The sequence below is a fragment of the Carcharhinus amblyrhynchos genome, chromosome 13 (assembly GCF_965287045.1).
Source record: "Carcharhinus amblyrhynchos chromosome 13, sCarAmb.v2.hapA, whole genome shotgun sequence".
Lineage (NCBI taxonomy): Eukaryota > Metazoa > Chordata > Chondrichthyes > Carcharhiniformes > Carcharhinidae > Carcharhinus > Carcharhinus amblyrhynchos.
Window position 1 is genome coordinate 81,090,020 of NC_137336.1, and position 144,179 is coordinate 81,234,198.

At 43.7% G+C, this 144,179-nt stretch overlaps 1 protein-coding gene across 1 annotated transcript; it reads left to right on the forward strand.

The window, feature by feature from the left end:
* Positions 1 to 36,134: 36,134 nt before the first annotated feature.
* On the forward strand, positions 36,135 to 75,410 carry LOC145351409 (uncharacterized). Its single transcript, XM_080201015.1, has 7 exons — positions 36,135 to 36,204; positions 41,501 to 42,409; positions 58,712 to 58,850; positions 58,973 to 59,075; positions 59,837 to 59,956; positions 63,658 to 63,756; positions 74,958 to 75,410. The coding sequence occupies exons 1-7, from the start codon at positions 36,135 to 36,137 to the stop codon at positions 75,408 to 75,410; spliced, it is 1,893 nt and encodes a 630-aa protein (XP_080057141.1).
* Positions 75,411 to 144,179: the final 68,769 nt, after the last annotated feature.

Genomic DNA, 144,179 nt, shown 5'->3' on the forward strand with positions numbered 1-144,179 from the left:
GGTTTGGGTTAGTGTTAGGGTTAGTGTTCGGTTAGCGGTTAGTGTTAGGATTAGGGTTACTCTGCATTATGGTTAGGGATAGGGTTTGCGATAGTGATAGGGTTAGTGGTAGGGTTAGGGTTACTCTGCATTACGGTTGGAGTTAGGGTTCAGGTTAGGGTTAGGGTTAGGGTTTGGGTTTTGGTCAGGGGTTTGGGTTATAGTTACGGTTACTCTGCATTAGGGTTCGGGTTAGGGTTTGGGTTAGCGATACTCTGCATTAGTTTTAGGGTTAGGGATAGGGCTATGGTTAGGGTTAGGGTTAGGGTTATGGTTAGGGTTTGTGCGTTAGGGTTAGGGTTAGTGTTAGTGCATTAGGGTTAGGCTTAGGGTTAGGGTTTGGGTTAGGGTTAGAGTTAGTGCATTAGGGTTAGGGTTAGGTTTAGGATTAGGGTTAGGGTTAGTGCATTAGGGTTAGGGTCACGGTTAGGGATGGGGTTAGGGGTTAGGGATCGGATTAGGGGTTAGGGTTAGAGTTAGGGTTTGGGTTAGCTTTAGGGTAGGGTTAGGGTTAGCATTAGGTTTAGGGGTACTCTGCATTATGCTTAGGGTTAGGGTTAGGTTTAGGGGTGGGGTTAGGGTTAGGTTTACTCTGCATTAGGTTCAGGGTTAGGGTTCGGGTTTGTGCATTAGGGTTAGGGTTAGCGTTAGGGTTGTTGCATTAGGGTTAGGGTTAGGGTTAGGGTTACTGCATTAGGTTAGTGTTAGTGTTAGGGTTAGTGCATTAGGGTTAGGGTTAGGGTTAGGGTTAGTGTATTAGGGATGAGTTAGGGTTACGGTTAGCGTTAGGGTTAGGGTTAGGTTTCGGGTTATGGTTAGGGTTAGGGTTACGGTTAGGATTAGGGATTGGGTTAGGGTTTGGGTTAGGGATGGGGTTAGGGTTCGCGTTAGTATTCGGGTTAGGGCTTAGAGTTAGGGTTAAAGTTACGGTTATGGTCAGGGTTAGGGGTTAGGGGTTATGGTTAGAGTTAGGGTTAGGGTTGGCAATGGCATTAGGGTTAGCGTTAGGGTTAGGGTTAGGGTCAGGGTTAGGGTTAGGGTTACGGTTAGGTTTAAGTTTAGGGTAAGGGTTAGGGTTAGAGTTAGGGTTAGGGTTAGTGTTATGGTTTGGGTTTGGGTTAGGGTAGGTTTAGGGTTAGTGTTAGGGTTAGGGTTCGGGTTAGGTGTTCGGGGTTAGGGTTAGGATTAGGGTTAGTGTTAGGCTTTAGGTTTTAGGGTTAGGGTTAATGTTAGGGTTAGGGTTAGGGTTATGGTTAGGGCATTAGGGTTATGGTTAGGGTTAGGGTTAGGGTTATGGTTAGAGTTTGTGCGTTAGGGTTAGGGTTAGTTTTAGTGCATTAGGGTTAGGCTTAGGGTTAGTGTTAGGGTTAGGGTCAGGGTTAGCGTTAGGGTTAGGGTTCGGTTTAGGTTTTGGGTAAGGGTTAGGGTTAGAGTTAGGGTTAGGGTTAGTGTTATGGTTTGGATTTGGGTTAGGGTAGGTTTAGGGTTAGTGTTATGGTTCGGGTTAGGTGTTCGGGGTTAGGGTTAGGGTTAGGATTAGGGTTAGTGTTAGGCTTTAGGTTTTAGGGTTAGGGTTAATGTTAGGGTTAGGTTTAGGGCTATGGTTAGGGCATTAGGGTTATGGTTACGGTTTGGGTTTAGGGTTAGGGTTAGGGTTAGTGTTAGGGCTAGGTTTAGGTGTTAGGGTTAGGGTTAGGGTTAGGGATGCTCTGCATTAGTGTTCGTGTTATGGATAAGGCTATGGTTAGGGTTAGGTTTAGGGTTATGGTTAGGGTTTGTGCGTTAGGGTTAGGGTTAGTTTTAGTGCATTAGGATTAGGCTTAGGGTTAGGGTTTGGGTTCGGGTTAGAGTTAGTGCATTAGGGTAAGGGTTAGGTTTAGGGTTAGGGTTAGGGTTAGTGCATTAGGGTTAGGGTTAGGGTCACGGTTAGGGATGGGGTTAGGGGTTAGGGATCGGATTAGGGGTTAGGGTTAGAGTTGGGTTTGGGTTAGGGTTAGGGTTAGGGTTTGGGTTAGCGTTAGGGTTAGGGTTTGGGTTAGCATTAGGGTTAGGGTTACTCTGCATTATGGTTAGGGTTAGGGTTAGGGTTAGGGGTGGGGTTAGGGTTAGGTTTACTCTGCATTAGGGTTAGGGTTCAGGTTAGCGTTAGTGTTAGGGTTAGGGCTTAGAGTTAGGGTTAAAGTTAGGGTTAGGGTTAGGGTCAGGGGTTCCGGGTTATGGTTAGAGTTAGGGTTAGGGTTAGCGATGGCGTTCGGGGTAGCGTTAGGGTTAGGGTTTGGGTTAGGTTTAGGGTAAGGGTTAGGGTTTGAGTTAGGGTTAGGGTTAGGGTTTGGGTTTGGGTTAGGGTAGGTTTAGGGCTAGTGTTAGGGTTAGGGTTAGGGTTCGGGTTGGTGTTCGGGGTTAGGGTTAAGGTTAGGGTTAGGATTAGGGTTAGGTTAGGCTATAGGGTTAGGGTTAATGTTAGGGTTAGGGTTAGGGTTATGGTTAGGGCATTAGGGTTATGGTTACGGTTTTGGTTTAGGGTTAGGGTTAGGGTTAGGGTTAGGGTTAGGTGTTAGGTTTAGGGTTAGGGTTAGGGTTAGGGTTATTCTGCATTAGGGTTGGAGTTAGGGTTCAGGTTAGGGTTAGGGTTAGGGTTTGTGTTTGGGTTAGGGGTTAGGGTTACGGTTACTCTGCATTAGGGTTAGGATTAGGGTTAGGGTTAGCAATACTCTGCATTAGGGTTAGGGTTAAGGATAGGGCGATGGTTAGGGTTATGGTTAGGGTTTGTGCGTTAGGGTTAGGGTTAGTGTTAGTGCATTAGGGTTAGGCTTAGGGTTAGGGTTTGGGTTCGGGTTTGAGTTAGTGCATTAGGGTTCGGGTTAGGTTTAGGATTAGGGTTAGGGTTAGTGCGTTAGGGTTAGGGTTAGGGTCACGGTTAGGGATGGGGTTAGGGGTTAGGGATCGGATTAGGGGTTAGGGTTAGAGTTGGGTTTGGGTTAGCGTTAGGGTTAGGGTTTGGGTTAGCATTAGTGTTAGGGTTACTCTGCATTATGGTTAGGGTTAGGGTTAGGGCTAGGGGTGGGGTTAGGGTTAGGTTTACTCTGCATTAGGGTTAGGGTTCGGGTTAGTGCATTTGGATTAGGGTTAGCGTTTGGGTTGTTGCATTAGGGTTAGGGTTAGGGTTAGGGTTACTGCATTAGGTTAGTGTTAGGGTTAGGGTTAGTGCATTAGGGTTAGGGTTAGGGTTAGGGTTAGTGTATTAGGGATGGGTTAGGGTTACGGTTAGGGTTACGGTTAGGGTTAGGGTTAGGGTTAGGGGTTAGTGTTAGGGTTAGGTTCACTGCATTAGAGTTAGGGTTAGGGTTAGGATTAGAGTTGGATTTAGAGTTAGGGTAGGGTTAGGTTTAGGGTTAGTGTTAGGGTTAGGGTTAGGGTTAGGGTTGGGGTTAGGGTTACGGTTAAGGTTAGGGTTAGCTGTTAGGGTTAGGGTTAGGTGTGGGTTAGGGTTCAGGTTAAGGTTAGGGGTTAGGGGTTAGTGTTTGGGTTAGTGTTAGGGGTTAGGGGTTAGGAATAGGGTTAGGGTTAGGGTTGGTGTTAGCGTTACGGCTAGGGTTACTCTGTGTTATGGTTTGGGTTAGGGTTAGTGTTAGTTTTAGGGTTAGCGTTTCTCTGCATTAGGGTTAGGGTTAGGGTTAGGGTTAGTGTTAGGGGTTAGGGATTAGAGTTAGGGTTAGGGTTAGGGTTAGAGTTAGTGTTAGCGTTAGGGTTAGGGTGAGCGGTAGGGTTAGGGTTAGGTTTAGTGTTCGGGTTAGGGTTAGGGTTAGGGTTAGAGTTAGGGTTAGGGTTTGGGTTAGGGTTAGGGTAGGGTTAGGGTTAGTGTTAGGGTAGGGTTACGGTTAGTGTTAGGGTTAGGGTTAGGGTTAGGTTTAGGGTTAGGGGTTCGGGGTAAGGGGTTAGAGTTAGGGTGAGGGTTAGGGTTAGGTTTAGGGTTAGGGTTAGGGTTAGAGTTAGGGTTAGGGTTAGGGTTAGGGTTAGGGTTGGGGGTAGGGTTAGGGTTATGGTTAGGGTTACGGTTAGGATTAGGGTTTGGGTTATCGTTAGTGTTAGAGTTAGTGCTTAGAGTTTGGGTTAAGGTTAGGGTTAGGGTTAGGGGTTAGGTGTTATGGTTAGAGTTAGGGTTAGGGTTAGCGATGGCGTTAGGGTTAGCGTTAGTTTTAGGGTTAGGTTTAGTGTCAGGGTTAGGGTTAGGGTTAGGGTCACAGTTATGATTAGGGGTTAGGGGCTAGGGGTTAGGGTTAGTGTTAGGGGTTAGGTTTGGTTTAGGGTTAGGGTTAGGGTTAGGGTTAGGGGTTAGGGTTAGGGTTGCGTTTTGGGTTAGGGGCAGGGTTAGGGTTAGGGGTTAGGGTTAGGGTTAGGGTTGCGTTTAGGGTTAGGGGTACGGTTAGGGTTAGTGTTAGGGTTAGGTTTACTCTGCATTATGGTTAGGGTTAGGCTGAGGGTTAGGGGTGGGTTTTGGGTTAGGGTTACTCTGCATTAGGGTGAGGGTTAGGGTTAGGGTTAGGGTTAGTGCATTAGGGTTAGGGTTAGGATTAGGGTTGGTGCATTTGGGTTAGGGTTAGGGTTAGGGTTAGTGCATTAGGCTTAGGGTTAGGGATAGGGTTAGTGTTAGGGTTAGTGAATTAGGGTTAGGTTAGGGTTAGGGTGAGGGTTAGGGGTTAGGTTTAGGGTTATGGTTATGGTTAGGGTTAGGGTTAGGGGTTAGCGTTAGGTTTAGGGTTATGGTTTGGGTTAGGGCTAGCGTTAGGGTTAGGGTTAGGGGTTAGGGTTAGGGTTAGGGTTACGGTTAGGGTTAGGGTTAGGGTTAGGGTTATGTTTACTGCATTAGAGTTAGGGTTTTGGTTAGGATTAGAGTTGGATTTAGAGTTAGGGTAGGGTTAGGTTTAGGGTTAGGGTTAGGTTTCGGGTTAGTGCTTCACTTATGGGTGGGGGTTAGGGGTTAGGGTTAGGGTTAGTGTTGGGGTTAGGGTTACGGTGTGGGTTAGGGTTAGGAGTGGGTTAGGGTTAGGGTTAAGGTTAGGGCTTAGGAGTTAGTGTTAGGGTTAGGGGTTAGGGGTTAGGATTAGGTTTAGGGTTAGGGTTGGTGTTCGGGTTACGGTTCGGGTTAGGGTTAGGGTTAGGGTTAGGATTAGGGGTTAGGGTTAGTGTTAGGGTTAGTGTTCGGGTTAGGGGTTAGTGTTAGGGTTTGGGTTACTCTGCATTATGGTTAGGGATAGGGTTTGGGATAGTGATAGGGTTTGTGATAGGGTTAGGGTTACTCTGCATTTTGTTTATGGTTAGGGTTAGGGTTAATGCATTAGGGTTAGGGTTAGGGTTAGCGTTAGGGTTAGGTTTTGTGTTAGGGTTAGGGTTAGGGTTAGAGTTAGGGTTAGGGTTAGGGTTTGGGTTAGTGTAGGATTAGGGTTAGGGTTAGGGTTAGGCGTTCGGGGTTAGGGGTTAGACTTAGGGTTAGGGTTAGGTTTAGGGTTAGGGTTAGGTTTAGGGTTAGGGTTAGGGTTAGTGTTAGGGTAGGGTTTGGTTAGTGTTAGGGTTAGGGTTAGGGTTAGAGGATCGGGGTTAGGGGTTAGAGTTAGGGTTAGGGTTAGGGTTAGGGTTACATAAGAACATAAGAACATAAGAACATAAGAAATAGGAGCAGGAGTAGGCCATCTGGCCCTTCGAGCCTGCCCCGCCATTCAATAAGATCATGGCTGATCTGTCGTGGCTCAGTTCCACTTTCCCGCCCTCTCCCCATAACCCTTAATCCCCTCTCTTATCAAAAACCCATCAACCCGCTTCTTAAAAATATTTAGCGAGGCAGCCTCCACCACTTCAACGGGCAGAGAATTCCAGAGATTCACCACCCTTTGAGTGAAGAAGTTCCTCCTCAACTCCGTTCTGAACCGCCCCCCCTTTATCTTGAGGCTGTGCCCCCTAGTCCTACTGTCTTTTTTGAGCGGGAAGAGTCTTTCCACCTCTATCCTATCCATCCCATTCATCATCTTATACGTCTCAATGAGATCTCCCCTCATTCTTCTAAACTCTAACGAGTACAAGCCTAGTTTATTCAGCCTCTCCTCATAGCTCATCCCCCTCAACTCCGGTATCAGCCTAGTAAACCTCCTCTGCACTCCCTCCAAGGCCAAAATATCCTTGCGTAAGTACGGCGCCCAAAACTGCACACAGTACTCCAGCTGCGGCCTCACCAATGCCCTATACAGTTGCAGCAAGACCTCCCTACTTTTATATTCAATCCCCCTCGCTATGAAGGCCAGCATCCCATTCGCCTTCCTGACCACCTGCTGCACTTGCAGGCTGGGTTTTTGCGACTCATGCACAAGGACCCCGAGGTTTGGGTTAGGGTTAGGGTTGGGTTAGGGTTAAGGTTAGGGGTTAGGGGTTAGTGTTAGGGGTTTGGTGTTAGGATTAGGTTTAGGGTTAGGGTTGGTGTTAGGGTTACGGTTAGGGTTAGGGTTAAGGGTTAGGGTTAGTGTTAGGGTTAGTGTTCGTGTTAGGGGTTAGTGTTAGGGTTAGGGCTACTCTGCATTATGGTTAGGGATAGGGTTTGGGATAGTGATAGGGTTAGTGATAGGGTTAGGGTTACTCTGCATTTTGTTTATGGTTAGGGTTAGGGTTAGGGTTAGTGTATTAGGGTTGGGGTTAGGGTTAGGGTTAGCGTTAGGGTTAGGTTTAGTGTTAGTTTTAGGGTTAGGGTTAGAGTTAGGGTTAGGGTTAGGGGTAGGGTTAGGGTTGGGGTTAGTGTACGGTTAGGAAGAGTGTTAGGGTTAGGGTTCGGGTTAGGGTTAGGGGTTCGGGGTTAGGGGTTAGAGTTAGGGTTAGGGTTAGGGTTAGTGTTAGGTTTAGGGTTAGGGTTAGGGTTAGGGTTAGGGTTAGAGTTAGGGTTCGTGTTAGGGTTAGGTTTAGGGTTAGGGTTAGGGTTAGAGTTAGTGTTAGGGTTAGGGTTAGGGTTAGGGTTGGGGTTAGGTTTACGGTTAGGATTAGGGTTTGGGTTAGCGTTAGTGTTAGTGCTTAGAGTTAGGGTTAAGGTGAGGGTTAGGGTTAGGGTTTGGGTTAGGGGTTAGGGGTTATTGTTAGAGTTAGGGTTAGGGTTAGCGATGGCATTTGAGTTAGCGTTAGGTTTAGGGTTAGGTTTAGTGTCAGGGTTAGGGTTAGGGTTAGGGTCACTGTTATGGTTAGGGGTTAGGTGTTAGGGGTTAGGGTTAGGGGTTAGGGGTTAGGTTTGGTTTAGGGTTAGCGTTAAGTTTAGGGTTAGGGGTTAGGGTTCGGGTTGCGTTTAGTGTTAGGGTTAGGGTTAGGGTCAGGGTTAGTATTAGGGTTAGGTTTACTCTGCATTATGGTTAGGGTTAGGCTTAGGGTTAGAGGTGGGTTTTGGGTTAGGGTTACTCTGCATTAGGGTGAGGGTTAGGGTTAGGGTTAGGGTTAGTGCATTAGGGTTAGGGTTAGGATTAGGGTTGGTGCATTTGGGTTAGGGTTAGGGTTAGGGTTAGTGCATTAGGCTTAGGGTTTGGGATAGGGTTAGGGTTAGGGTTAGTGAATTATAGTTAGGGTTAGGGTTAGGGCGAGTGTTAGGGGTTAGGTTTAGGGTTATGGTTATGGTTAGGGTTAGGGTTAGGGTTTAGCGTTAGGTTTAGGGTTAGCGTTAGGGATAGGGTTAGCGTTAGGGTTAGGGGTTAGGGTTAGCGTTACGGTTAGGGTTAGGGTTACGGTTAGGTTTACTGCATTAGAGTTAGGGTTTGGGTTAGGATTAGAGTTGGATTTAGAGATAGGGTAGGGTTAGGTTTAGGGTTAGGGTTAGGTTTCGGGTTAGGGTTTCACGTATGGGTGGGGGTTAGGGGTTAGGGGTTAGGGTTAGGGTTAGGGTTGGGGATAGGGTTATGGTTTGGGTTATCGTTAGCTGTTAGGGTTCGGGTTAGGGGTGGTTTAGGGTTAGGGTTAGGGTTAAGGTTACGTGTTAGGGGTTAGTGTTAGGGTTAGGGGTTAGGGGCTAGGGTTAGGTTTAGGGTTATGGTTGGTGTTAGGGTTACGGTTAGGGTTAGATTTAGGGTTAGGGTTAGGGGTTAGGGTTAGTGTTAGGGTTAGTGTTCGGGTTGGGGGTTAGTGTTAGGATTAGGGTTACTCTGCATTATGGTTAGGGATAGGGTTTGGGATAGTGATAGGGTTAGTGATAGGGTTAGGGTTACTCTCCATTTTGTTTATGGTTAGGGTTAGGGGTAGGGTTAGTGCATTAGGGTTAGGGTTAGCGTTAGGGTTAGGTTTAGTGTTAGGGTTAGGGTTAGGGTTAGAGTTAGGGTTAGGGTTAGGGTTTGGGTTAGTGTAGGGTTAGGGTTAGTGTTAGGGTTAGGGTTCGGGTTAGGGTTAGAGGTTCGGGGTTAATGGTTAGAGTTAGGGTTAGGGTTAGGGTTAGGGTAAGGTTTAGGGTTAGTGTTAGAATTAGGGTTAGAGTTAGGGTTAGGGTTAGGGTTAGGGTTAGGGTTAGGGTAGGGTTAGGGTTAGTGTTAGGGTTAGGATTAGCGTTAGGGTTAGAGGTTCGGGGTTAGGGGTTAGAGTTAGGGTTAGGGTTAGGGTTAGGGTTAGGGTTAGGGGTTAGGGTTGCGATTAGGGCTAGGGGTAGGGTTAGCGTTAGGGTTAGGGGTTAGGGTTAGGGTTGCGTTTAGGGTAGGGGTAGGGTTAGGGTTAGTGTTAGGGTTCGGTTTACTCTGCATTATGGTTAGGGTTAGGCTTAGGGTTAGGGGTGGGTTTTGGGTTAGGGTTACTCTGCATTAGGGTGAGGGTTATGGTTAGGGTTAGGGTTAGTGCATTAGGGTTAGGGTTAGGGTTAGGGTTGGTGCATTTGGGTTAGGGTTAGGGTTGTGCTTAGTGCATTAGGCTTAGGGTTAGGGATAGGGTTAGGGTTAGGGTTAGTGAATTAGGGTTAGGGCGAGTGTTAGGGGTTAGGTTTAGGGTTATGGTTATGATTAGGGTTAGGGTTAGGGGTTAGCGTTATGTTTAGGTTTAGGGTTAGGGTTAGGGTTAGCGTTAGGGTTAGGGTTAGGAGTTAGTGTTAGGGTTACTGTTAGGGTTAGGGTTAGGGTTAGGTTTACTGCATTATAGTTAGGGTTTGGGTTAGGATTAGAGTTGGATTTAGAGTTAGGGTAGGGTTAGGTTTAGGGTTTGAGTTAGGTTTCGGGTTTGGGTTTCACTTATGGGTGGGGGTTAGGGGTTAGGGGTTAGGGTTAGGGTTAGGGTTGGGGTTAGGGTTACGGTTTGGATTAGGGTTAGCTGTTAGGGTTAGGGTTAGGTTTAAGGTTAGGGGTTAGGGGTTAGTGTTAGGGTTAGGGGTTAGGATTCGTTTTAGGGTTAGGGTTGGTGTTAGTGTTTCAGTTAGGGTTAGGGTTAGGGTTAGTGTTCGGTTTAGGGGTTAATGTTAAGATTAAGGTTACACTGCATTATGGTTAGGGATAGGGTTTGGGATAGTGATAGGGTTAGTGATAGGGTTAGGGTTACTCTGCACTTTGTTTATGGTTAGGGTTAGGGTTAGTGCATTAGGGTTAGGGTTAGGGTTAGCGTTCGGTTAGGTTTAGTGTTAGGGTTAGGGTTAGAGTTATGGTTAGGGTTAGGGTTAGGGTTTGGGTTAGTGTAGGGTTAGGGTTAGTGTTAGGGTTAGGGTTCGGGTTAGGGTTAGGGGTTCGGGGTTATGGGTTATGGGTTAGAGTTACGGTTAGGGTTAGGGTTAGGGTCAGGTTTAGGGCTAGGGTTAGGGTTAGGGTTAGAGTTAGGCTTAGGGTTAGGGTTAGGGTTAGGGTTTGGGTAGGGTTAGGGTTAGTGTTACGGTAGGGTTAGGGTTAGGTTTAGGGTTAGGGGTTCGGGGTTAGGGGTTAGGGTTAGGGTTAGTGTTAGGATTAGAGTTAGGTTTAGGGTTAGGGTTAAGGTTAGAGTTAAGGTTAGGGTTAGGGTTAGGGATAGGGTTAGGGTTAGGGATACGGTTAGGATTAGGGTTTGGGTTAGTGTTAGTGTTAGGGTTAGTGCTTAGAGTTAGGGTTAAGGTTAGGTTTAGGGTTAGGGTTAGGGGTTAGGTGTTATGGTTAGAGTTAGGGTTAGGGTTAGCGATGGCGTTAGGGTTAGCGTTAGGTTTAGGGTTAGGTTTAGTGTCAGGGTTAGGGTTAGGGTTAGGGTCACAGTTATGGTTAGGGGTTAGGGGTTAGGGTTAGGGTTAGGAGTTAGGGGTTAGGTTTGGTTTAAGGTTAGGGTTAGGGTTACGGGTTAGGGTTAGGTTTGCATTTAGGGTTCGGGTTAGGGTTAGGGTTAGTGTTATGGTTAGGTTTACTCTGCATTATGGTTAGGGTTAGGCTTAGGGTTAGGGGTGAGTTTTGGGTTAGGGTTACTCTGCATTAGAGTGAAGGTTAGGGTTAGGGTTAGGGTTAGTGCATTAGGGTTAGGGTTAGGATTAGGGTTGGTGCATTTAGGTTAGGGTTAGTGCATTAGGCTTAGGGTTAGGGATAGGGTTAGGGTTAGCGATAGTGAATTAGGGTTAGGGTTAGGGTTGGGTTTATGGTTAGGGGTAAGGTTACAGTTAAGGTTAGGGTTAGGGTTAGGGTTAGGGTTAGAGTTAGGGTTAGGGTTAGGGTTAGAGTTAGGGTTAGGGTTAGGGTTAGGGTTAGGGTTAGGTTTACGGTTAGGATTAGGGTTTGGGTTAGCGTTAGTGTTAGGGTTAGTGCTTAGAGTTAGGGTTAAGGTTAGGGTTAGGGTTAGGTTTAGGGGTTAGGTGTTATGGTTAGAGTTAGGGTTAGGGTTAGTGATGGCGTTAGGGTTAGCGTTAGGTGTAGGGTTAGGTTTAGTGTCAGGGTTAGGGTTAGGGTTAGGGTTAGGGTTAGGGTGAAGGTTAGGGGTTAGGGTTAGTGTTAGGGTTCGGGTTAGAGTTAGGGTTAGTGTTAGGGTTAGGGTTATGTTTATGGTTAGGATTAGGGTTAGGGTTAGTGTTAGGGTTAGGGTTCGAGGTAGGGTTAGGCGTTCGGGGTTAGGGGTTAGAGTTAGGGTAAGGGTTAGGGTTAGGGTTAGGGTTATGTTTAGTGTTAGTGTTAGGGTTAGTGTTAGGGTTAGGGTTAGTGTGAGGGTAGGGTTAGGGTTAGTGTTAGGGTTAGAGGTTCGGGGTTAGGGGTTAGAGTTAGGGTTAGGGTTAGGGTTAGGGTTAGGGTTAGGGTTACGGTTTGGGTTAGGGTTAGGGATGGATTAGGGTTAGGGTTAAGGTTAGGGGTTAGGAGTTAGTGTTAGGTGTTAGGTGTTAGGATTAGGTTTAGGGTTAGGGTTAGGGTTAGGGTTAGGGTTAGGATTAGGGGTTAGGGTTGGTGTTCGGGTTAGGGGTTAGTGTTAGGGATAGGGTTACTCTGCATTAAGGTTAGGGATAGGGTTTGGTATCGTGATAGGGTTAGTGATAGGGTTAGGGTTACTCTGCATTTTGTTTTTGGTTAGGGTTAGGGTTAGTGTATTAGGGTTAGGGTTAGCGTTAGAGTTAGGTTTAGTGTTAGGGTTAGGGTGACGGTTAGAGTTAGGGTTAGGGTTAGGGTTATGGTTTGGGTTAGTGTAGGGTTAAGGTTAGTGTTAGGGTTAGGGTTCGGGTTAGGTTTAGGGGTTCGGGGTTAGGGGTTAGAGTTAGGGTTAGGGTTAGGGTTAGGGTTAGGTTTAGGGTTAGGGTTATGGTTAGGGCTAGAGTTAGGGTTAGGGTTAGGGTTAGGGTAGGGTTAGGGTTAGTGTTAGAGTTAGCGTTAGGGTTAGAGGTTAGGGTTAGGGTTAGGGTTAGGGTTAGGGTTACGGTTAGGATTAGGGTTTGGGTTAGCGTTAGTGTTAGGGTTAGTGCTTAGAGTTAGGGTTAAGGTTAGGGTTAGGGTTAGGTTTAGGGGTTAGGCGTTATGGTTAGAGTTAGGGTTAGGGTTAGCGATGGCGTTAGGGTTAGCGTTAGGTTTAGGGTTAGGTTTAGTGTCAGGGTTAGGGTTAGGGTTAGAGTTAGGGTTAGGGTTAGGGTTGCATTTAGGGTTAGGGTTCGTGTTAGGGTTAGGTTTACTCTGCATTACGGTTAGGGTTAGGGTTAGGGTTAGGGTTAGGGTTAGGTTTAGGGTTAGGATTGCGTTTAGGGTTAGGGGTAGGGTTAGGGTTAATGTTAGGGTTAGGGTTAGGGTTGCGTTTAAGGTTAGGGTTAGGGTCAGTGTTAGGGTTAGGTTTACTCTGCATTATGGTTAGGGTTAGGCTTAGGGTTAGGGGTGGCTTTTGGGTTAGGGTTACTCTGCATTAGGGTGAGGGTTAGGGTTAGGGTTAGGGTTAGTGCATTAGGGTTAGGGTTAGGATTAGGGTTGGTGCATTTGGGTTAGGGTTAGGCTTAGGTTTAGTGCATTAGGCTTAGGGTTAGGGGTGGCTTTTGGGTTAGTGTAGGGTTAGGGTTAGGGTTAGGGTTAGGGTTCGGGTTAGGGTTAGACGTTCGGGGTTAGGGGTTAGAGTTATGGTTAGGGTTAGGGTTAGGTAATAGGGTTAGGTTTAGGGTTAGTGTTAGGGTTAGGGTTACGGTTAGTGTTAGGGTAGTGTTAGGGTTAGGGTTCGGGTTAGGGTTAGGGTTAGGGTTAGGGTTAGGGTTAGAGGTTCTGGGTTAGGGTTTAGAGTTAGGGTTAGGGTTAGGGTTAGGGTTAGGGTTATGGTTAGGGTTACGGTTTGGGTTAGGGTTAGGGGTGGATTAGGGTTAGGGTTACGGTTAGGGGTTAGTGTTAGGGGTTAGGTGTTAGGATTAGGTTTAGGGTTAGGGTTAGGGTTAGGGTTAGGGTTAGGGTTAGGGTTAGGGTTAGGGTTAGGGTTACTCTGCATTATGGTTAGGGATAGGGTTTGGGATAGTGATAGGGTTAGTGATAGGGTTAGGGTTACTCTGCATTTTGTTTATGGTTAGGGTTAGGGTTAGGGTTATGGTTTGGGTAAGTGCGTTACGGTTATGGTTAGTGTTAGTGCATTAGGGTTAGGGTTAGGGTTAGGGTTAGGGTTAGGGTTATGGTTAGGGTAAGTGCGTTACGGTTATGGTTAGTGTTAGTGCATTAGGATTCGGGTTTGGGTTATTGTTAGGGTGAGGTTTTGAGTTAGGGTTAGGGTTAGGGTTAGGGTTAGTGCATTAGGGTTAGGGTTTGGGTTAGTGTTAGGGTTAGTTTTCCTCTGCGTTATGGTTAGGGTTACTGTTAGGGGTGGGGTTATGGTTAGGGTTACTCTGCTTTTTGGTGAGGGTTAGGCTTAGGGTTGCGGTTAGTGCATTAGAGTTAGGGTTAGGATTAGGGATGGTGCATTAGGTTTAGGGTTAGTGTTAGGGTTAGGGTTAGGGTTAGGGTTACTCTGCATTAGGGTTAGGGCTAGGGTTAGGGTTAGGGTTAGGGTTATGGTTATGGTTAGGGTAAGTGCGTTACGGTTATGGTTAGTGTTAGTGCATTAGGATTAGGGTTTGGGTTATTGTTAGGGTTAGGGTTAGAGTTAGGGTTAGGGTTAGGATTAGTGCATTAAGGTTCGGGATAAGTTTAGGGTTAGGGTTAGGGTTAGTGCATTAGGGTTAGGGTTTGGGTTAGGGTTAGTGCATTGCGGTTAGGGGTACGGCTGGTGCATTAGGGTTAGGGTTAGGGTTAGGGTTACTGCATTAGGGTTTGGGTTATGGTTAGTGCATTAGGGTTAGGGTTCGGGCTAGGGTTAGGGTTAGTGGATTACGGTAGGGTTAGGGTTAGTGTTCGGGTTAGGGTTAGGGTTAGGGTTAGCGTTAGTGTTAGGGATTAGGGTTTAGAGTTCGGGTTAGGGTTAGGGTTCGGGTTTGGGTTAGGGTTAGGTTTAGGGTTCGGGGATAGTGGTTATGGTTAGAGTTCGGGTTAGGGTTAGGGATGGCGTTAGGGTTAGTGTTAGGATTAGGGTTAGGTTTAGGGTTAGGGTGAGGGTTAGGGTTAGGGTTAGGGTTACAGTTATGGTTAGGGGTTAGGCGTTAGGGTTAGGGTTAGGGTTAGGGGTTAGGTTTGGTTTAAGGTTTGGGTTAGTGTTACGGTTAGGGTTAGGGTTAGTGGTTAGGGTTAGTGTTAGTGTTAGGGTTAGGTTTTCTCTGCATTATGATTAGGGTTAGGGTTAGGGTTAGGGGTGGGGTTAGGGTTAGGGTTACTCTGTAGTATGGTGAAGGTTATGGTTAGGGTTAGGGTAAGTGCATTAGAGTTGGGGTTAGGAATAGGGTTGGTGCATTAGGGTTAGGGTTAGGAGTTACGGTTAGGGTTAGGGTGAGGGTTACTCTGCATTAGGGTTAGGGTTAGGGTTACTCTGCATTAGGGTTAGGGTTAGTGTTAGGGCTGGGGCTAGGGTTAGGGTTAGGGTTAGTGCATTAGGGCTAGGGTTAGGGGTAGTGCTTTAGGGTTAGGATTAGGGTTAGGGTTAGAGTTAGTGCATTAGGGTTAGGGTTGGGGTTAGGGTTAGGGTTAGGGTTAGTGCATTAGGGTTAGGGTTAGGGTTAGGGTTAGGCTTAGGGTTAGGCTTAGAGGTTAGGTGTTAGGTTTAGTGTTAGGGTTAGGGTTGGCGTTAGGGTTAGAGTTAGGGGTTAGTGTTAGGGTGAGGGTTAGGTTTAGGGATACGGTTAGGTTTACTGCATTAGGGTTAGGGTTCGGATTAGAGTTAGACTTAGAGTTAGGGCAGAGTTAGGTTTAGGGATAGGATTAAGGTTAGGGCATTACGGTTAGTGTTAGCGTTAGTGTTTGGGTTAGGGTTAGAGTTATGGTTAGGGTTATGGTGAGGCTTCGGGTTAGGGTTTAGTGTTTAGGGTTAGAGCTCGGGTTAGGGTTAGGGTGAGGGTTATGGTGAGGGATTTAGGGTTAGGGTTAGGGTACGGTTAGGTTTAGGGTTAGGGTTACGGTTAGGTTTAGGGTTAGGATTAGGGTTAGGGTTAGGGTTACTCTGCATTTGGGTTAGGGTTTTGGATTAGGGTTAGGGTTCCTCCGCATTAGGGTTAAGGTTTGTGTTAGGGCTAGGGTTACGGTTAGGGTTAGGGTTATGGTTAAGGTTAGTGCGTTATGGTTAGGGTTAGTGCGTTAGGGTTAGGGTTAGGGTTAGGGTTAGAGTTAGTGCATTAGGGTTAGGGTTAGGGTTAGGGTTAGAGTTAGTGCATTAGGGTTAGGGTTAGGGTTAGGGTTAGGTTTCCGGTTAGGGTCAGGGTTAGTGCATTAGGGTTAGGGTTAGGTTTAGGGTTAAGGTTATGGTTAGAGTTAGTGCATTAGTGTTAGGGTAAGGGTTAGGGTTAGTGCATTAGGGTTAGGGTTAGGGTTAGGTGTAGTGTTAGGGTTAGTGCACTTGGGTAAGGGTTAGGGTAGGGTTGTGTTTAGGGCTAGGGTTAGGGTTAGAGTTAGGGCAAGTGTTAGGGTTAGGGTTAGGGTTAGCGTTAGGGTTAGGGTTAGGGTTAGGGTTAGGGTTACACTGCATTAGGGTTGGGGTTAGAGTTCGGGTTAGGGTTAGGATTAGGGTTTGGGTTTGGGTTAGGGTTTGGGTTAGGGTTACTCTGCATTCGAGTTAGGGTTAGGGTCAGGGATAGGGTTAGGGTTAGGGTTAGGGTTAGTGTTAGTGGTTAGGGTTAGTGTCAGTGTTAGGGTTAGGTTTACTCTGCATTATGGTAAGGGTTAGGGTTAGGGGTGGGGTTAGAGTGAGGGTTACTCTGCATTAGGGTGTGGGTTAGCTTTAGGGTTAGGGTTAGTTCATTAGAGTTAGGGTTACGATTAGGGTTGGTGCATTAGGGTTAGGGTTAGGGGTTCGGGTTAGGGTTAGGGTTAGGGTGAGGGTTACTCTGTATTAGGGTTCGGGTTAGGGTTACTCTGCATTAGGGTTAGGATTAGTGTTACGGCTAGGGTTAGGGTTAGGGTTAGGGTTAGCTTTAGTGCGTTAGGGCTAGGGTTAGGGTTAGTGCATTAGGGTTAGGGTTAGGGTTAGAGTTAGTGCATTAGTGTTAGGGTTAGGGTTACGGTTAGGGTTAGGGTTAGTGCATTAGGGTTAGGGTTAGGGTTAGGGTTAGTGTATTAGGCTTAGGTTTAGGGTTAGGGTTAGGGTTACTCTGCATTATGGTTAGGGTTAGTGTTCGGGTTAGGGTTAGGGTTAGTGAATTCTGGTTAGGGTTAGGTTTAGGGTTATGGTTATGGTTATGGTTAGGGTTAGGGTTAGGGTTAGGGGTTAGCGTTAGGTTTAGTGTTAGGGTTAGGGTTAGTGTTAGCGTTAGGGTTAGGGTTAGGGCTTAGGGCTAGGGTTGCGTTGAAGGTTAGGGTTAGGATTAGGATTACTGCATTAGGGTTAGGGTTAGGAGTACAGTTAGATTCAGAGTTAGGATAGGGTTAGGTTTAGCGTTAGGGTTAGGGTTACAGTTATGGTTAGGGTTTAGGGGTTAGGCTTTAGGGTTCGGGTTAGGGCTCGGGGTTAGGGGTTAGGTTTGGTTTAGGGTTAGGGTTAGGGTTAGGGTTAGGGGTTAGGGGTTACTGTTTGGGTTAGGGTTAGGGGTTAGGGGTTAGATTTAGGGTTAGGGTTGGGGTTAGGGTTACTGTTAGGGTTAGGGTTAGCGGTTAGGATTAGGGTTAGGGTTAGCTTTAGTGCGTTAGGGCTAGGGTTAGGGTTAGTGCATTAGGGTTAGGGTTAGGGTTAGGGTTAGAGTTAGTGCATTAGTGTTAGGGTTAGGGTTACGGTTAGGGTTAGGGTTAGTGCATTAGGGTTAGGGTTAGGGTTAGGGTTAGTGTATTAGGCTTAGGTTTAGGTTTAGGGTTATGGTTATGGTTAGGGTTAGGGTTAGGGTTAGGGGTTAGCGTTAGGTTTAGTGTTAGGGTTAGGGTTAGTGTTAGCGTTAGGGTTAGGGTTAGGGCTTAGGGCTAGGGTTGCGTTTAAGGTTAGGGTTAGGATTAGGATTACTGCATTAGGGTTAGGGTTAGGAGTACAGTTAGATTCAGAGTTAGGATAGGGTTAGGTTTAGCGTTAGGGTTAGGGTTACAGTTATGGTTAGGGTTTAGGGGTTAGGCTTTAGGGTTCGGGTTAGGGCTCGGGGTTAGGGGTTAGGTTTGGTTTAGGGTTAGGGTTAGGGTTAGGGTTAGGGGTTAGGGGTTACTGTTTGGGTTAGGGTTAGGGGTTAGGGGTTAGATTTAGGGTTAGGGTTAGGGTTGGGGTTCGGGTTACTGTTAGGGTTAGGGTTAGCGGTTAGGGTTAGGGTTAGGGTTAGGGGTGCGGGTTCGGGTTAGGGTTCTGGTTAGGGTTAGGGTTAGGGTTAGTGTTAGGGTTACACTGCATTATGGTTAGGGTTAGGGTTAGGGCTAGGGTTAGGGTTAGGGTTATGTTTAGCGTTTAGGGTTAGGATTAGGGCTAGTGTTAGGGTTAGGGGTTAGGGTTAGGGGGTTCGGGTTAGGGTTAGGGTTCTGGTTGAGGTTATGGTTAAGGTTAGGGTTAAGGTTTGTGTTAGGGTTAGGGTTACTCTGCATTATGGTTTGGGATAGGGTTAGGGTTATTGATAGGGTTAGGTTTAGGGTTAGGCTTACTCTGCATTTGGTTTATGGTTAGGGTGAGGGTTAGGGTTAGTGCTTTAGGGTTAGGGTTAGGGTTAGCGTTAGACTTAGGGTTAGGGTTAGGTTAAGGGTTAGGGTTAGGGTTAGAGTTTGGGTTAGGGCTAGGGTTAGGATTAGGGTTCGGGTAGTGTTAGGGTTAGTGTTATGGTTAGGGTTAGGGTTAGGGTTTGGGGTTCGGGGTTAGGGGTTAGAGTTAGGGTTAGGGTTAGGGTTAGGGTTTGGTTAAGGGTTAGGGTTAGGTTTAGTTTTAGGGTTAGGGTTAGAGTTAGGGTTAGGGGTTCGGGGTTAGGGGTTAGAGTTGGGGTTAGGGTCAGGGTTATGTTTAGGGTTAGGGTTAGGTTTAGGGTTAGGGTTAGAGTTAGGGTTAGGGTTCGGGATAGGGTTAGGGTTAGGGTTTAGGGTTTAGGGTTGAGGGTTAGGGTTAGGGTTAACGTTTACAGTTAGGGTGGGTGTTAGGGTTTAGGGTTAGGGTTAGCATTAGGGCTAGGGTTAGGGTTATTGTTAGCGTTAGGGTTACGGTTAGGGTTAGGGTTAGGGTTAGGGGTTAGGGGTTAGGGTTAGGGTTATGGTTTGGGTTTGGGGTTAGGGTTACGGTTACTCTGCATTAGTGTTAGGTTTAGTGTTAGGGTGTGGGTTAGTGTTAGGGTTACTCTGCATTAGGGTTAGGGCTAGGGTTAGGGTTAGGGTTATGGTTAGGGTTAGTGCGTTCGGGTTAGGGTTATTGCGTTTTTGTTAGGGTTAGGGTTAGGGTTTGAGTTAGTGCATTAGGGTTAGGGTTAGGGTTAGTGCATTAGGGTTAGGGTTAGGTTTAAGGTTAGGGTTAGGGTTAGTGCATTAGGGTTAGGGTTAGGTTTACGGTTAGGGATGGGGTTAGGGGTTAGGTTTAGGATTAGGGGTTAGGGTTAGAGTTAGGGTTAGGGTTAGCTTTATGATTAGGGTTAGGGTTAGCTTTCTGGTTAGGCTTACTCTGCATTATGGTTCGGGTTAGGGTTAGGATTAGGGGTGGGTTTATGGTTAGGGTTACTCTGCATTAGGATTAGAGTTCGGGTTAGGGTTAGTGCATTAGGGTTAGGGTTAGGGTTAGGGTTGGTGCATTAGGGTTAGGGCTAGGGTTAGGGTTTCTGCATTAGGGTTAGGGTTAGTGCTTTAGGGTTAGCGTTAGGGTTAGGGTTAGTGCATTCGGGTTAGGGTTAGGGTTAGAGTTAGGGTTAGCGTCAGTGTTAGGGTTAGGGTTAGAGTTAGGGTTAAGTTTAGGTTTAGGGTTAGGATTAGGGTTAGGGTTAGGGGTTAGGGGTTATGGTTAGAGCAAGGGTTAGGGATGGCGTTATGTTTCGGGTTAGGGTTAGGGTTAGGTTTAGGGTTAGGGTTAGGGTGAGGGTTAGGGTTAGTTTTAGGATTCGGGTTCCAGTTATGGTTAGGGGTTAGGGGTTAGGGGTTAGGGTTAGGGTTAGGTGTTAGGGGTTACGTTTGGTTTAGGGTTCGGGTTAGTGTTAGGGTTAGGTTTACTCTGCATTATGGTTAGGTTTAGGGTTATGGTTAGGAGTGGGGTTAGGGTTAGGGTTAGTCTGCATTAGGGTGAGGGTTAGGGTTAGGGTTAGTGCATTAGTGTTAGGGTTAGGATTAGGGTTGGTGCATTAGGGTTAGTGTTACGGTTAGGGTTAGTGCATTAGGCTTAGGGTTAGGGTTAGGGTTAGTGACTTAGGGTCAGGGTTAGGGTTAGGGTGAGGGTTCGGGGTTAGGTTTAGGTTTATGGTTATGGTTAGCGTTTGGGTTAGGGTTAGGGGTGAGTGTTAGGTTTAGGGTTAGGGTTAGGGTTGGCGTTAGGGTTAGGGTTAGGGGTTAGGGTTAGGGTTACGTTTAGGGTTAGGGTTAGGGTTAGGTTTACTGCTTCAGGGTTTGGGTTAGGGTTAGGATTAGAGTTAGACTTAGAGTTAGGGTAGGGTTAGGTTGAGGGTTAGGATTAGGGTTCGGGCATTATGGTTAGAGTTAGGGTTAGGGTTTGGGTTAGGGTTAGGGTCATGATTAGGGTTAGGGTGAGGCTTAGGGTTAGGGTTTAGGGTTAGGGTTAGGGTTAGGGTAGGGTTAGGGTTAGTGTTAGGGTTAGGGTTAGGGTTCGCGTTCGGGTTTTCGTGGTTAGGGCTAAGGGTTAGGGTTAGCGTTAGCGTTAGGGTTAGGTGTTAGTGTCAGGGTTAGGGTTAGAGTTAGGGTTACTCTGCATTAGTGTTAGGGTTAGGGTTTGGGTTAGGGTTATGGGTTAGGGTTAGGGTTCGGGTTAGGGTTAGGGTTCCTCTGCATTAGGGTTAGGGTTTGTGTTAGGGCTAGGGTTAGGGTTCGGGCTTTGGGTTATGGTTAGGGTTAGTGCGTTAGAGCTAGGGTTAGGGTTAGTGCATTAAGGTTAGGTTTAGGCTTAGCGTTAGGGTTAGAGTTAGTGCATTAGGGTTAGGGTTAGGGTAGGTTTACTGTTAGGGTTGGGTTTAGTGCATTAGGGTTAGGTTTAGGGTTAGGGTTAGGGATAGAGTTAGTGCATTAGCCTTAGGGTTAGGGTTATTGTTAGGGTTAGTGCATTACGGTTAGGGTAAGGGTTAGGGTTAGGGTTAGGGTGAGGTTTAGGGTTAGGGTTAGGATTAGAGTTAGGGTTAGGGTTAGGGTTAGGGTTAGGGTTAGGCTTAGGGTCAAGGGTTCGGGGTTAGGGGTTATAGTTAGGGTTAGGGTTAGGGTTAGGGTTAGGGTTAGGTGTTAGGGTTATTGTTAGGGTTAGGGTTACACTGCATTAGGGTTGGGGTTAGACTTCGGGTTAGGGTTAGGGTTAGGGTTTCGGTTAGGGGTTAGGGTTAGGGTTAGGGTTACTCTGCATTAGGGTTAGGTTTAGGGTTAGGGTGAGGGTTAGGGTTACTCTGCATTACGGTTAGGGTAGGGGTAAGGGTTAGGGTTAGGGGTTCGGGGTTATAGTTAGGGTTAGGGTTAGGTATTAGGGTTAGGGTTACACTGCATTAGGGTTTGGGTTAGGGTTCGGGTTAGAGTTAGGGTTAGGGTTTGGGTTTGGGTTAGGGGTTATGGTTAGGTTTACTCTGCATTAGGGTTAGGGTTAGGGGTTAGAGTTTGGGTTAAGGTTAGCGTTTGGGTTAGGGTTAGGGTTAGGGTTAGGGTTTAGGGTTAGGGTTAAGGGTTAGGGTTAGGGTTAGGGTTAGCGTTAGTGTTAGTGTTAGGGGTTAGCGTTAGGGTTAAGGTTAGGGTTCGGGTTAGGGCTAGGGTTCGGGGTTAGGGGTTATTGTTAGAGTTAGGGTTAGCGTTAGCGATGGCCTTAGTGTTAGTGTCAGGGTTAGGGTTAGGTTTAGCGTAAGGGTTAGGGTCAGGGTTGGAGTTAGGGTTAGGGTTACAGTTATGGTTAGGGGTTAGGCGTTAGGGTTAGGTTTCGGGGTTAGGGGTTAGGTTTGGTTTAGGGTTAGGGTTAGGGTTACGGTTAGGTTTAGGGTTAGTGGTTAGGGTTAGGGTTAGTGTTCGGGTTTGTTTTACTCTGCGTTATGGTTAGGGTTAGGGTTAGGGTTAGGTGTGGGATTAGGGTTAGGGTTACTCTGCATTAGGGTGAGGATTAGGGTTAGGGTTGGTGTTAGTGCATTAGAGTTAGGGTTAGGATTAGGGATGGTGCATTAGGGTTAAGGTTAGGGTTAGGCTGAGGGTTAAGATTAGGGTTAGGGTAACTCTGCATTAGGTTTAGGGCTAGGGTTAGCGTTAGGGTTAGGGTTATGGTTAGGGTTAGTGCGTTAGGGTTAGTGTTAGGGTTTGTTCATTAGGGTTAGGGTTTGTGTTAGGGTTAGGGTTAGGGTTAGAGTTAGTGCATTAGGGTTAGGGTTAGGGTTAGTGCATGAGGGTTAGGGTTAAGTATAGGGTCAGGGTTAGGGTTAGGGTTAGTGCATTAGGGTTAGGGTTAGGCTTACCGTTAGGGATGGGGTTATGGGTTAGGGTTAGGTTTAGGGGATAGGGATAGAGTTAGGGTTAGGGTTAGCGTTAGGGTTAGGGTTAGGGTTAGTGTTAGTTTTAGGGTTAGGGTTAATCTGCATTATGGTTAGGGTTAGGGGTAGGGTTTGTGTATTAGGGTTAGGGTTAGGGTTAGGGTTACTGCATTAGGGTTAGTGTTAGGGTGGGGTTAGTGCATTAGGGTTAGGGTTAGGGTTAAGGCTAGGGTTAGGGTTAGTGCATTACGGTTAGGGTTAGGGTTAGGGTTAGTGTTAATGTTAGAGTTAGGCGTTGGAGTTAGGGTTAAGGTTAGGGTTATAGTTAGGGTTAGGGTTAGTGTTAGTGTTCGGGGTTAGGGGTTATGGTTAGAGTTAGGGTTAGGGTTGGGGATGGCATTAGGGTTAGTGTTAGGGTTAGGGTTAGGTTTAGGGTTAGGGTTAGGGTGAGGGTTAGGCTTCGGGTTAGGGTTAGGGTTACAGTTATGGTTAGGGGTTATGCTTTAGGGTTAGGTTTAGGGTTAGGGGTTAGCTTTGGTTTAGGGTTAGGGTTAGGGTTACGGTTAGGGTTTGGGTTACTGGTTTGGGGTAGGGTTAGTGTTAGGGTTAGGTTTACTCTGCATTATGGTTAGGGTTAGGGTTAGGAGTGGGGTTAGAGTTAGGGTTAGGGTTAGGGTTAGGGTTAGTTCATTAGTGTTAGTGTTAGGATTAGGGTTGGTGCATTAGGGTTAGGGTTAGTGGTTAGGGTTAGGGTTAGGGTTAGGGTGAGGGTTCCTCTGCATTAGGGTTAGGGTTAGGGTTAGGGTTAGGGTGAGGGTTCCTCTGCATTAGGGTTAGGGTTAGTGGTAGGGCTAGGGTTAGGTTTAGGATTCGAGTTAGTGCATTAGGGTTAGGGTTAGGGTTAGGGTTAGGGTTAGCGCATTAGGGTTAGTGTTAGGGTTAGGGTTACTCTGCATTATGGTTCGGGTTAGGGTTCGGGTTACTCTGCGTTAGGGTTAGGGTTAGGGTTAGTGCATTAGGGGTAGTGTTAGGCTTGGTGCAATAGGGTTAGGGTTAGGGTTAGTGCATTAGGGTTAGGGTTAGGGTTAGGGTTGGGATTCGGGGTTAGGGGTTTGGGTGAGGGTTAGTGTTAGGGGTTAGGGGTTAGGGTTAGGTTTTGCTGTTAAGGTTAGGGTTAGTTTTAGGCTGAGGGTTAGGGGTTAGGGCTAGGGTTAGCGTTAGGGTTAGGGTTAGTCTTAGGGGTTAGGTTTAGGGTTAGGGTTAGTGTTAGGGGTTAGGGTTAGGGTTAGCGGTTCGGGTTAGGGTTATGGTTAGGGTTAGGGTTAGGTGTTAGGGTTAGGGTTATGGTTAGGGGTTAGGGGTTAGGTTTAGGGTTCGGGTTAGGGTTAGGGTTAGGGTTACGGTTAGGGTTAGGGTTTAGGGGTTAGGGCTAGGGTTCGGGTTAGGGTTAGGGTTAGCAAATAACACAATTAGTTGAAAGAAAGAACAAAAGACAAAGAAAACAGGCCCTTCGGCTCTCCAAATCTGCACCGACCATGCTGCCTGACTGAATTAAATCCCCCTAATCATAAATATCAAAGAAAGTTGAGTTGACTGTTGTATCTTTGAAATCTTGATTATCTGAATGGAATCACTTCCCACATACTATAATGAATTTCCGAGGAAAGATGCAATGGCATTTCGGCACAATGACATTGTTCCCAACATCCCAATGATATCATGCCCCATCCACCATCGCTCCACATAACCGAAAAACACAAGTCGCAAAATATGCAAATTGAACACTATTGCACTGCTTTAGGTTTTTTTTGTTCAAAAAAATCCCTCTGATTGTTGAATTGAAATCCATGCTTACCTCTTGTCAGAACTGCAAGGATCATCAATATTGCGACCTCTGCCTTGAAATGAGGATACGTGGAAATTATTGATGAGCTGTGAGCGTGAAAGTAAGCCAATTATGTCACTGTCGCCCCGGCCACTGTTTTTCACAATGAAGCAGTCCAGTGTAGTACCAAATTATCCTACAAACACGATGCATCTGCTACCACTTGGTATATTTAATTTCAAATGTTATCTTATTTCAGAACATAATAAGAACATAACATAAGAACATAGGAACACAAGAAACAGGAGCAGGAGTGCGCCTTCTCGCCCCTCGAGCCTGCCCCGCCATTCAATAAGATCATGACTGATCTGTCGTGTCTCAGTTCCACATTCCCGCCCTCTCCCCATAACCCTTAATCCCCTTGCCTATCAAAAACCTATCAACCCGCGTCTTAAAAATATTGAGCGAGGCAGCCTCCACCACTTCAATGGGCAGAGAATTCCAGAGATTCACCACCCTTTGAGTGAAGAAGTTTCTCCTCAACACCGTTCTAAGCCACATCACCCCTCCCCCCCCCACCTCCTTTACCCTGAGGCTGTGCCCTCTAGTCCTACTGTCCTTTCTGAACGGGAAGTGCCTCTCCACCTCTATCCTATCCATTCCATTCATCATCTTATATGTCTCAATGAGATCTCCTCTCATTCTTCGAAACTCTAACGAGTACAAACCTAGTTAATTCAGCCTCTCCTCATAGTTCAACCCCCTCAACTCTGGTATCAGCCTAGTAAACCTCTTCTGCACTCCCTCCGTACAATTTGCCGTTCCACCAATCTTGGAGTCATCAGTAAATTTCGACATCATACACTCGGTTCCCTCCTTCAGATCATCTATCTAAACGGGAAATAGCTGAGGCCCCAGCACCGACCCCTGGGGCACTCCACTAGTCACCAACCGCCAATCCGAATAGCACCCGTTGACCCCCACTCATTCCTTGCTCTCAAGAAATCAAGAAAGTTATTTGCGAAAAAGCACATAAGCGATGACTCCAAATCCAATATGAGTGGCTCTCATCAGTAAGATCCCTCTGGCAGCAATATTTTGCTATTACTTTCTTACTTTAGTCGTCCTTAGTGTTTTCATCCAAACTCCTGTGGAAATGCACAAAGAATAAACCAACATTTTTCTTCAGAGCTGCACTTCTATTCTGCAATTGCGTCATTATTTTTTCACAAATACCACTCATATCCTCAACGATGATCTTCTCTTTCCGTTCTGAAAAAAAGATGCCATTGCCTCTAATTTCATCAAGAAATAATTTTCTGCGTACTGTCCGATTTTCACCTCCAGAGGGAGCTGTACATTTTGCTAATGTTGCTTTGACTCCACTGAGCTGTGGTCATTTTGAACATCCATGATAGAACATCCAGACGTATCAGGAGGATTTGAAGCGGAAATACGGGGAGTTATGGGGAAAGACCATGGGTGGGATTGTTGCCAGTGCAAACTCGATGGGGCGAAAGGACTCCTCCAGCATGGGACAGATCATCTGATTTCTCTCGATTTCCAACTGCACCCAATGCGAAAAATGCGTCCAGATATTAGCCTGGTCACCATCGCTGTGAAGTAGTCGGATACACATGGTCAAGTTCAGCTGCAGCAGATCAGCGAAGATCTTCTGGAACGGTGGGGCAGGCTCGAGCTGCAGAAGGTTTTACTCCGGCTTCTATGTATTGCTCCTGTGATCCAGTATGTTCCGATATTCTTCTTAACAATTCAAAAAACTGGATCAAACATCTCCTTCAATCACAAGGAAGGAGACTGGTGACTTTAACGTAGTGACAGAACTTTGTTTTAATGTGCGGAATTGAGGAGTCTTTCGAAAGAGGATTTTCAGAGGACAGAAAACGGCCGTTTTGGTGAGGAGAAAGAGAGGATTTGGGGACGATTTCACAAGGCTTTCTGACAAGGAGTTGCTGCTTAGAGCTGAGAGGAAGCAGAAGTGTAAGTCAAACATGATGTTTACATACTCATTTGTGGCATCAGGTTTAGCATTTATTGGTCGCGTGCTCTGATGGATAATTTACTGGCTTCAGTGTGAATCGTTATGTCATCAGAAGGTTGTCAATGCCTGAGCTGTTTTTTTTTGCGTGGATCCTTGTTTCTTGATTTTTTTTTTGCTTCTTGGCCATTTTCACTAAATGAAGAGATAGAATTAATTTTCGGGGTTCTGAAGAAACGGCAGAGGTGATAGCAGATGCCTTAGTAATTATTTATCAAAATTCGCTGGACTCCGGGGAAGTGACGGAAGATTGGAAAACGGCTAATGTTCCGCCGCTGTTTCAAACAGGTGGCAGACAAAAGGCAGGGAATTATAGGCTGGTAAGTTTAACGTCTGTAGTTGGAAAAATGCTAGAATCTGTCATCAAAGAAGAAATAGCGAGGCTCCTAGAAAGGAATGGTTTGATCGAACAGAAGCACGGATTCGTTAAGGGGAAGTCGTGTTTGACGAATTTATTGGATTTCTATGACGATGTGACTAGCGCGGGAGACAGAGGGGAACGGGTGGATGTGGTGTTTTTAGATTTTCAAAAGGCGTTTGATAAGTTGCCTCATAAAAGGTTGCTACAGAAGTATAGGGTGCACGGAGTTGGGGGTAAGGTGTTAACGTGGATAGAGGATTGGCTGTCGGAAAGGAAGCAGAGAGTTGGTATCAATGGGTGTTATTCTGGTTGGCGGTTGGTGACTAGTGGAGTGCCACATGGATCGGTGCTGGGGCCTCAACTATTTACCATTTATATGGATGATCTGGAGGAGGGGGCTGAGTGTAGGGTGACGAAATTTGCTGCTGACACGAAGATAAGTGGAAAAGCAAATTGCGTGGAGGGTGTGGAAAGTCTGCAGAGAGATCTGGACAAGCTGAGCGACTGGGCGAGGACGTGGCAGATGGAGTATCATGTTAGCAAGTGTGAGGTTATCCACTTTGGCAGAAATAATAGTAGGAGGGATTATTATTTAAAAGGCGAAAACCTGCAGCATGTTTCGGTGCAAGGGGACCTGGGGGTCCTTGTGCATGAGTCGCAAAAACCCAGTCTGCAGGTGCAGCAGGTGATCAAGAAGGCGAATGGGATGTTGGCCTTTATAGCGAGGGGGATAGAATATAGAAGTAGGGAGTTCTTGCTATAACTGGACAGAGCACTGGTGAGGCCGCAGCTGGAGTACTGAGTGCAGTTTTGGTCGCCACACTTGAGGAAGGATATATTGGCCTTGGACGGAGTGCAGAGGAGGTTCACTAGGCTGATACCGGGGATGTGGGGGTTGGACTATGAAGAGAGACTAAATAGACTGGGTCTGTACTCGCCGGAGTCTAGAATGATGAGGGGGGATATTATAGAGACGTATAAGATCAGGAAGGGGATGGATAGGGCAGAGGTAGAGATATTCTTCCCGCTTAGAAAGGATAGCAGGACTGGAGGGGGGTCCTTGTGCATGAGTCGCAAAAACCCAGCTTGCAGGTGCAGCAGGTGGTCAGGAAGGCGAATGGGATGCTGGCCTTCATAGCGAGGGGGATTGAATATAAAAGTAGGGAGGTCTTGCTGCAGCTGCATAGGGCATTGGTGAGGCCGCAGCTGGAGTACTGTGTGCAGTTTTGGGCGCCGCACCTGCGCAAGGATATTTTGGCCCTGGAGGGAGTGCAGAGGAGGTTTACTAGGCTGATACCGGAGTTGAGGGGGTTGAGCTATGAGGAGAGGCTGAATAAACTAGGCTTGTACTCGTTAGAGTTTAGAAGAATGAGGGGAGATCTCATTGAGACGTATAAGATGATGAATGGGATGGATAGGATAGAGGTGGAGAGACTCTTCCCGCTCAAAAAAGACAGTAGGACTAGGGGGCACAGCCTCAAGATAAAGGGGAGGCGGTTTAGAACGGAGTTGAGGAGGAACTTCTTCACTCAAAGGGTGGTGAATCTCTGGAATTCTCTGCCCGTTGAAGTGGTGGAGGCTGCCTCGCTAAATATTTTTAAGAAGCGGGTTGATGGGTTCTTGATAAGAGAGGGGATTAAGGGTTATGGGGAGAGGGCGGGAAAGTGGAACTGAGCCACAACAGATCAGCCATGATCTTATTGAATGGCGGGGCAGGCTCGAAGGGCTTGATGGCCTACTCCTGCTCCTATTTCTTATGTTCTTATATATCATCCGTGAGTTGATCTTGGTAGATTGGGGAGCGTGACTTAAAGTGATAAGCAATGGCAAACATGAAAGGAAGGCATGGGGAAACTGCAAGAACTGTTTATTCCATTGACAAGGGCATTGTGAAAGAGTCATATGGTCTCGAAACGTCAGCTCTTTATTCTCTTTACAGATGCTGCCAGAACTGTTGATATTTCCCAGCATTTTCTCTTTTGGTTTCAGATTTCAGCATCCGCAGTATTTTATTTCAACTGTATATTCATATCATGCCCAAAAGCCAAGTGGGTAAAAGGGCTAATCCATGGTTTATAAAAGAAATTGGAGATAGTATGTGAACCAAGAAAGAAGCAGGGAGGTGGCGAAAACAATAATAGGTCTGAGGATTGTTAGCAGTTTACAATTCCGCAAAGAAAGACGAAGGATTGAATAAAAATGGGTGAATACAGTACAAAAGTAACCTTTCAAGGAACATAAAGACTGACACTGAGAGTGTCTATGGGTGCGAGAAGAGAAAGAGATTGATGGAGACAAATGTAGGTCCTCTACAGAGAGAAACGGGGGAAAGTATAATAAGGAACAAAGAAATGGCGAAGCAAATGAATACATACTTCCGTTGTGTTTACAGAAAGGAGGATACAAATCAGATACCAGAAATAGTGGGAAATGAAGGATTTAGTGTGAGGGAAGAACTGAGGGAGGACAATATTTATTGTGCAAATTGAGAATTGCAAGGGGATAAATCCCCAGGGCCTGAAAATCGACATCCCAAGTATTCAGGAACGGGCTCTCGAAGTGGTGGATGCATTGATGGTCATCTTCCAGGATTCTATATAATCGGGAACAGCCCCTTCAGATTGGAGGGCAGCTAATGTCACTCCAATATTCCAAAAGTGAAGCAGAGAGAAAACCCTGAGTCATCGATCTGTAAGACTAACATCGGTAGAGGGGAAATTTCTGCAATCAATTATCAGGGACTTTGAAGTGGAACATGTATAAAGCAATGGCAGGATCAGACAGAGTCAACATGGATTTATAGAGTTTACCGTCTGCATTTTTTTTTTAAACCATCTCGGCCTTTTGGCTAAGATGAAGCTTCAGATCAAGCCGGGGTTGGGGTATAATGCCCCATCTCGTTAGCTTTGACGGTGCTTGGGCGACCTCCAGATGGGATGCAAAGTCTGGCCTTGTCAGATTTCACCTTGTTTGTCTCTCTCTCGTGTGGTCGATTAAATGGAATGAATTTGCTTTCTTCTTTGAATCAAAATGATGAAGACGGTGGTTCTCCCCGGACAAGGGGTGTCCATTGCACTTCAAATGTGCTTATGCCTGCGAAGTTCACGAAGGCCGGATACTCGATTGAGAATAAAGAAAGGAGCACTATGCAGATTATTTGTTATATATATGAAATCGGTACAGATGGAAAAGGGGTAGAATAACTCAATCTACGTGGGAATTTAACAAATGAGAAGGATGACAACGATTTCCAGATCAGGTTAATTGCGTTTAATTATTTCTTAATATCGGGGAAATTAGCAGGGTCAATATGTGGGGTTACAGAGATAGGGTCTGGGTCGGATTGTGTTTGGTGAAGGCTTGATGGGTGGCATAACCTCTTTTTGTACTGCACGTAAGAACATAAGAAATAGGAGCAGAAGTAGGCCATCTAGCCCTTTGAGCCTGCCCCGCCATTCAATAAGATCATGGCTGATCTGTCGTGGCTCAGTTCCACTTTCCCGCCCACTCCCCATAACCCTTAATCCCCTCTCTTATCAAAAACCCATCAACCCGCGTCTTAAAAGTATTTAGCGAGGCAGCCTCCACCACTTCAACGGGCAGAGAATTCCAGAGATTCACCACCCTTTGAGTGAAGAAGTTTCTCCTCAACTCCGTTCTAAAACGCCCCCCCCTATATCTTGAGGCTGTGCCCCCTAGTCCTACTGTCCTTTCTGAGTGGGAAGAGTCTCTCCACCTCTATCCTATCCATCCCATTCATCATCTTATACGTCTCAATGAGATCTCCCCTCATTCTTCTAAACTCTAACGAGTACAAGCCCAGTTTATTCAGCCTCTCCTCATAGCTCAACCCCCTCAACTCCGGCATCAGCCTAGTAAACCTCCTCTGCACTCTCTCCAAGGCCAAAATATCTTTGCGCAGGTGCGGCCCCAAAACTGCACACAGTACTCCAGCTGCGGCCTCACCAATGCCCTATGCAGCTGCAGCAAGACCTCCCTACTTTTATATTCAATCCCCCTCGCTATGAAGGCCAGCATCCCATTCGCCTTCCTGACCACCTGCTGCACCTGCAAGCTGGATTTTTGCGACTCATGCACAAGGATCCCGAGGTCCCTCTGCACCGTCGCCTGCTGCAGTTTTTCGCCCCGTAAGTAGTAGTCCTTCCCACCATTCTTCCTACCAAAGTGGACCACCTCACACTTGCCAACATTAAATTCCATTTTCCATTTCCTGGCCCATTCGCCCAGCCTATCTAGATCCTTCTGCAGACTCTCCACACCCTCCGCACAATTTGCCGTTCCCCCAATCTTGGTGTCATCAGCAAATTTCGACACCCTACACTCGGTTCCCTCCTCCAGATCATCTATATAAATGGTAAATAGCTGAGGCCCCAGCACCGACCCCTGGAGCACTCCACTAGTCACCAACCGCCAATCTGAATAGCACCCGTTGACCCCCACTCTCTGCCTCCTATTTGACAACCAATCCTCTATCCACGCTAACACCCTACCCGCAACTCCATGTCCCTCGACCTTCTGCAATAACGTCTTGTGAGGTACTTTGTCAAACGCCTTCTGAAAATCTAGAAAGACCACATCCACCGGCTGTCCTCTATCCACCGCCCTAGACACATCCTCATAGAACTCCAGTAAATTTGTCAGACACGACTTCCCTTGAATGAAACCGTGCTGCGTCTGCTCTATCAAGCAATTCCCTTCAAGATGCCTCGCAATTTCCTCCTTAATGACAAATTCTAACATTTTACCTACCACAGACGTTAAACTAACCGGCCTATAATTCCCCGCCTTTTGCCTGGCACCCTTCTTAAACAACGGCGTAACATTAGCCGTTTTCCAATCATCCGGCACTTCCCCGGAATCCAGCGACGTCTGGAAAATAACCACCAAGGCATCCACTATCACCTCCACCATTTCTTTCAGAACCCTCGGATGCATTCCATCCGGTCCTGGGGACTTGTCCACAATCAACCCCTCCAGTCTGTCGAGCACCGCCTCTCTAGTAACAGTAATGTCATTAAGACCCTCCAGTCCTACCACCTTTCCATCGCTAACACGCGGCAAATTATTCACGTCCTCCTCCGTGAAGACAGAAACAAAAAATTTATTCAATACCTTAGCCATATCCCCATCCCCTACCACTAGCTCCCCTTTCTCATCCTCTAAAGAACCAACATTCACCCTAGCCAGCCTGTTCCTTTTTATATATTTATAAAAACTCTTGCTATCCTTTTTTATATTAAGCGCTAGCCCAGCTTCATAGTTTCTCCTACCCTTCTTTATCAACTTCTTTGTCAATCTTTGTTGACATTTAAACCTCTCCCAATCCTCTTCTCGCCCACTACTCTTAGCTACTCTAAATTCCTCCGCTTTTAGTTTAACACTTCCCTTCACCTCCTTCGTTATCCACGGCTTATTACCTCTCCTCCTACTATCCTTTTTGACCATCGGAATAAATTTCTGCTGAACACCAAGAAAGATCTCCTTAAAGATCCTCCACTGTTCCTCAGCAGACCTACCTTCCAACGCGCTCCCCCAGTCCACATTCGCCAATTCTTCTCTCATCCTACCGTACTCCCCTCTGTTCAAACAAAGGACGCGCGTCCAGGAACCCACTTTCTCCTCCTCCATCTGCACCAGAAACTCCACCATACAATGATCACTCTCCCCAAGAGGATCCTTCACCACAAGGTCCCTAATCCTACCCGCCTCATTACATAGCACCAGATCCAAGATAGCTCGCTCCCTCGTCGGCTCCAACACACACTGTTCGAGGAAACTATCCGGGCAGCATTCCAAGAACTCCTCCTCGAGCCCACCGCGTCCAACTTGGGTCGACCAATGTATATGTAGAATGAAATCCCCCATAACTACGGCCGCCCCATTCCTGCACACCGCACTTATTTGCTCGTTAACAGCCCGTCCCACCTCCAGATCATTATTCGGGGGCCTATAGACGACACCCACCAGCGTCTTCCTCCCTTTGCTGTTCCTAATCTCCACCCACAACGATTCCGCTTTCTGCTCCTTGGCCCCAATATCATTCCTTGCTACCACCCTGATGCTATCCTTAATCAGCAGAGCTACCCCCCACCCCGCTTTTTCCCTCCCGCCTATCCTTCCAAAATACTTGATACCCCTGGACATTCAGCTCCCAGTCCCTGTCACCTTGCAGCCACGTCTCTGTAATGGCCACCAGATCATATCCAAATGTGCTGATCTGCGCCACCAGCTCATCCACTTTATTCCGAATGCTTCGTGCATTCAGATCAAGTGCCTTCATCCCAGCCTTCACCTGGACCCTATTTGTCATAACGCCACCAACCATACTCACGCCCCCTACTCCCTCTATTATTGGGACATCCTCGGCCTCTTCCCTTACCTGTACCCTCTCCTCAACTCTAGACCCCGTAATGTCACCTACCCTCGCATCCTACCCCCCGTCTAATTAGTTGAAAGCCCTGTCTACAGTCCTCTTTACTCGATTCGCCAGCACTCTGGTCCCAGCACGGTTCAGACCAACCCCATCCCGCCCGAACAGGTCCCACCTACCCCAATACTGATGCCAATGCACCATAAATTCAAACCCATTCCTCCCACACCTATCCCTGAGCCACCCATTCACCCCCTTAATCCTATCAACCCTACGCCCGTCTGCACTCGGTTCAGACAGTAGCCCAGAGGTAACCACCTTGTCGGTTCTACTCTTTAATTCCATTCCCAGCTTCTCATACTCCCTCCCCAGATCCTCAGTTCGCATTTTGCCTACGTCGTTGGCACCCACATGTACCACAACGACCGGATTTGCACCCTCCCACTCCAGGTTCCTCAGCAGCCCAGATGCGACATCCTGGACCCGAGCACCAGGCAGACAACACACCCTTCTGTGCACTTTTTCATTGTGACAAAGGACAGTGTCAATACCCTTCACCCCACTATCCCCAATCACTACTACGTTCCTTTTCACCTTCTCTTTGCCTATGTCCTGCTGCATCACTGTACCGTGTGCAGTTTGCTCACCACCCTCACCTCCCTCGTCCTCGTCCAGACTGGAAGCAAGAGCCTCAAACCTGTTATGCAGATTGAGAGGCTGAGGCCTCCGCTCCCCACCCCCTTCCTCCTCTCCCCAACCCCATTCCTCCTCACAGCAGCCCCCTCTTGTTCCTGACCCTTAGAGTTAGCCAGTCTAGGGGGGGTGGATGTCACTTGCACCCCATTGACAATGTCACCCTCCCTCCCCTTGATGAGCCTCAGTGTCTGTCGCTCAGAGGCCAGCTCATCTACCTTGAGCTGGAGCTCCTCCAGCAACCTGCACTTACTGCAGACATGGTCACTGGGAAGGACCCTGGGGTCCACCAGTTCCCACATCATACAGAAACAACACATCACATGCCCCTCCATTATTCACTGTAGCAGTATTGAAAATTTCCACACGCACTTACCTGGCCCTTTTTCTCTCCAGCCCTTTTGATATTAAGCCCTAGCAGCTCACTCTGCTTCCCCCTCACTCCGCTGCCCGCTGTCTATACCAGGCCTCTTTTTAAACCTGGCGCTGATTTAAAGCTTGCTGGTCCACAGCTCCCTTCTAACCACTCCCTCAGAATTCTTAAAGAGGTAAATACAAAAAGCCCACGAAAATGTTTTTAAATGATTTAAACAGTTCAACAAGGAACAAAGTGCTTTAAACTTATTTAAACAGGTTTTTAACAGGTAAATTCTTATCTCTCTCTCTGCTCCTTCACTCCTCTGCTCCAGCAAACAATGGGAGGCCTCACCGTGTGACCACCTGATAATTAAAGCTTGCTGGTCCACAACTCCCTTCTAACCACTCCCTCAGAATTCTTAAAGAGGTAAATACAAAAAGCCCACAAAAATGCTTTTAAATGATTTAAACAGTTCTACAAGGAACACAGTGCTTTAAACTTATTTAAACAGGTTTTTAACAGGTAAATTCTTATCTCTCTCTGCTCCTTCACTCCTCTGCTCCAGCAAACAATAACCTTCCCTGTGTGAGTGCAATTTCAACAACATTCAAGGAGCTCTACACAATCCAAGGCAAAGATGCTGGTTCTTAAAAACTCACCCACTGTCTTATACCTTCTCTCCCTTGACCATCAGTACATATTACCATCAGTGTGTTTAGTGTACCATGGGTGCATTACATCAAGCCTCCTTCGCAAACATCTTCAAAACCCCCGAACGCTATCAAAGAAACGAAGAAGAACATCAGGTTAATCGGAGAAACTGTAAGTTCACCTCCAAGCCACACAATATCCTAACATGATGGTATGCCACCGTTCCATCGCGGTCTCCTGGTAGAATGCCTATAACTCCCTCCCTAGTAGATCCAAGAGTCTTTGTGAAACACACAGGCAGCATAGATTCAAAAAGGCAGAATACCACCAACTTCTCAAGGATGGATAATTTAAATGTTTACGTAAACAGCGCTGCCCACGGCCCCTGAACAAACATTCAATACTTCGGCATTTCGGGCTTCAGTCATTAAAACAGATGAGATGGGCTAAATGACACATTGATCATCTTTGATCGATGAATTACAGTGATGATTATGGATGGAGGTGTTCAAGGGGAAGTTAACACAAATTTTGCCTTTTTAAGAAAATGTTGTAAACATCATGCTTGGAGGGCTTAAAGGAATGTTGCAGCAAGCTGCAAACATTGACTGGCGGAATTTCTTTGGAACAGCGGACTAGATGCATCGAAGGCATTTCTGTGTATATCAGTGCGCCGCCGAAAGCCACACTGTGGAGTGGGATCAAATGCATTCAAGGTAACGTTACTTCGTGATCCATTTAAACTTCAAAGAACACGCAGGTAGTTGTAATAGATGAGTCAAAACTATCACGATGGATGTAATATTTTTAGAAGGACAGATGGAACACAGTGGGCAGATGGGCTCGATTAGCGGAATGAAATGGTTTGAAATTGTAAATGAATGTACATGACTAGCTGGGCGGTATTGGCTAGTTATATCTGCTGAATGGAATGAAATTCGTTGCCGGGGAGATGTGCTGAACAGAATTTTGTGGATAGGTGATACGACAGGCTATGGATACAATATATGTTTTCTATGGAAACCTGATGGTGATGTTGTCGTTAAGTGACATGACAGGTTGAAGAGAGTAACTTGGCAAGATTGTATGGACTGCACTATTCACTATTACTAATATTGTACTATTAATTTACTATTGACTGAAGGGAATATTGTGGCTGGGTGGTACGAATAGGTGAAGAAGTACCTTGAATAGGTGAATATACTACAGGTTGTCTTTAAGACTGGTAAGGTGATATGCCACGTTGAGGGGAATATTTGAATAAGTGAAAGAGCAGATTGAAGGGAAAACAACGGATCTAAATGGAAGAGTAGTGTTCATCGGCCTGAGAGAACGTGGGAGCTCTGTCACCAGTTGCGCTACAATCATTCTCTTAAATCTTATCCCAGGGCAAACTGTGGCCAAACTAATTTTGCGAAGCCTGGATATTGACTTGCTCAGACTCTAATTTTGAAACCTTTCACCAACTTTAATGAGTTAAAACAATTTTCAGAAAGCAGGAACTAGTTTCCCTACTGTTCGTGTCACAGTTTTTCTGTTAAGTTGTTTAGCACGGTGTGCATGGACCTCCTCCCCAAAAAAGGCATGACGAGTGATCGCTGCTATTCTCAGTTAAAATCGAAAAGGTGAAATATTCGTGTTCTTCCTAAACTCCATCAGGTGACTGTTCTGTGGGGAAGGAGTCCTAGCCCTGAAGAATTCCTCTGTGAAGGGGCAACATTTTTTGTTTCTTCTTGAGTTATTGCATCTACTGAAGCCCTAATGCTCCGAATATCGTGTGAAATTATCTCAAGAGAGTTGCCCTGAAATGGTAAAGGAACTACGATAGATCCTAATGTCAGAATGATGTTAATTATAAGATTCCAATTTATTTCAAAAGCCCAAACTATGAATGAACTACTAAATGTTCAAATATCAATGTAGAGTGTTGTTTCATTGAGTAGGTTCTTAATCCTCTTTCTATTTACTCAATGGTACACCTCTCGCAATGGCTGTGTTGCTACCAACACATTTATTTTCTTTCTTTAATCAATTGTGAAACAACATCATGATCGTTAACTTCGTTTTTTCTCCCTAGGCTGTTTGTTAATTCACTGTAACAAATCCTTTAAAATGATGTAACCAGTGAGATACTCTCAACGGGACGATCTCTCTCATTTTACTATTGGCTCATTCAAACACGCAATGATATTTAATCAGTTGCAGCCACCATTATCCTTACCTCAGAGATAATGGAATACTCAGTGATATATCAGATAGAAAGCATCTACTACCCTGTTCTCGCAGCCATTGGCATTATTGGTAAGGCTTTGCATCCAGTCTGAATGTTGTTAACTAATGTTGATTTCTTATTTACGCTTGCTCCCTGCCTTGTACTTCAACATATTTCTGTTTTTTTTCCTCTGAGTGATAAAGATGTAATTCCGTGCTACCGTTTAAACCAGGAGTAATGTTACTGTTGGCTGTAGGAGGATTATTTACAAGGCTTTTATTTTCTTCAGTGCTCAACAGAGTCAATTTTGTGAGAACCTTCCGCTTCATTGTTTCTTATCCACTTTCACCTAAAGAGCAAATGCGAGAATAAGTATCTAAATATCGGTGGATGATTTAATTTCCCTGTCATATGGGCAGATATTTACGACCGTTGTTGCGAATGCGAATAAATAGCAAGTATTGTTTGCAAGGGACAACTGACACGAAACTACCCATGTTGCGCTATTTTTTGATGGTTCTCTCCTCACCACTTAACACCACAGTAAACATGTATTTTTTTTAAATAGAGGAAAGGCTTGTCTATAGCAAATTGAGTAAATAAGGGTGCTCAAGTATATATAGAAACATAGCAGCATAGAATCATATAATCCCTAAAGTACAGAAGGAGGACATTCGGCCCATTGGCGCTTCTCCGACGGCAATCCCACCCAGGCCCTATTCTCGTAACCCCACATATTTACTCAGCTAATCCAATGTAGCATGGCTAATCGAATTGATTCGCATTCTTTGGTTTGCGGGAGGAAACTGGAGCACCCAGAGGAAACCCACGCAGACAAGGAAAGAACGTGTGAAGTCAACACAGGCAGTGACCAGGGGCTGGATTTAATACTGGATCCCTGGCGCTGTGAGGCAGCAGTGTGAACCATAGTGCCACCGTGCTCCCCATATAGCGTAAAACGGCAGAAAGATTCAGTGGGCTCTATAAAGCAGGTTATAGTATATAAACACTCAAGATAATAACTAATACCCACACGTCAACTAAAGGTAAGCCTGTAGTCAACTGCAATGCACTTTGAAAACGTTCTCCACATTTCAACACTGGAGAGCGGATAATTGACATCACAAGTCTTATTTTCAACACGATTGAGAGTCTCGCTGAATTATTACTTGAATTTCGTTCATTTGTCAACTTTTTCATGATGCAAGCTACACTATTCAATGAGTCAACTGTACCTCAGCTAGTCACACTACCTGTGTCAAAACTTTATATACTTAAATCTGACTACAGATTTCGGTCACAGAAGGAAGGACCCGCGGAATATTGCAGTGTGGAGGCAGGTTACACAAAATTTCGAGTTCGAGAAATTCAGCCCCTTCTACTTTGCCAATTTGCTTTCGTATCTCATTCCAATATTTCATAGAAATAAACAGCGTTAGCCTGGATGCGGAGGCCGAAACCTACACCCAATTAATATTAGAAGCGTATATATTATATTGACATTTTAATATTGATGTTTGCAAGAGCTTGTTCTGTGCAAATCAGCTGATGCATTTCGTAACATACAACAGTGGCAATGCTCCATTGGTGGTGAAAAATGTCGTCATGTCTTGTGGTCGTGAAAATGTTTATTTAACTAAAAATGTTCAGGTTTCTATTTTACCAAAATTGACCAGCTTTAATTAAGACTTGGTATTACTAGGTGGGATTTAGAAAATAAACTGGGTTCACAAAGAACAATTACCGTTATTGTTATACCTTAACTGAATAAAGCATTTTGAAAAAAATATCCTTTTTCCTCATCGATGTCGAGACATGCGCACCTCAGCCAAGCTGATAATTAATGCGTTTTACCGTCGTTATTTAATTATCAGAGTAAATAAGATGAACCGACTGCTTTGTTGCTGTTTGTTGTCTGGGTACTTAACAGAATCGATTACTAGACAAGTTCCGATGCTAATTAAGAGTCGGCACGCTGGCACAGTGTTGAACAGGGCTGTGTTGCAGCTTCAGAGATCTGGGTCCGATTCGCGGCTTGGGTCACTGTCTGTCTGAAATTTGCACATTTTGTCTGCGTGGGTTTCCACACATAGTCCAGAGATGTGCGGTTAGGTTAATTGGTGACACTAAATTGCCCTTTGCTGTCCCTTAGGGTGCTGGTTCGAGGGATTAGCGGGGTGAAGTTCTGGAGTTATGAGAATACGGCTCGGCGGGCCGGGGGTGGAGGTGGGGTTCGGTGGCGGAGGCGGAGGGGGGTGGTGGTGTGAGGGGGAGACTGTTGGTGGTGCAGATTCGATGGGCCGAATGGCTTCCTTCTGCATTGTAGGGATTCTATAAGTCACCCAACTAGCTTACCTTCTATTTTTTAAAAGAAGACTCGTGAATCTATCATGCAAAATTGGACACCTGAGTGCGTTGTCTTTTTCAATGATAGCAATTGTTGATTCCATGAAATCATAAAGAAGAGAATGAAATACATCGTCGGATAGACATTAAAACATAGTTCCATGCTCCTGGTTTTTCCTGTCACCTGAACGTTTTGCTTTTTTAAATGGAGATTCAGTTCACTTTCAGAAAGTTACGGCAGAAACTGTTTCGTTCCCCAAATCATGCAAACGTTTGATACCATAACAAAGTGCTATACAAATTGAAACAGACACGTTTGATTTTTGTCGTTCTTCAGTGTCTGTCTGTTCTAATCAACAACGTCATTTGTTTACTGACCCTCGAACCAGCCAAATTAAATATCGAAGCATGTTGTGATTTTAAAGAGTTATTCCCACTTTAGCTTTTCCATCCATCATGAAGCAGCGCCAACATTTCCAGGCACGCAACAAAAATTATGTCCATTGGTCCTGATGAAGCTCCAATGCCCCTCATCTTCACCCTTTCCTTGAAAGTCAATTCTTAAGCCATTTTCGGAATGTCAAAGAGTCCTCCAGCTCATGTCTAAGTATTATTTAGAAAGGGTCCCTAACACATCCTTGTGTTTCTTTTCTGTCTCCATTTATGAAGCTTAAGTGCATTGTTTAGCACATTCTTAACTAGAGCTCCCACATTCAGAAACATGGGTAGGTGCATCAAAGTATATTCTCAGTCTGCTTCACAAACGCACAGTACATTTTATAATTTTTCAGAATGTATTTTCCAAGTGGAATCAGTTATTCTTGCACATTGAGATCCATGTGTCCTGCTTTTCCAAGTTTTCTCTCTCAGTTTGTGTCTTCTGTTTCTTTTGTCATATTCCTCCAGCCTAGTTAAGATAATTCGCTGCCTGTGCCATATTTACACTTTGAAAATATTCCCTGTATATCAGAGTCGAACTCAATTGTTTCTCCGAACACGTTCTGATAGCCTGGGTGGCATAATGTTGTGCAGCCTTGCAGTTAAAAAGCTCAAAATTTACTGCTTTTACAAGTGATCATCAGTTTCCATGCTGAGAGCAGGAATTAGTTTCGCTGACAAATGAACTATGAGAGTATCATACGCTCTCATAGTCCAAATTCCAGATTACCTTCCGCATCATAAATAATCAACTATGCCCTGTCCTTTAATAATAATGCCGAACATAAACCAATCTAATTCCAACGTACATTATCTTGCCCCTTTTAAATTTAATCCACTGACAATTGAAGAGGAAGGTTAATAGGTTAATGCAGTGGGGTGGGGGGCGGGGGGGGAGGGGGCGGGGCGGATCTGTACGTTTCAATTATTTGCCGAAGAGCATAACTGAATGTAACAAAAGCCTATTGAAAAAGATTTTCGATTCATATTGGAGTCGAGACTCAGTGGGGGCGGGGCTGGGGTGGTGGAGGGGGGGGTGGTGGCGTTGGTGAGGGGAGTGGTGGGGGGGGCGTCAAAAGGCGAAGCCCACTTTCGGCCACGATTAGATCAGACAAGATTTTATTAACTGTCAGCGCAAGCAAACGAACCGAGCGCCAATTGTTTCCCCACTTTCTTATTTTTCTCCATTCATCCGGTTCTGCTGGTTGTCCATTTACACTTGTCTATATAGTGAACTTACGCACATCATTTGCTTAAGACTGCCGGTTCTGGTGAAAGTGACCGTTTCCTCCTTCTGCGGACATACAGAACCAGAATTCTTATTTATGTCAAGCTATCATTTCTCAAGATTAGATCCGGTTCCATTTGACGCATGTCAGGGTAACTGCTGTTCTTTTCACACTTTGAGATTTAGAAGTATGACCACGACGTTGCCAAATATTCAGCAAAAACATAGTCAAACAAAATAACCCTTGCCATTACAGATCGTTGTGACTTTTTTTCGATTCACTATTAACAACGATTAATAGTGTTTTTTTCTTATGTTCAATTCATTGAAGTTTTGTACTCTTTGCTATTTTGTTTAATTAATATGACCGTGTGGCAAAAATCCATTTCAATTGCATTTTTGAAGTTTTCTGATGATATCACTGTAGTGGTCGAATCTCAATCAATGAGGTCACGCAGGATACGAAAAAAGATAGAGATTCTGCTCAAATGGTGCAAAGACACAAATCTCTACGTCAGTAAAACGAAGTAGATAGCCATTGGCTTCAAGAAGCTCAGTGGGGGATCTGCATCTGCCTACATCGACAGTGATGAAGTGGAGATGGTTCAGAACTTCACGTTTCTTGGTGTCCAGATCACCAACAATCTGCTCTGGCCCCTGCAAGACGATGTTTTAGTTAAGAAAGCCCACCAACATTTCTACTTTCTCACAAGGCAAAGGAAATCGGACCTGTCCACTTCCCAATATTTACAGATTCACCATCGAAAGCAGAGTCCCGGATGTCACATGGTTAGAACAGCTTATATGGTTGCTGCTCTGATCAAGACCGCAAGGAACGACAGAGGGTTGCGAGCATAGCCCAGTCGATCAGGCAAACCAGCCTCCCATCCACTGACTTCGTTTACTCATTCTACTTCCTCTGGAAAGCAGTCAGCATAATCAAGGACCTCGGACATTGCGGGAATACTGCCTTCCACATTCTTCATTCGGGAAAATAACAAACACACATCTGAAAACACGTACCAACCGACTCAAGAACACTTTCTTTAGAGATTAAATAGCCCTATCATAAATTCAATTGATCTTCTCTTCACCACACGTGCAACTGAAAAACTATATTCCACACCCCAACGTTTTGTTTTTCACTCCGTGCTTAATATTGTCTGTAAAATGCACAAGAAACAATTTTCACTCCATCCCAATGCATGTGACAATAAACCAAATCAAATCATCGTATTCTTCTATAGAAAGGCAATCAATTTGCTGCAGTGAATGTCATTTGCATTTTTTACATTGACTCTTATTCAAATGATAAAATATTTACCTGTGAATTTGTCTACTAAATTGTTGATGTTTAATTCTATCTGTTACAGTTAACGCGGTGGCAATTGTGATCCTGAAACGAGGGAAATGTGGCCTCTCCAAATGTATCACTCAGTACCTAATGGCAATGACTTCAACAGATCTACTACTCGTCATCACCGATGTTATATTGAATCGACTTAATACTATGTATTTCCCTGTCAATTTTTTATCTATTACTCCAGTGTGTGCGCTGAAAGCAGCTTTATTTCTTTCAGCAACAAATTGTTCCGTTTGGTTCACAGTGGTTTTTACCTTTGATCGGTTTGTAGCCATTTCTTGCCAGACACTGAAACTACGATATTGCACCAAGAGAACTGCGGTTGTGGTCGTCATAACAGTGACCATTATCAGCTGCGTGAGATGCATTCCCTGGTACCTTATCTTTAGCCCTTCAATCATTATTGACAATGTACCATGGTTTTGCATTGAGAAAGATCTCTATCATACCTCAACATTTTATATAGTGTATGAGCGGATTGACATTGTACTAACACCATTGCTTCCATTTGCTCTGATTTTGGTTTTCAACGCTCTGACTGCTAGGAATATTATAAATGCCACTAAGCTGCGGAGGAGCCTCAGGGAACAAAGTAAATCAGAGAATTATATTGACCCAGAAGTGGAGAGCCGAAGGAAATCCATTATATTACTTTTTGCTTTGTCTGCCAATTTTATACTATTGTGGATTCCATACATTGTGCACTTGTTAACCTGGAGAAGTGTAAACTACAATTACACAGACAAAAGCTTTACCAATCCAGTATATATCGCTCAGCAATGTGGATACATGTTGCAGCTTCTGAGTTCATGCACCAACACCTGCATTTATGCACTAACACAGAGGAAATTCAGGGAGGAGTTAAAGAACGGGGTTAAATATCCATTTATTGTAATTTCAAAAATATTTGAACAACAAAGTAAAACAGAACTTCAATAAGAGGTTCTAACATGACAGATTACTCTGCACTCAAAATATAACACGAGTGTCACTTGTCTATTATTGCGATAAAATATATTCTATGACCCTTGTGACAATGGTAGATTTTTTTTCATTCACATCTTGCAAAGTCTTGCAATCTTAACTGTCATTAATACTGCGCTCGCGTGAAATGACACCTTCAATTTCTCGCTCAGCGAGATATGAATAGCCAGAGCATTCCTACATATAATTACATGGCGAGAGCATCTATGCCAGAATCATCTCGCCTGGTCCCTGCAGTTGCGGATTTAGCCAAGGATCACGGCGGCATATTGGTTAGCTTTGTTGATTCATAGCAGCAGTGCGCCGGAATCGATTCCAGCCTTGGGTCCTTGTCTGTCTGTTCGCGTCTGCGTGGATTTCCTTCGGGTTTTCAGGTCTCATCTGACAGTGACAAAGATGTGCATAGCAGGTGCATTGACCATGCTAAACTGCACCTGAGTATTCATCTGCAGGTTAGTTGAATTAGTCATGGTAAATGCATGGGGTTACGTTGATAGTGCATGGGGATGAGCTTGGGTAAGATCCTCTTTCCGAGAGACAGTACATACTTGATGGGCAGAATGACATCCAAATGTGGAATGATTCTATATTTGGAGCCCTCTTTTTTTTAGCTGCACGGGAGCCACTTCAACACAATTCATGGAACCGATATAGTGCTGGATCCCAGTTTTACATTTGCATCACTTTTCGCAACGCGACCTGTCTTTGGGTTGTCGAGCTATTTGTTTGATGTTGAATGCTGCATCATATGCAATGTACTCGGCTGCAACATTTAACTGGAAAATCCGTTCAAAATCACTGCTAACTCACTTCTATTGCCGTGGATTCCGTATTTTCTTTGGTGACTGTCTTACTTTGCAAATGGTTGTTTACAATTTTGCATCTGGGATGCAAGCCCGTTGACATCCCCCTTCTTATCCTCTTCGTTACATAGGCAACCATATTTTTTGCACTCTGTACCAACATGCTTTCTTGTCAGTCCATGTGTGGCTTGGTACCCCATCGCCTCAATATCTTCAACAACTTTTGTGATTATTACACAAAATGTTGCAGCCTACTCCAGTCCGGCGTTATGCACGGGAATTTGCTGTTCTTTCCAGTGCAGCTATATACCCTTGGCCACTGACTCAGGCCCGTTAACCATTGTTGCGGCCGCGTTCAGAGAGGCCCGAGCTACACCTGGATCGCTGTCTACCTATACAGTTTCCTTTAAAATTCTTTGTTAAATCTCATGTTTGCAAACCATTTTTATATTTATATTTTACATTTTTTTTTCTTTGGTTTGACATTCATCTTTGAGGTAAGATGAATTTATGAATGCAAGGAAATTCTGCGATGTCTATTTTCCACTTTGAAAATTCTCCTGTAACGTATTAACAGAACGAAAAAGAAAATACTGTGGATGCTGAAAATCTAAAATTAATGTAAAAAGTTTTGTAAACGTTCATTGGATCACGTAGTACCTGTGGAGAATGAGGCAGAGTTAACGTTTGGGTTCCCATAGAACACTTCTGCAGCACTGAAAAAGAGGGATAAACGTGTTGCGTTGTAGCGTGCAGAGCGGTGGAGCAGCTGGTGAAGCGTAAAAGTTCAACGATTAGTGAGAGTGAAGAGACGTTATAGCAAAAAAAAGAAAGGCAAAGGTTAAAGTTGTGTTGATGGAAACAGTGAGGGTTATGGAATTTGCAAATCGTAGCACAAACGTGTGACAACAGAATGTGTACAGTGCGCAGTGGAGCCTGACACATGGTCAAGAAGGGAGCGTTGTGCCAAAAAAAATGTTCAAAATTGTCCATGATGGAGGGAAAATACGCTTTATTAAGTTGTTGAAACTCAATGTTGAGTGCAGTTATTGGAAGATGGGATCCCACTCCTTCAGTTTGTTCTAGGTTTCACTGAAACTTTCCAATAGACCAAGGATTGACATCTGAGCATGAGTGTAGGCTGCTGAGTTGAATTTATAAGCAGCAGAAAAATTAGGATCACGGTTGCATGCTTAGCGATAGTATTCCATGAAATCTTCACCCAGCCTGTTTTTTGCCTCCATCGCATAGAGGTGAATACATTGGGAGCAGTGAATACTGTCGGCAAAATTGCTGGAGGTGGAAATGAAACGGTGCTTCAGTTGTAAAACGTTGTTGGACTTTGTTCGGTGAAGAAAGAGGACATAAAGGGACAGAGGTTGCATCTTCGGTGACTGCAGGGCAAGGCTAACCTGGGAAGGTTTTGTGGGCTTAGGGTGAAGGGGAAAGAAGTATGACTGAAGGAGTCGCCTGCAGAGTAATTTCATAGACTGATGGGAGTTGTGAGGGGAATGAATGTTTAACGCTGGCATCTCTATGGAGTTAGGGGAAGAGTGAAGAATGGTTTTCTGAATGCGAAGGCTAATGAGTCGAAATGTGAGGAAAATGGGATCACTATCATCATTCTAGTCGGGCAGCACGTAGTTTAGATTACACTGCTGGGGCAGAAAGAAATGTGCATGTGTTTCTTCTTTCAATACTTACAAAATTATAGCTTCCTTGACATCAGCCTGGAGGAAGGAAATGATTCAATAAAGTCATCACTCATTGGGATATTTTAGATCAACAAATCATTTTACACTGCCGTGCATGACGTGAGCTCCTGACCTCGATCACGGAGGTCTTAGATGAGAGTATATCAGAGACTCTGGACGAAACGAATTGGATGATCAGTTTAACACAAATATTAGTGCCACAGTTTCAGTCAATGGGTAGTCGACATAACGCTTTTCAATTAGAGTATAGTCGGGAATTTTGATTCCGTTACCGAATATCTTTACAAGGACTAACTACTTTTTTACAAAATACAAACTTTTCAGACGTAAAATGAGTCTGTACAAAATTGTATATTCAACTTTTTTTTAAAAGCTAAGTTATTAAAACGTCGAAAAAATAAAATTTGATATACAAAAAGATGGAACGTAAAATGGAAAAGACAGAACAATGCCTTTGGCCGAAGAGAAATCACAGCTTTGTCAGTCAACACAGGAGCAGCATAAGGCTTTCTAAAAAGATTGTGCGTTCATACGAAAATGTAAGTTAATTATACTCTATTGTTATCAATAGTCCATTCCATTAATTAGCTCAGCATGCTTTCATTTATTATTCAACATGCCAATTTAATCACGACAGTTTTTATTGAATCAATTAATACCTTCCAGCTTCAATAATGTTATTTCATTGGTTCTTTCTGAAACGCAGAAGTCCGCCTTGGCATAAATCACTGTCTTGTTGCTATGGTATCCAAGAAAATATATTTTACTTAGTTCAGCACTGGCTAATTGGCAAAATTTGGTCTAATGCCAAATGGGGAGCCAGCAGTCGACATCAGTCCAGGCCTGAGCGGCTTACATCATATAAAATGTATCTTAAGATGGTCCTTCACACGGGTATATTTTGAATATGTTTGTTTGCATCCATTCTTTTCATAATGCAAATTAAACCATTTCATATCAAAATGTCGAATCTTGTATTCTTCGTTAAAGTTACTGATATCTTTAGTCAAAGTAAAGATAAACTGCATGTGTCTGCCTTAGAATCTTAATTAATACAATTCAATTTTAAATAAATCAGCTTATTTCAAAATCGTTCATTTATATAAAACATACACCTCATGTTCAATTTCCTTTCAAATCCTTGCACATATAATCATCTGTTCATAACCTTCAAGCAGGGTAGGATTAATTATAAATTTCCCTTTATCCTATCTGATAATTGCTATTGTTTATTGTCCCCTTCCACAGTTTCAATCAATATATGGTTGATGCAAAGCTTTTCAATTAATTCTGGAGTAAGACAAAATGCGCGATTACATCCTGTGTTGTCCTTGTGTTCCAAAGACACACCACCCAGCAGGGTCCATTCGGAAAGTTTGGGGAATTAGTGGACTGACAATCGCAAAAATTGGACGCACACAGGTCAAAACTACGATGCACATGCATAACGTAGCATCTTATATATGGATCAACTACCTGATGTACATTTGTAACCAGCTCAAACAGCCCTCCAGAGCCAAGATAAATCAAGAGAAAAAAGGGTGTGCGGGTCACACAGAAAACAAATCACATTTTTCTAAAGTATATTTCTTCCCTGCACGCACTGCATGGCAATGTACATAAGAACATAAGAAATAGGAGCAGGAGTAGGCCATCTGGCCCTTCGAGCCTGCCCCGCCATTCATAAGGTCATGGCTGATCTGTCGTGGCTCAGTTCCACATTCCCGCCCTCTCCCCATAACCCTTAATCCCCTCTCTTATCAAAAACCCATCAACCCGCGTCTTAAAAGTATTTAGCGAGGCAGCCTCCACCACTTCAACGGGCAGAGAATTCCAGAGATTCACCACCATTTGAGTGAAGAAGTTCCTCCTCAACTCCGTTCTAAACCGCCCCCCCCCCCCCCCCCACTTTATCTTGAGGTTGTGCCCCCGAGTCCTACTATCCTTTCTGAGCGGGGAGAGTCTCTCCACCTCTATCCTATCCATCCCATTCATCATCTTATACGTCTCAATGAGATCTCCCCTCATTCTTCTAAACTCTAACGAGTACAAGCCTAGTTTATTCAGCCTCCCCTCATAGCTCAACCCCCTCAACCCCGGCATCAGCCGAGTAAACCTCCTCTGCACTCCCTCCAAGGCCAAAACATCCTTGCGTAAGTACGGCGCCCAAAACGACACACAGTACTCCAGCTGCAGCCTCACCAATGCCCTATACAGCCGCAGCAAGACCTCCCTACTTTTATATTCAATTCCCCTCGCTATGAAGGCCAGCATCACATTCGCCTTCCTGACCACCTGCTGCACCTGCAAGCTGGGTTTTTGCGACTCAGGCACAAGGACCCCGAGGTCCCGCTGCACTGTCGCCTGCTGCAGTTTTTCGCCACGTAAGTAATAATGCTTCCTACCATTATTCCTACCAAAGTGGACAACCTCGCACTTGCCAACATTAAACTCCATTTGCCATTTCCAGGCCCATTCGCCCAGCCTATCTAGATCCTTCTGCAGACTCTCCACACCCTCCGCACAATTTGCCTTTCCACCAATCTTGGTGTCATCAGCACATTTCGACACCCTACACTCGGTTCCCTCCTCCAGATCATCTATATAAATGGTAAATAGCTGAGGCCCCAGCACCGACCCCTGGGGCACTCCAGTAGTCACCTTCCGCCAATCCGAATAGCACCCATTGACCCCCACTCTCTGCCTCCTATTTGACAACCAATCCTCGATCCACGCTCACACCCTACCCCCAACTCCATGTCCCCTGACATTCTGCAATAACCTCTTGTGAGGTACCTTGTCAAACGCCTTCTGAAAATCTAGAAAGACCACATCCACCGGCTCTCCTCTATCCACCGCCCTAGACACATCCTCATAGAACTCCAGTAAATTTGTCAGACACGACTTCCCTTTAACGAAGCCGTGCTGCGTCTGCTCTATCAAGCAATTCCCCTCAAGATGCCTCGCTATTTCCTCCTTGATGACAGATTCTAACATTTTACCTACAACAGACGTTAAACTAACCGGCCTATGATTCCCTGCCTTTTGACTGGCACCCTTCTTAAACAGCGGCGTAACATTAGCCGTTTTCCAATCTTCCGGCACTTCCCCGGAATCCAGCGACGTCTGGAAAATAACCACCAAGGCATCCACTATAACCTCCGCCATTTCTTTCAGAACCCTCGGATGCATTCCATCCGGTCCTGGGGACTTGTCCACAATCAGCCCCCTCCAGTCTGTCGAGCACCACCTCTCTACCAACAGTAATGTCATTAAGACACTTCAGTCCTACCACCTTTCCATCTCTAACATCCGGCAAATTATTCACATCCTCCTCCGTGAAGACAGAAACAAAAAAGTTATTCAGGACCTCAGCCATATCCCCATCCCCTACCACTAAGTCCCCCTTCTCATTCTCTAAGGGGCCAACGTTCACCCTAGCCAGCCTCTTCCTTTTTATATATTTTATAAAAACTCTTGCTATCCTTTTTTATATTAAGCGCTCGCCCAGCTTTATAGTTTCTCCTACCCTTCTTTATCAACTTCTTTGTCAATCTTTGTTGACATTTAAACCTCTCCCAATCCTCTTCTCGCCCACTACTCTTAGCTACTCTAAACGCCTCCGCTTTTAATTTAACAATTTCCTTCACCTACTTCATTATCCACGGCTTATTACCTCTCCTCCTACTGTCCTTTTTGACCATCGGAATAAATTTCCGCTGAGCACCAAGAAAGATCTCCTGAAAGATTCTCCACTGCTCCTCAGCAGACCTACCTTCCAACGCGCTCCCCCAGTCCACATTCGCCAATTCTTCTCTCATCCTACCGTACTCCCCTCTGTTCAAACAAAGGACGCGTGTCCGGGAACCCACTTTCTCCTCCTCCAACTGCACCAGAAACTCCACCATACAATGATCACTCTCTCCATAAGGATCCTTCACCGCAAGGTCCCTAAATCTACCCGCATCATTACATAGCACCAGATCCAAGATAGCTCGCTCCCTCGTCGGCTCCAACACACACTGTTCCAGGAAACTATCCCGGCAGCATTCCAAGAACTCCTCCTCGAGCCCACCGCGTCCAACATGGGTTGACCAATGTATGTGTAGATTGAAATCCCCCATAACTACGGCCGTCCCATTCCTGCACACCGCAATTATTTGCTCGTTAACAGCCCGCCCCACCTCCAGATCATTACTCGGGGGCCTATAGACGACACCCACCAGCGTCTTCCTCCCTTTGCTGTTCCTAATCTCTACCCACAACGATTCCGCTTTCTGCTCCTTGGCTCCAATATCATCCCTCGCTACCACCCTGATGCTATCCGTAATCAGCAGAGCTACACCCCCCACACCCCCCCCCCCCCGCCTTTTCCCTCCCGCCTATCCTTCCTAAACACTTGATACCCCTGGACAATCAGCTCCCAGTCCCTGTCACCTTGCAGCCACGTCTCTGTAATGGCCACCAGATCATATCCATTTGTGCTGATCTGCGCCACCAGCTCATCCACTTTATTCCGAATGCTTCGTGCATTCAGAGAATGTGCCTTCATCCCAGCCTTCACCTGGACCCTATTTGCCATAACGCCACCAACCATACTCTCGCCCCCAACTCCCTCTATTATTGGGACATCCTCGGCCTCTTCCCCTACCTGTACCCTCTCCTCAACTCGAGACCCCGTAATGTCACCTACCCTCGCACCCTCCCTCCCCCCTAATTAGTTTAAAGCCCTGTCTACAGTCCTCATTACTCTATTCGCCAGCACTCTGGTCCCAGCACGGTTCAGACCAACCCCATCCCGCCCGAACAGGTCCCACTTACCCCAATACTGATGCCAATGCCCCATAAATTCAAACCCATTCCTCCCACACCAATCCCAGAGCCACCCATTCACTTCCTTAATCCTATCAACCCGACGCCCGTCTGCACTCGGTTCAGGCAGTAGCCCAGAGGTAACCACCTTGTCGGTTCCACTCTTTAATTCCATTCCCAGCTTCTCATACTCCCTCCCGAGATCCTCAGTTCGCATTTTGCCTACGTTGTTGGCACCCACATGTACCACAACGACCGGATTCGCACCCTCCCACTCCAGGTTCCTCTGCGGCCCAGATGCGACATCCTGGGCCCGAGCACCAGGCAGACAACAGACCCTTTTGTGCACTTTGTCATTGTGACAAAGGACAGTGTCAATACCCTTCACCCCACTATCCCCAATCTCTACTACGTTCCTTTTCACCTTCTCCTTGCCTATGTCCTGTTGCATCACTGTACTGTGTGCAGTTTGCTCACCAACCTCACCTCCCTCGTCCTCGTCCAGACTGGAAGCAGAAACCTCAAACCTGTTATGCAGATTGAGAGGCTGAGGCCTCCGCTCCCCACCCCCCTTCCTCCGCTCCCCAACCCCATTCCTCCTCTCAGCAGCCCCCTCTTGTTCCTGACCCTTAGAGTTAGCCAGTCTAGGGGGGGTGGATGTCACTTGCACCCCATTGACAATGTCACCCTTCCTTCCCTTGATGAGCCTCAGTGTCTGTAGCTCTGAGGCCAGCTCATCTACCTTGAGCTGGAGCTCCTCCAGCAACCTGCACTTACTGCAGACATGGTCACTGGGAAGGACCCTGGGGTCCACCAGTTCCCACATCATACAGAAATAACACATCACACGCCCCTCCATTATTCATTGTAGTAGTATTGAAAATTTCCACACGCACTTACCTGGCCCTTTTTCTCTCCAGCCCTTTTGATATTAAGCCCTAGTAGCTCACTCTGCTTCCCCCTCACTCCGCTGCCCGCTGTCTATACCAGGCCTCTTTTTAAACCTGGCACTGATTTAAAGATTGCTGGTACACAACTCCCTTCTAACCACTCCCTCAGAATTCTTAAAGAGGTAAATACAAAAAGCCCACAAAAATGTTTTTAAATGATTTAAACAGTTCTACAAGGAACAAAGTGCTTTAAACTTATTTAAACAGGTTTTTAACAGGTAAATTCTTATCTCTCTCTCTGCTCCTTCACTCCTCTGCTCCAGCAAACAATAACCTTCCCTCTGTGAGTGCAACTTCAACAACATTCAAGGAGCTCTACACAATCCAAGGCAAAGATGCTGCTTGTTAAAAAACTCACCCACTGTCTTATACCTTCTCTCCCTTGACCATCAGTACATATTACCATCAGTGTGTTTAGTGTACCATGGGCGCATTACATCAAGCCTCCTTCACAAACATCTTCAAAACCCCCGAACTCTATCAAATAAAAGAAGAAGAACATCAGGTTAATCGGAAAACCTGCAAGTTCACCTCCAAGCCACACAATATCCTGACATGATGGTATGCCACCGTTCCATCGCGGTCTCCTGGCAGAATGCCTATAACTCCCTCCCTAGTAGATCCAAGAGTCTTTGTGAAACACACAGCATAGATTCAAAAAGGCAGAATATCACCAACTTCTCAAGGATGGGTAATTTAAATGTTTACGTAAACAGCGCTGCCCACGGCCCCTGAACAAACATTCAATAGTTCGGCATTTCGGGCTTCAGTCATTAAAACAGATGAGATGGGCTAAATGACACATTGATAATATGTGATCGATGAACTGCAGTGATGATTATGGATATAGGTGTTCAAGGGGAAGTTAACACAAATTCTGCCTTTTTAAGAAAATATTGTAAACATCATGCTTGGAGGGCTTAAAGGAATGTTGCAGCAAGCTGCAAACATTGACTGGCGGAATTTCTTTGGAACAGCGGACTAAATGCATCGAAGGCATTTCTGTGTATATCAGTGCGGCGCCGAAAGGCACACTGTGGAGTGGGATCAAATGCATTCAAGGTAACGTTACTTCGTGATCCATTTAAACTTCAAGGAACACGCAGGTAGTTGTAATAGATGAGTCAAAACTATCACGATGGATGTAATTTTTATAGAGGACAGATGGAACACAGTGGGCAGATGGGCTCGATTAACGGAATGAAATGGTTTGAAATTGCTAATGAATGTGCATGACTAGCTGGGCGGTATTGGCTAGTTATATCTGCTGAATGGAATGAAATTCGTTGCCGGGGAGATGTGTTGAACAGAATTTTGTGGATAGGTGATACGACAGGCTATGGATACATTATATGTTTTCTATGGAATGCTGATGGTGATGTTGCCGTTAAGTGACTTGACAGGTTGAAGAGAGTAACTTGGCAAGATTGTACGGACTGCACAATTCACTATTACTAATATTGTACTATTAATTTACTATTGACTGAAGGGAATATTGTGGCTGGGTGGTACGAATAGGTGAAGAAGTACCTTGAATAGGTGAATATACTACAGGCTGTCTTTAAGACTGGTAAGGTGATATGCCACGTTGAGGGGAATATTTGAATAAGTGAAAGAGCAGATTGAAGGGAAAACAACGGATCTAACTGGAAGAGTAGTGTTCATCGGCCTGGGAGAACGTGGGAGCTCTGTCACCAGTTGCGCTACAATCATTCTCTTAAATCTTATCCCAGGGCAAACTGTGGCCAAACTAATTTTGCGAAGCCTGGATATTGACTTGCTCAGACTCTAATTTTGAAACCTTTCACCAACTTTAATGAGTTATAACAATTTTCAGAAAGCAGGAACTAGTTTCCCTACTGTTCGTGTCACAGTTTTTCTGTTAAGTTGTTTAGCCTGGTGTGCACGGACCTCCTACCCAAAAACGGCATGACGAGTGATCGCTGCTATTCTCAGTTAAAATCGAAAAGGTGAAATATTCGTGCTCTTCCTAAACCACATCCGGTGACTGTTGTGTGGGGAAGGAGACCGAGCCCTCAAGAATTCCTCTGTGAGGGGGCAACATTTATTGTTTCTTCTTGAGTTATTGCATCTACTGAAGCCCTAATGCTCCGAATATCGTGTGACATTATCTCAAGAGATTTGTCCTGAAATGGTAAAGGAACTACGATAGATCCTCATGTCAGAATGATGTTAAATATAAGATTCCAATTTATTTCAGAAGCCCAAACTATAAGTGAACTACTAAATGTTCAAATATCAATGTAGAGTGTTGTTTCATTGAGTAGGTTCTTAATCCAGTTTCTCGTCACTCAATGGTACACCTGTCGCAATGGCTGTGTTGCTACCAACACATTTGTTTTCTTTCTTTAAACAATTGTGAAACAACATCATGATCGTTAACTTCGTTTTTTCTCCCGAGGCTGTTTGTTAAATCACTGTAACAAATCCTTTAAAATGATGTAACCAGTGAGATACTCTCAACGGGGCGATCTCTCTCAATTTACTATTGTCTCATTCAAACACGCAATGATATATAATCAGTTGCAGCCACCATTATCCTTACCTTAGAGATAATGGAATACTCAGTGATATATCAGATAGAAAGCATCTACTACCCTCTTCTCGCAGCCATTGGCATTATTGGTAAGGCTTTGCATCCAGTCTGAATGTTGATAACTAATGTTGATTTCTTATTTACGCTTGCTCCCTGCCTTGTACTTCAACATGTTTCTGTTTTTTGCCTCTGAGTGATAAAGATGTACTTCCGTGCAACCGTTTAAACCAGGAGTAATGTTACTGTTGGCTGTAGGAGGATTATTTACAAGGCTTTTATTTTCTTCAGTGCTCAACAGAGTCAATTTTGTGAGAACCTTCCGCTTCATTGTTTCTTATCCACTTTCACCTAAAGAGCAAATGCGAGAATAAGTATCTAAATATCGGTGGATGATTTAATTCCCCTGTCATATGGGCAGATATTTACGACCATTATTGCAAATGCGAATAAATGGTAGGTGTTGTTTGCAAGGGACAACTGACTCGAAACTACCCATGTTGCGCTATTGTTTGATCATTCTCTCCTCACCAGTTAACACCACAGTAAACATATATCTTTATTTTTTTAACGAGAGGAAAGTCCAGTCTATAGTAAATTGCGTAAATAAGGGTGCTCAAGTATATATAGAATTATAGAATCATATAATCCCTACAGTACAGAAGGAGGTCATTCGGCCCATTGGCGCTGCACCGACAGCAATCTCCCCCTGGCCCTATTCTCGTAACCCCACATATTTACTCTGCTAATCCTGTGAAACTAGAATCAATGTAGAATGTCTAATCAAATTGATTCGCATTCTTTGGTCTGCGGGAGGAAACTGGAGCACCCAGAGGAAACCCACACACACAAGGATAGAATGTGCAAACTCCACACAGGCAGTGACCCGGGGCTGGATTTCATACCGGATCCCTGGCGCTGTGAGGCAGCAGTGTGAACCATAGTGCCACCATGCTCCCCATATAGCGTATATTTTATGCGTTGACGGCAGAAAGATTCAGTGGGCATTATACAACAGGTTATAGTATATATACACTCAATTTAATAACTAATACCCACAAGTCAACTAAAGGTAAGGCCTGTAGTCAACTGCAATGCACTTTGAAAACGTTCTCCACATTTCAACACTGAAGAACCGATAATTGACAGCGCACCTCTTTTTTTTTGGACACGATTGGTAGTCTCGCTGAATTATTACTTGAATTTCGTTCATTTGTCAACTATTTCATGATGCAAGCTTTAATATTAAATGAGTCAACTGTACCTCAGCTAGTCACACTACCGTCTCTGTGTCAAAATTTTATATACTTAAATCTGACTACAGATTTCGGTCACAGAAGGAAGGACCCGCGGAATATTGCAGTGTGGAGGCAGGTTAGACAACATTTCGATTTCGACAAATTCAGCCCCTTTTACTTTGCCAATTTGCTTTCGTATCTTATTCCAGTATTTCATAGAAATAAACAGCGTTAGCCTGGATGCGGGGGCCGAAACCTACACCCAATTAATATTAGAAGCGTATATATTATATTGACATTTTAATATTGATGTTTGCAAGAGCTTGTTCTGTGCAAATCAGCTGATGCATTTCGTAACATACAACAGTGGCAATGCTCCATTGGTGGTGAAAAATGTCGTCATGTCTTGTGGTCGTGAAAATGTTTATTTCACTAAAAATGTTCAGGTTTCTATTTTACCAAAATTCACCAGCTTTAATTAAGACTTGGTATTCCTAGGTGGGATTTAGAAAATAAACTGGGTTCACAAAGAACAATTATCGTTATTGTTATATCTTAACTGAATAAAGCATTTTGAAAGAAATATCCTTTTTCCTATTCGATGTCGAGACATGCGCACCACAGCCAAGCTGATAATTAATGCGTTTTACCGTCGTTATTTAATTATCAGAGTAAATAAGATGAACCGACTGCTTTGTTGCTGTTTGTTGTCTGGGTACTTAACAGAATCGATTACTAGACAAGTTCCGATGCTAATTAAGAGTCGGCACGCTGGCACAGTGTTTAACAGGGCTGTGTTGCAGCTTCAGAGATCTGGGTCCGATTCCCGGCTTGGGTCACTGTCTGTCCGAAATTTGCACATTGTGTCTGCGTGGGTTTCCACACATAGTCCAGAGGTGTGCGGGTTAGGTTAATTGGTGACACTAAATTGCCCTTTGGTGTCCCTTAGGGGGCTGGTTCGAGGGATTAGCGGGGTGAAGTTGTGGAGTTATGGGAATACGGCTCGGCGGGCCGGGGGTGGAGGTGGGGTTCGGTGGCGGAGTCGGGGGGGGGGGGGGGGGGAGGTGAGGGGGAGACTGTTGGAGGTCCAGATTCGATGGGCAGAATGGCTTCCTTCTGCATTGTAGGGATTCTATAAGTCACCCAACTAGCTTACCTTCTATTTTTTAAAAGAAGGCTCGTGAATCTATCATGCAAAATTGGACACCTGAGTGCGCTGTCTTTTTCAATGATAGCAATTGTTGATTCCATGAAATCATAAAGAAGAGAATGAAATACATCGTCGGATAGACATTAAAACATAGTTCCATGCTCCTGGTTTTTCCTGTCACCTGAACGTTTTGCATTTTTAAATGGAGATTCAGTTCACTTTTAGAAAGTTACGGCAGAACCTGTTTCGTTCCCCAAATCATGCAAACGTTTGATACCATAACAAAGTGCTATACAAATTGAAACAGACACGTTTGATTTTTGTCGTTGTTCAGTGTCTGTCTGTTCTAATCAACAACGTCATTTGTTTACTGACCCTCGAACCAGCCAAATTAAATATCGAAGCGTGTTGTGATTTTAAAGAGTTATTCCCACTTCAGCTTTTCCATCCATCATGAAGCAGCGCCAACATTTCCAGGCACGCAACAAAAATTATGTCCATAAGTCCCGATGAAGCTCCAATGCCCCTCATCTTCACCCTCTCCTTGAATGTCAATTCTGAAGCCATTTTCGGAATATCAAACAGTCCCCCAGCTCCTGTCTAAACATTATTTCGGAAGGTTCCCTAACACATCCTTGTTTTTCTTTTCTGTCTCCATGTATGAAGTCTAAATGCATTGTTTAGCGCATTCTTAACTAGAGCTCCCACATTCAGAAATATGGGTAGGTGCATCAAAGTATATTCTCAGTCTGTTTCACAAACGCACCATAAATTATATAATTTTTCAGAATGTATTTTCCAAGTGGAATCAGTTATTCTTGCACATTGAGATTCATGTGTCCTGCTTTTCCAAGTTTTCTCTCTCAGTTTGTGTCTTCTGTTCCTTTTGTCATATTCCTCCAGCCTAGTTAAGATAATTCGCTGCCTGTGCCATATTTACACTTTGAAAATATTCCCTGTATATCAGAGTCCAACTCAATTGTTTCTCCGAGCACGTTCTGATAGCCTGGGTGGCATAATGTTGTGCACCCTTGCAGTTAAAAAGCTCAGAATTTACTGCTATTGCAAACGATCATCAGTTTCCATTCTGAGAGCAGGAATGAGTTTCGCTAACAAATCAACTGTGAGCGTATCATGAGCGCTCATAGTCCAAATTCCAGATTACCTTCCGCATGATAAATAATTAACTATGCCCTGCCCTTTAATAATAATGCCGAACATGAACCAATCTAATCCCAACGTATATTATCTTGCCCCTTTTAAATTTAATCCACTGACAATTGAAGAGGGAGGTTAATAGGTTAATGCAGTGGGGCGGGGGCGGGGGGAGGGGGCGGGGCGGATCTGTACGTGTCAATTCTTTGCCGAAGAGCATAACTGAATGTAACAAATGACTATTGAAAAAGATTTTCGATTCATACTGGAGTCGAGACTCGGTGGGGGCGGGGCGGGGGTGGGGGCGGGGTGGTGGGGGGAGGGGGAGCCGTCAAAAGGCGAAGCCCACTTTAAGCCACCGTTAGATCAGACAAGACTTTATTAACTGTCAGCGCAAGCAAACGGACCGAGTGCCAATTGTTTCCCCTCTTTCTTATTTTTCTCCATTCATCCGGTTCTGCTGGTTGTCCATTTACACTTGTCTATATAGTAAACATACGCACATCATTTGCTTAAGACTGCCGGTTCTGGTGAAAGTGACCGTTTCCTCCTTCTGCGGACATACAGAACCAGATTTCTTACTTATGTCAAGCTATCATTTCTCAAGATTAGATCCGGTTCCACTTGATGCATGTCAGGGTTACTGGCGTCTTTTTCACACTTTGAGATTTAGAAGTATGACCACGACGTTGCCAAATATTCAGCAAAACCATACTCAAACAAAATAACCAATGTCATTACACATCGTTGTGATTTGTTTTTCGATTCACTATTAACAACTATTAATAGTGTTTTTTTCTTATGTTCAATTCATTGAAGTTTTGTACTCTTTGCTATTTTGTTTCATTAATATGACCGTGTGGCAAAAATCCATTTCAATTGCATTTTTGAAGTTTTCTGATGATATCACGGTAGTGGTCGAATCTCAATCAATGAGGTCACGCGGGATACGGAAAAGATAGAGATTCTGCTCAAATGGTGCAATGACACAAATCTCTGTGTCAGTAAAACGAAGGAGATAGCCATTGGCTTCAAGAAACTCAGTAGGGGATCTGCATCTGCCTACATCGACAGTGATGAAGTGGAGATGGTTCAGAACTTCACGTTTCTTGGTGTCCAGATCACCAACAATCTGCTCTGGCCCCTGCAAGACGATGTTTTAGTTAAGAAAGCCCACCAACATTTCTACTTTCTCACAAGGCAAAGGAAATCAGACCTGTCCACTTCCTAATATTTACAGATTCACCATAGAAAGCAGAGTCCCGGATGTCACATGGTTAGAACAGCTTATATGGTTGCTGCTCTGATCAAGACCGCAAGGAACGACAGAGGGTTGCGAGCATAGCCCAGTCGATCAGGCAAACCAGCCTCCCATCCACTGACTTCGTTTACTCATTCTACTTCCTCTGGAAAGCAGTCAGCATCATCATGGACCTCGGACATTGCGGGAATACTACCTTCCACATTCTTCGTTCGGGAAAATAACAAACACACATCGGAAAACATGGACCAACCGACTCAAGAACACTTTCTTTAGAGATTAAAGAGCCCTATCATAAATTCAATTGATATTCTCTTCACCACACGTGCAACTGAAAAACTATATTCCACACCCTAACGTTTTGTTTTTCACTCCGCGCTTAATCTTGTCTGTAAAATGCACAAGAAACAATTTTCATTCCATCCCAATGCATGTGACAATAAACCAAATCAAATCATCGTATTCTTCTATAGAAAGGCAATCAATTTGCTGCAGTGCATGTCATTTGCATTTTTCACATTGACTCTTATTCAAATGATAAAATATTTATCTGTGAATTTGTCTGCTAAATTGTTGATGTTTAATTGTATTTGTTACAGTTAACGCAGTGGCAATTGTGATCCTGAAACGAGGGAAATGTGGCCTCTCCAAATGTATCACTCAGTATCTAATGGCAATGACTTCAGCTGATCTACTACTCGTCATCGCCGATGTTATATTGGATCGACTTAATAATAGGTATTTCCCTGTCAATTTTTTATCTATTACTCCAGTGTGTGCACTGAAAGCAGCTTTATTTCTTTCAGCAACGAACTGTTCCGTTTGGTTCACAGTGTGTTTTACCTTTGATCGGTTTGTAGCCATTTCTTGCCAGACACTGAAACGACGATATTGCACCAAGAGAACTGCGGTTGTGGTTGTCATAACAGTGACCATTATCAGCTGTGTGAGATGCATTCCCTGGTACCTGATCTTTAGCCCTTCAATCATTATTGACAATGTACCATGGTTTTGCATCGAGAAAGATCTGTATTATACCTCAACATTTTATATAGTGTATGAGCGGATTGACATTGTACTAACACCATTGCTTCCATTTGCCCTGATTTTGGTTTTCAACACTCTGACTGCTAGGAGTATTATAATTGCCACTAAGCTGCGGAGGAGCCTCAGGGAACAAAGTAAATCAGAGAATTATATTGACCCAGAAGTGGAGAGCCGAAGGAAATCCATTATATTACTTTTTGCTTTGTCTGCCAATTTTATACTATTGTGGATTCCATATATGGTGCACTTGTTAATCTGGAGGTATGTAAACTACAATTACACAGACAAAAGCTTTACCAATTCAGAATATGTCGCTCAGCAATGTGGATACATGCTACAGCTTCTGAGTGCATGCACCAACACCTGCATTTATGCACTAACCCAGAGGAAATTCAGAGAGGAGTTAAAGAACGGGGTGAAATATCCATTTGTTCTAATTTCAAAAATATTTGAACAACAAAGTAAAACAGAACTGCAATAAGAGGTTCTAACATGACAGATTACTCTGCATTCAAAATATAACACGACTGTCACTTGTCTATTATTGCGATAAAATATATTCCATGACCCTTGTGACAATGGTAGATTTTTTTCATTCACATCTTGCAAAGTCTTGCAGCCTTAACTGTCATTAATACTGCACTCGCCTGAAATGACACCTCCAATTTCTCGCTCAGCGAGATATGACGAGCCAGACCATTCCTACATATAATTACATGGCGAGAGCATATATGCCAGAATCATCTCGTCTGGTCCTTGCAGTTGCGGATTCAGCCAAGGATCACGGCGGCATATTGGTTAGCTTTGTTGATTCATAGCAGCATTTCGCCAGAATCGATTCCAGAATCCATTCGCCAGAATCGGTCCTTGTCTGTCTGTTCATGTCTGCGTGGATTTCCTTCGGGTTTCAGGTTTCATCTGACAGTGACAAAGATGTGCATGGCAGGTGCATTGACCATGCTAAACTGCACCTGAGTATTCATCTGCAGGTTAGTTGAATTAGTCATGGTAAATGCATGGGGTTACGTTGATAGTGCATGGAGATGAGCTTGGGTAAGATCCTCTTTCCGAGAGACAGTACATACTTGATGGGCAGAATGACATCCAAATGTGGAATGATTGTATATTTGGAGCCCTGATTTTTTTTAGCTGCACGGAAGCTCCTTCAACACAATTCATGGAACAGATATAGTGCTGGATCCCAGTTTTATTTCTGCATCACTTTTCGCAACGCGAGCTGTCTTTGGGTTGTCGAGCTATTTGTTTGATATTGAATGCTGCATCATATGCAATGTAGTCGGCTGCAACATTTAACTGGAAAATCCGTTCAAAATCACTGCTAACTCACTTCTCTTGCCGTGGATTCCGTATTTTCTTTGGTGACTGTCTTACGTTGCAAATGACTGTTTACAATTTTGCATCTGGGATGCAAGCCCGTTGACATCCCCCTTCTTATCTTCTTCGTTACATAGGCAACCACATTTTTTGCACTCTGTACCAACATGCTTCCTTGTCAGTCCATGTGTGGCTTGGTACCCCATCGTCTCAATATCTTCAACAGCTTTTGTGTTTATTACACAAAATGTTGCAGGCTACTCCAGTCCGGCGTTATGCACGGGAATTTGCTGTTCTTTCCAGTGCAGCGATGTACCCTTGGCCACTGACTCAGGCCCGTTAACCATTGTTGCGGCTGTGTTCAGAGAGGCCCAAGCTACACCTGGATCACTGTCTACCTATACAGTTTCCTTTAAAATTCTTTGTTAAATCTCATGTTTGCAAACCGTTTTTATATTTATATTTTATATTGTTTTTTTTTCTTTGGTTTGACATTCATCTTTGAGGTAAGATGAATTTATGAATGCAAGGAAATTCTGCGATATCTATTTTCCCCTTTGAAAATTCTCTTGTAACGTATTAACAGAACGAAAAAGAAAATACTGTGGATGCTGAAAATCTAAAATTAATATAAAAAGTTTTGTAAACGTTCATTGGATCACGTAGTACCTGTGGAGAATGAGGCAGAGTTAACGTTTGGGTTCCCATAGAACAATTCTGCAGCACTGAAAAAGAGGGATAAACGTGTTGCATTGTGTAGCGTACAGAGGGGTGGAGCAGCTGGAGAAGAGCAAAAGCTCACCGATGAGTGAGAGTGAAATGAGCTTTAATAAAAAAAAGAAAGGCAAAAGTTAAAGTTGTGTTGATGGAAACAGTGAGGGCTATGGAAATTGCAAGTCACAGCACAAACGTGTGACAACAGAATGTGTACAGTGCTCAGTGAAGCAAAACCCTAAGGAGTCTGACACATGGTCAAGAAGGGAGCGTTGTGCCAAAATAAAGTTCAAAATTGTCCATGGTAGAGGGAAAATACCGCTTTATTAAATTGTTGAAACTCAATGTTGAGTGCAGTTATTGGAAGATGGGATCCCACTCATTCAGTTTGTGCTGGGTTTCACTGAAACATTCCAATAGGCCAAGGATTGACATCTGAGCATGAGTCTCGGCTGCTGAGTTGAATTTATAAGCAGCAGAAAAATTAGGATCACGGTTGCATGCTTAGCGATCGTATTCCATGAAATCTTCACCCAGCCTGTTTTTTGCCTCCATCGTGTAGAGGTGAATACATTGGGAGCAGTGAATACTGTCGGCAAAATTGCTGGAGGTGAAAATGAAACGGTGCTTCGGTTGTAAAACTTGTTGGATTTTGGTTGGTGAAGAAAGAGGACATAAAGGGGCAGAGGTTGCATCTTCGGTGACTGCAGGACAAGGCTAACCTGGGGAAGTTTTGTGGGCTTAGGGTGAAAGAGAAAGAAGTGTGACTGAAGGAGTCGCCCCTGCAGAATAATTTCATAGACTAATGGGAGTTGTGAGGGAAATGGATGTTTAACGTTGGCATCTCTGTGGAGTTGGGGGAAGAGTGGAGAATGATTTTCTGAATGCGAAGGCTAGTGGGTCGCAATGTGAGGAAAATGGGGGACACTATCATCATTCTAGTCAGGCAGCACGTAGTTCAGATTACATCGCTGGGGCAGAAATAGATGTGCACGTGTTTCTTCTTTCAATACTTACAAAATTATAGCTTTCTTCACAGCAGCCTGGAGGAAGGAAATGGTTCAATAAAGTCATCAGTCATTGGAATGTTTTAGATCAACAAATCACTTTACGCTGTCATGCATGACGAGAGCTCCTGATCTCTATCACGGAGGTCTTAGATGAGAGTACATAAGAGACTCTGGACGAAATGAATTGGATGATCAGTTTAACATAAACACTAGTGCCACAGTTTCAATCAATGGGTGGTTGATATTACGCTTTTCAATTAGAGTGTAGCCGGGAATTTTGATTCCGTGACCGAATATCTTTGCAAGGACTAACTTCTTTTCTGCAAAGTACAAACTTTTCAGACGTAAAATGAATCTGTACAAAAGTGTATATTCAACTTTTTTTTAAAAGCTAAGTTATTAAAACGTTGAAAAATAAAATTTGACATTCAAAAGGATGGAACTTAAAATGGAAAAGACAGAACAATACCTTTGGCCGAAGAGAAATCACAGCTATGCCAGTCAACACAGGAGTAGCAAAAGGTTTTCTAAAAAGATTGTGTGTTCATACGAAAATGTAAGTTAATTATACTCTATTGTTATCAATAGTCCAATCCATTAATTAGCTCAGCAAACTTTCATTTATTATTCAACATGCCAATTTAATCACGACGGTTTTTATTCAATCAACTAATATCTTCCACCTTCAATAATGTTATTTCATGATTTCTTTCTGAAACGCGGAAGTCCGCCTTGGCATAAATCACTTTCTTGTTGCTATGGTATACAAGAAAATATATTTTACTTAATTCAGCACTGGCTAATTAGCTAAATTTGGTCGAATGCCAAATGGGGACCCAGCAGTCGACATCAGTCCAGGCCTGAGCGGCTTAAATCATATAAAATGTATCTTAAGATGGTCCTTCACACCAGTATATTTTATATATGTTTATTTGCATCCTTTTTTTTAAATTGCAAGTTAAACCATTTCATATCAAAATGTCGAATCTTGTATTCTTCGTTAAAGTTACTGATATCTTTAGTCAAAGTAAAGATAAACTGCATGTGTCTGCCTTAGAATCTTAATTAATAAAATTCAATTTTAAATAAATCAGCTTATTTCAAAATTGTTCATTTATATGAAACATACACCTCATGGTTCAATTTTCTTTCAAATCCTTGCACATATAATCAACTGTTCATAGCCTTCATGCAGGGTAGGATTAATTATAAATTTCCCTTTACCCTATCTGATAGTTGCTAATGTTTATTGTCCCCTTCTACAGTTTCAATCAATACATGGTTGATGCAACGCTTTTCAATTAATTCTGGAGTAAGACAAAATGCCCGATTACATCCTGTGTTGTCCTTGTGTTCCAAAGACACACCACTCAGCAGGGTCTATTTGGAAAGTTTGGGGAAGTAGTGGACTGACAATCGCAAAAATTGGATGCACATAGGTCAAAACTACGATGCACATGCGCAACGTAACATCATTTACATGGATCCACTATCTGATGTACATTTGTAACCAGCTCAAACAGCCCTCCAGAGCCAAGGTAAATCAAGGGAAAAAAGGGTGTGCGGGTCACACAGCAAACAAATCACATCTTTTGAATGTATATTTCTTCCCTGCACGCACTGCATGGCAATGTACATAAGAACATAAGAAATAGGAGCAGGAGTAGGCCATCTAGCCCTTCGAGCCTGCCCCGCCATTCAATAAGATCTTGGCTGATCTGTCGTGGCTCAGTTCCACATTCCCGCCCTTTCCCCATAACCCTTAATCCCCTCTCTTATCAAAAACCCATCAACCCGCGCCTTAAAAATTTTTAGCGAGGTAGACTCCACCACTTCAACGGGCAGAGAATTCCAGAGATTCACCACCCTTTGAGTGAAGAAGTTCCTCCTCAACTCCGTTCTAAATCGCCCCCCCCACCACCACCACATTATCTTGAGGCTGTGCCCCCTAGTCCTACTGTCCTTTCTGAGCGGGAAGAGTCTCTCCACCTCTATCCTATCCATTCCATTCATCATCTTATACGTCTCAATGAGATCTCCCCTCATTCTTCTAAACTCTAACGAGTACAAGCCCGGTTTATCCAACCTGTCCTCATAGCTCAACCCCCTCAACTCCGGCATCAGCCTAGTAAACCTCCTCTGCACTCCCTCCAGGGCCAAAATATCCTTGCGTAAGTACGGCGCCCAAAACTGCACACAGTACTCCAGCTGCGGCCTCACCAATGCCCTGTACAGTCTCAACAAGACCTCCCTACTTTTATATTCAATCCCCCTCGCTACGAAAGCTAGCATCCCATTCGCCTTCCTGACCACCTGCTGCACCTGCAAGCTGGGTTTTTGCGACTCATGCACAAAAACCCCAAGGTCCCTCTGCACCGTCGCCTGCTGCAGTTTTTCGCCACGTAAGGAATAATCCTTCCTAACATTATTCCTACCAAAGTGGACCACCTCGCACTTGCCAACATTAAATTCCATTTGCCAGTTCCTGGCCCATTCGCCCAGCCTATCTAGATCCTTCTGTAGACTCTCCACACCCTCCGCACAATTTGCCTTTCCTCCAATCTTGGTGTCATCAGCAGATTTCGACACCATACACTCGGTTCCCTCCTCCAGATCATCTATATAAATGGTAAATAGCTGAGGCCCCAGCACCGACCCCTGGGGCACTCCACTAGTCACCATCCGCCAATCCGAATAGCACCCATTGACCCCCACTCTCTGCCTCCTATTTGACAACCAATCCTCTATCCACGCTAACACCCTACCCCCAACTCCATGTCCCCTGACCTTTTGCAATAACCTCTTGTGTGTTACCTTGTCAAACGCCTTCTGAAAATCAAGAAAGACCACATCCACCGTCTCTCCTCTATCCACCGCCCTAGACACATCCTCATAGAACTCCAGTAAACTTGTCAGACACGACTTCCCTTTAATGAAACCGTGCTGCGTCTGCTCTATCAAGCAATTCCTCTCAAGATTCCTCGCTATTTCCTCCTTGATGACGGATTCTAACATTTTACCTACAACAGACGTTAAACTAACCGGCCAATAATTCCCTGCCTTTTGCCTGGCACCCTTCTTAAACAACGGCGTAACATTTGCCGCTTTCCAATCTTCCGGCACTTCCCCGGAATCCAGCGACGTCTGGAAAATAACCACCAAGGCATCCACTATCACCTCCGCCATTTCTTTCAGAATGCATTCCATTTCTTTCGGATGCATTCCATCCGGTCCTGGCGACTTGTCCACAATCAGCCCCTCCAGTCTGTCGAGCACCACCTCTCTACCAACAGTAATGTCATTAAGACCCTCCAGTCCTACCTCCTTTCCATCTCTAACACCCGGCAATTTATTCACGTCCTCCTCCGTGAAGACAGAAACAAAAAAGTTATTCAGGATCTCAGCCAGATCCCCATCCCCTACCACTAAGCCCCCCTTCTCATCCTCTAAGGGACCAACGTTGACCCTAGCCAGCCTCTTCCTTTTTATATATTTATAAAAACTCTTGCTATCCTTTTTTATATTAAGCGCTAGCCCAGCTTCATAGTTTCTCCGACCCTTCTTTATCAACTTTTTGCCAATCTTTGTTGACATTTAAACCTCTCCCAATCCTCTTCTCGCCCACTCCTCTTAGCTACTCGAAACGCCTCCGCTTTTAATTTAACGCTTTCCATCACCTCCTTCGTTATCCACGGCTTATTACCTCTCCTCCTACTGTCCTTTTTGACCATCGGAATAAATTTCCGCTGAGCACCAAGAAAGATCTCCTTAAAGATCCTCCACTGCTCCTCAGCAGACCCTCCCTCCAACGCGCTCCCCCAGTCCACATTCGCCAATTCTTCTCTCATCCTACCGTACTCCCCTCTGTTCAAACAAAGGACGCGTGTCCGGGAACCCACTTTCTCCTCCTCCATCTGCACCAGAAACTCCACCATACAATGATCACTCTCCCCAAGAGGATCCTTCACCGCAAGGTTGCTGATTCTTCCCGCCTCATTACATAAGACCAGATCCAAGATAGCTCGCTCCCTCGTCGGCTCCAACACACACTGTTCCAGGAAACTATCCCGGCAGCATTCCAAGAACTCTTCCTCGAGCCCTCCGCGTCCAACATGGGTCGACCAATCAATATGCAGATTGAAATCCCCCATAACTACGGCCGTCCCATTCCTGCACGCCGCACTTATTTGCGCGTTAACAGCCCGCACCACCTCCAGATCATTATTCGGGGGCCTATAGACGACACCCACCAGCGTCTTCCTCCCTTTGCTGTCCCTAATCTCTACCCACAACGATTCCGATTTCTGCTCCTTGGCTCCAATATCATCCCTTGCTACCTCCCTGATGCTATCCTTAATCAGCAGAGCTATGCTCCCCGCCCCCCTTTTCCCTCCCGCGTATCCTTCCTAAACACTTGATACCCCTGGACATTCAGCTCCCAGTCCCTGTCACCTTGCAGCCACGTCTCTGTAATGGCCACCAGATCATATCCATTTGTGCTGATCTGCGCCACCAGCTCATCCACTTTATTCCGAATGCTTCGTGCATTCAGATAAAGTGCCTTCATCCCAGCCTTCACCTGGACCCTATTTGCCGTAACGCCACCAACCATACTCACGCCCCCTACTCCCTCTATTATTGGGACATCCTCGGCCTCTTCCCTTACCTGTACCCTCTCCTCAACTCTAGACCCCGTAATGTCACCTACCCTCGCACCCTCCCTCCCCCTCCCCTAATTAGTTTAAAGCCCTGTCTACAGTCCTCTTTACTCGATTCGCCAGCACTCTGGTACCAGCACGGTTCAGACCAACCCCATCCCGCCCGAACAGGTCCCACCTACCCCAATACTGATGCCAATGCCCCATAAATTCAAACCCATTCCTCCCACACCAATCCCTGAGCCACCCATTCACTTCCTTAATCCTATCAACCCTACACCCGTCTGCACTCGGTTCAGGCAGTAGCCCAGAGGTAACCACCTTGTCGGTTCTACTCTTTAATTCCATTCCGAGCTTCTCATACTCCCTCCCCAGATCCTCAGTTCGCATTTTGCCTACGTCGTTGGCACCCACATGTACCACAACGACCGGATTTGCACCCTCCCACTCCAGGTTCCTCTGCAGCCCAGATGCGACATCCTGGACCCGAGCACCAGGCAGACAACACACCCTTCCGTGCACTTTGTCATTGCGACAAAGGACAGTGTCAATACCCTTCACCCCACGATCCCCAATCACTACTACGTTCCTTTTCACCTTCTCCTTGCCTATGTCCTGCTGCATCACTGTACCGTGTGCAGTTTGCTCACCAACCTCACCTCCCTCGTACTCGTCCAGACTGGAAGCAAGAACCTCAAACCTGTATTGCAGATTGAGAGGCTGAGGCCTCCGCTCCCCACCCCGCTTCCTCCTCTCCCCAACCCCCTTCCTCCTCTCAGCAGCCCCCTCTTGTTCCTGACCCTTAGAGTTAGCCAGTCTAGGGGGGGGTGGATGTCACTTGCACCCCATTGACAATGGCACCCTCCCTCCCCCTGATGAGCCTCAGTGTCTGTAGCTCAGAGACCAGCTCATCTACCTTGAGCTGGAGCTCCTCCAGCAACCTGCACTTACTGCAGACATGATCACTGGGAAGGATCCTGGGGTCCACCAGTTCCCACATCATACAGAAACAACACATCACATGCCCCTCCATTATTCACTGTAGTAGTATTGAAAATTTCCACACGCACTTACCTGGCCCTTTATCTCTCCAGCCCTTTTGATATTAAGCCCTAGTAGCTCACTCTGTTTCCCCCTCACTCCGCTGCCCGCTCCGACGCTGCCCGCTGTCTATACCAGGCCTCTTTTTAAACCTGGCACTGATTTAAAGATTGCTGGTCCACAACTCCCTTCTAACCACTCCCTCAGAATTCTTAAAGAGGTAAAAACAAAAAGCCCTCAAAAATGCTTTTCAATGATTTAAACAGTTTTACAAGGAACAAAGTGCTTTAAACTTATTTAAACAGGTTTTTAACAGGTAATTTCTTATCTCTCTCTCTGCTCCTTCACTCCTCTGCTCCAGCAAACAATACCCTTCCCTGTGTGAGTGCAATTTCAACAACATTCAAGGAGCTCTACACAATCCAAGGCAAAGATGCTGGTTGTTAAAAACTCACCCACTATCTTATACCTTCACTCCCTTGATCATCAGTTCATATTACCATCAGTGTGTTTAGTGTACCATGGGCGCATTACATCAAGCCTCCTTCACAAACATCTTCAAAACCCCCGAACTCAATCAAATAAAAGAAGAAGAACATCAGGTTAATCGGAGAAACTGCAAGTTCACCTCCAAGCCACACAATATCCTGACATGATGGTATGCCACCGTTCCATCGCGGTCTCCTGGCAGAATGCCTATAACTTCCTCCCTAGTAGATCCAAGAGTCTTTGTGAAACACACAGTCAGTATACATTCAAAAAGGCAGAATACCACCAACTTCTCAAGGATGGATAACTTAAATGTTTACGTAAACAGCGCTGCCCACGGTCCCTGAACAAACATTCGGGCTTCAGTCATTAAAACAGATGAGATGGGCTAAATGACACATTGATAATATGTGATCGATGAACTACAGTGATGATTATGGATAGAGGTGTTCAAGGGGAAGTTAACACAAATTTTGCCTTTTTAAGAAAATATTGTAAACATCATGCTTGGAGGGCTGAAAGGAATGTTGCAGCAAGCTGCAAACATTGACTGGCGGAATTTCTTTGAAACAGCGGACTAGATGCATCGAAGGCATTTCTGTGTATATCAGTGCGGCGCCGAAAGGCACACTGTGGATTGTGCATTCAAGGTAACGTTACTTCGTGATCCATTTCAACTTCAAGGAACACGCAGGTAGTTGTAATAGATGAGTCAAAACTATCACGATGGATGTAATTTTTATAGAGGACAGATGGAACACAGTGGGCAGATGGGCTCGATTAACGGAATGAAATGGTTTCAAATTGCTAATGAATGTGCATGATTAGCTGGGCGGTATTGGCTAGTTATATCTGCTGAATGGAATGAAATTTGTTGCCTGGGAGATGTGCTGAACAGAATTTTGTGGATAGGTGATACGACAGGCTATGGATACAATATATGTTTTCTACGGAAAGCTGATGGTGATGTTGCCGTTAAGTGACATGACAGGTTGAAGAGGGTGACTTGGCAAGATTGTATGTACTGCAGTATTCGCTATTACTAATATTGTACTATTAATTTACTATTGACTGTAGGGAATATTGTGGCTGGGTGGTACGAATAGGTGAAGAAGTACCTTGAATAGGTGAATATACTACAGGCTGTCTTTACGACTGGTAAGGTGATATGCCACGTTGAGGGGAATATTTGAATAAGTGACACAGCAGATTGAAGGGAAAACAACGGATCTAAATGGAAGAGTAGTGTTCATCGGCCTGAGAGAACGTGGGAGCTCTGTCACCAGTTGCGCTACAATCAGTCTCTTAAATCTTATCCCAGGGCAAACTGTGGCCAAACTCATTTTGCGAAGCCTGGATATTGACTTGCTCAGACTCTAATTTTGAAACCTTTCACCAACTTTAATGAGTTATATCAATTTTCAGAAAGCCGGAACTAGTTTCCCTACTGTTCGTGTCAAAGTTTTTCTGTTAAGTTGTTTAGCGTGGTGTGCATGGACCTCCTACCGAAAACCGGCATGACGAGTGATCGCTGCTATTCTCAGTTAAAATCGAAAAGGTGAAATATTCGTGTTCTTCCTAAACCCCATCAGGTGACTTTTCTGTGGGGAAGGAGTCCGAGCCCTCAAGAATTCCTCTGTGAGGGGGCAACATTTATTGTTTCTTCTTGAATTATTGCATCTACTGAAGCCCTAATGCTCCGAATATCGTGTGAAGTTATCTCAAGAGAGTTGCCCTGAAATGGTAAAGGAACTACGATAGATCCTCATGTCAGAATGATGTTAAATATAAGATTCCAATTTATTTCAAAAGCCCAAACTACGAATGAAATGTTCAAATATCAATGTAGAGTGTTGTTTCATTGAGTAGGTTCTTAATCCTGTTTCTATTCACTCAATGGTACACCTCTCGCAATGGCTGTGTTGCGACCAACACATTTATTTTCTTTCTTTAAACAATTGTGAAACAACATCATGATCGTTAACTTCGTTTTTTCTCCCTAGGCTGTTTGTTAAATCACTGTAACAAATCCTTTAAAATGATGTAACCAGTGAGATACTCTCAACGGGGCGATCTCTCTCATTTTACTGTTGGCTCATTCAAACACGCAATGATATATAATCAGTTGCAGCCACCATTATCCTTACCTCAGAGATAATGGAATACTCAGTGATATATCAGATAGAAAGCATCTACTACCCTCTTCTCGCAGCCATTGGCATTATTGGTAAGGCTTTGCATCCAGTCTGAATGTTGTTAACTAATGTTGATTTCTTATTTACGCTTGCTCCCTGCCTTGTACTTCAACATATTCCTGTTTTTTTTCTCTGAGTGATAAAGATGTAATACCGTGCTACCGTTTAAACCAGGAGTAATGTTACTGTTGGCTGTAGGAGGATTATTTACAAGGCTTTTATTTTCTTCAGTGCTCAACAGAGTCAATTTTGTGAGAACCTTTCGTTACATTGTTTCTTATCCGTTTTTACCAAAAGAGCAAATGCGAGAATAAGTATCTAAATATCGGCGGATGATTTAATTCCCCTGTCATATGGGCAGATATTTACGACCGTTGTTGCGAATGCGAATAAATGGCAAGTATTGTTTGCAAGGGACGACTGACACGAAACTACGCATGTTGCGCTATGTTTTGATGGTTCTCTCCTCACCATTTAACACCACAGTAAACATGTATTTTTTTAAAAATAGAGGAAAGGCTTGTCTATAGTAAATTGCGTAAATAAGGGTGCTCAAGTATATATAGAAACATAGAAGCATAGAATCATATAATCCCTACAGTACAGAAGGAGGACATTCGGCCCATTGACGCTGCACCGACGGCAATCCCACCCTGGCCCTATTCTCGTAACCCCACATATTTACTCTGCTAATCCTGTGAAACTAGAATCAATGTGGAATGGCTAATCAAATTGATTCGCATTCTTTGGTCTGCGGGAGGAAACTGGAGCACCCAGAGGAAACCCACGCAGACAAGGATAGAATGTGCAAACTCCACACAGGCAGTGACCCGGGGTTGGATTTCATTCCGGATCCCTGGCGCTGTGAGGCAGCAGTGTGAACCATCGTGCCACCGGGCTCCCCATACAGCGTATATTTTATGCGTTAACGGAAGAAAGATTCAGTGGGCATTATACAACAGGTTATAGTATATAAACACTCAAGATAATAACTAATACCCACACGTCAACTAAAGGTAAGCCTGCAGTCAACTGCAATGCACTTTGAAAACGTTCTCCACATTTCAACACTGGAGAACGGATAATTGACATCACAAGTCTTATTTTCAACACCATTGATAGTCTCGCTGAATTATTACTTGAATTTCGCTCATTTGTCAACTTTTTCATGATGCAAGCTATACTATTAAATGAGTCAACTGTACCTCAGCTAGACACACTACCTGTGTCAAAACTTTATATACTTAAATCTGACTACAGATTTCGGTCACAGAAGGAAGGACCCGCGGAATATTGCAGTGTGGAGGCAGGTTAGACAACATTTCGATTTCGACAAATTCAGCCCCTTCTCCTTTGCCAATTTGCTTTCGTATCTTATTCCAATATTTCATAGAAATAAACAGCTTTAGCCTGGATGCGGGGGCCGAAACCGACACCCAATTAATATTAGAAGCGTATATATTATATTGACATTTTAATATTGATGTGGAAATCAGCTGATGCGTTTCGTAACGTACAACAGTGACAATGCTCCATTGGTGGTGAAAAATGTCGTCATGTCTTGTGGTCGTGAAAATGTTTATTTCGCTAAAAATGTTCAGGTTTCTATTTTACCAAAATTCACCAGCTTTAATTAAGTCTTGGTATTAATAGGTGGGATTTAGAAAATAAACTGGGTTCACAAAGAACAATTATCGTTTTTGTTATATCTTAACTGAATAAAGCATTTTGAAAAAAGTATCCTTTTTCCTTTTCGATGTCGAGACATGCGCACCACAGCCAAGCTGATAATTAATGCGTTTTACCGTCGTTATTTAATTATCAGAGTAAATAAGATGAACCGACTGCTTTGTTGCTGTTTGTTGTCTGGGTACTTAACAGAATCGATTACTAGACAAGTTCCGATGCTAATTAAGAGTCGGCACACTGGCACAGTGTTGAACAGGGCTGTGTTGCAGCTTCAGAGATCTGGGTCCGATTCCCGGCTTGGGTCACTGTCTGTCTGAAATTTGCACATTGTGTCTGCGTGGGTTTCCACACATAGTCCAGAGATGTGCGGGTTAGGTTAATTGGTAATACTAAATTGCCCTTTGGTGTGCCTTAGGGTGCTGGTTCGAGGGATTAGCGGGGTAAAGTTGTGGAGTTGTGGGAATACGGCTCGGCGGGCCGGGGGTGGAGGTGGGGTTCGGTGGCGGAGGGGGATGTGAGGGGGAGACTGTTGGTGGTGCAGATTCGAAGGGCCGAATGGCTTCTTCTGCATTGTAGGGATTCTACAAGTCACCCAACTAGCTTACCTTCTATTTTATAAAAGAAGGCTCGTGAATCTATCATGCAAAATTGGACACCTGAGTGCGTTGCCTTTTTACATGATAGCAACTGTTGATTCCATGAAATCATAAAGAAGAGAATGAAATACATCGTCGGATAGACATTAAAACATAGTTCCATGCTCCTGGTTTTTCTTGTCACCTGAACGTTTTCCTTTTCTAAGTGGAGATTCAATTCACTTTCAGAAAGTTACGGCAGAACCTGTTTCGTTCCCCAAATCATGCAAATGTTTGTTGCCATAACAAAGTGCGATATAAATTGAAACAGTCACTTTTAATTTTTGTCGTTGTTCAGTGTCTGTCTGTTCTAATCAACAACATCATTTGTTTACTTACCCTCGAACCAGCCAAATTAAATATCGAAGCATGTTGTGATTTTAAAGGGTTATTCCCACTTTAGCTTTTCCATCCATCATGAAGCAGCGCCAACATTTCCAGGCACGCAACAAAAATTATGTCCATAAGTCCTGATGAAGCTCCAGTGCCCCTCATCTTCACCCTTTCCTTGAATGTCAATTCTGAAGCCATTTTCGGCATGTCAAACAGTCCCCCAGCTCCTCTCTAAACATTATTTCGAAAGGTTCCCTAACACATCCTTGTTTTTCTTTTCTGTCTCCATTTATGAAGCTTAAGTGCATTGTTTAGCGCATTCTTAACTAGAGCTCCCACATTCAGAAATATGGGTGGGTGCATCATATTATATTCTCAGTCTGTTTCACAAACGTACCAAAAATTACATAGTTTTTCAGAATGTATTTTCCAAGTGGAATCAGTTATTCTTGCATATTGAGATTCATGTGTCCTGCTTTTCCAAGTTTTCTCTCTCAGTTTGTGTCTTCTGTTTCTTTTGTCATATTCCTCCAGCCTAGTTAAGATAATTCGCTGCCTGTGCCATATTTACACTTTGAAAGTATTCCCTGTATATCAGAGTCCAACTCAATTGTTTCTCCTGGCACGTTCTGATAGCCTGGGTGGCATAATGTTGTTCACCCTTGCAGTTAAAAAGCTCAGAATTTACTGCTATTGCAAACGATCATCAGTTTCCTTTCTGAGAGCAGGAATGAGTTTCGCTGACAAATCAACTGTGAGCGTATCATGAGCGCTCATAGTCCAAATTCCAGATTACCTTCCGCATTATAAATAATTAACTATGCCCTGTCCTTTAATAATAATGCCGAACATGAACCAATCTAATCCCAACGTATATTATCTTGTCCCTTTTAAATTTAATCCACTGACAATTGAAGAGGAAGGTTAATAGGTTAATGCAGTGTGGTGGGGGGCGGGGGGAGGGGGCGGGGCGGATCAGTACGTTTCAATTCTTTGCCGAAGAGCATAACTGAATGTAACAAAAGCCTATTGAAAAAGATTTTCGATTCATATTGGAGTCGAGACTCAGTGGGGGCGGGGCTGGGGTGGTGGAGGGGGGGGTGGTGGGGCGTTGGTGAGGGGCGTGGTGGGGGGGGCGTCAAAAGGCGAAGCCCACTTTCGGCCACGATTAGATCAGACAAGATTTTATTAACTGTCAGCGCAAGCAAACGGACCGAGCGCCAATTGTTTCCCCACTTTCTTATTTTTCTCCATTCATCCGGTTCTGCTGGTTGTCCATTTACACTTGTCTATATAGTGAACTTACGCACATCATTTGCTTAAGACTGCCGGTTCTGGTGAAAGTGACCGTTTCCTCCTTCTGCGGACATACAGAACCAGAATTCTTATTTATGTCAAGCTATCATTCCTCAAGATTAGATCCGGTTCCATTTGACGCATGTCAGGGTTACTGCTGTTCTTTTCACACTTTGAGATTTAGAAGTATGACCACGACGTTGCCAAATATTCAGCAAAAACATAGTCAAACAAAATAACCCTTGCCATTACAGATCGTTGTGACTTTTTTTCGATTCACTATTAACAACGATTAATAGTGTTTTTTTCTTATGTTCAATTCATTGAAGTTTTGTACTCTTTGCTATTTTGTTTAATTAATATGACCGTGTGGCAAAAATCCATTTCAATTGCATTTTTGAAGTTTTCTGATGATATCACTGTAGTAGTCGACTCTCAATCAATGAGGTCACGCAGGATACGAAAAAAGATAGAGATTCTGCTCAAATGGTGCAATGACACAAATCTCTATGTCAGTAAAACGAAGGAGATAGCCATTGGCTTCAAGAAGCTCAGTGGGGGATCTGCATCTGCCTACATCGACAGTGATGAAGTGGAGATGGTTCAGAACTTCACGTTTCTTGGTGTCCAGATCACCAACAATCTGCTCTGGCCCCTGCAAGACGATGTTTTAGTTAAGAAAGCCCACCAACATTTCTACTTTCTCACAAGGCAAAGGAAATCGGTCCTGTCCACTTCCCAATATTTACAGATTCACCATAGAAAGCAGAGTCCCGAATGTCACATGGTGAGAACAGCTTTTATGGTTGCTGCTCTGATCGAGACCGCAAGGAACGACAGAGGGTTGCGAGCATAGCCCAGTCGATCAGGCAAACCAGCCTCAAATCCACTGACTTCGTTTACTCATTCTACTTCCTCTGGAAAGCAGTCAGCAAAATCAAGGACCTCGGACATTGCGGGAATACTACCTTCCACATTCTTCATTCGGGAAAATAACAAACACACATCTGAAAACACGTTCCAACCGACTCAAGAACACTTTCTTTAGAGATTAAACAGCGGTATCATAAATTCAATTGATCTTCTCTTCACCGCACGTGCAACTGAAAAACAATATTCCACACCCTAACGTTTTGTTTGTCACTCCGTGCTTAATCTTGTCTATAAAATGCACAAGAAACAATTTTCACTCCATCCCAATGCATGTGACAATAAACCAAATCAAATCATCGTATTCTTCTATAGAAAGGCAATCAATTTGCTGCAGTGAATGTCATTTGCAATTTTTACATTGACTCTTATTCAAATGATAAAGTATTTACCTGTGAATTTGTCTACTAAATTGTTGATGTTTAATTCTATTTGTTACAGTTAACGCGGTGGCGATTGTGATCCTGAAACGAGGGAAATGTGGCCTCTCCAAATGTATCACTCAGTACCTAATGGCAATGACTTCAGTAGATCTACTACTCGTCATCACCGATGTTATATTGAATCGACTTAATACTATGTATTTCCCTGTCAATTTTTTATCTATTACTCCAGTGTGTGCGCTGAAAGCAGCTTTATTTCTTTCAGCAACGAATTGTTCCGTTTGGTTCACAGTGGTTTTTACCTTTGATCGGTTTGTAGCCATTTCTTGCCAGACACTGAAACTACGATATTGTACCAAGAGAACTGCGGTTGTGGTTATCATAACAGTGACCATTATCAGCTGTGTGAGATGCATTCCCTGGTGCCTTGCCTTTCGCCCTTCAATCATTATTGACAATGTACCATGGTTTTGCATTGAGAAAGATCTCTATCATACCTCAACATTTTATATAGTGTATGAGCGGATTGACATTGTACTAACACCATTGCTTCCATTTGCTCTGATTTTGGTTTTCAACACTCTGACTGCTAGGAATATTATAATTGTCACTAAGCTGCGGAGGAGCCTTAGGGAACAAAGTAAATCAGAGAATCATATTGACCCAGAAGTGGAGAGCCGAAGGAAATCCATTATATTACTTTTTGCTTTGTCTGCCAATTTTATACTATTGTGGATTCCATATATTGTGCACTTGTTAACCTGGAGAACTGTAAACTACAATTACACAGACAAAAGCTTTACCAATCCAGAATATGTCGCTCAGCAATGTGGATACATGTTGCAGCTTCTGAGTTCATGCACCAACACCTGCATTTATGCACTAACCCAGAGGAAATTCAGGGAGGAGTTAAAGAACGGGGTTAAATATCCATTTATTCTAATTTCAAAAATATTTGAACAAAGTAAAACAGAACTTCAATAAGAGGTTCTAACATGACAGATTACCCTGCATTCAAAATAGAACACGACTGTCACTTGTCCATTATTGCGATAACATATATTCTTTGACCCTTGTGACAATGGTTGATTTTTTTCATTAACGTCTTGCAAAGTCTTGCAATCTTAACTGTCATTAACACTGCAGTCGCCTGAAATGACACCTCCAATTTCTCGCTCAGCGAGATATGAATAGCCAGATAATTCCTACATATAATTACATGGCGAGAGCATATATGCCAGAATCATCTCGCCTGGTCCCTGCAGTTGCGGATTCAGCCAAGGATCACGGCGGCATATTGGTTAGCTCTGTTGATTCATAGCAGCAGGGCGCCAGAATCGATTCCAGCCTTGGGTCCTTGTCTGTCTGTTTGTGTCTGCTTGGATTTCCTTCGGGTTCTCAGGTTTCATCTGATAGTGACAACGATGTGCATGGCAGGTGCATTGACCATGCTAAACTGCACCTGAGTATTCATCTGCAGGTTAGTTGAAATAGTCATGGTAAATGCATGGGGTTACGTTGATAGTGCATGGGGATGAGCTTGGGTAAGATCCTCTTTCCGAGAGACAGTACATACTTGATGGGCAGAATGACATCCAAATGTGGAATGATTCTATATTTGGAGCCCTCTTTTTTTTAGCTGCACGGAAGCCACTTCAACACAATTCATGGAACAGATATAGTGCTGGATCCCAGTTTTACATCTGCATCACTTTTCGCAACGCGACCTGTCTTCGGGTTGTCGAGCTATTTGTTTGATGTTGAATGCTGCATCATATGCAATGTAGTCGGCTGCAACATTTAACTGGAAAATCCGTTCAAAATCACTGCTAACTCACTTCTCTTGCCGTGGATTCTGTATTTTCTTTGGTGGCTGTCTTATGTTGCGAATGATTGTTTATAATTTTGCATTTGGGATGCAAGCCCGTTGACATCCCGTCTTCTTATCTTCTTCGTTACATAGGCAACCATATTTCTCCCCTCTCTTCCAACGTGCTTCCTTGTTAGTCCATGTGTGGCTTGGTACCCCTTCGCCTCAATGTTTTCAACAACTTGTGTGCGTATTACACAAAATGTTGCAGGCTACTCCAGTCCGGAGTTATGCACGGGAATTTGCTATTCCTTCCAGTGCAGCTATTTAGCCTTGGCCATTGACCCGTTAATCATTGTTGCGGACGCGTTCAGGGAGGTCCAAACTACACCTTGTTCACTCTCTACCTATACAGTTTCCTTCAAAATTCTTTGTTAAATCTCACGTTTGTAAACCAGTTTTATATTTATCTTTTATATTGTTTTCTTTTTCTTTGGTTTGACATTCATTTTTGAGGTGACAAGAGTTTATGAATGTCAGGAAATTCTGTGATGTCTATTATCCACTTTGAAAATTCTCCTGTAACGTATTCAAATAAAGAAAAATAAAATACTGTGGATGCTGAAAATCTAAAATTCATATAAAAAGTTTTATAAACGTTCATTGGATCACGTAGCACCTGTGGAGAATGAGGCAGAGTTAACGTTTGGGTTCCCATAGAACACTTCTGCAGCACGGAAAAAGAGGGATACACGTGTTGCATTGCGTAGCGTACAGAGGGGTGGAGCAGCTGGAGAAGAGCAAAAGGTCACCGATTAGTGAGAGTGAAGAGAGCTTTAATTAAAAAAAGAAAGGCAAAAGTTAAAGTTGTGTTGATGGAAACAGTGAGGGCTGTGGAAATTGCAAGTCACATCACAAACGTGTGACAACAGAACGTGTACAGTGCTCAGTGAAGCAAAATCCTAAGGAGTCTGACACATGGTCAAGAAGGGAGCGTTGTGCCAAAACAAAGTTCAAAATTGCCCATGATAGAGGGAAAATACCGCTTTATTCAGTTGTTGAAACTCAATGTTGAGTGCAGTTATTGGAAGATGGGATCCCACTCATTCATTTTGTTCTGGGTTTCACTGAAACATTCCAATAGACCAAGGATTGACATCTGAGCATGAGTGTAGGCTGCTGAGTTGAATTTATAAGCAGCAGAAAAATTAGGATCACGGTTGCATGCTTAGAGATCGTATTCCATGAAATCTTCACCCAGCCTGTTTTTTGCCTCCATCGCATAGAGGTGAACACATTGGGAGCAGTGAACACTGTCGGCAAAATTGCTGGAGGTGAAAATGAAACGGTGCTTCAGTTGTAAAACGTTGATGGATTTTGGTCGGTGAAGAAAGAGGACATAAAGGGACAGGGGTTGCATCTTCGGTGACGGCAGGAGAAGGTTAACCTGAGAAAGTTCTGTGGGCTTAGGGTGAAGGAGAAAGAACTATGACTGAAGGAGTCGCCCCTGCAGAATAATTTCATAGACTAGTGGAAGTTGTGAGGGAAATGGATGTTTAACGCTGGCATCTCTGTGGAGTTGGGGGAAGAGTGGAGAATGATTTTCTGAATGCGAAGGCTAGTGGGTCGAAATGTGAGGAAAATGGGGGACACTATCATCATTCTAGTCGGGCAGCACGTAGTTTAGGTTACACTGCTGGGGCAGGAAGAAACGTGCACGTGTTTCTCCTTTCAATACTTACAAAATTGTAGCTCTGTTGACAGCAGCCTGGAGGAAGGAAATGGTTCAATAAAGGCATCAGTCATTGGAATTTTTTTAGATCAACAAATCACTTTACGCTGCCATGCATGACGTGAGCTCCGGACATCTATTACGGAGATCTTAGATGAGAGTATACAGGAGACTCTGGCTGGACAAAACGAATTGGATGATCAGTTTAACACAAATAGTGCTGCCACAGTTTCAATCAATGGGTGGTTGATATAACGCTTTTCAATTAATTGTAGAGGGTACTCGGAAAATTTGATCCCATGGCCTAATATCTTTATAAGGTTAACCTTCTTTTTTACAAAATGCAAACATTTCAGACGTAAAATGACTCTGTATAAAAGTGTTCATTAAACTTAATGTAAAAAAATTTAAATCGTTGAAGAATTAAAATTGACATAAAATAAGATGGAACTTAAAATACAACAGACAGAACAATACCTTTGGCCGAAGAGAAATCTCAGCTATGCCAGTCAACACAACAGTAGCATTAGGCTTTCTAAACAGATTTGTGTGTTCATGCCAAAATGTAAGTTAATTATACTCTATTGTTATCAATAATCCAATCCATTAATTAGGTCAGTATGGTTTCATTTATTATTCAATATGCCAATCTAATCACGACAGTTTTATTAAATCAATTAAAAACTTGCACCTTCAATAATGTTATTTCATTATTTCTTTCTGAAACGCAGAAGTCCGCCTTGGCATAAATCACTTTCTTGTTGCCATTGTATCCAAGAAAATATATTTTACTTAATTCAGCACTGGCTAATTGGCTAAATTTGGTCTAATGCCAAATGGGGACCCAGGACTCGACATCATTCCAGGCCTGAGCGGTTTAAATCATATAAAATGTATCTTAAGATGTTCCTTCACACCGGTATATTTTGAATATGTTTGTTTGATCCATTCTTTTCTTAATGTAAGTTAAACCATTTAATACCAAAATGTTGAATCTTGTATTCTTCGTTAAAGTTACTGATATCTTTAGTCAAAGTAAAGATAAACTGCATGTTTCTGCCTTAGAATCTTCATTAATACAATTCAATTTTAAATGAATCAGCTTACTTCGAAATCGTTGATTTATATAAAACATACACCTCATGGTTCAATTTTCTTTCAAATCCTTGCACATATAATCAACAGTTCATAGCCTTCATGCAGCGTAGGGTTAATTATAAATTTCCCTTTATCCTATCTGATAGTTGCTAATGTTTATTGTCCCCTTCCACAGTTTCACTCAATATTTGGTTGATGCAAAGCTTTTCAATTAATTCTGGAGTAAGACAAAATGCCCGATTACATCCTGTGTTGTCCTTGTGTTCCAAAGACACACCCCTCAGCAGGGTCCCTTTGGAAGGTTTGGGGAATTCGTGGACTGACAATCGCAATCAACGGATGCACATAGGTCAAAATTACTATCTGATTTACATGGATCCGCTGTCTGATGTACATTTGTAACCAACTCAAACAGTCCCCCAAAGCCAAGTTAAATCAGGAAAAAAAAGGGTGTGGGGGTCATATTCTTTGGGACGAGGTTCAACAGATCGTGTGTCCGCCTCATCAACGAGTAAGTCCGCATGATGGTACTATACAGGCATTCACAACCTCATCTGGACTCATTACTTTGTGTATAAAGATCAAAACTCTCTCTGAATTTGCATCATGAAGGATTTTTTTCAACTTTGCTCCTCCGTTACAGAGTTTCGTTTTTGTACAACATTCCCCTCCCGCAATCCAACCATTTGAAATCTGTCATATTCACAGTCATTTCTGATCGTTTGGACCGTTTACCTCGCTTGTCTTCACATAATTTCCCAGATCTGCCGAGCATTTCCAACGTCATGACAATGTTGAGTTCGTTCTCTATCTGAAAGCATAGTATATTGTCACGAGTTTCAAGATTAAATTAATTAAATTGGATTGTGGTACATAGCGTTCCAAAATGAGATGGGCCGGGGGTCACTTTCGGAATTGTGTTTTTTTTTTAATTATAATTCAGGATTTCCCTTAATACTGGGCGAGAAGATAAGAACATTCTTAAAGAGGTGAAGATGATCGATGATTCATCCAGGGCAAATGCTGAGTGTTCAGTACCAACCATTTGGTTCATGTAGCAAAGCTACATTTGCCCAGCTGTGCGAGCGGTGGTTAAGGTGTTGTACGTGGGTGTTGCACATGTGATTCGGTGTGAGTGTTCAAACATTGTTCGAAGCCTCCATGATTGAAATGATTCTCTTCTTCCATCAGCTCCCTGTCTCGGAATGCATTAATTAATCCACTGTTCCAATGCTTAGGGGAAAAAATGCCAAAAAACTTGGTTACCGGCTGTTTGTTAGAAACACTCTAACTTTCGACAAAAAAATGAAAATTAAACTCAGCAAACGTGTTGTAATATGTTATCAACATATTACAACACGTTTGTAGTATGTTATCAACATATTACAACGGCTTTAACCTCCGGAGCGGACGAAGACACAAAGTCAACTTTAAATGTTTAAACGCAATTTCCTCCATTCAGCAGCAATTTAAACAACAGTAAATATTTACCATGCATAAATACTCACTATCTGTTGCTTGCTTTAAGAAGCAACAGTTGCATAAGGCAGTATTTACAGTGAAGGCAGCACCTGTGGCGTGAGGCAGCACTTACAGCGAAAGCTTTATGGCATACCATTGACGCTATGCAGCAGCTGCAGCGTAACAAACTCATGTGGAGTAAGGAATGATCTGCGGTCCAACACTGTGTATACACTGCAATGCTAAACCTGTGGTGTAAGTAATTAGCTCCAGTGTAAAACGTTTCGTGTAATGCAAAATCTGTGGTTCAAGGTAATACCTGTGATGTATGCCAATACCCGCAACGTAAGTTAGAACGTTTGATGTCAGGCATAATTGTTTGTGGGCAGAGAATGTGGGGAATGGCTGCGCCTGTGCTGATGTCTCGCACCTCTGTTGTAGGGCAGAAATTTTGGTGTAAGACAACACATGCAATCTGTTGCAGTTTCTGCGTTTCAGGCGGGATCTGGTTTGATTCATTGGCCCGAACAGGCGTTGGGGTGTGGTGAATGAGGGATTTTCAAAATACTTTATTGCAGTGTTAATGAAGGCCTTACTTGCAATTAATAAATATACTTTATCGGCAGTGTTAGCTGTCACCTGTGGTGCATGACACTGATTGTAGAGTAAAGAAATAGCTTCAGTGTCAAACAGCACCTTTGTATGACTCACCTCGAGAATTCACAGTGTTTTAGTGATGTCTTCGATGCTACTCTGTCTCTTCAATAGTTTCTTAATGAAAGAGCATCCCCCTGCCCTCTTTAACAGTGGACCAAAGTGTACAGAGGATGCTGATTGTTTGCAAAGGAATTTCGATAATTTAAGTGAGCGGACAAGGGTCTGTCAGATGGAGTACAATGTTGTTAAATGTGAGGTCATCCATTTTGGAAGGAATAACAGCAAAATGGATTATTATTTAATTGTAAAACAAATTACAGCATGCTTCCTGGGCAGAGGACTTGTGTGTCCTTGTGGATGAATCTCAAGGAGTTATCTATCCTTAAAAACATTTAATGAGGTAGCCTCAACTACTTCACTGGGTAGGGAGTTCTACAGATTCACAACTCCATGTGTGACTAAGTTCCTCCTCAACTCAAGTTCCTCCTCAACTCAGCCCTAAATCTGCTTCCCCTTATTTTGAGGCCATGCCCCCTAGTTCTAGTTTCACCTGCCAGTGGAAACAACTTCCCTGCTTCTATCTTAATTGTTCTCTTCATAATTATTCCTTCATAATCGTATATGTTTCGACAAGATTCCAATGAGCATAGCACCAGTCTACTCAGTGTCTCGTCATAAGCCAACACTCTCAACTCCAGAATCAACCTAGTGAAGCTCCTCTGCATCCCCTCCAGTGCCAGTATATCCTTTCTCAAGTAAGGAGACCAAAACTATACAGACCATTCTAGGCGTGGCCTCATCAGAACCTTAACAACTGCAACATAACCTCGCTGTTTCTAAACTCCACCCCTCCAGCAATGAAGACAAAGTTACATTTGCCTTCTTAATTACCTGCTCCACCTGCAAACCAACTCCAAAGACTGCCCACAGTCTACAAGGCACAAGCCAGGAGTATTGATAGAATACTTCCCAATTGCCTGGATGGGCGCAGCTCCAACGGCATTCGGGAAGCTGGTAACATCCACGACAAAGCATGGTGTTTGATTGGCACCACAACCACAAAGATCCAATCCGTCCACCACCGACGCTCAGTAGCAATAGCGTGTACTATCATCAAGATGGACTGCAAAAAATGAACAAAGATCTTACACAGCACCTTTCAAACTCAAGGCCACTTCCATCTAGAAGGGTAAAGGCAGCAGATACCTAGGAACACCAACACATGTAAGTTTCCCTCCAAACAATTTACTACCATGACTTCGAAATATATCACCGTTCTTTCGAAGTTGCTTGGACAAAATCCGGAAGTTCCTTTCCTAACGGCATTGTGGATCAATCAATAGCACGCAGACTGCAGTGTTTCAAGAAGGCTGCTCCACACCAACATGTCATCTGCAACTTCGGCTGGGCAATAAATGTTTGCCAGCCAGCAATGCCCATGTCCCAGGCATGAGTACAAACAAATATATTGCCCTGTTCCAATTTATCCGCAGCACATGTGACACCTTGAAACGAGTCCAATAAATTGATTCAGCAATATTTAATTTATGGAAAACGATGTTCCCCCTGCCTGGTTGCATTCATTTTTCCAAATTCCTGCTGTAACATCTTTAATAATGGTTTCCACCATTTTCCGATGTCAGATACGCTAACTGCCAAATCGTGCCCTACTTTCTGGCTCGCTCCCTTTTTTTTTACGTAAACGAGTTACATTTGCTCACTTCCGATCTAATGGATCCTTCCCCGAATCCAGGGATTTTGTAAAGTCAAAGCCAATGTTTCAGCAATCTCATTAGCAAACTCTGTCAAGACATTAGTGTGAGGTCAATCCAGACCATCGGAATTCTCAGTTCGCGTATGGTATTTGCTCAATGCCACTTTTCTGGTGATTGTAAATTTCCTGAGTTCCTCCTTCCTTTCCATTTTCTTAATTACAGCTATTAAATTGATTTTTTTTTTGAGTCATCTATTGTGAAAATAGATGAAAAATACTTGTTTAATTTGCCCATTAGAACTATACTCTCCGTTACGAATACGCCATAAGCACGTTCTATGCAACCAATGCCCATTTTGTTAACTCTTATTTAACGATCTGTAGACACTCTTTCATTCAGTTTTCATTTTATTGACTAACTTTTCCTTGTACACTCAACTGTTCGCGCCCATCCGGACTGGCCGTTACATGGGAGTCTCTAACGATGTGGAATTTCGCCTTGGCAGCACCCCATCATTCAATGTCTCATTAATGATTGATAAAGGATTAAATAACCAGAAAGAATGACTGATGTTATTACAAAATTCAATTTCAACGTTGAATGAACATGCGAGGTTTGTAAAAAAAAAAGTTCCTGGAAAAGAAAGTTATGATGACACAGGTTTATTAAGGATGCTATTCTACACAAGCGCAAGGTTGAAATTAAGGTAACACCTAACTGATATTCTTGGGAAATCCAGATATAGTAGTGTCCTGATTTCAGTCTCTCAGCCAAATCGTAAAGAAAATCAGTTAAATACATTCTTTACTGTACTAATTATTGTGTTAAAGCTAAAATAAAACTCCCTACAAATGAAAATATTTGGTTTATTTTATTGATCGATTCAGACTTGATGAATCGATACATGAACAGTACTTTGGTGTTGTGTCTGAATATATCGTTTAAAACACAAACGACGTGATTTTTCAGCTGCTTCTTTCGGAACTTGACGCAATGTTGTTTGCAACAAGGTTATCAAATAATTTAAACTTTCTCAAACTGATTTAATAATTAGCAATGGATATATTAAACATGCAGGCTTGTTACTCAATTCTGGAACTGACCACTGCTGCACCAATGACTTGAACTAACATTCTAAACATACTTTCCCAAAATTGTCACTTCCCAGCTAAACAAGATAGAAAGATAAGATGAATGTCACGACAATAGACAAGAAGAACCATGCAATCTAGCAGGAATATCCTGCAGGAATGCCTCATCAATCCAATGCTAATGGAGTTAGTGAAGATAAATTCAGCACTAACCCATATCCCTTCAACATCTATCGTGAACTTCTTTCGGATTCCGAACTTCATCCGTTTTTATGCATTGCACTCTCCATAACCAGTTTACATATTTCATTTGGAAATTTTGGCCTTGTTTTGCGATCATGCTCCTGAGCATTTGACCATGCCTGCAGCATGTTTGCTACTTCATGATCACAATTATGATCTGGCGGTTCCCTGAGGGAATGCATTGAATTTGATACAACAAATGTTTCTTTTCTGTAGGTGTGGTGGGGTTGCGGGTTGGGTGGTTGATGGTTGGAGCAGTTTGACATCTCTGTCCACCCTGGATTATTCGGGTGTTCAGAGTCGTGTTAAAATGATCAGACACATTTACGCCTCTATTCAATATAAGCAAGGAAACACGAACCAACAACAGAAACCAACCTATCAAGCCTTAACTGCATTTCGCTGGCTTTCACTAGTTCGATTTCATATCAGGTTGATATTTGTCGAGTTGTGCCCACATGTATTACATGAAGGAATACGAAATGCATAGACACAGGCAGCATCTATTAGTTCAGGATCCGAAAACTGAAAAGAGTTAAAAGAATCAATAAAAAAAAACGACTAACAGTGACGGAACGCCTTTAAAAGGAGAACTAGGGGACAATGGAATTCGCCGATGCATATTTCTGAAATATTAAACATAAACATAAACATGTGGGTGAATAAAAATATAGGTTGATGATGTTGATAGACGGCGGAAAAAAAACATATTGGAACTATTTATTTGGCTGGTGGGTAAAATCCAGCAATATTTCGCTCGTCGGAATGATCTGTTCCTCTGTTATATAATTCCGGAATTTTCAAGGCCGGCTGAGAGCGAAGTTAAGAGCTCGAAAAATTAATTTGACCTCATAAGGATGAACCAAGAGACAGTACTATCTTCTATTAGCATCAGAAACAAGAGAGAACAAAACCTGATAGGGGGAAACCGGGATTTGTATTATTACAAACAGATAGCGGATATAGCAGAACATGTACACAATTCCAGTGTTTCTAATCTCAATGAATTTATCAGGCAATTCAACAGAATATATTACTTCAGTGGATGAAATGTGAGGCAGTTTGTGGTGGGAAGATGATATAGTGGTTAGCATTGCTGCGTTAAACATCAGGGACCTGGGTTCGATTCCTGGCTTGAGTCACTTTCATGTGCGGAGTTTGTACGCTCTCTCCGTGTTTACGAGGGTTTCGTCAGGGTGTTCCTGTTTCCTTTCAAATTCCAAAGATGTGCAGGCTAGGCGGATTGGCGATGCTGCACTTCCACTTAGTGTCAGAGGTACATAGGGTATATACATGGGAATAAGGGGATAGGATATGGGTGGGACTGTGGTCGGTACAGACTCGATGAACATAATGGCCTCCTTCTGCATTGTAGGTTTCTATGATAAACACTGATTGTCACTTTATCAGTTACATAGCTGAGCCTCAGTTTGCCTTTGAATCTCGGATGTAAATACATTGCTTTAGCAGGGAATCGATCTGTTCCAATTGGAGAGCATTGGATATGAAATACAAGCTACTAAGCTTTCCGACTTTTCTTTTCTCAGAACAATATATCTTGGCAGTTCGAACTGAAAGAGATGTATTCTATGACGAATCGAGGGTTATAATTATGTTCTAACTGGGGCCGATAGCTTTGGGTTGATTTTTCATATTTTTAACCAATGAAGAAATAAATATCCAAGGAGATTTCACCAAGTGAATCATTTCCTCCCTGAATTTCGTTTGTGTCGCAGCATAAATGCACGTATTTGCACAAAACTTCAGCTGAGTAAGCATATATCCTGTTTCATTGGCAATATAAGCAGGATCTGTATAGACAGGTCGGATATTTATGACCAGGGCGTCAGTCCACTGACTCACCACCGATGTCAGACTCAGCAATATAAAATTGGCGGACACAGCGAAGAGTAAAATAATGGATTTCCTTCGGTTTTCCATCTCTGGATCACGCTGATTCCCAATCCTGAGAGCACAGAGTCTCCTGCGGGCAATATTTGTCACTACAATGCGTCTGACTGTTAAACTATTAAACAGCAATATTAAAGAAAAGGGGATCAATGACAATAAAATACTTTGAAATCTGAAGTATGCTCCACCTGCTGGTGATTTTAAAAAAGCCGCACTGGGTATGAAACCCCATCGAACATTATTAATTATTTGTTTATGTTGAAATGCAAACCAAAAAGGAATGTTCTCTAAACACAGAAATATTGAAACTATGGTTACGACGATAGATGCAGCTTTTACTGTGCAATATCTGGTTTTCAGTTCCGGGCTACAGATAGCTACAAACCGGTCAAATGTAAATCCAACCGGAAACCACGCAGACAAACCAACGTTGACACAAGTCAAGTACAACATAAGCTTACAAATGACAGTGTAGGAGAGAAATGAATATGGAAAGCGTTGCTGGACAATTTGACGTACAATTCGATAGACGAGTGTAGTCAGTAGATCCACTGATGCCATGGCCACCATATAAGTAGAGATACTTTTCGAAAGGTGGCAGTTTCCTCTGCAGAGGGTCACTATTGTTAGCAGGTTCACTGTAAGAAAGCGAGAGAGGAGTCAAATAAGGGGTACAAATCTCACCATATATTGTGGGACCACGCAGATATATAGTTGCTAATAAGTTGAAGCGCGTTTTCATTTTTAAATATTATTGGACACAGAACACTTGTAATGTGACTTCATTCAGAAGGTAGACGATCGGCTTCAAGAAGGGCAACGGTAAATAAGAACAGCCTGCTTGTAGTTGAAACCCAAACAACGGTGATTCAAGGCGAGGTGGAAGGGGCTGATGAAGGGGGCAGTGACTTCAGACGATGATGCGAAAGCGAAAGCTTTGGACAGACATCATTCTTCTCCATTGATTTCTTTCCTCAGGTTGGCACATTTAAAGTGCAACATAAAATAAAGAACGGCATTGCTTCGATCGCGTTGAAATTCAGGAAAGCTGAAAGGTGAGCAGCAAGACATGACACTTACACTTAAATAGTTCCTTTAGCTTTATAAATCATACACAGAAGTTTCATAAAACTGTTGTAAATCGTGAACATCGGGTCATGAACAGAGACATTGTTAGTTTAAGTGAAAACGTGAAAAAAAAACAGACCAATGTTAACGACCATCTTGAAGGAGAGAATATAGGTAAAGAGGCGGCTGACAGATTTTAATTTCTCCAATTTCTCCTCCATGCAATTTGTTTTTTTTTGGATGATGTCCACGGGGAGTACTTTGCAGGTGAGAGTATAAAGTGGGCAGGGACAGGTCCTTAATCCGAGGTCTGCATAAGAGTGAAAGGTTCAGAGGTGGGAAGTGAAACAATTTCAATTGAATTTATGGCTCTACTCAAATAACTAAGAAGGATATTGAATCATAAAATAGTTCGGTCTCGTTGAAGGAGCCCATGTGTTCATCATGTCTGTACATTGTTACCGAATGAGCAATTCACCCAATGCCATTTTCTGCATTGCACACGTTAACCTGCATTTCCTTATCTTTCAGACAACATTCTAATTCTATTTTTATAGTTTCAGTTGAACTTGCCTCCACCATAATCCCTGACACTGCATCACAAAGCCTAAATACGTATCACATTTAGGAAGTAATTGATCATTATATCACCACCGCACAATTTGCGATATAAATCCAATCCATGCCCTCTGGTCATCGATTTTATCAAAAGGGGGAACTGTTTCTCCCAACGTACTACACTCAACATTTTGAATTCTTTAATCAAGTTTCCTCACTTTTTTTGTTTCTGTGAGACAGAAAATCATTATTGCTTCAACCTACATTCACAACTGAAGTTCCTCAACGCTGCAACAATTCTTGTCATGTTGGCTGCACTATTTCTAATGCCTGCACATACTTTTTAAAGTGTGTCACCTGGATGTCGCCGATATATTCTATTTGTGGTTGAAATAATGACTTATATAAATTCCAGTCAAACTCCTGGCTCTTGTACCCCTACCCTGATGAATAGCACCCCGAATGTTGTACGGTTTATGCACATTTGCCTCAGCAATCTCCACCTCCTTCTATAATTTATACAGAGATACACCTCGGTCCAATTTCTCCTCAATATTTTTACTCGATGTCTTGTCTTGTCTCTCCATGTCCTTCCAACCAAAACGAAATTATTCACATTACTCTGCATTGAAATTAATTTACCAGCTGCCTACTCTTTGCAAGAACACGTTAGCGTTACTTCTCATTTCGACACGACCCCTTTATTAGCTCACAATGCTTGCAAGCTTTGTATAATCTGCCAACTTCGAAATGTTGTACCGAAAATTCGCAATGCATTAATATCAGGAAGAACAAGTTTTCTAATAGTGATTTCTGGGGAATCCCCAAGCGAAACTTTATTGAATTCAAATGAAATATCTTTGGGTTGGACGGTGTGGGGAGTGGGTGGCGGCGTTTGGGGTGGTACAGTGGCACAGTGTTTCGCGTTGCTGCCTCACAACGTTAGTGGCCAGCGGTCAATTATTGCCTTCTGTGTCTATGTGGAGTTTGCACAATCTTCCTATGCGTGAATAGGTTCCCTCCGGGGGCTCCGGTTTCCTGCCACAGTCCAAAGATGTACACGTTAGATTTATGAGTTTCTTCTCGCTGCCCCAGTATATGTAAAGGTTTTGGCGGGGTAATTACGCGCAGTTTCGGGCGTAGGGCCTGAATAATGTGCCCGAACCAAGAGTTGGAAACAAACCCGACAGGACGAAAGGCCTAATTGTGCATTGTAGAATTATATATCGCTATGAAATTCTGCAAGCGCCTAGTTCTTATTTCCTAATCCTTGTTTGCCACTAGTATGTTGCACGGTATTGTACTAACCACTTTTACAATTCTATTCACACAGTATCAACAGAATTGTCCACACACATGTCGTATGTAAACCCCTCAAAACATCTCCAACGTATTAGTTGAACTTGATTCTTTTCCCTGAGAAATACTGGTCGTTATAAGCCAGTTAGTCTTACTTCGGTGGTCGGTAAGTTCATAGAAAGGGTCCTGAGGGAAACGATTTATGGCCATTTGGAAAGATGCAACTTAATCCAGAATAGTCAGCACGTTTCGGGAGGAGTAAGCCCTGCCTCGCAAATTTGATTGATTTATTTGAGGAGGTAATTAAATGTGCATTTGAAGATAGAGCAGTTGATGTCGTATACATGGAGTTTAGTAAGGCGTTTGATAATGTTCCCCAATGGTAGGCTCATGAAGAAAGTAAGGAGGTGTGGGATAGAATGAAATTTGGCTGATTGGATAAGTAACTGGTTGTCTCATAGAAGACAAAGGATGTGGTGGAGGGAACATTTTCAGACTAGAGGCCAGTTACCAGCGGTGTACCACAGGGATCAGTGCTGGGTCCCCTGCTTTTTGTGATTTTTATCAATGACTTGGAAGAGGGGGCTTATTGTGTGTTAGTAAATTTGCTGATGGCCCCAAAAGTGATGGAGTAGTGGATGAGGCGGAGGGCTCTTGTAGGCTGCAAAGAGGCATTGATAAGATGCAGAGCTTGGCCAAAAAGTGGCAGCTGCAGTTTAATCCTGATAAGTGTGAGGTGATTCATTTTGTTTGGACAAAGTTGAATGCGGATTACAGAGTCAACGGCAGGGTTCTGAGGAATGTGGATGCACAGAGAGATCTTGGGGTTCATATCCACAGATCTCTGAAGATTGCCACTCAAGTGGATAGAACATGAAGAATACTTATAGTGTGTCAGCGTTTATTAACAGGGGGTTTGAGTTTAAGAGTCGTGGGGTTATGCTGCAACTATACAGGGCCTTGGTGAGACCACATTTGGAATATTGTGCGCAGTTCTGGTCACCTCACTATAAGAAGGATATGGAAGCATTGGAGAGAGGAGGTTAAGCGGGATACTGCCAGGTTTGGAGGATATGTCTTATGAGGAAATGTTGAGGGAGCTGGGACTTTACGCTTTAGAGCGGCGGAGGATGAGAGGCGACTTAATGGATGTTTTCACGTTGATGAGGGGGACAGATAGAGTGGACATGCAGAGACCATTTCCTTGTCTGGATGTAACTGTTACTAGGGGGCATAACTGTAATGTTCATGGTGGGGAGAGATAGGAAGAACTTGCGAGGTAGATTCTTTACTCAGAGAGTGGTTGGGGTTATTGGATAGGCACATGGAACACACAAGAATGATAGGGAATGGAGTAGCTTGATCTTGGGTTCAGACACAGCTTGGCACAACAGCGAGGGCCGAAAGGCCTGCACCGTGCTGTTCTATGTTCTATCCATCAGAATGAAACGTGTGTATGCAGTTCCAGTCAGATACCAAGTCGTGTGGAATGTTGAAGGAGACAAGCTTGGTAAAATATTCCCTTTCGAATAGTAAAAACGAATATTTTTCTCTTTGAAAAAATTCCTTTTGGCAATGTTCCTGGAGTCAAACTTTATTGGAAAGTTTCAAGTGTGGAGATTGAAATGTTTTACCCTGATTGGGAAGGCGACAATGTGTTCACAGAATTTACAGAGGTAAAGGGACTTGGAAATGTGGCAGTGGTTTGAATGGATCATGGGATAAAAGACATTTCTTATCTTTGAGGGAGATGCCAATGAAGTGAATACTTTCAACGGAAGAATGGTGACCATTAATAGTATCAGCCAACAAAGGGAGCAACAGAGGATGTTGCATGGTCTGAAATGTGGACTGAATGATCCAGGAAGCTAGAACGTGGGTCTCTTGATGAGTTTAAAGAAGGAATCTGAATGCATACGTGTCTATGCTGTGTTGGGCGGGAAGAACATCCCTCCTGGAACATGTACAGCATGATCCGCAGGGCCAAGATTCTATGTAATCACGGGAGGTTAATGGAACAAATTATACGATTTTACATTTGAGTCTCTTAATTGACTTGAATGCCAGCGACAAAATTAGAGACAAATAGCATTCAACAAAATTCCAACACATTAACTGGAAATTTAAATTTAATCCGGGCAAGCATGAGATAATACGTTTTGGAAAATCCAATGCATGTTAGGATTCTACATTAAATGGTAGAACCCTAACCAGTATGGACAGCCGGAGAGACCTGGGAGTGTAAGTCCACCGATCTCTAAACTGGCAATACAGTTGGATAAGGTTCTCAAGAAGGCAAATGGCATGTTTGCCTTCATCGATCGGGGCATTCAGTAAAAGAATACACATGTCATGCTGCAGTTGTACAAAGCAATAGTTCGGCCTCATTTAGAACACTGTCTACAATTCTGGTCGCCACACTACCAGAAGGATGTGGATGCTTTGAAGAAGGTACAAAAGAGGTTTGCGAGGATGATGCCTGACCTGGGGAGTATTAGCTGTGAAGAGTGGTTGGATAAACACAGTTTGTTCTCACTGGAAAGATGGAGGTTGAGAGGTGACCTGTAGAGGTTTACAAGATTATGAGTGGCATGGACAGAGTGGAGAGTTCGACGCTCTTTTCTGGGGCAGAAAAGTCAAGAGTTCGGAGATATAGGTTTCAGGTGCGTGGAGAAATTTTCAGAGGAGATGCGTGAGGCAATCTATTGACAGGGAGTGTCCAGAATGCCCGGAATGCGCTGCGCAGGAAGCAGCATTTAAGGGGCGACGATACTAATACATATTTAGGATATGAACGGAATGATTCAGTGCATATGGTTTTATTTTTTGCAAGAATCATGATCAGCACAGCCTGTGTCTGTGCCTTTCTTTGTTCCTTGTTCGTTGTTCTACATCCATTCAAATAAAACCTCCACTTTAGGTAATTGAATATAATTTGAAACACCTCTCTCTTTCCCTTTTATAATGTCCGAGAGGGAGAAGAGGGAAAAGAGCGTGAGCTGAATGTGAACTGGTGGAACCGGAATTGGAATGGGAACAAACAAAATGTGTTTCAAAAAAAGTATATCTCAAAGCCTCATAACCTTCGTCAGAATAATTATCAAGGGGCTGTCGTCGGAGGTCAAAGAAATCAATGGGTAAATACAACGGTTGTCATCATCTACTCATCAATTGAGAATGGGTAACGATCCTTGTCATGTCAACGCCTCTCCAATGCCTTGAAATAACAAATCAAAACACATTCCTTTGTGATCCATTATACTATTAGAGTGGTGAGGATTCATTCCCGCCATCTCTTATTATAGGCAGCAAAGTTGAGGTCCCTCATTCTGCCGAGCAGCAGAGCGTCTCAGAGGCTGTGTGGGCTCCGAAATGTATGAATGTTCATTATGCTAACACACTAGAAATAAAACGACTCTGCAAGCACATTCTCTCTTCGATACAGAACCATTAACAGTGACATATTCAGCACCGATTAAGCAGCAGGACATACTGACTTGCCTGGTGTACCAATGGCTACGAGCACGGGGTAGTAAATATCCTCGACCTGTAGAATTATTGGCCGTTCCATTGTTTCGAACACTTTTCGCTGTCTCTCCGGTTTTACAGCTCCCATTGGAAAGTTTCTGAGATCTCTCCCAGTCCCCTTTTATAGAACAATCCATGCGCAGCTGAGAAAAAAAAAACACAGCTTGCACAATACCTGTCATGTGTGACAGTCAAACAAACAAAGCACGGGTTCCACTTTGGTGCATTGAAAACGTCAATGACAAACTTGAGCAGGTCAATCAGGAAACCTCCTGCCGACAGAATTGATAAACGGAAAGAGGTCCCAGAGGAAATGGGCCTCATTCATAAAGGTCATGAAATTGGTTCAAGATCGTCTATAAAATAGTGCACCGACAAACCAAGCAGGTTTTTTTTTGTACAGACTGAAGTTTCAGTGATCGTCTAAAAATAGATTGGTTTCTTAGGAAGAGTGCAATTAATATGACAGCAATTTGCTTTGTGTTGAAATGTGATTTAGTTACCTCTGAGTCTGGCACGATAAGTCCCATCTCAGCAAATGGCGTAGCACTGGATTATGAGCTCTCAAATGTAGAATTTGACAGACCACTTGAAAATATATGACTGTAGTCACGAAATTACTGCCATAAAATAGTTGGCACACAATTTTAAATATGTATGCCTTCATTCCAGGGACAACACCTCCGACGAGAAAAGTAATATTGAACCTGACTAACAAAAATAGTCAATGATAAGACAAAATTGTCAAATGGAGTTACAAAGCTGAAGAAGGAAAGGTTTTAGCGTTCAAGAATTGTGATCAACAATTGTTAAGGATAGACTGAAGGAAACATACTACCAAACCTAATGCACAAATTGTCTGTAAATGTTTCTTGAAGATAGGTAAGGGGAAGAAATTCGTGAGAGTAGCCATTCGACAAAGGTGAACGGGAATTTAAGAGAACGTTCAAAAACAATTCAAAGACAACGTGAGAGCAAATATCTACTAAGAATAAGGAATTCTGGCGTTAGCTTTAACAGGGAAACAGTACTGGAGGCATCCTTGGGATTGGTGGGAACAAAGTGTCCGAATGCGTCAATCAGAGTTTAATAATGAGGTATCAGCAAGATAGAGGTTGAATTGTATTTACTCTTTTAGAATTAATTGGACAGTCGGAGAGTTCGCAATGATTGCAATCATGGTCTTAATCCCGTTGATTAATAATGTCCCAGGGAGATAATGCGAAACTGCTGCCAGATAGCTTTACATCACTGCTAGGCAAAATTATATTTAGATGTATGGAAAATCAAAGGATTGTAAAGGGTAAACGGAGCAGGAAAAAAATCTGTGAGCGAATATTGAGCATGCACTTAGGAAGGTAGGTAAGGTGGGGACGAGCAAGTGCTGCATTTGGATTGTCAGGAAGCATTCACTAAAGTAGCCCCAACGAGATTTAACACACTATTAAAATATATGGGATATGGAAGAACACATTAAGCCGAATTGGGAATTAAAAATTGGGGAAAAAATATTGAATAGAAAAGAAGGCATATTTTCAAGTTGGCATGCAACAATCGTTGGACCAAATGTAAAAATGTTTGGACTTCAGCTGTTAACAATCTAAATGCAGAACATAGACTATTATCTGAGTGCAAGTTTTCCAAGTTGATTAGAAGATTGGAATGTACTGAATAAAACGTCCGTTAGTCCACAGTTAGAATATTGTTTGTAATACTGGTTAGCACACTCTCAGCACAGCGTGATTGCAGAAGCAATGGTGCAGAGGATATTCACCAGTTTCTTGCCTGGGCTAGCGTATTTTAGCTATAAAGAGCGGCTAGTAGTTTGGACTGTAATAGAGAGTGCTGAGAGGTGACAGGACAGAGGTGTAAAAATAATGGGGGATATCTATAGGGTAAATAGGAAGGAATGTTTCTGCTGAGAAGAGGGGTGAGTAACTGGGCGACCACGATTTAAACCGAGGGGCAGGAGATTTAGACTAGGTTTGACGGGAAAAGATCTTCTCGTTGAAGACTGTAGGGTCAACTAATGTTCCAGTACCCGAAAGAAAGTTTAAACAGCACATTTACTTGTTGAGTCATTGAGGGTCACAGGCCCAGTGTCAGAGGTAAAGGGTGGTTGAAGCACATAAAATTATGTCGACGAAATACCAGACAATCGAGATGGAGCATTTCAGCTGCTACTTTGCAAATGCTCAGCGGTTTTCCAGAGGAAACTACAAAGAATAAAAGGGCGAAAGTCATAATTATTTGATCGCCCTGGCAATTTCTACCTTTTTTTTTCTCGTGTCTGCACAATGCTGTGTGCCCTCAGTAATAAAATAGAAATGGAGAAGTGAAGATTGGAACGCTTAGGTGTCGTAAGAGCTCTACAGTTTTCTGAACGTGCCGTGTGTGCTTACTCCATATTCAAAAAAACTCACTGTAACAATACGTGGGCATTAAAAATTAGCTGTAAACTAACAATCTGAGATAGGTAGATACACCTTTTTCATACATGAGGATATCTATGCCCATTTAGCAGCTAACATTTAGTGCACGTCGTTAGAAATCAGCCTCGCCATCCAGCAGATGGCTTTCGATGAATATTCCAGGTTGTTAGTTAGCAACAAAATCCGTCATATTGCATAAAACATTATATCAGTATACAATCTTGGAGCATCTTTGGTCTGTGCTATTTCGCACAAATTTTGGAAAGTTTAGTGGACAGCATTTCTCAGCTTGTGGTCTACTCGGATGACTTGCTAATCACGGGAGCGTCCCGGCAGGAGGAAAGGGCAAACTGAGAAGAGGGTTTGAAACTTTAATGGAATGGGCGTCTGTTTGAAAGATGAGAATTTCACTTTGCATGCACATCAATTTATACATCGGCTTCACCTTACAGTTGTCAGGACTGTTTGTACAATGGGATCCCACCAAACTATTGATCGTGATTTGTCACCATGTGGAAGAAGTCTTGTCCCACAAGATGGCGGATGCCAGGACGTGGCAGTCGCATTTGTGTCAATGGCCACATCAACTGCTGAGAACTTGTTCTGTGTCAAATAAATATTTGGAAGCAAATTATGCACTGATGAAATTTCATCTGCACTCTGCGGTAGACAATTAACATAGCACCAGCCATTGTTGGGTTTTCCTTGATAGGATAAGGTAAAGCCTCCAGCTGCCTCTGCGAGGGTAGGAGGTGGCTCCTATTGCTACCTATATACAGCTACTCGTTCTAGAATAAAGCAGGGAAACAATTAACAAATGCGGGTTTGCTCAGCCGCTTTCTTGGAAGAGTGAACCGTCACCACTGTACCATAGGAAATAGTGCTGATACTGAACCTGAAAGAGAGTCGGTTAGTCCAACCTACTCATATAAAAAAACAGTTAGAGCGACAGGGACTCAGTGCTCTGAAATGATAGGAGAAATGCGACGCAAAATGGCCCTACAAGAGCGCTATTTAGACCTTTCCTACATCGTAGTTTGGAGATACTGTGAGGGGATACCATCTTATCGTGTCGGCTATTATTGCTGGAATTGACTGCAGGTCTCTCTCCCCAGGCAAAGTAAGGTGAAAACGCGCTTGCCAGAAGTTACATTTGGAGGCTGGGCATGAATAAAGAAATCAAAATAAAGGTCAGCCTTTGTCCGAGATATGAAGCCTCGTAGGCATTGCCACTTCCAGCGAAGTTGCATCCATGGGAATGGTGGGATCCGCCCTGGTCAAGGCTGTTCATGGAGTGAATGTTCCTCATGGTGGTTCAGTACATTCTAAATAGCTGAATGTTCAACTAATAAATGTTGCAAAGGCTACCGTCATCTTTGAGAAGTTACAATAGATTTTTGCCATATATGGTAATACAGAGAACTCATCTGAAGAAAAATATGCAGCATTTCCAGCAGAGGGAGTACAAAAGTGTGTGAAGCAAAACTGTATTCGCCAGGGTCGGTCAGCCCCTTACCACCCATCTTCCAGCTGTTTCGCTGAACCAGATGTATAAGCGTCAATATCATTGAGAAGAATAGAACAGGTCCCTCAACCATTTTCTTTAAGTTAGGTGTGTTTCTTGATGCCATACAATATTTGCCAGCATCGTTCCCAAACTCCCAGGGATCAAGGGTCGACTCCAGCCTGAGCTGACGTTCGAGTGAAGTTTGTATGTTCTCCTTGTGACTGCGTGGATGTCTTCCTGGTGCTTCTGTTTCCTCCCACAGTGCAAAGGCGTGCAATGGAGGCGGATTGTCCACGCTGAATTGTCCCTTAGTGTCCCAAAATGAAACATGATAAAAGAACACAAGAGATAGGAGCAAGAGTAGGCCATCTAGCCCTTCGAGCCTGCCCTGCCATTCAATAAGATCATGGTTGATCTGAGGTGCATCAGTTTCACTTCCCGCTTTCTCCCCAAAACCCTTAATCCCCTTGCCTACAAAAAGCCTATCCACCCGCGTCTTAAATATATTGAGCGAGGTAGCCTTCACCACTTCAACGGGCAGAGAATTCCAGAGATTCATCACTCTTTGAGTGAAGAAGTTCGTCCCCAACTCCGATCTGAACTGCCCCCTCACCCCGCTTATCTTGAGGCTGTGCCCCCTAGTCCTACTGTCCTTTCTGAGCGGGAAGAACCTCTCCGCTTCTTCCCTATCCATCCCTTTCATCATCTTATACGTCTCAATAAGATCCTCCCTCATCATTCTAAACTCTAACGAGTACAAGCCCAGCCTATTCAACCTCTCCTCATATTTCAACCCCCTCAACTCGGGTATCAGCCTAGTGAATCTCCTCTGCACTCCCTTCAAGGCCAAAATATCCTTGTGCAAGTGCAGCTACCAAAACTGCACACAGTACTCCAGCTGCAGCCTCACCAGTGCCCTGTACAGTTGCAGCAAGACCTCCCTACTTTTATATTCAATCCCCCTCGCTATGAAGACCAGCATCCCATTTGCCTTCCTGACCACCTGCTGCACCTGTAGGCTGGGTTCTTGCGACTCATGCACAAAGACCCCCAAGTCCCTCTGCACCGTAGCCTGCTGCAGTTTTTCGCCCTGTAGTTAGTCGCCCTTCCTACTATTATTCCTACCAAAGTGGATAACCTCACACTTGCCAACATTGTATTCCATCTGCCAGTTCCTCGCCCACTCGCTCAGCCTATCTAGATCCCTCTGCAGACTTTGCACACCCTCCGCACAATTTGCTGTTCCACTTATCTTTGTGTCATCAGCAAATTTCGACACCTTACACTCGGCTCCCTCCTCCAGATCATCTATATAAATGGTAAACAGCTGAGGCCCCAGCTCCGATCCCTGGGGCACTCCACTCGTCACCAACCGCCAATCCGAATAGCACCCATTGATACCCACTCTCTGCCTCCTGTTTGACAGCCAATCCCCTATCCACGCTAACGCCTTACCCCCAACTCCATGCCCCCTAACCTTCTGTAGCAACCTTTTGTGTGGCACCTTATCAAATGCCTTCTGAAAATCGAGAAACACCACATCCACCGGTTCCCCTCTATCCACCTCACTGGACACATCCTCATAGAATTCCAATAAATTCGTCAGACACGACTTCCCCGAAACGAATCTGTGCTGCATCTGCTCTGTTAAACAATTCTTGTCAAGATGCCTCGCTATTTCCTCTTTGATTACAGATTCAAGCATTTTTCCTACAACAGATGTTAAACTAACCGGCCTATAATTCCCTGCCTTATGCCTGCTACCCTTTTTAAACAGCGGCGTAACATTAGCCATTTTCCAATCTTCCGGCACTTCCCCGGAATCCAGCGAGGTTTGGAAAATAATCACCAAGGCATCAACTATCACCTCTGTCATTTCTTCAGACCCTTGGATGCATTCCATCCGGCCCTGGGGACTTGTCCACCATCAGTCCCACTAGTCTGTCGAGCACTGCCTCTCTAGTAACAATGATCTCATTCAAGCACCCACTCCTACCATCTTTCCATCGTTAACACCCGGCAAACTATTTGCGTCCTCCTCCGTGAAGACCGAAGCAAAGAAGTTATTCAAGGCCTCAGCCATTTCCTCATCCCCCACCACTAAATCCCCCTCTCATCCTCTAAGGGTCCAATATTCACCCGAGCCAGCCTCCTCCTTTTTATATATTTATAAAAACTCCTACTGTCCTTTTCTATATTTAGCGCGAGCCTAGATTCATAGTCTATCCTTCCTTTCTTTATCAACTTCTTCGTCATTCTTTGTTGACATTTAAACCTCTCCCACTCCTCTTCTCGCCCACTATTTTTAGCCACAAGTACGGGTGCCCTTCCTTAACTTGTCAAAGTCACTTCCACAGCACATTCTAAATACCCGAAATCTACCATCTGGACGCTCTTTTCCACAGCACGTTCAAAACACCCGAAATCTAGCATCTCGGCCAAATCTACCATGAGGGTCAAAGGAGCAAAGCATTGGCAAAATCATTACCGTCATGTCCACTGAAGCCACAAAATATACCAACTTGGAAATGCATTGACATCCCTTTACTGTTGCTGGGTCCAAAAAACAAACGAGAAAACTGTCTTAACATCTCAGTCGATGAAGTGAGAGAGGTTCACCGTTACCTTCTCCTTGGCAATAAGCAATGTGTTGTAATGAATCTCCTTACCAGCGGCGTTCTCATACAAAAATCGATTCGTAGACAGTGTCATTGTACTCGGAAACTTTGCTAATGCCTCCTTTTTGATCATGACCCTGCCTGATTTGGAAGCACAGGAAAGCAACACCAAGCTCGTCAATCTACAAATTGACAGATACAATCAGGTTAACCAGTGCTTCACTGGGATTAATTTTGGGAACAGTTTTCAAGTGGATTGCAAGCAAACAGCACAATTAGTTGAAAGAAAGAACAAAAGACAAAGAAAACAGGTCATTCGGCTTTCCAAATCTGCACCGACCATGCTGCCTGACTGAATTCAAACCCTGCTACTCTTAAATATCAAAGAAAGTTGAGTTGACTGCGGTATCTTTGAAATCTTGATTATCCGAATGGAATCACTTTCCAAATCCTCTAAGACTTTCGTGGAAAGGTGCAATGGCATTTTGGCACAATGACATTGTTCCCGACATCCCAATGATGTCATGCCCCATCCACCATTGCCCCACATGACAGAAAAACGCAAGTCGCAAAATATGCAAATTGAACATTATTGCACTGCCTTAGTTCGTTTTTAATTTTTTTGAAAAAAAAAACCTCTGATTGCTGCATTGAAATCCATGCTTCCCTCTTGTGAGAACTGCAAAGGTAATCAATATTGCAATCTGTGTCTTGAAATGAGAATACATGAAAATTACTGATGAGCAATGAGAGTGAACATTAGCCAATTATATCACTGTAGCACCGGCCAGTGTTTTACGCAATGACGCAGTCCACTGTCGTACCAAATTATCCTACAAACACGATGCATCTGCTACCACTCGGTATATTTAAGTCTCATTCAATTTCAAATGTTAACTTATTTACTTGCTCTCAAGAAATCAAGAAAGTTATTTGCGAAAAAGCGCAGAAATAATGAGTCCAAATCTAATATGAGTGGCTCCCATCAGTAAGATCCCTCTGGCAGCAATATTTTGCAATTAATTTCTTACTTTAGTAGTCCTTAGTATTTTCATCCAAAGTCCTGTGGAAATGCACAAAGAATAAACCAACATTTTTCTTCAGAGCTGCACTTCTATTCTGCAATTGCGTCATTATTTTTTCACAAATACCACTCATATCCTCAATGATGATCTTCTCTTTTCGTTCTGAAAAAAAGACGTCATTGTCTCTGATTCCATCAAGAAATAATTTTCTGCGTACCGTAAGCTTCTCACCTCCAGAGGGAGCTGTACGTTTTGCTAATGTTGCTTTGACTCCACTGAACTGTGGCCATTTTGAACATCCATGATAGAACGTCCAGACGGATCAGGAGGATTTGCAGCGGAAATACGGAGAGTTATGGGGAAAGACCATGGGTGGGATTGTTGCCAGTGCAAACTCGATGGGGCGAAAGGACTCCTCCAGCATGGCACAGATTATCTGATTTCTCTCGATTTCCAACTGCACCCAATGCGAAAAATGCGTCCAGATATTAGCCTGGTCACCATCACTGTGAAGCAGTCGGATATACATGGTCAAGTTCAGCTGCAGCAGATCAGCGAAGACCTCGAACGGTGAGGCAGGCTCGAGTTGCAGAAGGTTTTACTCCGGCTTCTATGTATTGCTCCTGTGATCCAGTATGTTCCGATATTCTTCTTAACAATTCAAAATACTGGATCAAATATCTCCTTTAATCACAAGGAAGGAGACTGGTGACTTTAACGTAGTGACTGAACTTTGTTTTAATGTGCGGAATTGAGGAGTCTTTCGAAAGAGTGAAATCGATTTTCAGAGGACAGAAAACGGCCGTTTTGGTGAGGAGAAAGAGAGGATTTGGGAACGATTTCAGATGGCTTTCGGACAAGGAGTTGCTGCTCAGAGCAGAGAGGAAGCAGAAGTGGAAGTCAAACATGATGTTTACTTACTCATTTGAGGCATCAGGTTGAGCATTTATTGGTCGCGTGGTCTGATGGATAAGTTATCTGGCTTCAGGGTGAATCGTTATGTCATCAGAAGGTTGTCAATGCCTGAGCTGTTTTTTGTGTGCGTGGAGCCTTCTTTCTTGTTTTTTTTTGCTTCTTGGCCATTTTCACTAAATGAAGAGATAGAACTCATTTTCGGGGTTTTGAAAGAAATGGCAGAGGTGATAGCAGATGCCTTAGTAATTATTTATCAAAATTCGCTGGACTCCGGGGAAGTGCCGGAAGATTGGAAAATTGCGAATCTTACGCTGTTTAAAAAAGGTAGCAGACAAAATGCAAGGAATTATAGGCCAGTTAGTTTAACGTCTGTAGTTGGAAAAATGCTAGAATCTGTCATCAAAGAAGAAGTAGCGAGGCACCTAGAAAGGAATGGTTTGATCGAACAGAAGCACGGATTCGTTCAGGGGAAGTCGTGTTTGACGAATTTATTGGATTTCTAAGACGATCTGACTAGTGCGGTAGACAGACGGGAACGGGTGGATGTGGTGTTTTTAGATTTTCAAAAGGCGTTTGATAAGTTGCCTCATAAAAGGTTGCTACAGAACGTTAGGGTGCACGGAGTTGGGGGTAAGGTGTTAACGTGGATGGAGGATTGGCTGTCGAAAAGGAAGCAGAGAGTTGGCACCAATGGGTGTTATTCTGTTTGGCGGTTGGTGACTGGTGGAGCGCCGCAGGGATCGGTGCTGGGGTATCAACTATTTACCATTTATATGGATGATCTGGAGGAGGGGGCTGAGTGTAGGGTGACGAAATTTGCTGATGACACGAAGATGAGAGGAAAAGCAAATTGCGTGGAGGGTGTGGAAAGTCTGCAGAGGGATCTGGACAAGCTGAGCAAGTGGGCGAGGACCTGGCAGATGGAGTATCGTGTTAGCAAGTGTGAGATTATCCACGTTGGCAGAAATAACAGTAGGAGGGATTATTATTTAAAAGGCGAAAACCTGCAGCATGTTTCGGTGCAAAGGGACCTGGGGGTCCTTGTGCAGGAGTCGCAAAAACCCAGTCTGCAGGTGCAGCAGGTGATCAAGAAGTCGAATGGAATATTGGCCTTTATAGCGAGGGGGATAGAGTATAATAGTAGGGAGCTCTTGCTGCAACTGTACAGGGTACTGGTGAGGCCGCAGCTGGAGTACTGTGTGCAGTTTTGGTAGCCACACTTGAGGAAGGATATATTGGCCTTGGAGGGAGTGCAGAGGAGGTTCACTGGGCTCATACCGGGGATGAGGGGGTTGGACTATGAAGAGAGACTCAATAGACTGGGTCTGTACTCGCTGGAGATAAGAAGGGTGAGGGGGGATATTATAGCGACGTATAAGATAAGGAAGGGGATGGATAAGGCAGAGGTAGAGAGAATCTTACCGCTTAGAATGGATAGCAGGACTAGGGGGCACAGCCTCAAGATAAGGGGGGCGGCGGGGGGAGGGGGGTCAGTTTAAATCAGAGTTGAGGAGGAACTTCTTCACTCAAAGGGTCGTGAATCTCTTAAATTCCCTGCGCGTTGAAGTGGTGGAGGCTACCCGGCTAAATATATTTAAGTCAAGGGTAGATAGGTTTTTGATAGACAGGGGAATTAAGGGTTATGGGGAGAAAGCGGGAAAGTGAAATTGATCCACTTCAGATCAGCCATGATCTTATTGAATGGCGGGGCAGGCTCGAAGCGCAAGATGGCCGACTCCTGCTCCGATTTCTGATGTTCTTATATATCCGGCGTGAGTTGACCTTGGTAGATTGGGGAGCGTTACTTAAAGTGATAAGCAATGACAAACGTTAAAGAAAAGCATGGAGAAACTGCAAGAACTGTTTATTCCATTGACAAGGGCATTGTCAAAGAGTCATATGGTCTCGAAACGTCAACTCTTTATTGTCTTTACAGATGCTGCCAGAACTGTTGAGATTTCCCAGCATTTTCTCTTTTGGTTTCAGATTCCAGCATCCACAGTATTTTTTTTAACTGTATATTCATATCATGCCCAAAACCCAAGCGGGTAAAAGGGCTAATCCATGGTCTATAAAAGAAATTGGAGATAGTATGTGAACCAAGAAAGAAGCAGAGAGGTGGCGAAAACAATAATAGGCCTGAGGATTGTTAGCAGTTTACAACTCAGCAAAGAAAGACGAAGGATTGAATAGAAATGGGTGAATACAGTACAAAAGTAACCTTTCGAGGAACATAAAGACTGGCATTGAGAGTGTCTATAGGTGCGAGAAGAGAAAGAGATTGATGGAGACAAATGTAGGTCCTCTACAGAGAGAAACAAGGGGAAAGTAAAATAAGGAACAAAGAAATGGCTAAGCAAATGAATACATACTTCGGTTCTGTTTACAGAAAGGAGGATACAAATCAGGTACCAGAAATAGTCGGAAATGAAGGATTTAGTGTGAGGGAAGAACTGAGGGAGGATAATATTTATTGAGCAAATTGAGAATTGCAAGGGGATAAATCCCCAGTGTCTGAAAATCGGCATCCCAAGTATTCAGGAGCGGGCTCTAGAAGTGGTGGATGCATTGATGGCCATCTTCCAGGATTCTATATAATCGGGAACAGTCCCTTCAGATTGGAGGGCAGCTAATGTCACTCCAATATTCCAAAGTGAGGCAGAGAGAAAACCCTGAGTCATCGATCTGTAAGACTAACATCGGTAGAGCGGAAATTTCTGCAATCAATTATCAGGGACTTTGTAGTGGAACATGTATATAGCAATGGCAGGATCAGACAGAGTCAGCATGGATTTATAGAGTTTACCGTCTGCATTTTTTTTAAACCATCTCGGCCTTTTGGCTAAGATGAAGCTTCAGATCAAGCCGGGGTTGGGGTATAATGCCCCATCTTGTTAGCTTTGACGGTGCTTGGGCGACCTCCAGATAGGATGCAAAGTCTGGCCTTGTCAGATTTCATCTTGTTGTCTCTCTCTCGTGTGGTCGATTAAATGAAATGAATTTGCTTTCTTCTTTGAATCAAAATGATGAAGACGGTGGTTCTCCCCGGACAAGGGGAGTCCATTGCAGTTCAAATGTGCTGATGTCTGCGAGGTTCACGAAGGCCGGATACTCGATTGAGAATAAATAAAGGAGCACTATGCAGATTATTTGTTATATATATGAAATCGGTACAGATGGAAACGGGGTAGAATGACTTTATCTACGTGGGAAGTTGACAAATGAGGAGGATGACAACGATTTCCAGATCAGGTTAATTGCTTTTAGTTGTTTCTTAATATCGGGGAAATTAGCAGGGTCAATATGTGGAGTTACGGAGATAGGGTCTGGGTCGGATTGTGTTTGGTGAAGGCTTGATGGGTGGCATAACCTCTTTCTGTACTGTAGAGTTTGTATAATTCACTGAGGATTCAATTCAACTCCAGCTGAAATCGTCTATTGTGCCAGTGAGAGTGGCAAGACAGATGAGCAAGCCAGGAAGTTCATGATTATTGGAATAGTCAGCTTTCCTTGTCATTGTAGATCATGGGAAGTGAAGTTAAAATGCAATATCCTCTTTTAATTTTGCAGAAATGAAATTTGAATATCTCTGTGTTAAATCAATTCTGTCTGCTTTCAGAAGTTATCAACAATTATGTTTCTTTTTCTGAAGCTCATTTGTGTTATGGAATGATATATTTTATAATAGATTTCATGATAACTCTGACACTAACCCTTGATGCAATGTCCGCCTTGTTAACTGTTGATTTAGCGTGACTATTCTTAGTCTGAAAAAGTGAACGAAGAAGGATATCACAAATGGAAGAAAAAACAATAGGCATACTACTGGTAAGTTACACGGTAATCGTATACGCATTTGACATCGTGGCACTGCAAACCCGTAATAGAAATGCAGATACAGATCGTTTATTGTGGGATTCTGGGTTTAAGTACCTTCATATTGTGGAATTTGAAATCAATAATTTTTATAAACCTCTGTGATGACCATGAATGGGTGGCCGTAAATAGCCATCTAGTTCACGTAAGCTCAGAGACGAATAAAACATTCGTCCTCAATTCTTTTGGTTTCCATTCTCCAGTGACACAACCATCTAGTTGACTGCTAAATGCTGTCTCTGGGGTCATTTGAAATGAACAGTAAATTGTATCCGGGACGTTTCGCTCCCCCATCCCATAAATGGATAAAATCGTTTGCCCTTAGTTTACTTAATGTGCCATCGTACGTATATAACACCCGAGTCTTCCGGTTGGGTTTGATGTACGTACTCACTCTTCCTGATATTAATAGTTTCTGGCACGGATGTTGCCCACGTGACGGAGCATGTTTTTGAGCAGTTGTTTAGGGCCGCATCACGTAAATTGCATCTTGATTGCTTTATGTCGAGCTCAGCAATTCTACACGCACAGCCTCAGTGAAGGTCAGCGTGTGTGCAACATTGAACAGGAGGCATTCGTTTATTTTCTGCCAAGCTATTCCAGATGGACGGGTCCAACAGGTCTGACTGCTATAGGTGGTACATATGGTGTAAGAAAGTACCTTCAGTTTAAATTTTGTGGTGTAATGCAGCATGTAAAGTTCCTGTTAGTACCTGTGGTTTGCATAGGCACTGCGATTTTAAGGCAGTGCACGCAGTGAGCTACTCCCTTTCGAGTCAGTGAGCATCTGCAGTGTTAGGCAGATCCTGTGGTGTAACGCAGTAGCTGCAATATCTGTAGTGCACATCATTCGCCGTGGTGCAAGGCAGTGCCTGTTGTGAAGTACAATTCCTGCGGCAGAAGACGATGTCTTGTTTGCAAGAAAGTAGCTTCGGTGTAAAAACTGTTCAACGATGCAGTATCGGTTGTTCAAGGTAGTACCTTTGGCTCGAGTTAGTATTGTGGTGTAAGAAACCAACTGCGTTTTCAAGGAGAACCTGTGGTGTGAGACGTTGGCTACGGAGTTAGACAGAAACTGTGCTGTAACCAGAAACTGTGGTGTTAGGCCGTTTCTGCGGTGTAAGGCAGAACCATTGGTGTAAAGCATATCCGTTCTATAAGGAAGAACATGAGAGGAATGGCAGTAGTTGTGCTGCGGTGCATCGCCTGGGCGTAAGACAGAACCTGTGGTGCAAGACAGTGCTTGCAATGCAATGCAGTATCTACGGTTTCCGGCTGTGTAAGCAGTTCCCTGCGGTGTACCTGTTGTGTAAGGAAGTAGTTTAAGTGAAAAGCAGCATCTTTGGTGCAAGGTCGCATCTGTGGTATTATGCAGTATTATGCAGTATTATCTGGTATTACGTTCAGGGTAATACATGCGGTGTAATGTGGTACCTGTGGTATAAGGCAGTCTGTGGTACAAGGCAGCCACTGTGGTTTAAGGAAGAAACTGAGGTGTATGCATTGCCTGCAAGTTAAGGCAGTGATGTGTAAGGTAGCGTCGGCGTTATCAGGCAGAAGCCGCAACATACGGCAGAACTGTGGTTCAAGGTAGTGCCTGCAATGCAGGGCGATTCCTGTCGTGCAATAAATTACCTGTGCTGGAAGGTGGTACATCTGGTTCAAGGCTGTATCTGCGGTGAGCCTGCGGAGAAAGTATAAGATAGCCCCTGTGGTGTGAGCAAGACCTGCTGTGTAATGATATTCCTGTTGTGTAGTCAGTACCTGCTGTGTAGGCACGACCTACGGTGCAACGCAATTCCTGCTGTTTAAGTCAGGACTGCGGTGTAAGGTGGTTTCTGCGGTGTAGGATAGAACCTACAATGTAAGGCAATAGATGCGCTGCAAGGCAGTGCCTGCGATGCATCGTAGTACATGCGGCATAAGGCATTGTGTGCCCTGTACGGCAGCTAGGGCTGATGAGAACCCATTTTACTCCACTGTGGAATGATATCATTCGTGTTTTCTGTGCACACTGATTCGGCGAAGCCGCTACAGAAGGAAACACCAAAACATACTGGCGAATAGCAGTAGGCATCAGAAGATACAACAAAGAATGGTACAGTGCTTCTGATGTCCATTATTTAAAAAGACGCATTATATTTTTGTGACAGCAAGGCCGGCATTCAAACGTGTACTTCACTACTGCCTGAACATGAGGGCTAGATTTAATTTTACGTATTTTCGCAACACCACAATTATTGTCCAAGGAGATTTCGCGACCTTCTTTAGCTCTTCCCTGAATTTAGCTTGTGTAGCTGCATAAATGCACGTGTTTGTGCATGAACTTAAATGCATGAGCAGTGTTCCCGTTTCGGTGGCGATATATGCAGCAGACGTGTAATCGGGCTGGAGATGAACGAGCATCCGACTGACTAAATAACTAATGACTCTTGTCGCCCACAACAATAGAAAGCTACTAGAAATAGCGAACAATAAAATAATGGACTTCCTTCGGTTCTGTATCTCTGGATCATTCTGATTGTCACTGTTTTGACCCCGGAGGCCCGCACGGGCTTTGCTGGACAACAAAATCCTTCTGATTGTCAAAAGATTCAATAGTAATATCAAAAAGAAGGGAATCCAGTTCAATAAGATACTTTGTAACAAGACGACTGCATCGCCAATTTGAGACGTATAAAAATCCTCGCTGGGGCGGACACCCCATTGAACACCATTCATTGTGCTTTTATGTTCAAATGCAAACCAAACATACAAGTTCTGTAAATAGATAAGGACTGAGGCTGTTGTGAAAACTGCAGTCGCTGTTCTCGCTGTACAATAGATTGTTTTAAACTTCTGACTACATATAGCAACATAGCGGTCAACCGTGAATGAGACTGTAAACCATACTGACATATATAGGTTATTACAAAGCATATATATCATTAATTTACGAACAATAGTGTAGGAGAGGAATGAATTTGGAAAACGTTTTATCAGAACGTAATACAGAATGACATTGATGAGCATCACCAACAAATCTGCTGTTGCCATGGCCACCATGTAGATCGAGACACATCTGGAAAGGCCGCAATTTCCTTTGGCGAGGATCACGATGGTCAGGAAATTCGCTGTAAGAATGAGAGAGAAGAGCCAAGTAATGGAAACAGTCTGGTAACACTCAAAGCATACTTTAGCGAAATGTTTTGATGCACTTTTTCTCAGTTATGGACACGGACTCATTCTATTGTACAAGGGAGCAGAGGTGATATATTTATCGAAATAGATCACCATAAACTCAATATTTAGGCACCTGCGATGTTGTTTCCATTGCAATAATTCAAATGTATTTTTTTCCACATGTTGAGGGGAGGTCGCCGGATTCAGTCTACAGAATGTTAATGGAAAGTTCTCCTCAGCACCACCCACAACAAAAGAACCCAAGTCTCAAATGGGATCAATTATGATTTCGGGGATTTGTATAAACCGGGTGATCTGGGATCAGCTTCCTTGCATCTATATCGATTTAATTACAGTAAGCATCAGCCCTGACACTGGTCTGAGACTCCATTCACCCTTAGTCGAAATCGCACCTCCGACAACGTGCCCTAAGGAAAATCCCCAGAAAGGAAATTCCGGTTTGTTCAATACATTGAACATTTTGTCATTTCCTCAGTGAGTGTCCTAGGCTCAAACGCCTTCAGCTACTTCATATTGACTTTTCTTCCACTACAAGGGCAGAAGCGGGAATCATCATTGACGGCTGCACAATATATAGTATCACACGTGAGTCTTCAGATACTGAAGCAAACCGTGTCCAAAAGCAGCAAGATCTGGACAACATCCTGGTTTGGGCTAACAAGGGGCAAATAATGGCTTTGTCAAGCAACTTTTAGGTAATGACTGCCTACATGAATACATAATCTAACCATTTCGCCTCGACATTCAATGCCATCACTGAGTCCTCAAGTATTATCATCAACCATAAACACAACCTGAGCTGTGCGAGCCATGTGAAAAACAGTAAAGTTTAGAAACTCTCAGCGGGGCTGACAGCTTCCGTCGGGGAAGAAAACAATCCTTTTATTTAGCATTCCCGGATTCCAACATTCACTGTATTTTGCTTATTTTAGCAAATAAATAGTGACCACAGGAGCAGATCACCGGTTAGGAATCCAGCGGTTAATAACAAACCTCTTTTCTTCCAAAATCCTGTGCACTGTTTATAAGTTGATGGAGTGATGGAATACTCTCCATTTACCTGCACGAGGGCAGCTCCAAAGACTCTCAAGATCTTCTCGACAATGCAGGGCGAAGCAGGCAGTTGGAATGCTAACCCGCCCATAAAATGTTAACTACCTCTAACGCAGACGCACTGTAGCAGCCCTGTGCAGCATTTACAGGAACTCACCTGACACCTTACACAGCATTATACAAAACCCTCGACCACTAGCATCTGGAAAATAACGGGCAACAGATACATGGGAACGCCACCATCTTAATGCTCTCTCAAAGGCACGCACCAAACTGAGTGGAAAATATATCACTGTTCCTTCACTGCAATTGTGTCAAAATCTTGGAATTCTTTTTCTCCTTACCAACGCTGTGGGTGCACTTACAACTTGGACAGCAGCGAAACAGGAAGGCAGCTCACCACCCGCATCCGAAGGACAGCGAAGAATGAACAATAAAGGACATCGATGCCCACATCACACAAATGAATAAAATAAATGCAACCAAACAAATGATTGATTTCTATACAGTAATTCTCTGTGCTGCAGCTCTGACAACTAAATCCATCCACCACAAGGCTTGTGTCAGGTGATGCACCGACCAACAGCATAGTTAGCGGCGCGGCACCATGGGACAATGGATTGAATTTAGTGTCTTATGTTTACTTGTAGAGGGAGTATCTCAAGAGCTGCATCCAATATCAGGGGTGCTGAACGTAATATTCCAACATTACGGAAATAAGTCCTTCAAATAAATCAGTGAGTTGAGGAAAAAACGATTGAAATTCATTCGAGACGTCGGATTCTATTATTCACCATGGGGCACAGAGAGGAAAATAGCGGAATGGGAAAACTGATTTGCAGCTCTGGGAAGATCAGCAGCCTCCTGAGAACGATTTTTTCCTTGAAATGTTATCCAATGACTTTTGTTTTCTGGAGAGGCCGCATACCGAGGTATTCTCATCTTAAAGGGGTAACAATACAGATTGTCACTGCAAATAATTCGCATACAGACCTATGAAATATTGGAAAGAAAAAGGATCAGCCTCGATCTCCGTAAATGTGGGGAGGGAAGTTAAACTCCAGAGGTCACATTCCTCTGAGCTGAAGCGCGGCTCACAGGCCATGCGAACCGTTGAGGCTCTCGCTGATATTCAACTGAGGAAAAACGTTGCAATAATGACCTTCTCGCATTCAGTTGCCGAATCAGTGAGCAGTGGGATACTTCGCAATTATGAGGCAACATAGTACATTGACTTACCAGGAGCACCAAAAGCTGCCAGCACAGGGTAGAAAAGTTCCTTGATCTCTATAATTAATGGGCGGGCCATTGCGATTTCGAGAAGAATGCAAACGTTCCACTAGATGCACCGTTGTATGTAAGATTCGTAAATTCTCCCCTTTTGTACTGTAATACATTCCCTGAAGAGGAAAAAAAAATCAGGCGACGCACGGATTGCGTCAGTTTCAGCAACTTAACGCAAAAGGTCCCTTTCCTCTGGAGGGAATCCTGGTTGGCCAATCGACACATTGTCAGTCCATGAAGCTCCGTCAATAAACATGAGTGATCAGAAAGGAATCCCGGAGCACATGTGTTCAGCGCTGGTTCCCAGAAGACAGAATGGAACATCCCCGTGGACACAATGTTTGATTCTGCCAGCTTCATCATGTACTGGTTTAAACGCACGTATTTAATGCACAACTTACATGTATTTCGCTCCTGTTTCGCTAACTTTTCATTTGATGTGCATTGTGACAATTAGTGATGAACTGACATTTTTATTTGTGACTATTATGTTACTTTCCCATGTCTTTGCTACAATCTCAATTGTAGGAAATAAACTACAAATTTGCCATTAATGTTAATCTATCAATATCAATGCTAACTGAACTTAAATATGTGTGACCTACTGAATCATTACTTGAGGGGATACTATTTCAGAGTGTCCCGTGCCAACCCGTAAAATATCGATTAGCTTTGCCACCCCCCGGACGCACCAGTAAGAATTTGAGACCCAGCGTTTGACACAGCTTAATGGTTACATTGCATCACTCTGAACGAGTGGCAGCAAGCTCCTGCTGGCGATTGATCTCAGTGCAGCCGAGCTGCAAAGAAAATCTCAGAGTGCTTTGAAGGTTTTTATTGACCTCAACTGAAACTTTACCGATTTGAGATTTCAATCCACCAACACGCCATGAAAATAGTTCCTTGCCGTGTGGACACGATATTTCGTCCAATGAAACTGTTTTTGCAGGAGTCTTCCCTGACCACTTGGCCAGTAATTAATTTGACCAAATATTTGTTGTCCCTGGACGAGCAATGCTTAACTCCCGAACCTTAAATTCAAATCGCTCGTGGCTACCCTGCTACTAATCTCAATCATGACTCCCACCCAAAGATTTCCTGAGATTTACTATTATCTTAGCATTTTAGGCATCACTCGAATTTGACATCTGGGTTTTCAATTGAATTGGTCTAAAATATCAAATCACGAATTTCTTTTCCCCCTTAACCATCTATAGCAACCCTTCATCTTTGAACAAGATTTTTTCGCGAGAGCTGATGCCTCCTTCCGTGGTCATGGTCAGTGTTTTTACCATGTTTTCTTTTGGTAACTCTCTTAAGGAAGATGGAAAGTTGGTTACTTTAATGACGCTTCAAAGACAAGCTGCTCTTGTGAAGAATAAAACCAAGTATATTTAACTCTACTTAGTGCATCATACGAACAAACGAATTGGGATCTGGACAATGCCCTTCAAAGTCTGCTCGCCCATTTAGCAAGTTTCAGGCTAACCTGGTTGTAACCACAATCCCACATTCCTCCCAACCCCTGATTAACTTTCACCCCCTCGATACTCAAGAAAACATCTTGCTCTGCTTTAAAGTTATTCAAAGACTCTCCTTGGATTTGGAGAAAGAGACTACGAGTGGCACACGACCAACTGGGAGACAGAAACAAAATCTCATTTCAGCCTTCATTCAGCGACCACTTATTTTAAGCTTGCACTTTCATTCAAGATTTTCTTGCAAGAAGAAATATCCTCTCCACCTTCACTCATTCATGCCCCTCAGGGTGTGAAAGGTTTTGATCAAGTCACCCATTACTCCTGTCAGTTCTTCTGGATGCAAAGTTAACTTCTCCAATCTTCCATCATTGAACGAGCCAATTATTCCTTGAACTCGTGTAGACGACGATCATTCTTTCAGCATTGAAAAAAATCATCTTCATTTGTCATTCAGGCGTTGTGCTGACCGTATGTGGAAGTCTCTAATGAGCATGATTTTCGCAGGATCCAGTGTAGTGAGGACAGGACAATGCGTCTTGCAGGTCGTGGACGGCACTTTTCTTACGGTTTTTGCGTGCCTTGTGCTTGACACTATCCGTTACCTCTCGAACGCTGATGCAATTGCGACAATTACACTTTTCCAGGCTCCGAGGTCCTGGGGAAATGTCTTGCATGAAGCATTGTCAATTTTAAAGCCCTGAATTATAAATTGCAATGTACCCTTGAAGCATTTCTTCTGAGCGCCACTGAAGCGTACTCCATTATTCCGTTCAGCACCGAAGATTTCAGAAGGAATTAGCTGTCTGGCATTCTGACGACTGCTTCAACTCATCAGAACATTTTTTCTAACAACATTGTGAAAAACCCTGACCATACCGGGTCTTCTGACGACCTGTGTGTCTCGGAATATCTCCTGAGTCTGGATTTTGTGACGTTTGCTTCGGCAGCAAATGTAGAAGAGATGAATTTCACTGTGTGTCAATTGTAGCTGGTCCAGGTCTCGTTCGTGCAGAGAAGAATGGGGAGTGTGGTTGTTCAGTCGACTTTGAACTCGGCACTTAGCCTCATCCCTCCACTTCCGGTCATGAATAGCAACGTTTTTGTAATTTTGGCATTGGGCTTTTCACCCATCTGAGCATCGCGTGTGAAGTGCTGCGTATGTGGATGAACTTGTCCACAGGCCGCAATTTCTGTTTGTTTACTCTCAATACTAGCTCTTCGTAGAGTTTTACTTGGAGCAGGTTCAAACATGTCTTCTTTGTATTGATAGTGAGACCAAACTTATTGAATGGAGCAGATCAACTATACATTGCCCACTGAAAGCATTTAGTGCATAGTCAGCAGCAAATGGAAATTCATGTAGTCTAGCATGGAGGAGCTTGGTCTTGACATCGTGGCGTCGCAAATTGAAAATCTGGCTGTCTACTCCAGAGCTGATTTCTGTGTCTAATCCTTAGCCTCAATGGAATCAATACGCACGGCTAAGAACATGATGCTCAAGAGGACCAGTGCAAAAACGCAGCGTTGTTACACTCCATTGATGACTGTGAACGGGACGGAAATCACATTGCCAAGGAGGAGGCGGCCCTGCATGCCATTGTGCAACTGTCGAACCATCTGATTGAGTTCGTCTGGAAACCCAAACTTTCTCATAATCTTCCAGAGCCCTTCGCTGCTGACAATTTCGAAGACTTGGCTCGATCGATGAATTGGTGCGTTGTTTAGCATTTTGTTTTGTGAATTTCTCCTGCATTTGGCGACAACAAATACCATGCCGATGGTTTCAATTTTTTTTTCTTGATCCACACTGGCTCTCCGAAAAGAACCCTGCTCAGGTCTGTCGGTTTAGACGGATTTTGGCAAAGTCCTTTCCAGAAATAGCGGTATATAATCAGATGTGTTTGTCACAGGACTGTAGATTGACTTTATGTTTGCAGACGTGAGCGAAGAAGCAGTCACTGAAGGATTGTGGAAGGAGCCTTTGTGCCTTGTGAACTTCGGAGGTGGGTGGACTTTCTGAGCCTCTATGATGCGCCATATCTATAGATTTCTGCTGAATTTTGATCGTTTCCGGGGATTCGAAAGCTTTATCTCTTTCAAACAGTGTCGGTGGATTGCCCAGACAAGCGGTGGTATTGACCTGGGGATGTTTACCTATAACTTCATCATTAATATGGGACAGTCAATTGAGAACGTTGTTGAAAGACGCAACCGTCTCGAACATCAGAAATTACACTGTGAGTAGTTTCGGCTCAGAAACGCTGAATAGCGGACAACAATTGTCTGGGTGAGCCCCAAGGGGCATACTGACAGATTCGTAGTGGTGTCCCATGTAATTTTTTGTCAGCACAGGCTTGTGTTTCATCTGCCTTTTGTCTCAGCCACTTGCCCTGCATTTCATGTAATCTGCCCTGTACTGTACTACGAATGGTGTTTTCAACAGTTCTTTTGCTTCAGGATTTCTCATTTAGGTATGCACTGTAGAATTTATATTTTTCTTCGAAAGGATGCCGGATTTCAGGGCCATTTTCATCAAAACAGTCCTGATGTTTTCACTTGGTGCGACCCAATAATCATTAAGCTTTGACGTACACAGCACCCTGTCAGGAACTTTAAAGTTCCTCGATCTTGTCTTCGGGTTTCTGAAGGTCACTTGGCCGCCTTAGATCATCAGTGAGCTGCAGTTTGATACGGTCGATCTTCAGCCTGGAGATTTTCAATCGTTCGGTGATCGTATTCCTTTGAGGGCGTCGCTGTAGCTAAATCTTCAGACATGTTTTGGAGATAACATATTTGTGCTTAATCCAACAGTCGCTGCCACACATGGTCTGAATCATCCTTACATCCTGTCTGCCATCCTTCCTGACAATTATGTAGTTCACGAGGTTCCAAAGGCCAGCTATTGGGTTGATGCTTTCAGGATGTCTGAATTTGACATGGGAGCTAGAAAACTGCGCTGGTGAGCAGAGACTGTGCTCAGCGTTAAATTGCAAGCGGAGCAGACAATTGCAATTGGTTTTGCCAAATGCGTTTTTCAGCATCACACCTCCCCAAGTTTGGTTATCTGTGCTGACTCTGACATTAAAGTTATCAATTTTTGTTCAACTTGTCCATGTCGCTATAGTCAGGAAGTGGGGTCTTCGCAGAATCCGCGTTGGATGAATTCAGGATTGGTCCCTCTGGGGCGAAAGTACTGATGAACCATATTGTTTTGTTTTAGCTTCCTGCCAGTCACTGGGATCTTGCAGATATGAATCAGTCATTTTAACTCTCTGGAAGGCTTGTCAAATTGTTCCCTAGTTCATTCTTTTTTTAATGCAAAACCCACACCAGCCTGGGGCCTGTCCTCCTTGGTTGAACAATTCCAGAATAAAATGCATCCAACCCCTCTTTCCCTGAGTTGAAATTCCTCTGCCAGGCACATTTTGCTCAGTGCGGCAAAGCCAACTTTGAATTGGGATGGATATCTGCCCAGGAGGCCAGTTTTCCTGTTCTGGTCTATCAGCTTGGCTGTTGCCTTAAAGAATGCGTACATTCGTCGCACCAGAACTGAGATTTACCACATTTGTTTTCTTCCTCTTTCTGACAATGCTGCCGCTAAAGTGGCAGGTACACCAAAGCGGCTTTTGCAATTCACGCAATTTTGGTGGTCATCCTTCCTAGCTCCTAACTCGGACGTCGTTTTTGAGCAGTGCTGTCTTGAAAAGAGCTACTCAGTCCCTCAACTCTTTAAACGCTGCTTCGCTTCAGTGAAAGGTCACCCCATGGCCTGAGCCACCTACAGGCAGGTTCACAGCTACAGCTACCAATGTATCACTGGAACTGCTTTGTCCCTTACTCCCGGGGACTTGAGATTGGAATGATAGAAATATGGAGACAATGTCTGCGTGAAAGAAATAGATTCGTTACATGTGCTCATTTCAGAGGACTGAGGAATTTATCAAAGCACCTCGATGACAACTCACTCTGCGCCAAATTCAAGACATATATTGTGTAAATTTCCCGTCATTGAGGACTGCTGCAGAAAAAAAAAACTGACTTTAGCTATATATTTATATCACCGCTGAGAACATTAAGGTGTTCGTTATCTCTGGGAAACCTAGCAAAAATATTATTATCATGGAGCAGAGAAAGTAATTTTCAAGGGATCAACATTGGCATTTCAAACAGGCTTGAAATGAACATTTCCCATCGACATTAGAGCGAATTGACAGTTTGCGCATTCTCCAGTTTATAGACACCGCATCTGACGTCGAACAACACATGAGTGTTACTTGAGTTCGATGTCACATCTGAACGTAAAAGGAAAAAAGTGGCTATGACATAGATTATGTTAAAACAACAATTATACTATCATAAAGGATTCAAGCTGTGCTGCAGATATGACAGAATTGAGACCTCAGATTGATTTTGTGGCAGTGCTGCAGTGCCAATGCTGATTCCAGTCGACGAACCGTGAATCCGAATCCACAATTTGAGAATGGTCACCGTGCTGCAGCCCTGTGTCATCGCGTTGATTACAATGTGTGTGCTTTGAATATGCTTTGGGCTCCTTCCTCAGGCGGAAAGAATAAACGATGCTGATCAGAGCTCAGCATCACGACTCAATACAACTCCTTAATCCAAACACTTTAAATAGAATGAAACATTCAGATTGTATTCGAGAGTGAAAATGCAAGTACGAGTGCACCAGTCCGCTTCGTGAGCATTGATATGATTTTTTGTTCAATTGTCCAACCGTTTCTTGCTTTGAAATTCACACAAATGGTTGCAAGGCATCTATTAAAGACATACCTCACGGTTATTATTCTGGGTTACGTAACTAGTGCATGTTAAGATCTTTTTGAATATTATGAACAGTTCATTGCTACACGTCTCCCTCATTCATCCTTCGCCGACATCCATCTAGTTGCGTATAACATAATTGTATGATTCTCAAAATTCACTCCATATAATACCAATTTGCATTTTCTTTTCCAATATCGATTACATGTCTCAGTATATTATGTTTCCACTGCCAAACAGATCAAATTGCTGCTAGAAAGATACTTTTATTTTTTGAATAATATAATTGTAATTCACCCAATTGTTGTGTTATACATATTGGTCTTCTCCTTCATCGTTACTGTCAATTAAAATTGTGATTTGCAAATCATTTATTTTCACAGTTATCAAACGATTCTGTTTCTCTTTCTCTTGATGTGTGAGCATCAAATTCTATGTCTTGAAATAAATTGCGTATTAATCCTGAAACTGACCCCGATGCATGGTCCGCTCTGGACCCTGTTGATTTAATATGACTATTCTTCACTATTTAATCGGAAAAGGTGAGCGATGAAAAATGCCACAAACTGACAAAAAACAATAGTCATAATACTGACAAATTAGGGTCGTTCTTTTTTGCAGTTGGCTTAGTCGTGTTGTAATCCAATAGTAGCAATGCAGGCACCGAACGTATATTCTGGAGTTCTGGGTGTGAATGCCACCACGTTGCAGAATTACAAACCAATATTCTATTTTTTTTTCAAAAAAACAGTGATCACCATGAATGGATTGTCATAAATACCTGTCCGCTTCTCTGATGCAAAAAGGGAAAGAAACATCCTCACCCGCTGTCGTCTGCATGCCAGTCCAGACATGCAGCAACATATTTGACTCTTAACTGCTCTCTGAAGAACGATTTGCCATTACTAGAAAATTATGATTTCTACCAGCAGCTTCCCAATCCCATAACTGAATAAAAACGGATGCTCACCTTCAAATCAGCCCCCAAGTCCTCCTCAATTACATCATGTCCGTCTTTCCAATGGCGTCATGCCCCGTCCACCATCATCCGTTTTTATGCATTGCACTCTCCATAACCAGTTTAAGAACATAAGAACATAAGAACATAAGAAATAGGAGCAGGAGTAGGCCATCTAGCCCTTCGAGCCTGCCCCGCCATTCAATAAGATCATGGCTGATTTGTCGTGGCTCAGTTCCACTTTCCCGCCCTCTCCCCATAACCCTCAATCCCTTCTCCTATCAAAAACCCATCAACCCGCTTCTTAAAAATATTTAGCGAGGCAGCCTCCACCACTTCAACGGGCAGAGAATTCCAGAGATTCACCACCCTTTGAGTGAAGAAGTTCCTCCTCAACTCCGTTCTAAACCGCCTCCCCTTTATCTTGAGGCTGTGCCCCCTAGTCCTACTGTCTTTTTTGAGCGGGAAGAGTCTCTCCACCTCTATCCTATCCATCCCATTCATCATCTTATACGTCTCAATGAGATCTCCCCTCATTCTTCTAAACTCTAACGAATACAAGCCTAGTTTATTCAGCCTCTCCTCATAGCTCAATCCCCTCAACTCCGGTATCAGCCTAGTAAACCTCCTCTGCACTCCCTCCAGGGCCAAAATATCCTTGCGCAGGTGCGGCGCCCAAAACTGCACACAGTACTCCAGCTGCGGCCTCACCAATGCCCTATACAGCTGCAGCAAGACCTCCCTACTTTTATATTCAATCCCCCTCGCTATGAAGGCCAGCATCCCATTCGCCTTCCTGACCACCTGCTGCACCTGCAAGCTGGGTTTTTGCGACTCATGCACAAGGACCCCGAGGTCCCTCTGCACCGTCGCCTGCATTTCATTTGGAAATTTTGGTCTTGCTTTGCGATCATTCTTCTGAGCCTTTGACCATGCCTGCAGCATGTTTGTTACTTCATGATCACAATTATGATCTGGCGGTGCCCTGAGGACATGCATTAAATTTGATAGAACAAATGTTCCTTTTCTGTAGGTGTGGCGGGGTGGTGGGTTGGGTGATTGATGGTTGGAACAGTTTGACACCCTGGGTTATTCGGGTGTTTAGAATCCTGTTAAAATGATCAGACACATTTACGCCTTTATTCAATAGAAGCAAGGAAACGCGAACCAACAAGACACATTTATCAATTAATTGCCTTAACTGCATTTCGCTGGCTTTCACTAGTTTGATTTCATATCAGGTTGATATTTATCTAGTCGTGCCCACATGTTTTATATGAAAGAAAACGAAATACATAGACACAGGCAGCACCTATTAGTTGAGGAACCGAAAACTGAGAAGAGTTAAAATAATGAATATAAAAAAACGATTGAGAGTGACCGAACGCCTCTAAGAGGAGAACTGGGGGACAGTGGAATTTGCTGATGCATTTTTCTGAAATATTAAACATAAACATGTGGGTGAATAAAAATATAGGTCGATGATGTTGATACACGGAGGGAAAAAATATTGGAACTATTTGTTTGGCTGGCGGGTAAAATCCAGCAATATTTCGCTCGTCGGAATGATCTGTTCCTCTGTTACATAATTCCGAAATTTTCAAGGCCGGCTGAGAGCGAAGTTAAGGGCTCGAAAAATTAATTTGACCTCATAAAGATGAATCAAATTATTGTTGCCTTAATCATCAGACACCATTCAAGAGACAGTACTACCTTCTATTAGCATCAGAAACAAGAGAGAACAAAACCTGATAGGGGAAACCGGGATTTGTATTATTACAAACAGATAGCGGATAAAGCATAACATGTACACAATTCCAGTGTTTCTAATCTCAATTAATTTATCAGTTCATTCAACAGAATATATTACTTCAGTCGATGAAGTGTGAGGCAGTTTGCGGTGAGACGGTGGCACAGTGGTTATGATCGCTGCGTTAAAGCATCAGGGACGTGGGTTCGATTCCCGGTTTGAGTCACTATCATGTGCGGATTTTGCACGCTCACTCCGTGTTTCCGAGGGTTTCCTCAGGGTGTTCCTGTTTCCTTCCAAATTCCAAAGATGTGCAGGCTAGGCGGATTGGTGATGCTGCATTTCCACTTAGTGTCAGAGGACTTGCTAGGGTATATACATGGGAATAAGGGGACAGGACATGGGTGGGATTGCGGTCGGTGCAGGCTCGATGAAAACAATGACCTCCTTCTGCATTGTAGGTTTCTATGAGAAACACTGATTCCCACTTTATCAGTTACATATCTCAGCCTCAGTTTGCCTTTGAATCTCGAATGTAAATACATTGTTTTAGCAGGGAATCGATCTGTTCCAATTGGAGAGCATTGGAAATGAAATATAAGCTACTAAGCTTTCTGACTTTACTTTTGTCAGAACAATATATCTTTGCAGTTCCAACTGAAAGAGATCTATTCTATGACGAATGAAGGGCTATAATTATGTTCTAACTGGGACCGATAGCTTTGGGTTGATTTTTTCATATTTTTAACCAATGAGGAAATAAATATCCAAGGAGATTTCACCAAGTGAATCATTTCCTCCCTGAATTTCGTTTGTGTCGCTGCATAAATGCACGTATTTGCACAAGACTTCAGCTGAGTAAGCATATATCCTGTTTCATTGGCAATATAAACAGGATCTGTATAGACAGGTCGGATATTTACGACCAGGGCGTCAGTCCACTGACTCACCGCCGATGTCAGACTCAGCAATATAAAATTGGCGGACACAGTGAAGAGTAAAATAATGGATTTCCTTCGGTTTTCCATCTCTGGATCACGCTGATTCCCAATCCTGGGAGCACAGAGTCTCCTGCGGGCAATATTTGTCACTACAATGCGTCTGACTGTTAAACTATTAAACAGCAATATTAAAGAAAAGGGGATCAATGACAACAAAATACTTTGAAATCTGAAGTATGCTCCACCTGCTGGTGATTTAAAAAAAGCCGCACTGGGAATGTATCCCCATCGAACATTATTAATTATTTGTTTATGTTCAAATGCAAACCAAAAAGGAATGTTCTCTAAACACAGAAATATTGAAACTATGGCTACGACGATAGATGCAGCTTTCACTGTGCAATATCTGGTTTTCAGTTCCGGGCTACATATAGCTACAAACCTGTCAAATGTGAATCCAACTGTAAACCACACAGACAAACCAACGTTGACACAAGTCAAGTACAACATGAGCTTACAAATGACAGTGTAGGAGAGAAATGAATATGGAAAGCGTTTCTGGACAATTTGATGCACAATTCTATAGACGAGTGTAGTCAGTAGATCCACTGACGCCATGGCCACCATGTAGATAGAGATACTTTTCGATAGGTGGCAATTTCCTCTGCTGGCGGTCACTATTGTTAGCAGGTTCACTGTAAGAAGACGAGAGAGGAGTCAAATAAGGGGTACAAATCTCACCATACATTGTGGGACCACGCAGATATATAGTTGCTAATAAGTTGAAGCGCGTTTTCTTTTTTAAATATTATTGGACACAGAACACTTGTAATGTGACTTCATTCAGAAGGTAGAAGATCGGCTTCAAGAAGGGCAACGGTAAATAAGAACAGCCTGCTTGTTGTTGAAACCCAAACAACGGTGATTCAAGGCGAGGTGGAAGGGGCTGATGAAGGGGGCAGTGACTTCACACGATGATGCTAAACCGAAAGCTTTGGACAGACATCATTCTTCTCCATTGACTTCTTTCCTAAGGTTGACACATTTATAGTGCAACAAGAAATAAAGAACGGCATTGCTTCGATCGCGATGATATTCAGGAAAGCTGAAAGATGAGCAGCAAGACTTGGCACTTGCACTTAAATAGCTCCTTTAGCTTTATAAATCATACGCAGTAGTTTCATAAAACTGGTGTAAATCGTTAAAATCGGGTCATGAACAGAGACATTATTAATTTAACTTAAAACGTGAAAAAGCAGGCCAATATTAACGACCATCTTGAAGGAGAGAATATAGGTAAAGAGGCGGCTGACAGATTTTAATTTCTCCAGTTTCTCCTCCATGCACTTTTTTTTTGGATGACGTCCACGGGGAGTACTTTGCAGATGAGAGCACAAAGTGGGCAGGGACAGGTCCTGAATCCGAGGTCTGCACAAGAGTTAAAGGTTCAGAAGTGGGAAATGGAACAATTGCAATTGAAATTATGGCTCTACTTAAATAACGAAGAAAGATATTGAATCATAAAAAAGTTCGGTCTCGTTGAAAGAGCCCATGCGTTCATCCTGTCTGTACATTGTTACCGAATGAGCGATTAACCCAGTGCCATTTTCTACATTGCATACGTTTTTCTGCATTTCCTTACTTTCAGATAACATTCTAATTCCATTTTTATAGTTTCAGTTGAACTTGCCTCCACCATAATCCCTGACACTGCATTAAAAAAACCTAAACACGCACGACATTTAGAACGAAATTGATCATTATATCAATATCGCTTAATTTGCGATATAAATCTAATCCATGCCCTCGGATCATCGATTCTGTCAAAAGGGGGAACTGTTTCTCAACTATACTCAACATTTTGAATTCTTCAGTCAAGTTTCCACACTTTTTTTATTTTTGTGAGATAAAAAATCCTTATTTCTTCAATCTAGATTCACAATTGAAGTCCCTCTACGCTGCAGCAACTCTTGTAATGTTGGCTGCATTATTTCTAATGTCTGCACATACTTTCTAAAGTGTGTCACCTGGATCTCGCCGGTATATTCTATTTGTGGTTGAAATAATGACTTATATAAATTCCACACAAACTCCTTGTTCTTGTACCCCTACCCTGATGAATAGCATCCCGAATATTGTATTTTTTATGCACATTTGCCTCAGCAAACTCCACCACCTTCTATAATTTATACAGAGATGCACCTCGGTCCAATTTCTCCTCAATTTTTTTACTCGACATCTTGTCTTGTCTCTCCATGTGCTTCCAACCAAAAAGAAATTATTCCCATTACTCTGCATTGAAATTAATTTACCAGCTGTCTACTCTTTGCAAGAACACGTTAGCGTTCCGTCCAATTTCGACACGACCCCTTCATTAGCTCACAATGCTTGCAAGCTTTGTATAATCTGCCAAGTTCGCAATTTTGTACCGAAAATTCGCAATGTATTAATATCAGGAAAAACAAGTTTTCTAATAGTGATTTCTGGGGAATCCCCAAACGAAACTTTATTCAATTCAAATGAAATATCTTTGGGTTGGGCGGTGTGGGGAGTGGGTGGCGGCGTTTGGGGTGTTACAGTGGCACAGTGTTTCGCGTTGCTGCCTCACAACGTTAGTGGCCAGGGGTCAATTATTGCCTTCTGTGTCTATGTGGAGTTTGCACAATCTCCCTATGCGTGAATAGGTTCCCTCCGGGGGCTCCGGTTTCCTGCCACAGTCCAAAGATGTACACGTTAGATTTATGAGTTTCTTCTCGCTGCCCCAATATATGTAAAGGTTTTGGCGGGGTAATTACGAGCAGTTTCGGGCGTAGGGCCTGAATAATGTGCCCTAACAAAGAGTTGGAAACAAACCCGACAGGACGAAAGGCCTAATTGTGCATTGTACAATTATATATCGCTTTGAAATTCTGCAAGCGCCTATTTCTTATTTCCTAATCCTTGTTTGCCACTAGTATGTTGCACGGTATTGTACTAACCACTTTTACAATTCAATTCACACAGTATCAACAGAATTGTCCACACACATGTCGTATGTAAACCCCTCAAAACATCTCCAACGTATTAGTTGAACTTGATTCTTTCCCCTGAGAAATACTGGTAGTTATAAGCCAGTTAGTCTTACTTCGGTGGTCGGTAAGTTCATAGAAAGGGTCCTGAGGGAAACGATTTATGGCCATTTGGAAAGATGCAGCTTAATCCAGAATAGTCAGCACGTTTCGGGAGGAGTAAGCCCTGCCTCGCAAATTTGATTGATTTATTTGAGGAGGTAATTAAATGTGCATTTGAAGATAGAGCAGTTGATGTCGTATACATGGAGTTTAGTCAGGCGTTTGATAATTTTCCCCAATGGTAGGCTCATGAAGAAAGTAAGGAGGTGTGGGATAGAATGAAATTTGGCTGATTGGATAAGTAACTGGTTGTCTCATAGAAGACAAAGGATGTGGTGGAGGGAACATTTTCAGACGAGAGGCCAGTTACCAGCGGTGTACCACAGGGATCAGTGCTGGGTCCCCTGCTTTTTGTGATTTTTATCAATGACTTGGAAGAGGGGGCTTATTGTGGGTTAGTAAATTTGCTGATGGCCCCAAAAGTGATGGAGTAGTGGATGAGGCGGAGGGCTCTTGTAGGCTGCAAAGAGGCATTGATAAGATGCAGAGCTTGGCCAAAAAGTGGCAGGTGGAACTTAACCCTGATAAGTGTGAGGTGATTCATTTTGTTTGGACAAACTTGAATGCGGATTACAGGGTCAACGGCAGGGTTCTGAGGAATGTGGATGCACACAGAGATCTTGGGGTTCATACCCACAGACCTCTGAAGGTTGCCACTGAAGTGGATAGAACGTGAAGAAGGCTTATAGTGTGTCAGCGTTTATTAACAGGGGGCTTGAGTTTAAGAGTCGTGGGGTTATGCTGCAACTATACAGGGCCTTGGTGAGACCACATTTGGAATATTGTGCGCAGTTCTGGTCACCTCACTATAAGAAGGATATGGAAGCATTGGAGAGAGGAGGTTAAGCGGGATACTGCCAGGTTTGGAGGATATGTCTTATGAGGAAATGTTGAGGGAGCTGGGGCTTTACGCTTTAGAGCGGCGGAGGATGAGAGGCGACTTAATGGATGTTTTCACGTTGATGAGGGGGACAGATAGAGTGGACGTGCAGAGACCATTTCCTTGTCTGGATGTAACTGTTACTAGGGGGCTTAACTGTAATGTTCATGGTGGGGAGAGATAGGAAGAACTTCCGAGGTAGATTCTTTACTCAGAGAGTGGTTGGGGTTATTGGATAGGCACATGGAACACACCAGAATGATAGGGAATGGAGTAGCTTGATCTTGGGTTCAGACACAGCTTGGCACAACAGCGAGGGCCGAAAGACCTGCACCGTGCTGTTCTATGTTCTATCCATGAGAATGAAACGTGTGTATGCAGTTCCAGTCAGATACCAAGTCGTGCGGAATGTTGAAGGAGACAAGCTTGGTAAAATATTCCCTTTCGAATAGTAAAAACGAATATTTTTCTCTTTGAAAAAATTCCTTTTGGCAATGTTCCTGGAGTCAAACTTTATTGGAAAGTTTCAAGTGTGGAGATTGAAATGTTTTACCCTGATTGGGAAGGCGACAATGTGTTCACAGAATTTACAGAGGTAAAGGGACTTGGAAATGTGGCAGTGGTTTGAATGGATCATGGGATAAAAGACATTTCTTATCTTTGAGGGAGATGCCAATGAAGTGAATACTTTCAACGGAAGAATGGTGACCATTAATAGTATCAACCAACAAAGGGACAACAGAGGATGTTGCATGGTCTGAAATGTGGACTGAATGATCCAGGAAGCTAGAACGTGGGTCTCATGATGAGTTTAAAGAAGGAATCTGAATGCATACGTGTCTATGCTGTGCTGGGCGGGAAGAACATTCCTCCTGGAACATGGACAGCATGATCCGCAGGGCCAAGATTCTATGTAATCACGGGAGGTTAATGGAACAAATTATACGATTTTACATTTGAGTCTCTTCATTTACTTGAATGCCAGCGACAAAATTAGAGACAAATAGCATTCAACAAAATTCCAACAAATTAACTGGAAATTTAAATTTAATCCGGGCAAGCTTGAGATAATACGTTTTGGAAAATCCAATGCATGTTAGGATTCTACATTAAATGGTAGAACCCTAACCGGTATGGACAGCCGGAGAGGCCTGGAAGTGTAAGTCCACCGATCTCTAAACCGGCAATGCAGTTGGATAAGGTCCTCAAGAAGGCAAATGGCATGTTTGCCTTCATCGATCGCGGCATTCAGTAAAAGAATACACATGTCATGCTGCAGTTGTACAAAGCAATAGTTCGGCCTCATTTAGAACACTGTCTACAATTCTGGTCGCCACACTACCAGAAGGATGTGGATGCTTTGAAGAAGGTACAAAAGAGGTTTGCGAGGATGATGCCTGGCCTGGGGAGTATTATCTGTGAAGAGTGGTTGGATAAACACAGTTTGTTCTCACTGGAAAGATGGAGGTTGAGAGGTGACCTGATAGAGGTTTACAAGATTATGAGTGGCATGGACAGAGTGGAGAGTTCGACGCTCTTTTCTGGGGCAGAAAAGTCAAGAGTTCGGAGATATAGGTTTCAGGTGCGTGGAGAAATTTTCAGAGGAGCTGCGTGAGGCAATCTATTGACAGGGAGTGTACAGAATGCCCGGAATGCGCTGCGCAGGAAGCAGCATTTAAGGGACGACGAGACTAATACATAAATAGGATATGAACGGAATGATTCAGTGCATATGGTTTTATTTTTTGCAAGAATCATGATCAGCACAGCCTGTGTCTGTGCCTTTCTTTGTTCCTTGTTCGTTGTTCTACATCCATTCAAATAAAACCTCCGCTTTAGGTAATTGAATATAATTTGAAACACCTCTCTCTTTCCCTTTTATAATGTCCGAGAGGGAGAAGAGGGAAAAGAGCGTGAGCTGAATGTGAACTGGTGGAACCGGAATTGGAATGGGAACAAACAAAATGTGTTTCAAAAAAAGTATATCTCAAAGCCTCATAACCTTCGTCAGAATAATTATCAAGGGGCTGTCGTCGGAGGTCAAAGATATCAATGGGTAAATACAACGGTTGTCATCATCTACTCATCAATTGAGAATGGGTAACGATCCTTGTCATGTCAACGCCGCCCCAGTGCCTTGAAATAACAAATCAAAACACATTCCTTTGTGATTCATTATACTATTAGAGTGGTGGGGATTCATTCCCGCCATCTCTTATTATAGGTAGCGAAGTTGAGGTCCCTCATTCTGCCGAGCAGCAGAGCGTCTCAGAGGATGTGTGGGCTCCGAAACGCATGAATGTTCATTATGCTAACACACTAGAAATAAAACGACTCTGCAAGCACATTCTCTCTTCGATACAGAACCATTAACAGTGACATATTCAGCACCTATTAAGCAGCAGGACATACTGACTTGCCTGGTGTACCAATGGCTACGAGCACGGGGTAGTAAATATCCTCGACCTGTAGAATTATTGGCCGTTCCATTGTTTCGAACACTTTTCGCTGTCTCTCCGGTTTTACAGCTCCCATTGGAAAGTTTCTGAGATCTCTCCCAGTCCCCTTTTATAGAACAATCCATGCGCAGCTGAGAAAAAAAAAATACAGCTTGCACAATATCTGCCGTGAGCGACAGTCAAACAAACAAAGCACGGGTTCCACTTTGGTGCATTGAAAACGTCAATGACAAACTTGAGCAGGTCAATCAGGAAACCTGCTGCCGATAGAATTGATAAACGGAAAGTGGTCCCAGAGGAAATGGGCCTCATTCATAAAGGTCATGAAATTGGTTCAAGACAGTCTATAGAATAGTGCACCGAAAAGCCAAGCAGGTTTCTTTGTAAAGACGAAGGTTTCAGTGATCTCTTAAAATAGATTGGCTTCGTAGGAAGTATGCAATTGATATGATAGCAATTTGATTGTGTTGAAATGTGATTCAGTTCCCTCTGAACCTGGCACGATAAGTCTCACCTTCGCAAATGGCGTAGCATGGATTATGAGCTCCCAAATGTAGAATTTGACAGACCACTTGAAAATATATGATTGTAGTCACGAAATTACTGCCATAAAATAGTTGGCATACAATTTTAAATATGTATGCCTTCATTCCAGGAACAACACCTCCGACGAGAAAAGTAATATTGAATCTGACTAACTAAAATAGTCAATGATGGGACAAAATCGTCAAATGGAGTTGCAAAGCTGAAGAAAGAAAGGTTTTAGCGTTCAAGAAAATGTGATCAGCAATTGTGAGGATAGGCTAAAGAAAATATACTACAAAACCTAATGCACAAATTGTCTGTAAATGTTTCTTGAAGACAGGCAAGGGGAAGATATTCGTGAGAGTCGCCATTAGACAAAGGTGAAAGGAATTTAAGAGATCATTGAAAAACAATTCAAAGGCAACGTGAACGCAAATATCGACTAAAAATAAGGAATTCGGGTGTGAGCATTAACAGAGAAACAGTACTGGAGGCATCCTTGGGATTGATGGGAACAAAGTGTCCGAATGGGTCAATGAGAGTTTAATAATGAGGTATCAGCAAGATAGAGGTTGAATTGTATTTACTCTTTTAGAATTAATTGGAAAGTCGGAGAGTTCGCAATGATTGCAATCATGGTCTTAATCCCGTTGTTTAAAAATGTCCCAGGGAGATAATGCGAAACTGCAGGCCAGATAGCTTTACATCACTGCTAGGCAAAATTGTATTTAGATATATGGAAAATCAAAGGATTTGTAAAGGGAAAACGGAGCAGGAAAAACACTCTGTGAGCGAATATTGAGCATGCACTTAGGAAGGTAGGTAAGGTGGGGACGAGTAAGTGCTGCATTTGGATTGTCAGGAAGCATTCACTAAAGTAGCCCCAAAGAGATTTAACACACTATTAAAATATATGGGATATGGAAGAACACATTAAGACGAATTGGGAATTAAAAATGGGGGAAAAAAGTATTGAATAGAAAAGAAGATACATTTTCAAGTTTGCATGCAACAATCGTTGGACCAAATGTAAAAATGTTTGGACTTCAGCTATTAACAATCTAAATGCAGAACATAGACTATTATCTGAGTGCAAGTTTTCCAAGTTGATTAGAAGATTGGAATGTACTGAATAAAACGTCCGTTAGTCCACAGTTAGAATATTGTTTGTAATACTGGTTAGCACACTCTCAGCACAGCGTGATTGCAGAAGCAATGGTGCAGAGGATATTCACCAGTTTCTTGCCTGGGCTAGCGTATTTTAGCTATAAAGAGCGGCTAGTAGGTTGGGACTGTAATAGAGAGTGCTGAGAGGTGACATGACAGAGGTGTAAAAATAATGGGGGATATCTATAGGGTAAATAGGAAGGAATGTTTCTGCTGAGAAGAGGGGTGAGTAACTGGGCGACCACGATTTAAACCGAGGGGCAGGAGATTTAGACTAGATTTGACGGGAAAAGGTCATCTCGTTGAAGACAGTAGGGTCAACTAATGTTACAGTACCCGAAAGAAAGTTTAAACAGCACATTTACTTGTTGAGTCATTGAGGGTCACAGGCCCAGTGTCAGAGGTAAAGGGTGGTTGAAGCACATAAAATGATGTCGACGAAATACCAGACAATCGAGATGGAGCATTTCAGCTGCTACTTTGCAAATGCTCAGCGGTTTTCCAGAGGAAACTACAAAGAATAAAAGGGCGAAAGTCATAATTATTTGATCGCCCTGGCAATTTCTACCTTTGTTTTCTCGTGTCTACACAATGCTGTGTGCCCTCAGTAATAAAATAGAAATGGAGATGGGAAGATTGGAACGCTTAGGTGTCGTAAGAGCTCTACAGTTCTCTGAACGTGCCGTGTGTGCTTACTCCATATTCAAAAAAACTCACTGTAACAATACGTGGGCGTTAAAAATTAACTATAAACTAACAATCTGAGATAGGTAGATACACCTTTTTCATACATGAGGATATCTATGCCCATTTAGCAGCTAACATTTAGTGCACGTCGTTAGAAATCAGCCTCGCCATCCAGCAGATGGATTTCGATGAATATTCCAGGTGGTTAGTTAGCAACAAAATCCATCATATTATAAAAAACATTATATTAGTCTACAATCTTGGAGCATCTTTGGTCTGTGCTATTTCGCACAAATGTTGGAAAGTTTATTGGACAGCATTTCTCAACTTGTGGTGTACTCGGATGACTTGCTAATCACGGGAGCGTCCCGGCAGGAGGAAAGGGCAAACTGAGAAGAGGGTTTGAAACTTTAATGAAATGGGCGTCTGTTTGAAAGATGAGAATTTCACTTTGCATGCACATCAATTTATACATCGGCTTCACCTTACAGTTGTCAGCCCTGTTTGTACAATGGGATCCCACCAAACTATTGATCGTGATTTGTCACCATGTGGAAGAAGTCTTGTCCCACAAGATGTCGGATGCCAGGACGTGGCAGTCGCATTTGTGTCAATGGCCACATCAGCTGCTGAGAACTTGTTCTGTGTCAAATAAATATTTGGAAGCAAATTATGCACTGATGAAATTTCATCTGCATCTCTGCGGTAGACAATTAACATAGCACCAGCCATTGTTGGGTTTTCCTTGATAGGATAAGGTAAAACCTCCAGCTGCCTCTGCGAGGGTACGAGGTGGCTACTATTGCTACCTATATACAGCTACTCCTTTTGGAATAAAGCAGGGAAACAATTAACAAATGCGGGTTTGCTCAGCCGCCTTCTTGTAAGAGTGAACCGTCACCACTGTACCATAGGAAATAGTGCTGGTACTGAACCTGAAAGAGAGTTGATTAGTCCAACCTACTCATATATAAAAACAGTCAGAGCGACAGGGGCTCAGTGCTCTGAAATGAGAGGAGAAATGCGACGCAAAATGGCGCTACAAGAGCGCAAAGTAGACCTTTCCTACATTATAGTTTGGAGATAATATGAGGGGATACCATCTTATCGTGTCGGCTATTATTGCTGGAATTGACTGCAGGTCTCTCTCCCCAGGCAAAGTAAGGTGAAAACGCGCTTGCCAGAAGTTACATTTGGAGGCTGGGCATGAATAAAGAAATCAAAATGAAGGTCAGCCTTTGTCCGAGATATGAAGCCTAGTAGACATTGCCACTTCCAGCGAAGTTGCATCCGTGGAAATGGTGGGATCCGCCCTGGTCAAGACTGCCCATGGAATGAATGTTCCTCATGATGGTTCAGTACATTCTAAATAGCTGAATGTTCAACTAATAAATTTTGCAAAGGTTACCGTCATCTTTGAGAAGTTACAATAGATTTTTGCCATTTATGGTAATGCAGAAAACTCATCTGAAGAAAAATATGCAGCATTTCCAGCAGAGGGAGTACAAAAATGTGTGAAGCAAAACTGTATTCGCCAGGGTCGGTCAGACCGTTACCACCCATCTTCCAGCTGTTTAGCTGAACCAGATGTTTAAGCGTCACTATCAGTGAGGAAAATAGAACAGGTCCCTCAGCCATTTTCTTTAAATTAGGTATGTTTCTTGATGCCATACAATATTTCCCAGCATCGTTCCCAAACTCCCAGGGATCAGGGGTCGACTCCAGCCTGAGCTGACGTTCGAGTGAAGTTTGCATGTTCTCCTCGTGTCCGCGTGGATGTCTTCCTGGTGCCTCTGTTTCCTTCCACTGTGCAAAGGCGTGCAGTGGAGGCGGATTGTCCATGCTGAATTGCCCCTTAGTGTCCCAAAATGAAACATGATATAAGAACATAAGAAATAGGAGGAAGAGTAGGCCATCTAGCCCTTCGAGCCTGCCCCGCCATTCAATAAGATCCTGGCTGACCTGAAGTGGATCAGTTTCACTTTACCGCTTTCTCCCCATAACCCTTAGTTCTCTTGTCTATCAGAAACCTATCTACCCGTGACATAAATATATTCAGTGAGAAGCCTCCACCACTTCAATGGGCAGAGAATTCCAGAGACTCACCACCCTTTGAGTGAAGAAGTTCCTCCTCAACTCCGATCTAAACTGCCCCCTCCCCCCGCTTATTTTGAGGCTGTGTCCTCTAGTCCTGCTATCCTTTCTAAGCAGGTAGAATCTCTCTACTTCTACCCGATCCATCCCCTTCACTATCTCATATGTCTCAATAAGATCCCCCCTCAGCCTTCGAAACTCCAACGAGTACAGACACAGTCTATTTCGTCTCTATTCATCGTCCAACCCCCTCATCCCCGGTATCAGCCTCGTGAACCTTCTCTGCAATCCCTCCAAGGTCTATATATCCTTCCGCAAATGTGGCGACCAAAACTGCACACAGTACTCTAGCTGCAGCCTCACCAGTACCCTGTACAGATTCAGCAAGACCTCCTTACTTTTATATTGTATCCCCCTCACTATAAAAGCCAACATTCCATTCGCCTTCTTGATCACCTGCTGCACCTGCAGACTGGGTTTTTACGATTCATGCACAAGGACCCCCAGGTCCCTCTGCACCGTAGCATGCTGCAGCTTTTCGCCTTTTCAATAATAATCCCTCCGACTATTATTTCTACCAAAGAGGATAACCTCACATTTGACACGTTTCCCATATTATAATATGCGAATTAGTGCAGTAAATATGAGGGTTTCACAGTTAGTGCAAGGGATTAGTTTGGCTGGAATGCTCTGTTGGAGGGTCGATGCCAACCCCATGGACCAAATGGTGTGCTTCTGCACTGCAGGCATTCTATCATTCTGTTGATACAACATCGAGTGGCTGATACGGTTGCACAGTGGTTAACAGTGCTCCTTCACAGCTCCAGGTACACTGGTTCAATTCTGGCGGTCTGCCTGGTCTTTGCCCATGTCTGGTTTGCAACATCCGGGTGTTCTGGTTTTGTCCCACCGCAAAAGGTCGTGCAGGCTAGGGGGATTGGTCATGTGAAATTGCCCAAGATCTGTAGGTTAGATGAATTAGCCATGAAAAAATGTGTGGGCTTACGGGGATAGGGAGGACAGAGTGCCTTGTTAAGATACACTGTTGGAGTCGATGCAAATTCGATTGACTGAATGGTCTCTTCCGTCCTTTAAGGTTCTATCATTCCATATTTTGATGAATGCAATCGCGGCGTTATGCAGCTGACTTATACAAGCCTTTGTTTGGTGTTTGCAGATTTGGCTGAGATGGTGGCGTCCAGCTGATTCTTCCAGTAATAAAGCATGGCTCACGATAAAAGCTCAAAGTTTGGCAAGTTGATGATTCATTTAGCGTCAGGAATGTTGCAGTTGGACTAACCTGGGTGGCTAGCAAAATTTGGGAGAGAACTTGACTCCTCCTTTGTAAATATACGAGGTCACTATGCAAAAAAATGCTTGTTGATCAATTGAGATAGATAGTTGTCTCTGAAGGGTGGGACCAACAGATAATAAGGTCTGTGCTGCCCTTTTGTATGCCAGTTTCTGATCCAAAGGTTCGTGATATTAACGTAGAGCCGAGGCAAAGCATGGTTTGTGAAGCAAAGGTGGCAGTAGCTACCGCGAATGATGTTCACCCAGGTTTGATGAGCTTGCCTTTGCATCTGCCTACCCTGATTCTATACTCACAGAAGGATTCACGACTGAGTTGTCTCGAAAGTGGAAGTCTCCAGACTGAGCAGCTTTGTGAACGAGATTTTTTTTTTCTGGTGGGGTGTCCCTGATGTGTTTTTGTGCTATTTATGTCTACATGTACTTGTGTTGTTGTTCCTTTTCTTCTGGTTATAGGTGGATTCAGGAGTTTGGTGCAAGGAAAGTGATAATGTTGTGCCTTTAGGAGGAGGATGTTTTGAGGGTTAGACCATCGGGCCAGACCTTTGGAGAGTCAGCGTGGGGAGTCTAGACAATCGGGAGAAATGTGTCTTGTCACGGAGAAATACCTCAGTTCGAGTCAAAGATGAGAGTACACCTCCATGGCCGTCTGTCAAACCTCTAACTTCCGATTCGCCTTTGGATTCATCTCATCTTCATAAATAAGGACAGTACTGCACCAAAATAAAACAAAGCACAAACTGCAGTAAGTTTTGGTTGAGGGTTGAAGGAATCAACGGTTACGGGGGAAAGGCAGGACAATGTGATTGAATATCTTGTGAGCCTCGACTGAATGGTCGAACAGACTCGAAGAACGGAATGGCCCAATTCAGCTCCCACGTATTGCGATCGTGTTCTTTTGTGAACTCATTCAGTCATTTCTGTACATTTTCCTCTGGATCACAAACCCCTGAGGATATTTGAATGCTAGAACCATGTTTCTGGATGGCCCAAACATAATTAGAACTGCAATGTCTCACCTGCTTTCCAAATCATTCAAACTTTCTCCGAATCGTACTAACTTGCTCACATTCAGAAGCAAATATATCCCTTCCTTGCTGGTGACACAGATGGGATGTTTGCTGCTTCAATAATACAGGTTTGATGCAACCGAGTAACAGAAAACTGTTGTCACCCAAATACCCTCCAACTGCGCCCAGTAACAGGCTCCTGCCCGTACTCTTCCCTGCTCTGCGTCTGTAAAGCACTGCCTCCTGTTCACGCAAGAATCACCATAAATATCCGCTCTGTGTACGACTCGGGCACTGCGGCAGCATATTGTATCTGTGGGGTGCGCTTCCTTAACTTGTCAAAGTCTCTTCCACGACACATTCCCGAAATACACGAAATCTACCATCTGGACGCTCTTTTCCACAGCACGTTCAAAACACCCGAAATCTAGCATCTAGGACAAACCTACCATGAGAGTCAAAGGAGCAAAGCATTGGCAAAATCATTCCCGTCATGTTCACTGAAGCCACAAAATATACCAACTTGGAAATGCATTGACATCCCTTTACTGTTGCTGGTTCCAAAACACAAACTAGAAAACTGTCTTCAGATCTCAGCCGATGAAGTGAGAGAGGTTCATCGTTACATTCTCAATGGCCGTAAGCAATGTGTTGTCATCCATCTCCTTACCAGCGGCGCTCTCAAACAAGCATCAAATCAGAGAGAGTGTCGTTGTACTCGGAAACTTTGTTAATGCCTCCGTTTTGATCATGACCCTATTGTTTTGTAAGCGCAAGAAAGCAAAACCAAACTCGTCAGTCTATAAACTGACAGATACAGTCAGGTCAACCAGTGCTTCACTGAGATTAATTTCGGGAACAGATTACAAGGGTTAGGGTTAGGGATGGGTTAGGGTTAGGGTTAGGATTAGGGTTAGGGGTTAGGGTTAGGGTTAGAGTTAGGGTTAGGGGTTAGGGTTAGGGTTAGGTTAGGGTTAGGGTTAGGGTTAGGCTTAGGGTTAGGGTTAGGGGTTAGGGGCTATGTTTAGGGTTAGGGTTAGGGTTACTCTGCATTAGGGTTAGGGTTAGGGTTACTCTGCATTAGGGTTAGGGTTTGGGTTAGGGTTAGGGTTAGGGTAACTCTGCATTACGGTTAGGGTTAGGGTTAGGGTGAGTGCATTAGGGTTAGGGTTAGGTTTAGTGTTAGGGTTAGGGTTACTCTGCATTAGGGTTAGGGTTTGGGTTACGGTTAGGGTTACGGTTAGTGCATTAGGCTAAGGGTTAGGGTTAGTGTTCGGATAACGGTTAGTGCATTAGGGTTTGGGTTAGCGATAGGGTTAGTGTTAGGGTTAGGGTTACTCAGCATTAGGGTTAGGGTTAGGGTTAGGGGTTAGGGTTAGGGTTAGGGTTAGGGTTTGTTTAGGTTTAGGGATAGGGTTAGGGGTTAGGGTTAGGGTTAAGGTTAGGGTAAGGGTTAGGGTTAGTGCATTAGGGTTAGGGTTAGCGTTAGGATTAGGGTTAGGGTTAGGGCATTAGGGTTAGGGTTTGGGTTAGGATTAGGGTTAGGGTTAGGGTATTAGGGTTAGGGTTAGGGTTAGGGTTATGGCATTAGGGTTAGGGTTAGGGTTTGGGTTAGGGTTAGGGCATTAGGGTTAGGGTTAGGTTTAGGGTTTACGGTTTGGGGTTGAGGGTTAGGGTTAGGGTTAGGGTTTACGGTAAGGGTTGGTGTTAAGGTTTAGGGTTAGGGTTAGGGTTCGGGTTAGCATTAGGGTTAGGGTCAGGTTTAGGGTTAGCGTTAGGGTTAGGGTTAGGGTTAGGGATTAGGGGTTAGGGTTAGGGTTAGGGTTGGGGTTAGGGTTAGGGTTAGTGGAAGGGTTAGGGTTAGGGTTAGGGTCAGGGTTAGGGTTAGGGGTTAGGGGTTAGGGTTAGGGGTTAGTGTTAGGGTTAGGGTAAGGGTTAGCTTTAGGGTTAGGATTAGGGCTTAGGGTTAGGGTTAGGGTTAGAGTTAGGGTTAGGGTTAGGTTTAGATTAGGGGTAGGCTAACTCTGCAGTAATGTAAGGCTTAGGGCTAGGGTTATGGTTAGGGTTAGGATTGGGGTTAGTGCGTTAGGGTTTGTGTTAGGGTTAGTGCAATAGGGTTAGGGTTGAGGTTAGGGTTTGTGCGTGTGGGTTAGGGTTAGGGTTACGGTTACGGTTAGTGCATTAGCTTTAGGGTTAGGGTTAGGGTTAGGTTTGCGGTTAGTGCATTAGGGTTAGGGTTAGTGTTAGGGATCGTATTAAGGTTAGGGTTACTCTGCATTAGTGTTAGGGTTAGGGTTAGGGTTAGTGTTAGGGTTAGGGGTTAGGGTTAGTGTTAGGGTTAGGGGCTAGGGTTTGTTTAGGGTTAGGGTTAGGTCTAGGGGTTAGGGTTAGGGTTAGGGTTAGGGTTATGGTTAGAGTTAGGGTTAGCGTTAGGATTACTCTGCATCACGGTTAGCGATAGGGTTAGTGCTAGGGTTAGGAAGAGGGTTAGTGCTTTAGGGTTAGGGTTAGGGTTAGGGTTAGTGCATTAGGGTTAGGGTTAGGGTTAGTGCATTAGTGTTTGGGTTAGGGTTACTGCATTAGGGTTAGGGTTAGGGTTAGGGCATTAGGGTTAGGGTTATTTTTAGGGTTAGGGTTAGGGTTAGGGTTAGGGTTATTGCAATAGGGTTAGGGTTAGGGTTAGTGCATTAGGGTTAGGGATAGTGTTAGGTTTACGGTTAGGGTTAGAGTTAGGGTAGTGCATTAGGGTTAGGTTTAGGGTTAAATTTATGGTTAGTGTTAGGGTTACTCTGCATTAGCGTTAGGGATAGGGTTAGGATTAGCGTTAGTGCATTAGGGTTAGGGTTAGTGCATTAGGGTTAGGGTTAGGGTTTGGGTGAGTGCATTAGGGTTAGGGTTTAGGTGAGGGTTAGTGCATTAGGGTTAGGGTTAGGGTTAGCTTTAGGGTTAGGATTAGGGCTTAGGGTTAGGGTTAGGGTTAGAGTTAGGGTTAGGGTTAGGGTTAGAGTTAGGGTTAGGCTAACCCTGCATTAAGGTAAGGCTTAGGGCTAGGGTTATGGTTAGGGTTAGGATTGGGGTTCGTGCGTTAGGGTTTGTGTTAGGGTTAGTGCAATAGGGTTAGGGTTGAGGTTAGGGTTAGTGCGTTAGGGTTACGGTTAGGGTTACGGTTACGGTTAGTGCATTAGCCTTACGGTTAGTGTTAGGGTTAGGTTTGCGGTTAGTGCATTAGGGTTAGGGTTAGTGTTAGGGATCGTGTTAAGGTTAGGGTTACTCTGCAATAGTGTTAGGGTTTGGGTTAGGGTTAGGGTTAGTGTTAGGGTTAGCGTTAGGGGTTAGGGTTAGTGTTAGGGTTGGGACTAGGGTTTGTTTAGGGTTAGGGTTAGGTCTAGGGGTTAGGGTTAGTTCATTAGTGTTAGGGTTAGGGCTAGGATTAGGGTTAGGGTTAGTGCATTAGGGTTTGGGTTAGTGTTAGGGTTAGGGTCAGGGTTAGGGTTATGGCATTAGGGTTAGGGTTAGGGTTAGGGTTTAGGGTTGCTGTTTAGGGTTAGGGTTAGTGTTAGGGTTAGGGTTACTCTGCATTAGGGTTAGGGTTAGGGTTAGGGTTATGGTTAGAGTTAGGGTTAGCGTTAGGATTACTCTGCATCACGGTTAGCGATAGGGTTAGTGTTAGGGTTAGGAAGAGGGTTAGTGCGTTAGAGTTAGGGTTAGGGTTAGTGCATTAGGGTTAGGGTTAGGGTTAGGGTTAGTGCATTAGTGTTTGGGTTAGGGTTACTGCATTAGTGTTAGGGTTAGGGTTAGTGCATTAGGGTTAGGGTTATTTTTAGGGTTAGGGTTAGGGTTAGGGTTAGTGCATTAGGGTTAGGGGTAGTGTTAGGTTTACGGTTAGGGTTAGAGTTAGGGTAGTGCATTAGGGGTAGGTTTAGGGTTAAATTTATGGTTAGGGTTAGGGTTACTCTGCATTAGCGTTAGGATTTGGGTTAGGGTTAGGGTTAGGGTTAGGGCATTAGGGTTAGGGTTAGGGTTTGGGATAGTGCATTAGGGTTAGGGTTAGGGTGAGGGTTAGTGCATTAGGGTTAGGGTCAGGGTTAGGGTTAGGGTCAGGGTTAGTGCCTTAGGTTTAGGGTTAGGGTTAGGGTTAGGGAGAGGGATAAGGTTAGGGGTTAGGGGTTAGGGTTAAGGTTAGGGTTAGAGTTGGGGTTAGGGTTATGGTTAGGGTTACTGTTAGCGGTTAGGGTTAGGGTTAGGGTTAGTGGTTCGGGTTAAGGTTAGGGTTCTGGTTAGGGTTAGGTAATGGTTAAGGTTAGGGTTAGGGTTAGGGTTAGGGATGGGGTTACACTGCATTATGGTTAGGGTTAGGGTTAGTGTTATTGTTAGGGTTACTCTGCATTAGGGCTATGTTTAGGGTTAGGGTTAGTGCATTAGGGTTAGGGTTAGGGATAGGATTGGTGCATTAGGGTTAGCGTTAGGGTTAGGGTTAGTGCATTAGGGTTATGGTTAGGGTTAGGGTTAGGGTAAGGGTTAGGGTTAGTGATAGATGTTCGGGGTTAGGGGTTAGGGTTTGGGTTAGTGCTGAGGGGTTAGGGTTTGGGCTAGTGTTAGGGTTAGGGTTAGGTTTAGGGTTAGGGGTTCGGGTTAGCGTTAGGGTTAGGGTTATGGTTAGGGTTTAGGGTTAGGGTTAGGGTTAGGGTTAGTGCATTAGGGTTAGGGTTAGGGTTAGTGTTAGGGTTAGGGTTAGGGTTAGGGTGAGGGCATTAGGGTTTGGGTTAGGATTAGTGTTAGGGGTTCGTGGTTAGGGGTTAGGGTTATTGTTAGCGTTAGTGTTAGTGTCAGGGTTAGGGTTAGGGTTACTCTGCATTAGGGTTAGGGTTAGGGGTTAGGGATAGGGTTAGGGTTAGGGTGACTCTGCATTAGGGTTAGGGTTAGGGATACTCTGCATTAAGGTTAGGGTTAGTGTTAGGGCTAGGGTTAGGGTTAGGGTTAGGGTTATGGTGAGGGTTAGTGCGTTAGGGCTAGGGTTAGGGTTAGTGCATTAGGGTTAGGGTTAGGGTTAGAGTTAGTGCATTAGGGTTAGGGTTACGGTTACGGTTAGTGCATTAGCCTTAGGGTTAGGGTTAGGGTTAGGTTTGCGGTTAGTGCATTAGGGTTAGGGTTAGTGTTAGGGATCGTGTTAAGGTTAGGGTTACTCTGCATTAGTGTTAGGGTTAGGGTTAGGGGTTAGGGTTAGTGTTAGGGTTAGGGGCTAGGGTTTGTTTAGGGTTAGGGTTAGGTCTAGGGGTTAGGTTTAGGGTTAGGGTTAGTTCATTAGTGTTAGGGTGAGGGCTAGGATTAGGGTTAGTGTTAGTGCATTAGGGTTTGGGTTAGTGTTAGGGTTAGGGTTAGGGTCAGGGTTAGGGTTATGGCATAAGGGTTAGGGTTAGGGTTAGGGTTTAGGGTTGCTGTTTCGGGTTAGGGTTAGTGTTAGGGTTAGGGTTACTCTGCATTAGGGTTAGGGTTAGGGTTATGGTTAGAGTTAGGGTTAGCGTTAGGATTACTCTGCATCACGGTTAGCGATAGGGTTAGTGTTAGGGTTAGGAAGAGGGTTAGTGCTTTAGGGTTAGGGTTAGGGTTAGGGTTAGTGCATTAGGGTTAGGGTTAGGGTTAGTGCATTAGTGTTTGGGTTAGGGTTACTGCATTAGGGTTAGGGTTAGGGTTAGTGCATTAGGGTTAGGGTTATTTTTAGGGTTAGGGTTAGGGTTAGTGTTAGGGATAGGGTTATTGCATTAGGGTTAGGGTTAGGGTTAGGGTCAGGGTTAGGGTTAGGGTTAGGGTTAGTGCATTAGGGTTAGGGATAGTGTTAGGTTTATGGTTAGGGTTAGAGTTAGGGTAATGCATTAGGGTTAGGTTTAGGGTTAAATTTATGGTTAGGGTTAGGGTTACTCTGCATTAGCGTTAGGGATAGGGTTAGGATTAGGGTTAGGGTTAGGGTTAGGGTTAGTGCATTAGGGTTAGGGTTAGGGTTTGGGTTAGGGCATTAGGGTTAGGGTTAGGTGAGGGTTAGTGCATTAGGGTTAGGGTCAGGGTTAGGGTTAGGGTTAGGGTTAGTGCCTTAGGTTTAGGGTTAGGGTTAAGGTTAGGCAGAGGGATAAGGTTAGGGGTTAGGGGTTAGGGTTAGGGTTAGAGTTGGGGTTAGGGTTACGGTTAGGGTTACTGTTAGCGGTTAGGGTTAGGGTTAGGGTTAGTGGTTCGGGTTAAGGTTAGGGTTCTGGTTAGGGTTAGGTAATGGTTAAGGTTTGGGTTAGAGTTAGGGTTAGGGATGGGGTTACACTGCATTATGGTTCGGGTTAGGGTTTGTGTTAGGGTTAGGGTTACTCTGCATTAGGGCTATGTTTAGGGTTAGGGTTAGTGCATTAGGGTTAGGGTTAGGGATAGGATTGGTGCATTAGGGTTAGGGTTAGGGTTAGTGCATTAGGGTTATGGTTAGGGTTAGGATTAGGGTAAGGGTTAGGGTTAGTGATAGAGGTTCGGGGTTAGGGGTTAGGGTTTGGGTTAGGGCTGAGGGGTTAGGGTTTGGGCTTGGGCTGAGGGGTTAGGGTTTGGGCTAGTGTTAGGGTTAGGGTTAGGGTTAGGTTTAGGGTTAGGGGTTAGGGTTAGCGTTAGGGTTAGTGCATCAGGGTTAGGGTTAGCATTAGGGTTAGGGTTAGGGTTAGGGTTATGGTTAGGGTGAGGGCATTAGGGTTTGGGTTAGGATTAGGGTTAGGGGCTCGTGGTTAGGGGTTAGGGTTATTGTTAGCGTTAGTGTTAGGGTTAGGGTTAGTGTTAGGGTTAGGTGTTAGTTTCAGGGTTAGGGTTTGGGTTAGGGGTTAGGGATAGGGTTAGGGTTAGGGTTAGTGCATTAGGGTTAGGGTTAGCATTAGGGTTAGGGTTAGGGTTAGGGTTAGGGTTAGGGTGAGGGCATTAGGTTTTGGGTTAGGATTAGGGTTAGGGGTTCGTGGTTAGGGGTTAGGGATATTGTTAGCGTTAGTGTTAGGGTTAGGGTTAGTGTTAGGGTTAGGTGTTAGTGTCAGGGTTAGGGTTCGGGTTACTCTGCATTAGGGTTAGGGTTAGGGTTAGGGGTTAGGGATAGGGTTAGGGTTAGGGTTAGGGTTAGGGTTAGGGTTAGGGTTAGGGTTACGGTTAGGGTTAGGGTTAGGGGTTAGGGATAGGGTTAGGGTTAGGGTGACTCTGCATTAGGGTAAGGGTTAGGGATACTCTGCATTAAGGTTGGGGTTAGTCTTAGGGCTAGGTTTAGGGTTAGGGTTAGGGTTATGGTGAGGGTTAGTGCGTTAGGGCTAGGGTTAGGGTTAGTGCATTAGGGTTAGGGTTAGGGTTAGAGTTAGTGCATTAGGGTTAGGGTTAGGATTAGGGTTAGGTTTACGGTTAGGGTTAGGCTTAGTGCATTAGGGTTAGGGTTAGGTTTAGGGTTAGGGTTAGTGTTAGAGTTAGTGCGTTAGGGTTAGGGTTAGTGCATTAGGCTTAGGGTTAGGGTTAGGGTTAGTGTTAGGGTTAGGTTTAGGGTTGGGTTAGGGGTTCGGTGTTAGGGGTTAGAGTTAGGGTTATGGTTAGGGTTAGGGTTAGGTGTTAGGGTTAGTTTTAATGTTAGGGTGAAGGTTACTCTGCTTTAGGGTTGGGATTAGGGTTCGGGTTCGGGTTCGGGTTAGGGTTAGGGTTAGGGTTAGGGATAGGGTTAGGGGTTCGGTGTTAGGGGTTAGAGTTAGGGTTATGGTTAGGGTTAGGTTTAGGTGTTAGGGTTAGTTTTAATGTTAGGGTTAAGGTTACTCTGCTTTAGGGTTAGGATTAGGGTTCGGGTTAGGGTTAGGGTTAGGGTTAGGGTTTGGGTTAGGGGTTAGGGTTAGGGTTAGGTTTACTCTGCATTAGTGTTAGGTTTAGGGTTAGGGTGTGGGTTAGTGATGGGGTTACTCTTCATTAGTGTTAAGGTTAAGGTTAGGGGTAGGGTAAGGGTTAGGGTTATGCTTAGGGTTAGTGGGTTAGGGTTAGGGTTTGGGTTATTTCATTTTGGTTAGGGTTCGGGTTAGGGTGAGGGTTAGGTCTAGGGTTAGAGTTAGTGCATTAGGGCTAGGGTTAGGGTTAGGGTTAGTGCATTTGGGTTAGGGTTATGGTTAGGGTTAGGGTTAGTGCATTAGGGTTAGGGTTAGGGTTACGGTTAGGGATGGGGTTAGGGGTTAGGGTTAGGAATAGGGGTTAGGGTTAGAGTTAGGGTTAGGGTTAGCGTTAGGGTTAGGGTTAGATTTAGGGTTAGGGCTACTCTGCATTATGGTTAGGGTAAGGGTTTGGATTAGGGGTGGGGTTAGGGTTAGGGTTACTCTGCATTAGGGTTAGGGTTAGGGTTACAGTTAGTGCATTAGGGTTAGGGTTAGGGACTGTGCATTAGGGTTAGGGTTCGGGTTAATGTTACTGCATTAGGGTTAGGGTTAGTGCATTAGGGTTAGGGTTAGGGATAGGGTTAGGGTTAGGTTTAGGTTTAGGGTTAGATTTAGAGTTAGGGTTAGGGTTAGGGTTAGGCTTAGTGTTAGGTTTAGGGTTAGGTTTAGGCTTAGGGTTAGGGTTAGTGTTAGGGTTAGGATTAGGGTTACAGTTATGGTCAGGGGTTAGGGGTTAGGGTTAGGGTTTGGGTTAGGGCTAGGGGTCAGTGGTTAGGTTTGGTTTAGGGTTTGGGTTAGGGTTGGGGTAAGGGTTAGGGTTAGTGATAGAGGTTCGGGATTAGGGGTTAGGGTTAGGGTTAGGGGTGTGGGGTTTGGGTTAGGGTTAGTGTTAGGGTTAGGGTTAGGGTTAGGTTTAGGGTTAGGGTTGGGGGTTAGGGTTAGCGTTAGGGATAGGGTTAGGATTAGGGTTAGGGTGAGGGCATTAGGGTTTGGGTTAGGGTTAGGGTTAGGGGTTCGTGATTAGGGGTTAGGGTTAGTGTTAGCGTTAGCGTTTGGGTTAGGGTTAGTGTTAGGGTTAGGTGTTAGTGTCAGGGTTAGGGTTAGGGTTACTCTGCATTAGAGTTAGGGTTAC

Bases quoted from the DNA above. Each gene is read 5' to 3' on its own strand.
- LOC145351409 (XM_080201015.1), top strand. From the start codon at position 36,135: ATGGAATACTCAGTGATATATCAGATAGAAAGCATCTACTACCCTGTT. The intron at 36,205-41,500 runs GTAAGGCTTTGC...TATCTGTTACAG, and splicing joins CGCAGCCATTGGCATTATTG to TTAACGCGGTGGCAATTGTG. The intron at 42,410-58,711 runs GTAAAACAGAAC...TATTTGTTACAG, and splicing joins AAAAATATTTGAACAACAAA to TTAACGCAGTGGCAATTGTG.